Below are 119,871 nucleotides of genomic sequence, written 5' to 3'. Positions count from 1 at the left end.
AGGCCTGGGCTGGGGAGAAAAACCTTGCCCTTCCTTTTGCTCCACAGCCCTGTTAGTTTTCTACATAAAAAGTAAATGATTCAGAAGCACTTCTGTTACCCTTGATCTAACACTATGAATCAAAATTTCCCCTTTTACTGTGGATCCTGTGTGTGCAGTAAAGAGTGAAGAGGGAAATTTTTGCCATCTTAAATTTTGGGAGAAGTGATAACTATTGCAGAACATTCTAACACTTGGCATTGTATCTTCATAGCGATGGTAGTGGCTCTGTAGAAATGTTAATTTCTACTTTCTGTGTGGTTGTAGACGGATGTTATATTTTGGCAACAAATGATTCAAAAAGTGTTTAACCTTATAAAACAGAATTTAACTTTTGAAGTAATTACTAGTGTTAACTGGATGACTTAATGTCACCTACATAAGCATAAGGATCTTTTTCATGATTGTAAATTAATGTAAAATGTTTCAGACTGTTACTCTTAATAAGAGAAATAAACCAGTGAACTTTTAGTTGCATGAAAACCTTGGGTACTATTATTAGTTGTCTTTGCTATACTAAATAATAGTTTTGTGACAAAATTAATGGTTGTGTAGCAAGTTATCTCACATCTGATAGACTTTATCCTGGGAACACCTGCTTACTTTACAATTTTGTTTCATGTAATATATTATTAACCTGCATCTATACTCATAAAGATAGAATTCTTCATACATTTAGTGATGCACAGATTTCTGGCTAGTATAATATCAGAATTATCCTGGTAATAATTCTAATATTTATGCTAAAAATATCTCCTATATGATGAGCTAGAGTGAATTGGCCTATTGTAAGCAGCTATATAAAGACAGAATAAACTACTTAAAGTAACTTCAAAGTATTTTATTACTTTGTAGATTAATCTGATTTATTTCTTAAAAAAAAAAAAACACCAAAAAAAAGAACAACTCCCAAACCTCCTTGTTTAAACTTAAAAATAATAAACCAAAAAACCTCAACAAAGTAAAAACCCGTGTTAAGACACAAGTTCCCAGAATATTTTTAAGATTACACCATAGTTTCATGAGAGCTTTTCATTAAATCCACTGATTTAAATTTCTTAAAATTGAAAAATAGAATTAGGTCATGGGAAATTATAAATTAGTTGGTCTATAGTAATTTTTAATACTGTTATTCTGTATTTGTTTCTGTGATATTGCATTGAGATTATTAGTTGTAGTCAATATATCAAACTTTTATAAAAATAATCCCAATATCTTCTCCTTCATTTATTCAAATTTTTTTTTGACCCTCACCTTTCTTTCATCATAGTTACAAGGACTGATTTGTATCAAACTGAATGTAGCCATCCAGCTTTATTTGGTGCAGTTTTGGAAGATACAACTGTATTAATTCAGCTGTTACCTGGAAAAAGTCTGACATTGGTTTATATGGAAAAGCGAGCAAAGTAAATGACATACAGGAATACAGAGGTCATGGCAAAGTATGATGACTACAGGAAAATCACAGCAGAAACTGTGTTTTTCTTATTTCTTCCCCATATTTTGGATGCTGCCACAATGGTTGCAGTGATGAATACATGAGCACTCAGATACCCTCTGGGGCAGGGAATGTCAATATGAACTATCTTGTGAACTCCCTGAACAGTGGGAGCTGAAATTCTGACTGGGACTTTTGGGTGTTTACATCACAGAAATAAGTAATATCAGAATATAGAGAGCAAGACTTGAAGCTTATTTAAATCTGGAGAGTCGGGAGAGGTCTGATACAGGTAAGAAGGAAGGAATACTATTATAATAATCCTTAGAAAGAGAATGCAAGGGTAGTGGTCCACAAATATTTCTGAATTAAATAAACTTTAATGCAAATGCTTTTTCTAGCACACATATAGACGACATCCTGTAAATGCAATAGACGCTGACTGTAAAACCTGTCACAACTAAAAGGTACATATACTTCCTGTCTTCCTCCTAATGGTGCTCTGTTCAAACGTTGCTTGTGCAAGGCTGCTGCTAGAGGAGACAGACAACCACTTCTTAAAGAACTTGGGCCAAATTCAGGACCGGGTACAAATAGTTTTGTTTCTAGACATCCCTGGAACTGACCTGTCCTACAACGCACTTTACTACTGCCCATTTAGTTTGAGCAGTTCTTTTGCTCATAGGCAGATTTTTACTCTCTGTTGTAGAACTCTGCATTTCATAGCGTGTGTTCTGCTATCACTGGAACATCCGTGAGCAGGGATGCAAATATAACACCTGTGGGGAAAACAGGAGGAGTTAATGCATTCAGGAGACAGATTCCACTCTCAGAAGCTGAGTTCATCTAGTTTTCCTCCAAGTGAGTACAAATTACATATGACTTTTCCCATGTTGTTCTTTTAAACTATCATATTAAACCACTTTAAGTGTTGAAAAAAAAAGACTATTTCTCTGTTTAAAATATACATTTCAGTGCAGCTGTTGCTCTGATTAAACATATTTTGAATAGTAGTAAAGTTTTTTTTGAAGTTCATGTAGCAAAGCCTGTTTAGTACACAATGAAAAAAATAGGTAAGAAAACACAAACTTGAAATATTTTCCCTCATTGAACGTGTGTATAAATATAGAATTCACTAAGGAACTGTCATACTGGCTAGTTGCTAAACTGGATCTAAATCAACTGAAGCCTCTTTTTCTCACTGGAAAGTTTATTCAAAAGGCAATGTAGACTTACAAACCTGGATATTAATCATCTGCCATGACATTTCCCGTCTGTGTTGATTCTAGAGATCACAAAATAAGGGGTTCGTGGTTTTCATCAGAGAAAAAGTTGCACTGGAAAGTGAAATATTCCAAAGGGATCACTTGAAATGCAGTTTTAATAGTTCTTCTTTCAAGTGTTTCATGTTCTACCAAGAACACTACAAACATCTGTGAAACACTTATGTACAGAGCAAGTTTATGCTTAACTGCATTTAGAGAAAGCTTTATCTTTTGTTCCAGAGTCAAATATAACAGTGGTAGCCTGAATGCGGGTTTTTGTGCATTTTTTCCCTGCTTGCTGTGCTAGAAAAAATATGAGAAAACACTAAGCATGGACAGGAGTGAATTGGATAGAGAATCTCTATCTGGAAATAAGTTCAGGCGATGGAGAAGTGTAGAGGTATGTCAAATACACACATGTAGGGGTGTGTGTGTGTATATGTATTATGTATTTGACAATAAGATAGCCATATGTGCAACAGCTGTCATGAAAGGAGAATGGAAAAAATATGAATCTTAGGCAGAAAAAGTGAGTGAAAGTTTTAAAAAAGCAGCAAGCTGGCCCAGGATGTAAACTTGGGAGGATTGGGATGCCGGGCACGGTGGGCACAGTGGGGTCTACTTGTGGGTGCCAGCGCAGAGCCACGAAAATTATTAAGGGAGTGAAGCATCTCCCTTATGAGGAAAGGCTGAGGGAGCTGGGGCTCTTTAGCTTGGAGGAGACTGAGGGGTGACCTCATTAATGTTTATAAATATATAAAGGGTGAATGTTGTGAGGATGGAGCCAGGCTCTTCTTGGTGACAACCAATGATAGGACAAGGGGTAATGGGTTCAAACTGGAACACAAGAGGTTCCACTTAAATTTGAGAATAAACTTCTTCTCAGTAAGGGTAGCAGAGCACTGGAACAGGCTGCCCAGGGGGGTTGTGGAGTCTCCTACTCTGGAGACATTCAAAACCTGCCTGGACACCTTCCTGTGTAACCTCATCTGGGTGTTCCTGCTCTGGCAGGGGGATTGGACTAGAGGACCTTTCAAGGTCCCTTCCAATCCCTGACATTCTGTGATTCTGCGATTGTGTGCCTGGTGGGGAGCAGAGCTTGCTCAAGACGAGACAAGGAATTCTTGGGAGTTGGGAGCCTTAGAGGGGTGTAAAAGGGTTGGCAGGGCAGAAAGCTGGCAGCATGGGGTGAGGACATCATGGGGCACTTGGTGGTGGCCAGCATTATTGGTGAGGAGCCTGCTGGTTCATGTGCTGGCAGCCCTCAGGGGCTGCTGTAGGACCTGCAAGGCTGGGCATAATTTGCAGTTTTCTGTGTCCAACTACATGCTCCCAAAACACCAGGAAAGAGATGGAGTTAGGCAAAAGAGCAAATGAGTCTTCAAACACACCTCACATCTGCATTTCTAGGTGCCAAAAGTCCTTTAGTTGTGCACTATTTGCTGTTAGTGTGGTGCAGCAGGGAGCCACAGAGTTTGCTCTGGATTTAGAGGCGGAGGTTGGGAGTTGCTGGTCACTGTGCTAGCGCTGGCATCTGCCTCACACCCTCTTTGTCTCCAGGCTCTGTAGCTACATGTCCCATCACCAGTTGGAAGACCTGTTGCAGAACGCCAACTCAACTGGCTTCTGGAGGTGCTGCCTGAAGCCACACGTAGCAGGTTGGTGTAAGAGAGGGGATCACGATTTTTCTGGGGTCTAATATGGAAAGTAGGAAAGCACTCCAGAAAACTGGGAATTTGGCATCTGTGTGTCCAGCAGATAAGCCTGACTGTGACACAACCCTGCTCATGAATTTGGGTGGCCCCCAGTTTGCTGTTACTCATGTAGCACTGGTGTGAAGGAGAGGTTGTGTGGAAAAGCTGTGAGGTACCAGTTATTAAAACCAGGACTGGCAGAAAAGTGCTCAGGGGGCCTGTCTGGCTTACATAACATAACTACTGCGCCCCGGCTCTCGTAGGTGCTAATTCTCTCAGCAAACTTACAAAAATAAAACCTTGAAAAGGCTCATCCATGCTGAGAACAGCAACTTCATTCAGTGGAAGGAGGAAGCTTAGCTCTAGGAACTGAACACTCAACACTGCAGGCATTGCTGTCTTCCTTGGCTGGTCCAGCAAGCACCTCAGCCAGGGCCCGTGGCACAAGAGGGGTGGATGCAGCAGTGCTGAAATAAGCACATTACAAATACATGTCCCAGCTCTGTCAGAACATGTATCCAACTTGACCATTTGCTGTTGCAGTGGATAACAAAGGCCCATAGTTCTCTGTCTCAGCAGGATCTATTTCCACATGCAGTAACTGAGAAGAAAAATCTGATGCAGAAGATGGTCTGGCTTAGGGGTGCTGTGGGCAGGTGCTCTGGCACACCTTCAGATAAGAGACTAGAGCCTTATCCCTCCCTCAGACACCTCACAGAATCCATTCTTCCTTGCCATATTGAGGATGAGCTCAAATAAAGAGATTTTTGAGGATTTGGGGAGCTGTGACAATGAGGCATAGGTTGTGATGGCCTCTGTGAAGCTGCTGTTCCTGGGGCTGTTGACATACCACAGCTCCCTCTTACCTGCCCTGGCTGTGCTGCCTGGGGCTGTGCCAACGCAGTGGGGTATCAGCCATGGGGCTCCCCACGAGAGGGCAGCATGTGGCCCTAAGAAATTTTTAAAAGCTGTTGAAACCCATGCTGACAAACAGCGAAAGGGTTTGGGTTGGTCTTCTGTAGCAGGAGGCTTAAGCCAAAGAACCTGCTGAAACTTGAGGGTTTCATTAACCCAGCACAGCTCATGGTGTGCTTGGGTTTTCCTGCACAGATGGACCGAGGAGAAGAGTCTTTCTGTCTTGGGCTGGCTTCTGCAGCTGTGGTGGAATCTGAAGGAATATTTCCCACTACGCTGGCAACTGCACAGGACACGTGCCCCAAGGAGTGAAATGTTCTGGGCAGCTGTAACAGGAGCTCCAGGCAGCTTTTCTGAGGGCACTGGCACTGTTAGCCAAAATACAGAATTCAGATTTTCTTTGTTTAGCATCTCTTGATCCCAGCCACTGCCACTGATCAATCTCTTTGAAGAGGAGGGAGTGATTTTTTAAAACGATCTTATATTTTGCATTGTTCTATTTCAACAAAATGCAAATAGCGAGGCTGGAAAGGCCGATGCTGCTGGGCCAGATGTTGTTACTTCTTCAGATTGCAGTGGGAGGAGACCCTCTTCTAAACTGAATTCTGACCATCAGTCAAGGCCATTCCCTCTTCTTTTCCAAATTACTATCCTGTTTCCCCAAAAATAAGGTCAACCCCAAAAATAAGCCCTAGCATGATTTTTCAGGATTTTCGAGGATGCTCAAAATATAAGCCCTCCTCCAAAAATAAGTCCTAGTTACAGTTTATTAAAAAAAATAATTTAAATACTGTCTAGGCAGCTATACATGTAGAAAAGTAAGCATTTTTTGGAGCAAAAATTAATATAAGACCCTGTCTTATTTTGGGGGAAACAGGGTAGTGATGAAATGTGCAGGTTGCAATATGTTGATTTCCAGGCAGAATAAACCTCCATGGAAGCTGGAGGAAATGGGCTGTGAATGTGTAATTTCAGTTGCTGTGATTTACTTCTGAGAACAGTGAGTGATTCTGGCACTCTACCTGACCCCATCCCTCTTGTAACTCAGTTCTTATGGATGTCAATAATGCACTCTGAACATTTGTCTTTGAAAAGAAAATGGTGTGTATAATCAGCTGCTGATTTTCCCCATCATTTCAGGGGAAGCTTCTCAGCTCAATCACAGCTTGACACTCCTACCAGTGGTTGATCTTGCGGTAAGTTATACCCAAGGTAGGGCAGAAACACCTCAAAGCACAGGTAATCAATAGCACCATGTGTCTCACTGTTCATACCCGCGGTGCACATGCTCCTGCTCTCCTGGGGCAGCTGGCTTCCTTTTCAGACTTGGTGCGAGCTGAAGTATCTTTCCGTTGACTAGACTTGAAGGTGGAGATATTTAACCAAACCACAACATGGCAAACACAACCTCTGTGTTTGGAGAGTTACATTGAAGTACTGTTGACGATTCTGTGCGTTAGCAAATATTAGCACTGAGTATCCAGTAACATGTCTCACTAAATCTTACCCATTATGAGTTACTGCAGTTTTGCATGTGCCATGTGGAGGGGGATACAATGGTAGCTCACTTATACTTGCAGCACTTGCGAGTGTTGGAGTCTTGGCTTCATAAAATAAACATAACAGCTCCACAGAGGTGAGAGATCCTGTGTTTGACTAACACTGCGGTGACCTTCTCTCTAAGGTTGGTGTAAATCATATTTTTATCTTAAATAGATACTGTAAAATATCTTAGGCTAGATTTTGATTTATCTTAAAGCTGCAAAATAAAGATATTTAGATATATTTGATGAACTCAGGTTTGAATGCTTTATGCTCCAAAATTTATCCATATATATATATATATATATATGTATATTTAACTTGAAGCATTCAAATGCTGAGTTCATTGAACTGGTCAGTTGGGAAACCAGAGCAATTCCAGACTTGACAGAGAACCTACACAAAACAACCTATCCCCCCTTCCTCTCCTCTGAAGGAGGGGTGCAAAGCTGTCTTAGATCTGACCTCCATAAGAAGGTGGAAATATTAGTCAAATAAAATCCCTCTATGAATAGTCCTTTAACTGGTAGAGGCAGAAGAGGTTCACAGTCGGTCTTTTAAAAAGTATAGTAAGAATGTTGTTCCTCAGTGAATCCCATATTGGCACTAGTTGAAGCAAGCACCTGTTCTCAGGGCTTTTGCAGAAGAGCTGGGAAATTCTAATTCTGTTCCATGTGCTTCGTCACTGGAGATACTCTGTCATTTTTGTCACCGTCACCTGGTAAACTGGGTATGCCATATGGGAACCTTTCAAAAAGCAATACTGTTTCAGAGCTGATCATTTCTCAGAGCTTGCCTGAGTAGTTCCCCCTCCCTCTCCTCAAGTACTGCTATTCAGGAATCATACCACTCCAAAGTGTCTGGAATGAGAAATACCTTTGCGGCAGATTTATACTTGGGCAGAGGAAAATTCTCTAGCTAGAAAGCGAGAAAAAGCAGAGAGCTTTTAAAAAGTTTGCATAACTCCTTTCAGGCCTAAGAGTTCCCCCCCTGTGGCAAGGAGCTTGCGAATAAATAGCTGTGCTTCACCCTGCCTGGACACTTCAGTGCCAGCTCTAAACTTGTCACCCAAAGAGAATAGATTTTAAAAAGTTTCAGCAATGACTTCAGTTCTGTTACTTTGTGGTGAGGGCAGAGTGCTGAGTCTGTGGCCTCATACACTTCCATGGCGCAACACCCTTTTTCCTGGAGCAAACATGTATTTCACGCTGATGAAGGCACGGGGTTGTGTGCAAGGTAACCCTGGACATAACCACTTTGCATAATGGGAAGCAAGGCGCTTTTTAGACCCCAGTGGAAAATCAATGTGATGTGGTCTTCTCCTGGCCCTTTGTGGGCACCTACCCATTGTGCTAGTTGTTTCTGAGAATAATTTGTTTAAAAATAAAGTACAAGGGAGAAAATGAGAACCTATTGTTGTTCCATGTTTGCAGCAATCGATGGGTAAATATTTAAAACGTCTTACTGCCAAGTTAGGATCAGGTTAGTAAACTACTTCCATGACTGTAGCTAGGCATGGATGTCATTCTGGGCATCATGTATCTCCACTGCATATCCACTAATGTTCAAGGTGTTGACTCAAGGGAAAATTTGGCCAGCTGCCTTATGATTAATTAACCACACAGATGTAAAAGCAAACACAGATCTCCTAAGTTTCCCAGGGTAATGTATACATTAAGCACTAAAAAGGCTTTGCTTCATTATCATTGGTCTAACAAATATATCATGCGATTTTGTGTGCAGACTGATATTTTGCCTACTAAGGAGCGACTTTTCACCAAGCTGGGGAGGAGTTTTGCCCAGAGAGTCGTTTGCTTGTAATGTCAGTTTAGCAAAGCATTTGAGCAGGTACTTAAGTGCACTGGTGGATAGAAATGGATTATTGTATTGGAGTATTTAGACCAAGAATGGACTCCTTTGTGTCCATAAAACACAGAAAGATTGCTGGCTACTAGCATAAGTGGGGCTTTGTAATGGGTGCTGTGTACAGGCTTTGTCCCAAGAAAGTGAGAAAATTGCTGAGGGGGCAAGGAAAATACTGGGGGTGGGGTGGGGGTAGTGGTGGTGTGTGAAAACAATGGCTTATCTCTGTTGGAGCAAATTCGGTGCTGTTCTTGCTCTTGCAATGGCTGTTTATTGGTGTCTTAGATATTGTGGGTTTTAGGTGTCATTGGTCCAAAGGCTAATGACAGTGAAATCATCTCTCAACTGCCTTGAAGTGGTGGGTCAATAAGCCTTTTGTTAGGAGTGGCTGTGAACTATTTCAAGAAGTCAAGGGGAGTAGACTCAGCAAAATTAAGGCAGCAGCCTTGTGAGAGTGGGGAGAGGAGGGGGTTGTCGTTCAGCTCAGCACATCTCTCAGGTACCATCTGAAGCTCTGGTTTTTACAGTTGTTAAGCTCTACTTTAGCCAGGTGCTCTGATCTAGGTCTGTGAAGAGACTGAATCCAGCTGTTGCACAACATCCATCATTGACTCTGGATGAGCCAGGGCATCCTAACCACATTGCTTGATTTTTAAATACAGGCTTTTTCATTGCAGAACCCAGCTGTGAGTCTTTGTCTCCTGGGTCTCCCTACCCCCTCTTACCCCTCAGAGCCAGCATCTGTGCCCTCACCCTGCCATCTCTGTGCATTTTGGAGAGCAACAACAGGCTCCCTGTTACTTCTTCGCAGTTCCTGCTGGGCTGACACAGGACCCGATGTGAAGAAGAGCAGCGCCCTCTTCCTCCTGCCTTTCAGAGCTCAGAGATCTTGAGGCACACAGGAATGCCACTGACTCTATTGCTCCTGGGTGTCAGGCTTCTGGAAAGTTTAAAAAGGAGAGGGAAAATGGTGTTTGTGTAGTGTGAAATGACTCACACTGTTTTAACCTTAACAAAATCTCTCCTATATATTTAATGACCTGAATGTAAAATTTATGGTGTGGAATGCCCCAGCAGCAGAGGAAGCCTTCGGCACACAAGCTGCCTTTTGCAGGACGGGAGGGGAACTGAAATCCCCCGAGGTTTGGGAAGTCTGAATGATGTAGTTATGGTTGGCACTTTGAATATATGTGTAGCTTACTTCAGAATAAATATTTGCAGTTCAACTCCAGCATACATGTGGGAGGGTGAGAACTAGCATGCATTGATGTTTCTTAAAATTAATCATTTTGAAAATTTTATACTGGAATAATCTCACTGTTGTACAACATAAACAGAGCTTAGTGTCATTACTTACTGGGGAGGAACATCACCTGCCCTCTACGTGCACCATTTCCTGCCCACCTGCCCAGGTGGAGGTCCTGAAGAAGGCCATGCAAGGGACATTTTGGGAAAGAGATAAGACCCTGTCTTTTTGCTTGAGAGGAAAGTTCCCTGGTGTCTTCAGCAACTTGGAAAGCTCTGAAAGACCCAGTGGCCATATCTGTGCTTGTGTGTGCAGCTGCTTTCATAGGAGCAGCACCTTCTAAGTTGTGCTCTGATCTTGTCTTGGAGGAAACCAGCCTGTGAGTGATGCCAGTGGCAAGATCAGCTCCATTCTCCCCGACCTGTGAACAGAAATGGTGTGGTTCAACGCACAGCAGCCACTGTCACCTCCGTTAAGGGCTGTGGTTGTTCCTACTGGTTCTATGATGTGGATGTGGGGAGAGGCCAGACTTTCTGTCCCTCATGCCATCCCCCATGTGTATTGTTCTTTTATCCCTTCCCCAGTGCTTGGCAACGCACCTGCCAGCTTCTCCCTTTCCCCTTGGCACCCTGTTCCAAATACTCCACCTGTCCCTTTGCTGGCATGTGGAACCCACAGCTGCTTCTGTCTCTTGTGGGACCTGGAAGGGGCTCAGCACAGTTACCAGTGTGGCTTTGCAGACTCCAGAGGCAGGACCTGTTCTTATGCTCCACCAGCCACAAATAGCTCCTAGCTGGGAGCTGGCTGTCACTGAGGTATGCAATAGAAGACACTATGAAGTGTACCATTTGCTTCCTTGACCTACTTTTCCTGTGCTTTTATTGTTTTTTAGAAGTGTGTTTCAGATTCTTTAAAACAGGAAAAATAAAGGTAAGAGAGCTCTTGCAAGACTTGCCATTTTAATCTCTCAGTTTGACACGTACAGTTTTTGTGTTCCTGAAACTATAATCCACCCGTTGTCTCCATATATGAAGAGAACTAGACAGATAAATTCAGTTCAGTCTTCTATGAGAAGCTGCACCATCTCTGAATCCTCTCCCAGTGTCACCAGTGTCCCCTACTCCGCACCTGCTGCCACCAGCTCATGCACCACACAGGACATGCACAGGTGGAAAGGAGATTGGAGTGGCACCCAGGGTCAATAGGGAGAGCAGCCACAGGAACAGTTATCTCCATGAAGTGCTCATGCTTGTGATGGGGCCCGTATCCCAGCCCAGGAGGTCCTTTCTCTTGAGCAGCACTGGAAACACAGATGGTGGGTGTGGAGTTACTGTACAAAATGGGCCACATCTTGGGATATCTCAACCTAGTTCTACTTTTGTATATCATAGGATTTCTCCACACCTATCCACAGTCTTTGTTTTGCTACAAATGATGCTTAAGAAGCTCACTAAATCCTTCTGCATTTTTGTATCCAACATTTTTAGAAAAATATTGTTTTCTAGTCTCCAAATTATTCCAGTGATTTGTCTGAGTATACTCGAGCTGACACTTACATATCGTGCACTGATGCGTAACTTATTTTTCTCCATCAGTTACTATGGTTTCTTTTTCTTGAGCTCTTTACAGTCTTCCCTCTGGAAACTGACTCTTTATCTAAAGTTTTCTCTTTGCACTGGGGTAAATTTTTCTTTCTGAGACTCTTGCCTGCTACTGCTTCTGTTACATTATACAACTCTGTCCTTTCTTCTGAGTTTTCTGGGGCATGTCTGCATCTCTTCAGGATATGGCAACCACTAACATCACTTCTTTTTAAGGAAAGATGAGAAATATAAAAAAAAAAAATAAAAAAAAATAAAAAAAGAAGAGAAGAAGACGAACCCACTTCCTGCTCTGCCTGCTGCTGCTTTCCTTTTCATCCAGAGAAGAGCACAGCTTTTCTTTCCTTATGCTGGTTAAGCTGCAAGCATTACTGGTATAAATCAGCTGTAAATGGGGGTATAAAATTGCCAGGGCTTAGCTCAGACAGTTTACATCACGTGTAAAGCAATTTGTGTCTGCAGGCGGGACCCATATTGCTTCATTGTCTGTGGACAATTGCTAACAAGCTCTCCGGTGCTTCATGTCCTCTCCCCTCCCTCCACGGGGGTCGCCTTCCTCTGTTCCCAGCTGTGGTGGTAAAGGGCATGTTGGAAAGGCCATTTTCTCTTTGCAGTGGGTTTGGAAACTGAGGACAAAAGCAGCCCTGTCCTTGTCTTTGCCGGGCCAACATGTGCCCTGGCAGCAGGGCTGAGCCCACTTCCAACATGTGGCAGCTTTGCTGGTAACCACCAGGGCCACCTGCCCCTGGTCTTCAGCAGGTGCTGTCCCCAGCATCTGCCAGGTGTCGCCAGCATGTGCTGGCTGTCCGTGTGGCAGCAATGGGCATCTCGGCTTTTTTGGCACAGCCTCCTTGGCCTGGAAGGCAGGGCTATTCCCTCCAGGTGGGAGGTCTGTCCTCCATTGCAGCTCTGTGAAACCTTTTTCTTGACATCGGCCTTGATGTTATGCTGTACAGAGAAACAGGCACAGACCAGTCTCCAGTAAGCAAATGGGATTTTTTCTGAAATATGCCCCAATTTGGACACACCACATGGTGGGGGGAGGGAAATGGGGCTGATAGCCCTGGCTAATCGGTCACAAACAAATAACTGGTGAAAAAATTAATGAAATATAACAAGAGAAAGTGTAGAGTATTACATCTGGGTAGGAACAACCCCAGGTTCCAGTATAAATTGGGGAATTACCTGTTAGAGAGCAGTGTAGGGGAAAGGGACCTGGGGTCCTGGTGGACAGCAGGATGACCATGAGCCAGCATTGTGCCCTGGTGGCCAGGAAGGCCAATGGCATCCTGGGGTGTATTAGAAGTGGGGTGGTTAGTAGGTTGAGAGAGGTTCTCCTTCCCCTCCACTCTGCCCTGGTGAGACCACACCTGGAATATTGTGTCCAGTTCTGGGCCCCTCAGTTCCAGAAGGACAGGGAACTGCTGGAGAGAGTCCAGCACAGGGCAACAAAGATGATGAAGGGAGTGGAGCATCTCCCTTATGAGGAAAGGCTGAGGGAGCTGGGGCTCTTTAGCTTGGAGGAGACTGAGGGGTGACCTTATTAATGTTTACAAATATATAAAGGGTGAGTGTCATGAGGATGGAGCCAGGCTCTTCTTGGTGACAACCAATGATAGGACAAGGGGTAATGGGTTCAAACTGGAACACAAGAGGTTCCATTTAAATTTGAGAAGAAACTTCTTCTCAGTGAGGGTGACAGACAATGGAACAGGCTGCCCAGGGGGGTTGTGGAGTCTCCTTCTCTGGAGACATTCAAAACCTGCTTGGACGCATTCCCATGTAACTTCATTTAACTGTTCCTGGTCCAGCAGGGGGATTGGACTGGATGATCTTTTGAGGTCCCTTCCAATCCCTTACATTCTGTGATTCTATGAACCAGTTCTGAAGTCAAGTACTGGGACCAAAGTATCTAAACTGACCTGCTCTTTCAGTGTGGATTCTGAGTAATTTGAGCAGATGATTTACTGCTCCTCCCACTTTCCTCTTTCCCAGGATTAAAAATCAAGAGGGGAATTAGGGCCTTTATCTCATTTATTGCTCTTGAGCAACGGGCAGATTTTTGTCTGATCTGTCACACAAGGACCATTTATAACACACAGTGGAAATGAAATTGTAAGGCTGGGACAAAATGCATGTTTGCTACCTTACAACACAGGCTGCAGTCTTAGAGCTGCAGTATGAGAGGGGCTTTTCATGCTCCACCTGCCATAAGCCAGAGCTGGCTGGGCGTTTGCTAGTGCACCAGCCAGAGTGCCACTCCTCTGTGGAGCTTTTATGTTAAAAATTATCTCCTGGTTTCAGTGACAGTCCTTCTGCTTTCTTCTGTGCTTCCTTGCCTTTGGGAGAGCACGGATGTAGTCATCCATCTTTATTTAATCAGCTGGATAAGTGCCAAATAGCTCCCAAGGTGAAAAATAAGGTGCTTTTATCCTCCCGGAGCATGTTTGCCAATATTGGAACAATGGTCCTGTCATGTAAAGAGTCGAGTCAGCGTGGGGTGAAAACGTAATATTCCCCTTCAGGCTGTCATCCTGGTTATCCTTCTGCACACCAACACACTCACTGAGCTCAGACTGCCTCACATGTAATGGCCTTTTTGTGCAGCTGTGAAGAAATGGGTCTGGGTTTTATTGTATTCTGCATTCTCATCTGATATTTCCCTCTCTCTCCCAGGTCATGTGAGGAGGGGCTGAACGTACATATGGTCTGACTGTGGCTGCAGAGCTCAGATGTAAATGCTGCTCATCTGCAGAGCATTTCTGCTGTGGCATCACCACAGCCTGGGTGGCATCAGCCTGCTCGGCGCCAGCACCGTTGCCCCTGCGGGGTGCCCAGATGAAGCTGCGGGTGGGTGGTTAAGGGCTGCCCTGCTGTGGGGTGGCGGTGAGTGGGCAGTACTGGCTGCAGGTCACTGCTGCCAGGTCCTGCTGGTCCCGTCCCTGCTCGGGGCTCCACAGCAGCTACAGGGAAGGGAGGTACTCTTCAGGACAAAGGAGAAACTCTGGTGCTGCATTTTAAAGTGAATCTGCCTGCTTGGCATTTTCATTACTTTCATTTGGGCTTTTTTCTATATGTCTCAGTTGCTGCAAGGGGATTGTCTTTCCCTAGTTGCTTTCAGACAAAGTCCTCTTTTTCCTCTCTCCCCTACATTACTTTGGGAGGTCTTCCTGAAGTATTTTTCCCTGGCCTCCTCTGTCCTTTTCCTGCCAGAGACAAGAGTGTTTCCCTGAAGTTGGCCAAAGGCTGATGGCATCTTGGTGAGCAGAAAGTGAGTGTGGACTGCATTTGTGGGGGAGAGCAAGGTCAGGTCAGCACTGCAGCTCCTCCCAAAAGTTAGGAGCACCCTGGAAATCAGGCTTAGCCTAAATCCTGGGCTAAGCTCTGCTTTTCTCGTGCTTTGTCTTGTGCATCAAAAATGTCTGTCGGTTTAACAAGAACCAAATCCATGTGGAGTGTTTCCAGATCTGTACCGTCTCTCCTGAGGTGGAGCTACATTTTCTCCTCACCTATTTCTTGCAGTAAATGAGCTGGAAAGTGAAAGGTTCAGGTGAATGCCTACTGCCTGAGCTGCGCTGCTCAAAGTGTGTGGCCCTTCTGGGAAAAAACAAAACAAAACAAAGTGTTTCTCTCTGGTGAGAGATTATGTATTACTTAAAAATTCACTATTCTAGTGAAAGAAACCTATGTGTGCTGTGAGTCTTGTTAAGAAAATCCCCTTCCCTAATGATTATATCAGTCAGGCTTTATACTATTGAAGTGTATTAAGTCTGTTAATGTGTATTAGTTCACATTATATCCTGTAATGTAATGAAGTAGTGGAATTCTGTTGGAGACTTTAGTGTTGTTCAGGCTTAAGTAAAACAAACTAAAGGAGAGCCTGGCCCCAGAAACAAGGATTTTTCTTCTTGGAAGCCTAGAGCTGCCTATGAAGGATATGAAGGATATTCCTGGACAACCAAGATAACACCAGCATCCCAGCCCTTCTAACATGTCTTTGAAAGTCTCCTAACATTGTTTGGCATCACAGATAAGTAACTAAAGCAAGACTGACTCCAGGGACATCCGGACCAATAGACAAGCATAAAAAATGCTGCAAAACTGTAGTTGCTTCGCAAAGTTTGGCTCTGATTAGTAATCAGTAGTGTGGATGCTAGTGATTAGTCAAATTGTGCTGTACCTGAACGTTTGATGGGTATAGAAACCCTGCATAAAACCACATTTGGGGTGCCCCAGTTTGGCTGGGACAATTTTCTTGACAGTTCTTACTCTTCCTTGAGTAGACAGTGACAATGCAGATCCGTGCCTACAGTGCTTTAGTGAGGCCAGTAGCACCCAGAGCCTGCTCTAACCCCTCTGGCCCCAGGCACATGGTAGCAAACCTCGCTGTGGCTGGTTGCACAATCCATGTGGGGCAGTGGCATCCGGGACCACATGGGTGCTGGGCAGCTGTCACCTGCTGTGACACTTCAGACTCCCTGTTCAGCCCAATAAAAGCTGTTGCCTGCAGGGTTTGGCTGGGCGATGTGCTGGCTCCAAAGGCTGTTTGCAGCTCTCAAAGGCCCCCCGGCAGCCTCAGGGGCAGAAAAGAGAGCGCCGGAGCACCGGCACGGTGCTCCGGCGCTCTCTTTTCTGCCCCTGAGGCTGCCGGGGGGGCTTTGAGAGCCATCAGATGCCTGCAGCTAATCTCGCTTTCAGGAGAGGCAGCGAGGAGGAACTGCACCGATTTATTTCCTTCGAGCCTGAGCTCACCCGCCGTTGTCTGTGCAACGTATTGCAACGTGCCCAACCCCTCCTTCAGCCAGCGGCGCTGGCAGGAGTACCTGCTGCTCCCCAAACGTCACCCGGCTCCGGTTATAAAACACGGCAATATACCATCTCCCCGGCTCCATCTCTCTGAGAAGCGCATCTTCAAGAAGCGAGCTGTACACGGCTGGAAAGATGTTTTGTTCGGGTATCCTGACAGAGCCCAGTAGGAAAGAAGTGGAGATAAGGGAAGCAGCATCTCTCCGGCAGCAGAGGAGGATGAAGCAGGCGGTTCAGTTTATTCACAAAGATTCTGCAGATCTCCTCCCTCTGGATGGGCTGAAGAAGCTGGGGACTTCAAAAGATACTGTAAGGCTTTATCGTGTTTACTGGAAGGGGACTTAAGCAGCTGGTAGGACAGTGTTTATTTATTTTTCTGTTAGCAGGAGTTGTTGTTTGCTTGTGGAAATTGATTTTTAAAAATGAAGCTTTTGTATGTAAAGGGAAGGGAATATAAATATGATGCTGGTTATCACCAGGGCTGCTTTTTACTAGTAGGTGCTTTCAGATGCATGGCGCTTGAATCTTATTTTTTTAAAAAAATTATTTACATAAAAATAGAATACTGTTTTTAGTATTAAAATCCTCTCTGAATTAGAGTGAATCAAAATGGCTTCATATAATACGTACATATATACACATATGTTCGTCTGTGATGCATATGTATGCCCAACATATAATCATAAAAGATTCAGTAAAGTGCAGTCACTATTACTTCAAAATATAAAACTGCCAAGATTACACTTCGTTGAAGGCTTATGTGTGTATATATATATGTACATATATATATATATTTTTTTTTTTTTAAAAACCAAGAAACATAATTCTAGGTTTTAAATATTTACATATGCAATGATCCATGTGATCATGTATCTGATGTACAATATTCTTCATCATGTCCAGGGGCTGGAGAGCATTTCTAAATACTAATGTGCACAAATGTTTGAGCTTTCTCTAATGAGAAAACATACTTAAATGTAATATCAAAAGTTCTGACGTAACGAACAAAATCTAGAAAATATATTCTAAGGAGGAAAGCTCCTCTATTTTTTTTTCCCCAATCGTTGCAAAATTCTTGCACCTTGTAACACACAATATTTGCTTTTTTCAGTGCTTGATACAGATTCATTGGAAAAAGTGAATCTTCGTTTTCAGTGGGGTAGTTTTGTTCTGTCACAGCCTTCCTGCTCCTCTTGGTTAGGCTTAGTTCTGCCTGGCTAAGTGGAATGAGTTGGCTGTTCTCTGCAGTGCACATGGACATGGTTGTTTTGACATCCCGAATGTTTTCCAGTTGTAGGGAGCGAAGCTCCTGCCCAGGGCAAGGCTTGGAAGGAGCTTTCCTGGTCACCATTAAATGGCAGCCCTCTAGGGAGTTATAAAGTGCCTTTCAGAGCATGATAGTGATGTCATTACTGTTATCTGCAGAGTCTAAATAACATTTCACGGCTCAGTAATCCACAGTGTGCAGGGCTGAGGCCCTGATGACACGGGTTTCTGCTCTGCCCAGACAAGAGAGGCAACAGGTAGCAGGAGCCAGGGGACCTGAGCACTGAAGTCCTTGTTCTTGCAGCACTGATGACCAGGTTTGGCCCCAGCACCAGTGGCAGAGCACAGGGATCCTTGTCATGGTCCTGATCACAGAAACGTCACCCGAGGTTTCCTCCCTGCTCCTGTGGCTGTGCTGGCTGAGCTGTGGCTGCAGCATTGCCCCTGCTACACCCACAGCCCCTGTGAGGAACGTCTCATGGGGGCCCCTCCCCAGGGATGTGCCCAAGCCTGAGGGAGGTCCAGAGCTCCTGATCTCCTCCAAGGACAAAACGAGGTGTGCCGTGGCAGAGGTGCACACCTGTCCCGGCTGCAGCGGGTCTCTGGCTGGGGTGAGAACCGAGCTGGTATGGGCCACCCCATTGCAAAACCACCCTGGCCCTATGCCACAGTGAGTGGTGATGGGACAGTGGGCACATGTGGCCAAGGCAAGCCCACCGCAGTCAAGGTAACTGGGGTCTTCTGCCCCATGCGACGTATGGGGAGTCCCCAAAGCAACAGCACTGACGTGTGCTCAGGCCCATTCCGGCAGCCCCAGAGAAGATGCTGTGAATTTCGGAGTTGTTGCGGTGGGTTGTGTCACAGCAAAGTGACACTGCCAGCACCACCAGGCTCACGCTGCACACGGCCAGGACGGCAGCGAGCATCGCTTCAAGAGGTCCCACCGTGTCTCCCCGGTACTGGGGCTGCCTGGATGTCACAAGAGTTGTCCCCAAGAGGAGTGGGAGATTGTGTGTCTCTGAGACTGGAGAAGTACCAAGAGCCTCTGAAATGTGGGACTCCACCATGGCACGGCCCCAAACTGAGAGGTCCAGGTTCAGAGGGGCTGAGCTGTTTGGTCAGGAGGCCCAGGGGTCTTTGCCCAAGGTGTTTGCATCCCTTCCTTGTGAATAACAGCACACCTCCTAACAAAGCAGCACATTTTCATATCTGAAGCTGCATGACAGCTGTGGTGATGTGGGTGGAAAGTTTTTGACGTGACCAGTCTTATTAATGCAAGGTTTCCTGTGAGGGTTTTCCAGCAGCCTTGGCAGGAGAAGAGAGGAGGCAACAGCTTCCCAGAGGTGGGGACAGGTAGTGAGGACAGGCCCTGTCTGTCTGGGTGACAGCTGGCAGCAAATACTCCAATTCTGGGACGAAATCCCCTTCCTCTTGGCTGCAGTGCATGGGATGCTGCAGGTCACTGGGGTGAGTGTGCTGGCGTCCCCCAGCTTGTGTGTCACTGCTCAGCTGCTGGAGCGGCTTTCCTGGTGATGCCCTGTATAGGTAGGTTTGATAAGTAATTGTAACTATCTATGTTAAGCCTCTGATATTTTTCAGTATATTATTCTGAGTTAGACCGAACTCTTCCAGCTTCTCACTCCTCTTACATATTCCACTTTGTTTGCCTAGCGTAAGACCAAACTCTAACATAGCACACATTGGATTTGGCAAATGTAGGGCTGGTTGTACAGAACATAAATTGTTTTATTTTGATGCCTCACTATTAGACTCCTTCTCAAAGCCCAGAAAATTGGCATGAGAGGGTTGTTAGCTGGAATTTGGGCTTCCTGATACTGTAGCCATGACCGCCTGCCTGGCTCGGGCAGGCTGTGCTGGCCATTGGCATCTCCTCCTCGTGCTCCAACCTTGCCCTGAGAGCTGCTGGACCGGTTTGGAGGGGTTTGCCTGAAACAGTCCCACATCAATTTACAACCTGGGAAACAAAGTTATAAATAGTAACAAACAATAACAACAACAAAAAAGCATGTCTCCTCTCCCAAAATGCCTTCAAGAGCCTTCCCTGGGTACCCAGGTCATCAGCGCAGCTCAGGATGCCCCCCTGTCCATATCCCCTGCTTCTGTAGCTGGTTCAACATCGCAGTTAATTGCAGTGCACTACCCAGAATTTCTTGTGTCTTGGTTAAAATGCAAAAAAATTCAATGTTATGTGCACTGTGTTAGACAGGGACCTGGCAGCTGCCTGGGCACCTGAGGAGCGCAGGAGAGAGGGTGGCACCTTGTCCCACCTCATGCCCCTGTGATGGGGGCTGACAGCACGTGAGCACAGGCTGCTGGTAGAAGAGGTGAATTGGGATGGAAGATGGAGAGAAGAAAGAGAAATCGGTTATTTACTGGGGTGAGCTCCACTGCTGTGGTAAAACTCCTTGTTTTCTACTGTCTGGTTACAGAAGAGAGGGCAGACCTCCTGAGATGGGCTTGGGGAGGGGAAGAGCTGGCATCTTCCCTGACTTGCATCTCCACCTGAGTGAAACTGTTTTTGACAGGTCTTGTTATCCCAATATCTAGAAGCCAAAATAGTGGGAAAACTGCCAGAGAGATGGATACTGCAAGCTGCAGCAATCCTCCTGCTTATAAATTAGAGAGGAACAAAACTGGACAGAATTGTTTGTGATTTGACAGACAGGGGTAAATAGGTTCAGCAATAGCTGGTGTCTCTACTCGCTGCTTTTAGGTTTCTACTGTGACTTTTTAGGGTATTATAGGTTTTACAAAGTCTTGGGGATGGAACGGGAGATATGAAAAAAATGCTGGTTTGTAACTTACACAATACCATGTAACATCTTATTTTTTTATAAGACTTACAGTTTTTTTTGTGATGCATAGAAAGACAGGACGAGGTGATCTGGGTTACTTCAAACACCATTCCTGGCTGTGTGGCTGGCCTGTGCTGGAGGGAGAACACGGCTGCCTTCCCCATCACTGTCACAGGGAGGTTTTCCTCCTCTCCCTCCCAGACATGGCTTGCTTGCAGCTTTCCAGCAAAATGTGCGTTTGCAAATGTCCCCTGGCACATTGTCTGTTTACCAAGTACATATCCATCACTTGAGTCATCTCCGTGACTAACATCCCTCACTCTGTTGCACACAAGAGTCAAGGGAAATACAAGTTAAAGTGAACTAATTAATAGCCTGAGACAGGATGGTGCTGCAGGGAACCTTTTCAGCCCCCTCTTGCTAGGTTATTTCTGTACTGGAGCACAACGTAAGCAACATTTATCTCCTCGAAGGCAGGATATGCTGCAGCTTTCAGAAGAGCAAGCATCAACAAAAGACAGTCCCATTTGCAGTGGTAACTTGTGTTGTCCGGGTCCTAGATTTTTTCCTTTTGGTGATGGATCCTGTATAGGATTCATAAAACCAGGGCCTGAGAAAACCCACAAATGCAACTGGTTAACGATCCATAGAAGAACTTGTATTAAAAAAAATAGGTTTAAATCAAGGGTAGATGACAGTTTAAATAGCAATGATGAGTGTGCTTGTGACTACTTCTCCAGCAGATCAGAGAGCACCCAGACTGTCCTGGATGATGCCATTCAGAAATTTGTCTCAGTCCTAGAGAGGGCTGGGTGTGAGGAGGTGACCACTGTCTTCTGGACAGCTGGGAACTTCACTCATCTACGTCTCCAGTTACCTACCCCTTCATTTCTGTTTTTTGTTTGTTTGTTTGGGATGGTTTTTTTCTTTGATGCTGTGTAGAATTAGTGCTCCAGATATGTGCCTGAGATGCAGGCAAACATAAAGGGTAAGAAGGACGTGCCATCCGCTGTCAGCAAACCCTGACTTGCATTTTTGCTCAGCTGAGGAGCCTTGGAGGTGATCCCAGTGCTGACTGTGCACCTATGGCTTCTGCCTCACGTGAGGGAGCCCTTGCTTCCAAACTGATCTGCTTGTCCCTCAGCACAGGATCCATTGCTAGCGGAGCCAGTCTGCTTGCCTCTCATCTGTTAAGTAATACTGGTTTCTGCTGTTCAGTCTCACTGGGGAGGCGGTGGTCACCAGAGCAGTGCTGGACGGATTTTGTTTCTCCCTTTTGCTGGGAACTGCAGATACACTATTGCCGTTACACAGGACACGCTCTCTAGCACCTGCAACCGAAAATTGTCATGCAATGTTATATCCTTTCAAATTTTATGTTGTATGCAAAAGTAAAAACAGTGAAAAGTGGGGAAAAAAGGAGATTACGTGTCCTGGTGACCACTGGCTGCATCTACTCGATCTCATCAGTCAGGTCCAGTTTAACCTCCCATGTTAAGCTTACAGCAGGATCTGTATTACTAACGTGGCTGCAGTTATTTTAGGATGATGCCAAGTTGCATTAGCCTCTTGTGAGTGCTGTTATTTAATGTGCCACACAGATGCACTGTGCGCACTGGCTGACTTGGGAACCGTGGCCTGAGGTTTTCAAAGTTGTCCTGATCCCATTGAAATTCCCTCCGGATGAAGAGGTTTGCTGGTTTAGACATCTCTGCAGACACACAGGCATATTTAATACTAATGCAAATATTCAGGAGTGAGCCAGTAAGAAGGTCTCACTGTGGAGAAATTAAAATCAGAAGGAAAGGGTTGTAATGGGGGAGGAGGGAAAGGGGAGATTAGCCAGGCAGAGAAATGAGCAGATAATCAAGCAGAGTCATTTCACCTCTAGCGGAGTATGTGCATCCGTCTGTGATGAACATTAAATATAAAAAGGCTTTTGGGAAAGCAGTTGGAGGAAATTTTGGGAGGACACATGCTTCACACAGAGCAAATGGAAATGACAGAGAAAGCAAGAAGCCGCCATACAAAGCATTGGAGGTTTCTGGGAGAATTTCTACCCACCTACCTCAGACGTTCTTACCTCTTCCTTCCTCTCCTTTCCCTCTGCAGCATGGCACCCAGCATTGGTCTCATTTACTCACTTTCAGCAGCTAAATACCAATGTGGACAGAAAAGAGATACAGGGCAATTTTAGACCACAGTCTGATCAAAAGGCCAGATCAGGTCTGACAATAGACATCACTTGTAGCTCTCTTCTTGCAGTTGTGCCTGGCTCACTCACACCTGTAAGAGCCAATGCACAAACACCCCAATAAGCTTCTTAAATTCTGGGTCAATTCATGCAAGGAGCTTTGCCACAAGTAGAGGCTGGACACAGGTATTTCCTATGCCAGCAATGCCAGTGCTCAGTGAAAGCATCTGTGTTCATTCAGTAAGTTCACACACCTTTTTCATTCTTAGGTGATGTGTGTCATTGGAAAATAATTTGTTATGCTTTAACTTTTCACATCACTGCAGAATTCCCGATATCCTTAGCAAAAGTTAAAGGCAATTACAGCTGAAACACCAGCTTGAAAAAGCCTGACTTGTTTTGATTCCTATATAAAATCAAATCATGAACTTGAGTTCGGAAAAAGAAAGGCATCTCTCCAAATTCTGCTGAATATTTTGAAAGGATTAATCCCTTACCAATACAAAGTAGTTCTCTTTAGTCAAAGCCAGGCAAGCCAGAGCTGGCAGGAGAGCACATAGATGTAGGCTGGGAAGAGGACATGGAGTCTGGAAATCAGGGAGAGTGAGACTTGAGGGCATCCCTCCTGCAAGAGCAGCACTGGCCGTGGGCAACACAAGCAGGCTGGCGACACAGGTCACTTTGTGGCTTTCCTCTGACTTCACCCTGCTTTTCTGTGTCTGTTTTTTCTTAAAGCAACCACATAATATCCTGCAGAAGCGCCTGATGGAGACAAATTTATCAAAATTACGAAGCAGCCGAGGCGGGTGGACTCCTAAGAGTGATATCTCAGCACAGACCAACAAACTGAATCAAACCAAACTGGGCAGCTCAGGGAAAACGGAGGATGAGGAGCTCATAATGGTGAGCTGCCAGGTAATAGTCCCTGCCCAGCCTTCTGTGTATTGTTTGTTTGGTTTTTTTCTCCCCCTACAGATTTTATTTCCAACAGCCTCAAACTGTTGTTGTTCTCCACATTACTCAATTAGTATCGTGCACCACCGGGGCTGTCACAGCTGTAGAGATGCTCACCCTCTGCAGCTCAGGGCTGCTGTGCCACAGAGAAAGCGTGTCTGATGGATGTCTTCCCTTGGACACCAGGGTGGAGGGAGCAGCCAGGCTGGGGCGAGAAATTATCCATGGTGAATCCCTGTGCACCCAGCCTGTTTGTTTTCCTGAAGTGCCATTCCTCCAAAAGTAATTTCACGCTTCTCCTTCTTACCCCCATACTCTTTTGTATTTCCTGCTCTCCACAATATCCCCTTCCACCTGGGGCTGCCCCTTCTGCTGTCTGCGGGGAAAAATGCTGCCGGGAAGCGCTCAGGACCCAACACCATGTCATTTAGCAGCAGCACCTTATTCAAAAAGCAGCTCGAGAGCCAACTCTTGAGTGCCTGGAGTAGAAGTAGTAATACTCTGCAGGCACAGAGTGTGCAGTGGAGTCGGCACAAGGAGATGTTGGCATTTTGGTGGGGCCAGTGTGTGCGGAGCGGAGAACTCGGACACCCTGCGCTCATCCCGTATCCTACACATCATCTCCCATCTCTGCTTGTTCTTGCAGTGTGCGGGGCAGGAGCTGAAGGCTGTGGTGGACACTGGCTCACAGCACAACCTCATGTCGTCTGCCTGCCTGGACAGACTTGGGTAAATATCCAGCTGGATTTCTGCTTTGTGGGAACTCGGGGTACCTGGCAGCACAGGCTGTGCTTCCAGGGCTGGGGCTTTGTTCATGGCACCAATGGCCATTCTGGGCTTTGGGCTGTGCCCAGGCAAGCCCCTGAGCCTCCTGTTACACCCAAATCCTGGCTTATTCTTCAATGTCCTTGTAGGGAGCTGAAATAGAAAGCCAGTTGTACCAATCTGTTGACCTCTGAGTAAATCCCTTCAGAGGGATGGATGTGTTTGGATTTTTTCAGTGCCTGCTTGTTTGTCATTCAGTGCCTTGCGAATTAGCTGAAACCTCCCTGGCCTTCTATGTCCCCAGGGCACGTGTGGGGCTGGAGCAGCCTTGCCTTGCCCTGCAGGTCCCCACTGCCAGATGTGCTCCTGCTGGCGGCTGCAGCACTGCTGGCTCCAGCACAGGGTGTAAAGCAGCTGAGTGTTTGCATATGTACCTGTGCTCGAAATTTGCTGCATGATGCTACTCCCAATAACAAATTTCTCACAGTTGAAGGGAAATGAAGTGTATTTATGTAGTGTTAGAGACCTGACTGCCAGCCCCTTGTGGCAAAACTCCCACTGATCTTCAAGAAGCAGGATCAGGCATCAGCTCACAGGGTATCAAGCAGATTTTGGCACTTTATTCCCATGGAGTCATTGCTTTTTATCGCCCACTTGCAGTGATTATGCAAAAGCCAATTGTAGTTGCTTCTTGAGCACTACTGCGTGGCCCTGGATGAATGGTGCCTGCTTTTCTGTCCAGGCAGCAATTAACTTCTCTGCACAACAGTGTTTAGTAGCTGGAAGGTGGCTGCACTTACCACTCGCTTGTCACAGACTGTGACAGCTAGTTTGTCACTAGCTCAGCCTAATTTGTGGATGACAGCAGTGCATTTGGAGGGATCTCATGGTTCAAGATACTGTATTGGCTGCTCAACATGTCTGAGTTGCACAGCGATGCTCTGTGGCGGTTCATCTGCTCTGTGCTACTCATGCATGTCCTGTGCAGTTTTTGCAGCACCAGTCTGTTTCTGCAGTCCTGCCCTTCAAAGAGCACTTAAGAAATAGGTTAGAGCCAGTTTCCGCTCTCAGGTTATGGGGATTCCCTCCTGATTTAAGCAAGACCACTTTTGTAGCCTTCAGCTGGACAGCTGCAGTTATGAGATCCTCCCCATGTTACCCATCAGCACTGAGTGAGTTTTGGTTACTGCTGCCTGGGACCCCTTGAGCCCCGGGCTGTGCAGAAGCCATGCTGTGTGTGCAGGGGCTGCGTCATGTGTGCTGGAGCCATGCCATGTGTGCAGGAGCCATGCTGTGTGTGCAGGAGTCATGCCATGTGTGCAGGAGCCATGCCGTGTGTGCAGAAGCCATGCCGCATGTGCAGGAGCCGTGCTCTGTGTTGGGGAGCCATGCCGCGTTACAGGGATCCATGCCACGTGTGGGGGAGTCATGCTGTGTGTGCGAGAGCCATGCTGTGTGCGCGAGAGCCATGCCGTGTGTGCAGGAGCTGCGCTGCACGTGCAGGAGCCATGCCGTGTGTGCAAGAAACCATGCCGCGTGTGCAGGAGCCATGCTGCATGTGCAGAAGCTGTGCTCTGTGTCGGGGAGCCATGCCATGTGTGGGGGAGCCATGGCGCATCTGTGGGAGCCATCCGTGTGTGCAGGAGCTGCGCCGCACGTGCAGGAGCTGTGCCGTGTGCTCAAGAAGCCATGCCGTGTGTGCAGGAGCTGCTGTGCTGCACATGCAGAAGCTGTGCCGTGTGTTCAAGAAGCCATGCCGTGTGTGCAGGAGCTGCTGTGCTGCACGTGCAGGAGCTGTGCCGTGTGTTCAAGAAGCCATGCCGTGTGTGCAGGAGCTGCTGTGCTGCACGTGCAGGAGCTGTGCCGTGTGTTCAAGAAGCCATGCCGTGTGTGCAGGAGCCACGCTGCGTGTGCCAGCAGCGCGGCCAGAGCGATGCTCATCCTGCTGATGCTGCTGGCCAGGGCGTGCAGCAGGCAGGGCTGCCTTGCAGGCAGCTTCCTGCAGCTCCTTTGCTGTTTGTATTTGTGGGGACAGAAGCTAAAGCCAGATTAACAAAGCAGGTTAAAAGCAGAGCTTTAATGCCTGGCTCACTCTGCCATCACTGTGGTAGGTCCTGTGTGACAACAGGCACTGCTCCAGGATGTTTTACTTCAAAGCAGTCCAGCGCACGTAGCAGCGATAAAACATGAGTTTTGTTTAAATCCAGCCCTGGAAGGCAGCAGGGAAGAGGGCAATAGGCAATTTTTCCCTTGTTCCTGCCAGGGCAGGAGGGCCCTGCAGTGAGCTCTTCAGCACTGCTGCCTGCGGCTGAGGCTCAGCAGCTCTGGGGATGGGCCCTGCTGCTGAGGTCTCTAGGGGCTCAGCATCTAAAAACTGTGTGTGTGTGTTCCTGAGGCACAGGCTCAACTCCTCCCTTTTTCAAAACTTGTTTCGCATCTTGTCCTGGTGCCGTTGCTTGTCCTGGTCCTCGCTTCTGAGGAACATGGTGGGGTTATCTTGCAGGTTGCCTCAGCACAAAAAATCCTCTGCAGAAACGTGGGTGCAGCTGTTACGTGGGCAGATCTGGTCACTGCACACTGCTGGGGATTCTCCACTTGCAAACCCAACTCCAAGATGCATCATGCATCAGGGGTTGTCCTCACCTCGCTGTAGTTTGCTGGCCAGCTTTCAGCCATGCATCGCCCACATGCTGTCCCTGTGTCTTTGGGTCAGTCTCAGCTGTGATGAAGTGCTTCCTTGAAAGTGGCTTTACCCTGTCCCCTTCCTGCAGCCCCTCTGCAGCCGTGGTCACACTTGGGAAAACCATCTGGGTCAGCTGGTGCCAAAGTGAGGAGCCATCTCCATCTTGGCTCTGTTCAGGTCCTGGCTCCAACACCATGGCCTGTGCCCCATGGCGGTGACACGTGGGGAGAAACAAAGACCACAGCCAAAGACCACACGTCTTCCCTTGAGTGGATGGAGAAGTCATTTGAGTTGACCGTACCAAAAAAAGACATTCCAACCTGTCTCGGGCCCGCGTAACGCCAGCTCAGGGCCAAACTGCTCATAACTTCTTGCTGTGTTCCCACTGCTTTTTAAGGCCAGTCCCTAAGAGAAGCGGCAGAGGAGATCCAGCTCCTTCTCTCTGCTACCTCTCCTGGTCCTTATACCTGCACTAAATGGCATGGGTGATCCCACCTCAGTTTCGGGGCCTCTGCCTCTGAGGGGGCTGGTCCCCCCAGGATGAACGAACAGACACACACATACTGCTGCAATGCAGCTCAGTAGACAGGTACCTCAGATAGCTGGAAAGCAATGCAGCTTTTATGGGAGAGAGAGATCACTGCCTTGAAGTGCCTTTCTATTGGATTCTCGTTTGGTTTAAAAGAGAAACTGAAGGTAAATAATTCATCAGTGTTGTCAGACTGGTTCATGGAGCGTACAGAGAAGAAACAACCGTACCTGAAATATCCGTGGCACTCTTTTTTCCTTTTCTTGAGCTGAATGTGATTGATCTGTCCCCATTTCCTCTTAAAAATCCAGCAGCAGCACCTGCTAACAAGCGTGGATCAGGCACGCTGCCCTGGCTGTGAGGCATGGGGACGTGGTGGTGGCAGCTCCGGGGGTGGCAGCTGGAGTGGAATATCCCTTGCTTATGCCCACACTGCATTAGAAGTTATTTTAGATGAGCAGCAAGTCTTGAGGAAATACAGGTAAAAGGGATTCCTCAGGTAAAAGCAGAATCCAGTGAGGAGCTCTGCTTGGGGCAAGGGCTGATGCGGTCCCAGGGTTGTGTCGTGGATCATGCTGTGGTCTGATGTGGCTGCTGGCTGCATGCAGAGCGTCACAGAAAACCTGTCGGGAAAGCAGCTTCCCAACATCCGTGTGGTAGCATGAGTAAGCTAAGAGCATTTTAGGTGTAAGTACCCTCCAAACACAATTTGCTCCTTGCTGGAGCAGCAGAACAGTGTTCTGTTTCATGTCAGAAGTGTTTCCAATGCACAGGTTAAAGGAGCACCTCAAAGCACTCCCTGGTGATGAGGAGGTGGTTTCGCTGCTGAACAAGGTGAGGGCAATCGGCCAGATCGAGCACCTCACCCTCACGCTGGGAGCCATCCCTGTGGAGTGCGCTGCCCTCGTCGTGGGTGAGTGTGTGTGTGTGTGTGTGTGTGTGTGCTCCTCGGGTCCGGGCTGGGGCTCTGCTCCCCTCACCCCAGGGGAAAAAATGAAACTTCAGAAACGTGTTAACATTAAAATAGAAATACTGCTTTTCTGGAAAAAAAAAAATCCCTGTTTGGCCCTTCAGATGGAGGGAGGGTACGCTCAGCAGGGCTGTGCTGGCAGCACCGGGCTCACAATCCATCATGCCCGTGGAGCGACCACCATGTCTCCCTGCAGGCGCATCCGCCTGCCCTTGTTTGATCATGTTCCCCTCCAGAGTAACTCAGTCCCTTTATGAGCGGGGTTTTATTTAGCAGAGCAGCTGTGAAGGAAGGATGGAGTCACTGACAGCATGGGAGAACATTTTTAATGTGTAAATCTGAATGTTCCTGTTTTTCAGAAGACAATGAGAAACCCTTTTCCTTTGGGCTGCAGACACTTAAATCTCTGAAGGTAGGGATTTCCAGCAGGGCTTTTACCTCTGCTGGGGCAGCTGGGACCACTGTGTATTCCAGTTTTCCCTCTTACCTAAAGGCATTTATTCTCTACAGTGTGTCATAAACATGGAGAAGCACCACCTCGTTCTGGGGAAGACAGAAAGGGAAGAAATCCCATTTGTGGGCAGTGGCAGCGCTGTGGAAGGAGAGCAGTAAGTTATTGGGGCGGGGGGGAGCTGCATGTGCACCACAGAGCCTGACGGCAGTGTCCCCAGCATGGCCATGGGGGAGCCCCCAGACCCTTGCTGCTGGCAGGCAAGAGCTCATTGTTTTCATCAGTGAATTGAGTTTTGAAACTGAGTCCCAGGCTTTTTCAGCAGCCTTTTTCAGCTTTTGCTGCCTTTTTTTTTCCCCCAGTAAGCATTGTACAGCAAAGGGGGTGTCTTAACATGTACTTTTTGGAGGTCACTGGAAAGACTACTTGAGCTCTGCTTTGAGAGTGTTCCCAAACAAACCTTTTTCTGGAAAAAGTTTATGAAGGCGAGTAAGCCCACATGAATCTTTTGCAAAGTGCAGGAGAGAGAGATCCTGCCTGGAGATAACGGTGTTGCCTCTTCTCCCCATGTTGCCTCAGCTGCCCTCCTGCCAGCTGCTCATGATGACCCTGACTTTTTCAGTCTTATTTCTGTACAGAAAGAGAAATCTGTGCTGTCCACTCTGGTACCTCCTTAATGTGTGTAGCTTGTGACAGCTGGCTCTGCAAGCAGCAGGTAAGGCAATCCAGGCACTGCACGGGGCTCCTCCTCGCTGAGCACTGTGAAGAAGAGACATCTCACTGCCTCCTGCCTCTGACTTAGGAAACTCACAGGCATCAGGTGCCTGAGAGGAGGATTTGTGCTTGTGTGCCTCTCTGGCTTCACAGGCAGCACTTGTGGTTGCTCAGCAATGAGTGCTGCAGACACAGCCATCTAAAAAATGTTTGCTCACTGCATAAGAAAGCTTCTTTGGTGAATGATGTAGGGCAGCACTTTTAGCTGCCTGTAATGACCAGCCACAGTCATTTTGGATATCCTGCAGTCCCTGCGCAGCTTGAGCCTGCTGTGCTGGGCACTGCTGAGCTTGAGGAGCCCGGGTGGGAGCAGGGAAGGAGCAGACCTTCCCCAGCTAATGGTATTTATGTTCCTTGGGGAGTACATGGCAGGTGTACACAGTAGAGCCGGGAGTCAGGACAAGTGGGCATGTGCACCCCTTATGTGCCCCGGACACCCACCCACTGTGTGTCCAGGGCAGCTCTGTGGCCACGGATGCTTCCAGCACACGAGCCCAGGGAGCGCCTGGTACAGCACCACAGGTAGGTTGTGCTGCAGTGTAAAACCAGAGGGTGTTTTCCCTGCCTCCTTTGAAACAGGGATGAGAGAGGCATACTGTAGTTCTGTCACCATTGCAGTGATGAATTATTTCTTGGTACTGCATTCATGGCCAAATCTTTCTGCCCTTTTTTTTTAATGTAAAATGCCTGTTATATTGAATGTATTTTCCTTCCTGTTTCAGGAATTCAGAGGCATAAAGAGAAACTGAAGCACTGTCCCCACACAAGAGCTTGACATCAAAGAAATCCTGTGCAGCTGCTCCAGATGATACAGCAGCACCGCTGCTTTGAAAACATTTATACTAGGCTACAGCTTGAGTAGAGCTAAATTAAATCCTGTTCAGTAGCCAGTAATTTAGAGATATTGTCATATTTATCTATGGGTTTTGAGAAACAAATGTGTGCTTATTTTCTGGACTTTTCTATATAGTGTCCTCTTTATTATGAAAGGTTGGGAAGACCTTATGTATTTCTTCTGATTAGAAAAATACTTTTTTATAGTGGCCTCATATGAGTAATTGTATTTAGCTGTGATTAGAGGCTATCAGAATTAAATTTTTATTAATGATTTTTTCAGAGGCTAAGCATTTATACTCCCTTAATTGATATTACCACATTCAAATGGCCATTACCAGGAAGTTACTCAGAGTAAAATAACAATGCTAATACCACCTAAGAATTATAGCTCATCCTGTTAGCATAATATTGTTGCCATGTAATTAGGGATGCAACTGCTGGCTTGATGAGAAAGAGCAATTACAGAATTATTCGTGGGTTATAGGCTTCTCTGCAGTGGCGTGGCAGAAGCACAGAAAGAGGGCTCGGGAGGGCTCCCGAGGTGATCTCCCACAGCCCCGGCTCAGTGCGGGGTCAACACCAGCAGCCCGCCATGGTGCTGCCTCCCTGGGGCTTGAAACTCCCCGAGGAGGGATCCTCCAGGCAGGTCTCAGCTGCCTTCCTAGCAGGAGTAGTCAGGAAAAGTAATCATTATATTGAGCCAAAAAGCAACAAACAAGCACAAAAGTCCATTGTCCAGAAGGCAGCGGATATAGAGCCTCATTGATGTATCAGGAACCAAATGGCCCCAATGTGCCCCCAGTTCTCCATTGCGCCAGGACTGGTGCCTCTGCCTGGGGCACCAGCAGCACCTATGCTCTCACTCATGCGAGTTACTGACTCCAGCTGGACTTCGGTGTTGCTGCCAGAAATGCCATATTTTATATATATATGTATTTACAAATTGATTGGGATCTTAGGCACAACACTGACCTTGATCACCCTCAGGCCAGGTGGGAGTTTTCACCAGGACAATCATTTCATTCGGTGTTACTGTCCTGTGGCAGTAAGGTTGCTGCTTCACATGCTGCTTGCTTGCAGACCAGAATAAAGGTATGGTACTGCCTGGGGGAGCCTGGCCTTGTATAATACAAAAGCAGCTTTCTAGAGTTTTAAAAGCTAATGGGAATTGACTACAGTCATCTGCTGAAGAGGCATCTTTAAAATTCAGAATAACACCCTTGTGATGTTCTGCATCTGCTGATGGCCAGTCCCGCTGCAGCTGGCTCTGCAAGGGCCGGTTATGTGTGTGGGGAGCAGGACTGCTGCTTCGGCAGCTCTTGCTTGGAAAAAACCCGTTGTCCCCAGGCAGGCACAGGCTGCAGCACAGCTCAGCCAGGCTGGGGGTTCTCCCATGGCGGTCCAAGTGGCTGCTTGTGTGCTTGAGCCTCCCTGCAGACACTGATGTGCTGCTCACCCCTGCATCCCACTGCGCTGAGCATCAGTCGCAAGCATCGGCATTCTTGCTGGCATTTCCACTTAGGAAATGTCTCAACAGTCCTGGGCAAGGACCAGTCGCTCTTGCCACCTCGTGGCCATCGGCTCAGGTCTGGAGCCTGTCCTGTCAGTCTGTGCCCAGTAACGCTATGGCATCGAAGCTGGATATTTATCTCCTGCAGTGGGTGGAAACGTCTTTTCAATATTGGGTATGACTAGCAAGTCTGAATTACCTGTATTTTGAGCTATTTTCTATTTTGGTGATAAGTTTCAGTGCTTTATCTACATACAGTTTTTATATAAGACAGCTATATATATATTAATATTTATAGGGTTGGGCTGCCCACGTCAGTCCCACCAGTGTGTTGTAGAAATATTTCACTAAATATGGAATATATTTGATTATTTTGTATGCTATGAGTTTGGTATTTTGGTACTTCATTCTTTCTGTGCTCATTTCTGTGTTAAATGTTAAATTAAATATAAATAAAGTTTAATTGTTATTGCTGTTTATTTGCTTGTATCCTGGATATGCCAATTATCTGTTTTCAGTGCACTTCTCTATTGACAATGGGAGTTTGTTGTAGTCTTTACCCTGTTGGGCTCTGTGGTACTTTTGTGATTGTGTTGGGAATTGCTGTCGGACTGTATAGGGAGTGGCAAAGTGAATGCGCTGACTGAGCAGGTTAAATGGCACATGGCGCTTGTGGCAAAACATGAGCATTTGAAATCCCAGCCTTTTGTTGCTGTGCATCTCCCTCCCAAAGGAGGTGTGAGGTCCTGTTAGTGCTGCAGCAAGTTTTACCCTTTGGAGAGAGGAGTTTCTTTCTATCGTGCTCAGCTGGCTCGCTGGGGCAATACCAGCCAGCCCAGGGGAAGGTGAAGGAGATGTTGTAAACTTGACGAAGCCAGGGAAGCGTGTGATCAGAGCAGAAGGCAGGTAAGGCATGTGTGCAGTAGTTATGTGACCGTGAACAAAAGAGCAAAAGCCAAAGATCAATGTCTTCCCCAAAGCTTTGAATTTGGATTTAGGTACCTGCTATCTCTGCCAAGGCAGGCTTTATGCTGCTTCCGTAGTTGCTGATCTCTCTTTTACTGATGAGAAATTATTCTTTTACCTGCTCAAAGCCCCACAGCAAAAACCCTTGGTGGAATGCCAGCACTCCAAGCCCAGTAAAAGTGTCGCTCCTTGGGGTCGGGCTACTTTTTCTGAACATAGAAAGAAACCAGACTCCAGCAATAAAGTGGAGGAAAAAAAACGAGGAGGATACATGTACAGGCAAAAATAACTTCTCATGTTTCCTGGAGCTGCTATGAGTTTCTAGATTTATTCAGGCTATTCCTGACACTAGAGAGCAGAATCCTAGCACATGCAAATGAAAAATCAATGGGCAAAATGCTGTCCTTTCAGTGCAGAGTGGGGTTAGCGGCGGTACCAGTGGTCTTTCTAAGATGACTCCCATGGGCAAGGTAATCTGTAAGACGGGATATCTGCTGTAGGAGACATGCTTGCTTCAGTGCAGATGAATTATAGACTATGGGCAGTAGCATCAGTTCCCTGTATCTGTGCAAGCACTTGCATGGCCACAGGGGTAAAGCAGCTGAATGTTGCAGACCAGTTCAGCAAACCCTGTGTGCTTGCTCCAGCTTATCTCCAGCACAGACGTGCAACCTCTCCCAGCACAGGTTTGCTGGATGCCCAGGCATGGCTCCACAAGTGGGAGACCCGCTGCCTCTCAGCAGGTGTTTGGAGACGGAGAAAAAAGAGCAATGCCTGAAATGATCTGGGATGCGAAGGACTCAGGAGATAAAAAGGCAGCTGTGAGCAGATGTTATGGGAAGCTCCTGGGATGGCGGAGTGTTTTGTTGAATGATTTATGCCCCAGCTGGTGGATGATGTCACACCGCAAACAAACATCTCGCAGGTGAGGACAAGCACAACCCCACAGGCAGCCCAAGGGAAAGCGAGCCAGCTGCTCCTTGGCCAAAGGGCTCCCTAGCACTAGTTCTCACCTTGTCAGCAAAGTGCAGTGGGACAAGACACCTTCACACCTCTCCTATGTCTCATCTTCATTTTGGTTGTGCCTAAAGTGGAGATGAAGCACGCTAAGAGGAAGAGATTAGCAAGAGCCTTAGTGGGTCCATCACAGTGCTTCAAAAAGTTGGTGGAATGTGTAGGGTCTTGATGCATGAGTTCCTGCAATTAAGATGGCAAGTGTGATTAAGACATCAACGCTCACCAAAAACTTTAGAGATCTGGGCAGCCAGTGCAGAATGGCTGTCGGACTCCCAGTTCATGTCTGTACTTCATTGTAGGTGATGCACATGAGGCCATGCAGGCAGGCAGTAGCAGAGGAGGAGCACCCTGGGGCTGTAGAGTGGGGGTCTGCTGGTGACCCCACCACCTTCCTCTCCACATCAGTTCAAGCAGCTATGGAGCCGACTGTCCAGTTTAGCTCTTTCTGGGCTGGCTGCTCTGCAGCAGCACTTGCTGCTGATCTGAGCAGTAAGTCAGAGGACATTGCCAGGAGTAGCCTTACAGCAACATCATTCACACGCACTTTGTATCCTGCTGAGATGCACTAACACTTTTTCATCGCCTCAGCCAGCAGAGCAGCTGATTAAACCAGACCCACTGGGGCGTCTCTCCACAGCTATCTGCAGGGTAATCAGTTACCTAATAGTTCTCCAGAGAGGTCCTTTTTACGGGCTTTTCTATTACTGTTTTGTTGATGATAACGTAATGCTCAACATGTTGTGAAAACAAATTTGATTTGTATGTCTCACAAGCAAATAACTAGATGATTTATTTCAATATAAACATAAGTTTTAGGGCTGTACATTGCTGATTTATTGAGCTCTGTATTGCTTTATCACCTGTTTGCTTAATAAATGGAGGTGAGGTACTGGGTTTCCATCAATTGAAAATCTGCTCCTTTACATAAGCTGAGTTTTCTCTTTTTCCCCTTTTCCACGGGCTGTGCATTGCTGGGGCTGGCTCAGGCATGTGCTGATCTCCTCCTCCTCTTCTGTTAACAACCACGTCACTGATGAAAGTCTACAGACTCTGGAGATGGCGCTGTAGGTATCAGTGACATTTCACTAGAGATGGCATTGCTGAAAAGTCAATTGATTTAACGATTTTGCTACAAGAATGGCATTGCCACCACTTCCCCAGGATGAGACTGCATAACTCTCAAAGTGTGTGTGAAGCCAGTCAACAACCTAAAAATACCAGGAGTTCAGGAATGACAGGAAGCCACAGCAATGGGAGAACTAGCTGGGGGTACACTGCGGGGTTATTATTTCTTCCTTTTTTTGAATGCAGCAGGATTGACGTCTGGGGTTCAAGAGAGAGCAAGTGGCACAGTGGCTGCCCCCACTGTGAGATGTGGTAGACCTCTCCGTAAAAGCATCTCAGCTCACACAAGTGGAGGAGGTGTAAAGCTACATGCTCATTAAATGTAAAACTGCTGAGTATCCTAGAAACAGGTGGTATATCTGCAGAAGGTGGGGAGCTCTCAAGGCCACTTCAGCTCTGCGTGTCTCGCCTCTGCTGCCCACGTGTACCCCCAGGGCAGTGGCAGGGCCAGCACTGATTTACCGCTCACCTCCTCTCACCTCTCAAAGACAGGGGAAAACAACCTCCTCCCTGTAGTGGATGTTCAGACACTGCTACTGCAGCTGAGGAGACAGCGACCACCCCAAGGTGTCTTTTGGGGGGGTTCACAGCCTAGGGGGCTGGCACAGGCTGCTCCGGCCCCATGCCCTGCGCTGTAGTGTCCAGCAGCACGGTGCTGCTGTTTGGGCTGCTCTGAATGGTGCCACATCTGCTGGGACCATTCCGGGCTGCAGCCAACCTGTGCTCCTGCAGGGCAGCAGCCCCACGGGTGACAGAGCGGGTGTGGAAATCCAGTGCCCTGCTTTGGGGACAGAAGAAAGGCAGTGGTTGCATCCCCCAAGGGGTGAAGCACTAAGAGGGGGCTACCAGGAAGTCTGAGGGGAGAGACCTGGACCCAGCCAGCTAAAAACTCAGCGGTAAGGAAATGGCAGGCTGGGCTGAGCACTGCTGTCAGCTGCAACCCCGTGGTGCACAACTGGCCACCGCATTTTCCAGATGTTGACAGCTGGGAAGCATCTCAATGGCAATGCAGGCAAAGGCAGCTTTGAAAAATACTGCTGAAGGGAAAGAGTAATATTGAGACCTATGTTCTCAATGACAAAACCAATAAATTTTAAAGTGTTGCTATAAACCCTGGTCCTCTGTTCCTCCCCAAACAGATCAGATGAAGCAAGGAGATTGATCAGGCACTTGATGGCTGCAAAACACATTGAGTTACAAGGGCAAAAAGGCTCCATGAGAGAAACTCTGCAACACCAGATGACTCTGGCTATTGATTTGAAAAGAAAAAATGTAATTGGGGTGAATCATTTGTCCTCCCTGGATCACAAAGCCAAGAAACACTTCAAAATCCCTGGGTGGAAGACAAAGCCCAGCATGAGCGTGTTGCAGCCCTGTGACCTGGTTTTATCCAGGCCAGTGGAGATTATCAGGATTTCGTCACTAGCCTCTTTGGGTACTGGCAGAGGAGGTAAAAACCTATAATCAGTCAAAATGTGACTTGGAGCTAGCGTAACAGGGAAACTGGGTCTCCACAGTGCAGACGTCTGAGAATCCAGTGAATTGAGTCTGCTGTCATCGGTGAGCTAGGAAGAGCTGTTTGGCCTTCTGGCTTGGCAGGTTTAGAGAGGAAATTTGTGGGTTTTAAGGTCCTTCTACTCACAGAATTCTCCTCTGCTGAAAGCATCGTGACACCTCTTGGTTTAGGCTTCAATGACGTTTTTTGGTTTGACTTTTCATGCTAACAGAAGGGGAAAATGGGTTCTTGTTCCTCCAGAAGGAGATGGCAGTGTATTTTTAAAAACAAATTATGTATGAGGGCTAATTAACTTGGCATTTACCTCTTAGCATTCTCTTAGATAAATTTTCTCCAAAGGAAACCACATTTTGTTGCAAGCAAGCTTCTGTATTCCGTCTCTTTCCTCCTGCTGCTTCATATGCTGTGATATTAAGGTCATGAGCCATCTTCCAGTGTCCTGTTCAGTTGCCTTCAAATTAAGTAATGAGTAAAGCAAAGATCCCAGGTATAGGTTAGCTGTGAGGCCTGAGACATATCTCAGTGGGGCTCCTTATGGTCCTGGTCAATGTTTTAACAGCCAGGAAGAGCCTACTGGGACAGGTTCCTAGAGGAGCTTTCAACCAAGCAATGATTTAACCAGCGGAGACGCTGTTGTTTCTGCTCATTGTAGCAAGGCACTCTGAAAAGGTCATACTAATGAGGGGAAGAAGACTATGTAGGTGAGGAATTTACCTCCTCCTCCAACAGTAAGGCTTTGCTAAATAATTTGCTCTCTGAGCATGCTGTGGTTATGGCTAACAGGCTGGGAGAATGGACAGTCTGGATGTGTGGGTAGGATGGGGCATGCAAGAAACTCTTGTCTCTGCTGCTACAGGCCCCCCAGGCCCCTGTCAGGGTGTGCAGGACACCTGTCCCACCACGGGAGCTCCAAAATCCTGTTTACTCGTGCTGTGCATATGGCTCAGGGTTACGTGGCAAAACAGGGCTGCGCTTGCTCCACTCACCAGGCAAACACAGCCTAAGAGAAAGTCTAAGCTTGTTTTGACAAGGAATAGTGACTTTATGTTGACATTATTTAGCTGTTATTTAATGCTCAGCAAAGTCCTCCCTGTCTTGCCAACATAATTTTCCACCCCAGGGAGCATTCCCTGCCCTCAGGACAGCATCCGACTGTGCTACTGAGAATTCATGAATTATCTAAGTAGTTACCATAAAAGAGAAGGGGTTCGTCTGAACCCATACAGAGAGCAACCAAGCAGAGTGGCAGCTGAAAAAAACCTGCTCAGAGAAAGCACTAATGTAATGAATCACCATAGTCTGTATGAAGGGGGAGTTAATAGGAAGCTCTCATTCAAAAATTGCATTAGAAGATGCTGATGGCAACGAGCCCACATCAGTTTCTCTCCCCACACTTCCGCTCTCCGCCATCCCAAATTGAGTTAAGGTGATCCAGATGTGCTTTTTATTGCTTTAGGAAAAAATATGGCTTATGTTTTCCTGAGAGTCACATGTAACTAATGCAACATATGCCCAGCACAGCAAAGGTAAAGCCCCATCCTCAGTGGTGTGACCTGCCACAGTGGCAGTAGGTTGTGGGCTTTCCCCAGGGCTAAGCTTTGGGGGAGAAAGTCTCAGGAGCCTGCTTGAGAGGATGAAGTGATGAAAAGCATCACCATGACAGCGGTTTGTGGAAGGGCTGCAGGTCTGCATGACTAACTGTGTATGTGCAAACCTAAAGCTTGAAATTCTTTCACTCTTTCAGATTTTTCTTTTCTTCATTTTAAGCCTAAATTGACACATCTTTAACAAGATCAGTTATTTATTTTTCCCACTATTCTCACAATACCAAACTATAAACATAAGTGGTGGTGGTGGATAAGTAAAGGAAGGAAACAAAAGACACATACACGAAACCCAAAGAAAACATTTAGTTGTTGTAAAGCTCCAAGGCTCTAATCCTGGTTCCAGTATATTTAAATGTGCTACAAACAGAGCACACTTGGTGTTCAGCTTTTGAGGCTGTTGAATTAAAATGAGGGCAACTTGGCTAGTGAAGAAGACAGACCAGAGGACAAAAGGAAAGACATGACAAGGTTTTAGCAGAAACAACTGTGAGCAAAAACGATCTATAAGAGGCTGGTGTTCATAATCAACCCTCCCTCTTCTCTTACCCTGCCTGCCAGAAAGCCCATCACAGTTGCCTTTAGGTGGGTGCAGAAGAAGCCTCCTGGGGAGCACTGCTCAGGGCAGACTACCTCCAGGTAAACATCATTCTACAGGAAGAAAAGCAAGGCTATGCATTTAGTAGAATCACCTGTATGTATTTATTGACCTCCCCAGCGAGCATGCCTGCTCAGCACCACTAAACCACAGGCTGTCCCAAACTCCTTTTGAAAAAACACCAGCTCACTCTGTTTGAGAAAGGGTCCAAATTTGGGTCTTTTTCTTGATGCAGCAAAATTCCTTTCTGCCCTTGAGCTGAGAGAAGCGGGTGCTCTTGTCAGGCAAAGGACAACCAGAAGCGCATCTCAGAAGCACATGATGTACTGTGCTCTCTGGAGTCTGCTAATGACGTTTGATTAATTTTCATTATCACTGTGAGCAATCTTTGGGCTCCCTCTGCATCTGTCTTATTTAGAGTTGCCTTTTCTTTCTTAGTTAAATGGCAACTTCTACAGACAGTGATCTAATTGTTCCTCAGCACCTGCTTGAAGCTGTCAAAGTTACAGATGGACATTGTGTAATCTGCAGTAGACGTGATTTGGTCTTTAAGGCTCAGACCAAATAAAATGCAATAGCAGATTAGCCAGTAATCGAATGAAGTAGGAGGTAGTGTGCAGGCTCATGCTGGGGCTGGACAACACAATAATGGAGCAAATCAAAATATGCATGTTGTGACCACCACACAGCAGGACGAACAGCCTTTCAGCAGGTACCCTGAGCTAACAGCATGCAAATCGCTTTCTGTCTACCATGGCAATGAGCTTTTTGCAGTGGATTTTATATTGAGTCTTTGCAATGCTATAAAAAGCAGAGGTAGCAGCCCAGGGTGCGTTATGTGCTGTCACCTGTGGGCCTGTCAGCACCATCCAACGCATCGTAAGGAGTACCTTGTACTGAGCCATGTGACGGGTGAACACAGCTCCAGAGTTTGGATCATGCAAGTCTTTTGAGTGATGCAGAGGGATGTGCGAGGCCAGGGACGCTCAGAGATCGCAGTCAGAGGAAGGGTGCGTTGGGTCTGGCTCACAGAGGCAGCCGTGATGGCCTCTTACAGGCACTTGCTGCTCCAGGACATCAGAAGTGGTAAGTCAGCCCTTCGCTCGCACCTCAGACAAAAACCAGGACATCCATCCTTGGTAAGACCATGGGGGTGCCAAGACAGAGCACGTGCTGATCCCTGGGTTTCTTCACATTCTGGAAAGTGTATAACCTTGTTAGCATTCAGCTGCAAGTTCCTCTCGGCTGGGCTTGGAAAAGCCCTTATGTGGGCTACAGCCCTTTGGTGGGTCTGTGCAAGGATCCCAGCCCTTTCTTTGTTATCAAACTTAATTCTGATTCCCTTCTGTCTGGATGATAACATGCACTCATTGAGACAAATACTGAGCAACTGGGAGTGATAACAGTCAGAGTCACAAACTGAGCCATTAGTCTACATATAAAAAGCAAAACAATCTTGGGCTCTGTACTGGAAAAAATGTTTTAAATGTTATTTTAAAATATTATTTAAAATATTTTTAGCTTACCAAAAAGAAAAGATCCTCCAGCTCACTACAGCACTGCACTGGACTGGGAGGCAGGAAAGCTCAGTTCACTTTCCTCTGCTGCCCCAAAGCTTCAATGCCCTGAACTCATCTTTATGCTCCACATTGTTCATCTAGACAGCCAAAGGTATCAAGTCCAAAGACTTCTGTCTGGAGAGCTGCTGGCTTGACTGATCCGTATTCGGCCCTCATGAAGGCCTCACTCTCAGGGTACTCCCCAGCTTTTGAAGGACAGGCAGGGTGAGACTCACCTCCAATGAAAGCAGATCTTCCTCTCTCCAGTAATTAGTCTGAGCAACTACTTGCCTTCTATTGCATGAAATCAGGAGTTACTTGAAGTGCCATTATATTTTAATTCACTTCAGTGTACATGGAGAATCAGGCACACTGTACCCAGCAACAATGAAAAAAAAATATAGTCCCTGGAGCAAAACCAAAAGTCATTCCTGATTACATTACCACGCAGCCATGCACAGTGTAAAATGGCAAACTCAGCCACCCTCCCAGCATTTGGGTACTGGAGAGCTTAATACTCTGTGCTCTGACAATCAAAACATTGCCATTTCAAATAGATATTATTTTCCTGGTAAACCATGTTTTGTTAATTGAAGGAAGAGGTGGTGTCTGGGGCTGAAAGTCGCAGCCTGGGCATGGCTGTGGGATGCGATGAGGCAGCCAGGGCAGCTCGCAGGGAGCTGCTTTGCAGGGTGTTGTCATGGGAACAGAGGAAGTAGAGCAGCTGCTGTCTTCTGCACAAACTCTGGCAAAGCGGTGGATATAAAATCAATGGTGTTCAGCAGCACTAGGAGAGCCAGTGATTAGGTTGTGTCTAGTAGAGATTTAATCTGAATGAAATGCAAAAGCCAGAACATCCCTTTGTGTGGAAGTGGTGTCACTCCTTGCGATCTGAATGGAACAAGACTTTACGCCAATCGAGCGGGCATCTCGGCACAGGCGTGAGAGGAAAAGGACTGGGGGAACCACAATTTCTTCTAGGAATACTCCAAAATAAGGTCATGTTAGAAAGCAGTTACTGACAGCCTTGTTTACTTACATGGCTTCACTTGATTTTCACTGTTTGTGTACATTTTAACAGCATATGAGTCAGGCATCCACAGTGATTAATGGCTAAAGACAAAGGGTTGAGCCTGGTGTGTACATCACCACAGTGTACAAGCTAAGAATACAAAATGCTGCCATAGTGTCAATATTTGTGGTCATCTGAAGTATCCAACTTCCTTTACATAATGCTGGTTTTGAATGCAACTTACCTCCTCTGTGCAGGTCTACGTATCTGGAATTACTAGAATTTTCTTTATGTTTAAGAAATAGCTTGTGTGATATTGTGGTTGCTAGGTATAAGCAATGGTTAAGAATGGTTTCTGGTATAAAGAAGAAAATGGAGATTCCTGCTCTTGCAGTCATAAGCGATGATGTATCTAAAAAAAGAAAAAAGAATATTGTTAATATTACAACGCAGAGACCAGTGAAAGTAGAAATAAATGCAATAGATAAGCCAAGATCTAAGAATGGTTAAAAACGCTAACTAAAAAAAGGTTAAAAAAGCAAAACTCAATTCATTACCTCCAAGCTTTCATTTTATCTTGGCCAGGTCTGCTGACAAAGTAAAGAGCTCCTAATTAAATCAGGCATCTGCAGTATAACCATGTTGCTGCCACTGACCCAGGCCAGCATGATGCTGAGCGTATGCTCCTCATTTCCTATTGACACCAAAGTGTGAATGAGGGGCCCTCACCCATCCAGGGCTTGTCTGATGTGTGCTTTGGAAAAGCGACCAAAATAGCAGGCAAGAGAAGAAGACAGAGCCAACACATGGAGGGGTTCCCAGTTTACGTATGGAGGTTATTGATTAAAGTCCCTCTGCTTAGCAACAAGTTTGAGAAAAGTAATGATAAACTTTACCACAAAAAGGCCCGTAGTTGTATCATAATCACAGTCTTGCCTTGCCTTTAATGCATCTCTCACTGGCTCTGGTGTTTCCATGGAGGTTGCAGCAAAGATCAGAATGAAATGACTGGCACTGGGTAGTGCATGTTCCGGATTCATAGTGACTTTCCCTTTAGTGTTGACCTCTTTGAACACAAAACAGGGAGCACAGATTTATAAGAGAAATCCCAGTGGACTACTCTGTATGGTGAAGAAACTGTGGGTCCTTTTTGGACATAGCTACCTCTATGCAAACATGCCTCTGGCAAAAGCTCTCCTGGGGAGGAGAGGGAGTTCAAGACAAAGCACGTGGAGCAGCACCGACCTTGTCTCTCCCAAGGGCAATACATGCAGTGTGCCCGAGGTCCTGCTGGGTCAGGCCTGGCCGAGGCTGTTAATAAATTTTGGATTAAATAAACAAATGCAGAAGCTGTTCTTCATGCTGCAAGGGATGAAGTCAGAGTTGTGGACTTAAAGATCACGGCTAACCAGCTGAAGCTCCCTTCTCATCTACAAGCTGCTATTCCTGGTATTTGCAGCATGTCTCCTTTGCTGAAGGAATGGACATGCACCAGGAATTGCATTGATAAGAGCATGACATATGTCACTAATTGAGTCCATATGCAGAACACGGAATGCTCCCCACACGTGCGATATGGGGAGCCAGCCACCACTAGCAAAATGCTCACGTGTTTGAGTACTGACTGACCTTGCATTAACAGAGATGGACCTTGAACCCTTACAGCCCGCAGAAAAGAGTGGATTCACTGAGACAGGAAGATAAAATAGATGCAGAGCTCTTTCAGCACTTCCCTCCATTTGCTTCATATCATAAATATCAATACAAATATAGAAATACAGAGGTAAACAGTTTGTCCAGCTTGTCCTTTCCATATGCATATATTTATGTTGTGAAAGGCTTTACATAACTTCTAACAGCAGATTGCAAAATAATGCCCCAGTTACGGAAGGAAGCCACCAGCCATTACATTGCACTAATGTAATGTAATGGGTCTCTGAGATGACCTATATTTGGAAAGCTTGCTTTTATTGTAAACCTTGAACGCCATCCACCCACCGGCATTGATTTCTCTTTGTATTCTCCAGCAGCCAAAGACCACAAGGCCAGAATACCAGCTAGACCTGAACACAGCCACTAAGGTTTTTGGCCCAAAATGGAAACACATGATACAAAATTGCGCTGTTTATTTTAAGGGATACAGCACCAGGGACAGAACGTATTCAAAAGGATTCTGATGACCGAAAGGTGAATTTCTCATTAGCCTAGAGCAATTGACATTGTAATTAATTGCTTCCCACACTTCTTTGCTAAGTAAAGGCTATTGTAATAACAAGTGCTGCCATCATTTTAATTTTTTAACTGAACACAGGGAAGAAACAAAAGACAATCTGTATTCACTTTGTTTTTCTTTTTGTGCAAATGTCACATTGCTTTCATGTTGGCAATGATTGCAGAAGTGCTGATTCAATTACTTATTTACATAATCCTTTCAGATTTTTCTTTTATATCATTGTTGATAACGAAAAGATTTTTTTCAGCTGAAAAAAGGAAGGGAAGCAGGCAAGTTCTGAATCTGAACAGGGTGAATTGACATAAAAAGATGGTAATTTGCATTAGTAAGAAATAATCGTAATGCATATGATTAAAATTATGGTAAATACTGTCTACTCTACCTGCCCCGAGGAACATCCACCCTGTGACAGTGAATGCCTGTTCAGCTGCAGAATGTGAAGCCACCCTACACAAATTGTTTGACACAGCACAGCAGAGTCCAATATTATTACCACTTAGTGCATAAAGTTATTTTACAGTGAAAAGATTTTAAAACACTCTTATTCGCACATGAATCATTGCAGCACAGTAAGGAGGAGCAGAGACATGGCTTAGTGCACTGTTGGCTACAGGGATGATGCGACTCTGGGAAGGCCCCTGCAATGAGAAAGTAGCAGCCGGCTCTGCACATACAGCACCCGGAGGCATAAAGCTCTGCATTAGCTATTTTTATAAGATGAGCGAGCAGAAAAGAGACACCCCTGGAGTGGCTCCATAGGGATGCACTGCCTGTGCTGCGTCCTTCATTGCACAGTCTTGCCTTTTGTTCTGAAAAGCCCTGCTCAGACTGCCCCAAAGCCCAGAGTGATCTGCTGCACCCCATGGCTCCCCGACTCTGTGGCTGAGGTGGAGCAGGATTTCAGCCTCCCCAGAGCCCCAGAAGCAGAGCATCTGAATTACCAAAGAGGCTGCCAGCAGCTCTCGGGGGCACTACATGTGTGAGTGTTGACGATGGAGACAAACATGACGGCAGCTACAAAACTGTGAAAAGCTCACTTGTAATTCAATGCAGTGCACTGACAGCAAAGCACAAGGTTTAGCTTAGAGAGGCCAGCACATATGGCAACTCTCAAAACAAATCCTGTTATTAAAGCATGTTCTATGTTATTTAAAAAAAGTCAAATTAGATGTGAGCACTCAGCTCAATTAACTTGTAGAGAGTTGGTCTGGTAAGGACTGAGCTGGCAGCACAGGGAGCAGTGCATGTGTCACTGAAGCTCAGACTCACAGATAAACCTTTGAGAGCTCTCTTGGAGAGGAAATCCTTCTCCATCCCTTCTGCAAGATTAGATACTGAAAAAGCAGTTACACTCAGGGCAATAATTTAATAATATTTTTTCTTAAAATCACCTTTTCTTTACATTTTTTATATTTTTTTTAACTGTAGTTTAACATTATTGCTTTTGATACTGCTGTGCTGACAAATAAATTTTTTAAAAGCCTGAAAAAATCTAAATGTTAAGATAAAAACTTCTGCTACTTTTTTTCTTCATAATTCATCCAGCTTACTAAATCATTACTTACTGTTTTATAGGGGAAGAATGGACTCATCTTCTAGAAGGAGTAATCTTTACCTCCTGTAGCACCAAGAGCCTGTGGCTCACAAGTTCTTGTTTCTTTGTTTTGGTGTCTCTGGGTGGGAGTAAGCTCCAAGACCAGGCTTGAAGGTCCTAAAGGCTGTCCCAGCCATCTAACAAAAAAGTGCATTTATTACCTATGTATGAGAACTCTCTGAGTGTGTTAGAAAATTTGTCTCTCAGACTACGTATTAGAATTTTTTTCCTACAGTAAGCTGTGATGATCTGAAACTGCGCATTATTTACTTCAGCTCAAAACGTGATCCACGTTTTTCTAGAAATTCAGCATGTTTTTCAACTTAGCAGTCAATTCGTCCATTGCAGACCATGAGCGTGGGTGGTGAGGAAGCCACTGAGCCACCTTCATGCTTCAAAACATTTTCATTGCAGATACAGTCACTAAACTGACAAATTGTTTGGCTAAGGCTGAAACCTGATGTATGCTCATTATACTCCTCTGGCAATTCTCCCTGAATTTTAAATAAAGGCTTTTTGTGTTTCCATAGTAACTCAAGCTCCTTTATCAAGATGCCCGATACGCTGTTAGTATTACACAACTCACTGTATTAAAACGAAGTGTAATAGCACAATTGAAAAGTAAACTATATCTAAAGGATTATTTTAGTTCCTGTGAAATTATGACCACTTACTGGAGGCTGGGGAAGGAGAGAATAAGCAGAGCAGCTTTTGACAATGTCCAGCGTTGCTACTTAGCAGTTTAGGATTAAAAATGGATATAAGAAAGACACCAGGTATAAAAAGTAGGAGATGGAATAAATGGGCTGAGTCATGCAGCCTGCTGTTACTCTGTGAAGCGTGTCAGAGAAGCTAAAATAAGCCAAAGCGTTTTCTCTGCTGGGGCTGGAGCATTTGCTGGACATTGCACCCGTGCTGGGGACAGGCTGGGTCCAGCCCCAGCAGCACCAACTGGGTCTGGGCGTTCCTGCCCAAGCAGGGAAAACTCTGAAACCATTCAGTCTGCCCAGTCTGAAGGGACTGTGTCTGGAAATGCTGCTGCTCATCAGCACTGGTTGTCCTCTGGAAGAAGGTGAACACAGCTCTTAGGTGGAAATAATTCACCACCATGCTACAAATAGGGAACATTGATGGATTTAGTCATGTTTTCTCAAGAAATATGTCTGTACATCTTATCGCTCTCTAGAACTACCTGAAAGGAGGTTGTAGCATGGAGGGTGTTGGTCTCTTCTCCCAAGTAACAAGCAACAGGACAAGAGGAAATTGCCTCAAGTTGTGCCAGGGGAGGTTTAGGTTGGATATTAGGAAAAATTTCTTCACAGAAAGGGTTGTCAGGCATTGGAACAGGCTGCCCAGGGAAGTGGTGCAGTCACCATCCCTGGAGCTGTTTGAAAGACGTGTAAATGAGGTTCTTAGGAATGTGGTTTAGCGACAGTGTTGGGTTAACAGTTGGACTCGATGATCTTGAGGGTCTTTTCCAACCAAAATGATTCTATGATACTATATATATAAAAAAATGCACCTTATTCTCTATTTAAGACGCCGAAGACTTGCTTCATTTTTTAAATGATCTTAAAGGTCTTTTCCAGCTAAAATGATTCTATAGTGTTCTATTCTAATGTGTCTATAAGATATATCAGAATTTATATAAACTGCCCTTGTATGCTCAGGTATGGAAAAGCTGGATTACAGGCCACCCGAAGGTCCCATTTACAGCGCCACTGATTATCAGCGATCGAGCACCACGGGAAGGGCTGTGTATGGGAATACAGCGGAAGAATGGCGATGAGGTTAGTTAAATGTAAATGCGCTCAAGTGACTTGCAGGGCTGAACTGACCAGCGCCTGCGTCCCCGCTGGTGTCCCCTCTGCTGGGAGCTTAGGTGCGACTGCGGAGATGCCCCAGCAGAGAGACAGCCTCAATAAAACTTGCTCTTTGCAGTGCATTCGTGGCCTCTGGCTCTTCTTGCGACGTGCCCGTGCTTGTGCACATAGGCTCCCCCGCTGCCTGCCGTACGCTCCCCGGTGTGTCACTGACGGGACCAGCCCGGCGGGGGTGACACCGCGGAAGGAGCCGCTGGAGCTGTGGGGACCGGCGGGTAACGGCCACACCGCGCCCGTTGGGGGCTCGCACCCTCGGGACCCCGCACCGCGGCTGCTCGGCCGAGATGCCGCTCCCTTCCCGCCGCGGGGACGCGGGTCCCGCCTGGGCCGGCCGGCGTCACCCCGGAACCATCCGGCGGCGCCGCGGCTCCCGACGGAGCCGCCATGGCGGCGGACGCGGGCTCACGTGAGGCGGCGGGAGGCGGGCACTGGCGGCGGCAGGCGGCGGGGCGGACATGGCGGCCCGGTGCGGGGCCTGGGCGCGTCTCTGCCCGCTGCTGGCGCTGGCTGCTCTGGCGGGGCTGGGTGCTGCGGCCAAGGTGAGCGGGGCGGCGGGGAACGGATCGCGGTGGGGCCTCCCGCCTCTCTTCCCGGTTCCGGGGCCCTTGGGTCCGGTTTCGGCGGCGGCCGGAGCCAGTGGGTTCGGCGGGGCTCTGTCCGCGGGGCTCTGTCCGCGGGACCTGCCCGGCTGTTCTCCCGAGGCCTGCGGTGGCCCTTCCCCGGGCACTCGGCTGTCGGTGCTTCCGACACAATATTTGAGACTGTCACCTCAGTGTCTCTGTGACTCACGGAGCACCCGGTGTCTCTGCTGTTTTCAGAGTGCCGGCACCTCGGATTTGTCACCTTTTTAATGATAATCAGCTATTCGACTTCTCTACGGTGAGCCCAGAAGTGACTCGGTATATAATGCAGTCGAGGTTTTCCAGCTGCCCTACGCTTATTTTATGTTATTGTGACCTGATTGTTCAGTGTAGGTGTTGTTTACCAATAGCTCTTAAGACATTCCTTTCTAATGCAGTTAGAAATTCCCTTGAGCATCTGATAAGCCAGGTTTATCCACTGTCTTGTTTTATTTGGTCAAATAAGTTTTTCTGATTTGTGCTTGAGAATGCTTTTATCTATAACCCCTTGCAGACCATCTCTAGGCTCTCCATGGGGTTTTTGTTCTTGTGCTGTTGGGAAAAGAAGAAATTATCCTATTTAAATATACACAACGTGGTCTTTCTTTTTTTTTTCCCCTGAAATTCTGTCGTTCCCAGTAGTGATCTGTTAACTTATGATGCAACTTCTTTCTTAATGTCCAAACCAGGCAGTTAATTTTCCTTACTGCTTTCTGCAGTGCCTCTTGTTGCTTGTGCAAATTTTAATTTGTTTCTCTAAAACTTGCTTTTACAAGTCGATCATTTTTCACATTTGCTTTACCTTCATTTGGAATTGCAGTTTTGTACTTTTTTCCTCTCTGCTGCACAATATCCTGCTGCCTTTTAAGAGGAGAGCACCATAGGTTGTACTAGTCCCCTTACTAGTTTTCCTTATAGAGCTGTTTCTGCTGTGGTCGGGGAGGACAGAATTACCCACAGAGGTTTCTTTGCCAGCTTCCATTTCAGGTTGACATTCTTTCATTAGTTTTAAGCTTATTGCTATGTCTGTGTTATACAGCTGCCCTCATGAATAGAATAGTTGAATATACCAACATCAGTAACTTCCGAATGTGTGTTATTTCTTAAAAAGAAGAGTGAGCTTAAACTCTAGATTTTTCTTGTGAAGAACGTGTTTGCTATCTAAAATAATGGTGTTACTTGACAAATTGTTCTGCTTGCGTAGTAATTTTGAGGACTTGCTTGTAAACTTGAAGGAAATCCTGAGTAACACTATTCAAAGATACTTGATAGTAGTTTGTGTTAAGCATTTCATGTATTACACAAAGCATGCTTTCTGTATCCGGCTATGGTTACTGATGATAATTTGTTGTTTACTTTACAGAATTCTGAGGATGTCCGATGTAAATGCATCTGTCCTCCTTACAAAGACCATTTGGGCCACATTTACAACAAAAATATTTCACAGAAAGACTGGTGAGTGTGTGTGTGGCATCAAGAACTATAATGTTTTACTGGTTAAGAACTTGCTCCATAGTGATTCTATGTGAGTCTGCTATGGTGCTGCCCGGAGAAATTACATCTCTTGCATAACTTACTGGAACTTTTATTTTAAAAGTACTTCTGAATTCAGCTCTAGCAAGCGATAAGGCTTGAAATCCAATGTTTTTTTCCCCTGTTTTTGGTTTGCTTGCTTGCATGTTTGTTTATTTATTTAGACTTGGAAGTAGTAGAAGGGAAGGGGATGTTGTAATTTGAATTGAGTGATTTGAAATGGCGTAAAGGCAAGGGAGCACAGCCATGGAACTAGGATTTGGGGGTGTTGTCTCCTCTTTCTCTACTCTTGGAACTCATCCTATCATTTAGAGACTTTTGTTTCTGGAGATTTCTATTCCTCAGTTGCAGCCAGAGAGTGCAGTTATATGAGATGGCCTCATATGTAACACCATATTTTCTCCAAGGGAGAGAAGTCTTGTTTCTCTGTGCGTTGGCAATGTGCTCTAATATATTATTTAGACCAGCTATTGCATTCGTCAGGCTCCTCTCCAAGCTGAGGACTCATGTGAATGGCCAGGGATGAGGGTTTGGGGAAGAAAAGGAGATGACAATGATTTGTTACATTGGGATAGCTACCTTGTGTAATTTCACCTTGAGTGTTACTGTCTATGTGAATCATACAAGTAAAACACAGTGTTTTAGAGTTTTGTTGATGTTGTAAGTGCTTTGGGATTCTTGGATCAACTTATAAGAAATTATACAGAAAAAAATCATAAAAGACTTTTCAATCTGACAAGTAGCAGCAGGTTGCCATCTTGATTATGAAAATTTTGTGATCCTGAGTAGGTCCACCACAGTAATTACAGGAATGAAATTAGTGAAACAGCTACCTGTAGAGTTGTACCCTGACTTATTAAAGTACTTGTAAGAGAATTGTGAGAAACAACACTGTAAACTTCAGTCTAAACTAATGAACATAAAATGTACTGTCCAATCGAATTTTTGTTCTACGTGATTAACTTAACAGCATTAGTCCTGCTATGACAAATTAAGTGCCAGTGATGAAACATACTGGGAGAATTCCAGCTGCAGCAAGTATTTCAGAGTAGCAGTGTTACTGGTTTTATTGTTCGTTACCGCTAATCGCAAATGAAAATGGATTTTTTCAGTGGGTATTGCTTAGTTTGTGCCTTGCTAGCAGAAAACACCCTGTTTTCCTTTAAATAAATATTGGTACTTGTTGAAGGAAAAATGAACTTTGAAGGCCTGACTAATTTTATGGCTATAGATACTGATGCACATAGAATCTCAAAAAATCTGTTTTTCTATCTTAAATCTCATTTTGTTGAGATAATTTCTTAAGTAGCCATCTGGGAATGTTTTATGGCTTTGATGTGTTTGAGATGTCTTCCTGCCACCTCTGAAAGGCTTCACTACTAGTTCACGCGCAATAAATTAAACAAATTTAGTGCTGTAGTTTGGCATCTGCATCAGCGCAAGTGACTTGTTATTGAATAAAACAGAGTGATGTATACCATCCTTTAGGTATTTAGATCAGTCACTTGTGTGACAAGAGCCAGATCAATTTTTAGTGTCTTTATGAATGATGTACAGTATAATGACCACTTACTGCTGGCTTATCCAGACATAAAATGAAAATTTAATTTTTAATGTTGAACCAGTAATGTGCGTCATGATGCTCTTATTTAGGTGTTTCAGTTCTTTGACTTGGAGTAGTCAGTTTTCCCAGCTTCAGACTGGCAAGTGGCACATTAGGTGAACATCAGGATGTCTTGGGGTGCACCAAGCACAGCACTGTCCCCCCGGGCAAGGGAGGTGATTGTCCTGTTCTACTCTGCACTGCTGCGGCCTCACCTGGAGCACTGTGTGCAGTTCTGGGCGCCACCGGATAAAAAGGATATAAAGCTACTGGAGAGTGTCCAGAAGAGGGCCATAAAGTTGGCGAGGGGTTTGGAAGGGAAGCTGTATGAGGAGCAGCTAAAATCACTGAGTGTATTCAGCCTGGAGAAGAGGAGACTGAGGGGAGACCTCATCGCGGCTACAGCTTCCTCACAGGGGGAGGACAAGGGGCAGGCGCTGATCTCTTCTCTCTGTCAACCAATGACGGAACCCGAGGGAATGGCAGGAAGATGTGCCAGGGGAGGTTTAGGTTGGACATTAGGAAAGGTTCTTCACCCAGAGGGTGCTGGGGCACTGGAACAGGCTCCCCAGGGAGGTGTCACAGCTCCAAGCCTGACTGTTCAAGAAGAGACTGGACAATGCCCTCAGACACATGGTGTGAACTGTGGGGCTGTCATGTACAGGGACAGGAATTGGACTTGATGATCCTTGTGGATCCCTTCTAACTCGGGATATTCTATGATTCTGTGAAACCAACACAAGTGTTCACCCTTCTAGGCTTGGACTAGAAACTATTGAAGGCAATCCTGGCTTGATGAACAGCGCGCTAGGCAGGTGTAGTGGTGCTGAAGCACCTGCAGGGTTAAATAACCCGCTTGGAAAGTGTTGGTGTTTGTATTTCGTGCTTTGAAAGTATTGGTGTTTCATGTGCAGAGGCTGACTGCAGTGGCAGTCGTGGAAGTGCAGGGAGAGAAGGAGGAAGGAAGGACACCCTGTCTGCAGGTTGAATGAACTGGAAATCTGTGCAGAAGCTGCCCTTCCGACCAGCCTGACTTCCTGCGGGAGAGCTGCTGCCTTAGTGCTGCTGCTGTGGGTGCAAGGGAGAAGGTGCTGGTATAGAGGCAGTTGGGTGCGAATATCGTTTAAAAAAGAACCAGCCTTTTCTACATTTTACTCTAAAATTGCTGTGGAATTGCAGTCCAAGGAAATACATAATCAAAATTCTAAGGTTCTGATAGATTTTACACTTCACAGCAACTTGAAATACTGAACTGGAGAAAAAAAAATTATATTAATATTTTATAGATTCACAGTAACAGACTTACTACTGTACTTAAACTACATACTCATGCAGCATATTGATGTAAGCTTTCAATCATATGAACAGAAATTGCACAGATGATAACTTGCATGTATTTTTGATTTCGTCACTTGAATGCTCCACTCCCCCACAGAGGAGAATGTAATTCTACTTTCAAATAAATAGGAAAAATAAGCCCTCCACTCCCCTCCAGAGGATGTGACTTGACACTCGGTTTTAGTTATGAAGAAGGAACACAAAAAAACCAGGAGAGATGAGTTAGTGTCTGGCCAAGTGTTTGCAGCATTGTAATCTATCCCAGCAGAGTGGTGAATCCTATGCTGCTGCTGTCATATCAGGTGTTTTATTTAATTACCTGCTTCTGGCTGTACTAACATTGAAATAACCAGGATAAATGTGAAACATCATTTTTGTTCCATCGATGCTTTGCAGAGACCCTTGTGTGTGAACTCTGAAAAACCAACCTGAGTCAATAAAAAGACCAAAATTACATAATGTATTGCTGGAAGCGGATGTCTCATGGCAGCTGGATTTTAGTGCGGTGGCATACAGTGCCCATGAGATTGTCAGCCATGCTTTTTGGCATGAGACTTATCTTTTGTAATCTTAAGTCAAATTATGCTTTCACGTCTGGGGCCGGTACTGAAAGCTGAATGCTATTTATTCACTATTTTGTTGCTTAGAGAAACAACCCATCTGACTTTTTTTTTTTCCTTTTTTTTTTTTCTTTAATGCCTGTAACTTGTGATGGCAAGAAAAAAGAACTTCTGTTCTTAAACACCAAAGAGAGGTTAATCTTCCTTCAGATGGTGGAAGGGTAGAATAAGGCTCTTTTGAACATGGTTAAGAAAGAAGCGTGTAGCTGGAGCTTAGTTTGATCTATGATGTCAGTGTCAAATGATGTATTTGTGCTCAGATTCAGGTCCTTGGACTTGATTTTTTTAACAGCTTTAATACTTTCTCTGGAAAATGAAAACATTGTATTGAGTTAGAAAGCTCTTAAAACTTGTTTAGCAGCTTGCCAATAGCTGAATTTATTGTTTAAGTAAAATAATTGTGGAGTAGTGATTTATTTATTTTGGTCTTGGATACCTATAATTTAGAACAGCTGAACTTACACACAGGTGACTTCTCAGCTCCTGCAGCTGGGGTCTGCCTGTGTAGTGGAACAAAACCAGCTCAAAACTGACCGAGCAGTTTCTGTTTTCCTTCAGTGATTGTCTTCATGTGGTTGAACCTATGCCTGTCCCTGGACCTGATGTAGAAGCTTACTGTTTACGTTGTGAATGCAAATATGAAGAGAGAAGCTCTGTCACAATTAAGGTAAACAATGTCATTCTGTTGGCATATGTTAAATGCTTCAACTCATTAATCAGTGTGTTTTGTCTTTTAGAGAAATATTCATTTTAAAGGGAAGGATTTTCTAAAGCAGCCTAGTATTTAACTTTTTTCGTGGTAGTTGCTCAGAATTTCTCTTGAGTAGTAACAATAGCATTGAGCTATAACTGAAGGAGTAGGCTTGAGATCCTTTATTGAAGATCTCCACTTTTGAGATAAAGCTTTACATCTTACTGATATTCCGAGTGTTCTAGGGCATTTTGTCAAGCTTTGGACTTTGTTTTCATTATTATTTTACAGGGCCACTCATTATTCATCTATCTTGCTTTTTATGTTGGCAAGTTAAAAAGAGCAAAATCATATATGTTTGTTCTAACAGGTCATTTCTTTATTCTTCACATTCTTATCCTTTTGGAGCCATTGAGCCCTAGGCTGGGGTGAATAGATTGTACAGTGCATCTTCTTTCATCTTCTACAGTTTCCTTTTGGTTTTTTTTGTCTTTTAGAAGTTTGGTATTTCTTTTTGCCTTCCCATTTTTCTTAGTGGCTGTTTGAATGCAGTTCTGTGCTAGAGAATGGAGACCATGCAGGAACCCCCAAATTTTTCACTGCAGTTTAGCAGCCAAACTGAACAGTTGTCTTGATTGAGGTGAGATTTACATCACCAGGTTGTTTTAAGAGTGTTAGCATAAGGTTTTTAGCAAGACCTCACTAAGATAAACTGTTTCAAGCTAACAGCTGTCTGCCCAAAACCCTTTTAATACCATGTTGTAGTTCAGGGGTTTTTCTCTGTTTGTAGGTTTTAAGTCATCTAGTGACATTACCAAAGATTGACAGGCTCATCACAGGCTTTGCACGTACTGTTCTTTTGGTCCTTGCTGCCTGCTGAGAGATTGTGGGGCAATGTCACAATTCTGGCATAAACTTTGTTTGCATTTTATAGGTTACAATCATCATATACCTGTCTATTTTGGGCCTGCTTCTTCTGTACATGGTATATCTTACACTGGCAGAACCCATACTGAAGAGACGTCTCTTTGGACATTCACAGCTTATACAAAGCGATGAAGACATTGGGGTGAGTTCACCATAGTGTTTGTGTACTTCCCTTAACGTAAAGATTTGGATGGTTAGGTCTTAAATAACTCTTTGGGATGAGCAGTGTTTTTGCCAGTAAATGCTTTTCCTGAAGGGAGATAAAGAAAGCTGCAAGATGACTTCTGTGAAGCCACTCTCCCATTTTTTCACTGGGCTAGAAAGCAGTAAGATGAGGACTACTTCAGTTATCCCAGCTCTAGGCACAGATTATTTTCTTGGAGAAGGAACAGAGTAGGAATGGAGGTAAGCATACACAGGAGGTACAACTTCTTAAGTGTTGATCAGTCTTGCTACTGATCACATTTACACAGGTTGCTCACTGCTTGTATTTCTATAAGAAGAAAAAGGGGTTGCATCTTCTGTTGTTTCTGTTTGAATTTATTGGTGCTAAAAATTAAAAAAATAATTATTTTATTGAAGTAAAACAGTGATTGATGCTGAAATAGTTTCTTAGTATTACAGCTAGGAACCAGAATGGATAGTATATTCCAACAGATCAGAACAGCCTTTTTTGGGAAGGAGAGGGGAGTAGTCCATCAGTGACTCGACTTCCTATAATTACTGGCCTTCTCAATCTCCAGCACAGTGTTTTTGACTTCTGATAAATAAGGAACAAGATAGTCTTCAGTGTCATTACAGGAAGGGAATGTAAGACGTTACGAAACCTTGCACTAGCAGGAGTGAGTCACTTTATTACCTGGTCGGTGTGGATAAGGAATTCTGGTCGGTGGGAGCAGGTCATCTGTGTGTTGAAGGGGGACTTAGAATAGCATACAGATATGGACTATGGCTCTGCATTTGATAAATCTGCGTGCATGTGAACCTGATGAATCTGCATGCCTGGGAGAAATATTGCCATAATGAGAGGAAAGCTTTCTAAAGTGGCAGCTGGATTGGCGGTAAAATATCAGTGTTGAGCCACACAAACTGATAAAAGAATTCTTGAGTTTCTATATTGAGCTGTCAATATATGTCATATTACTGGTGAAGTACACTTCAGATGTGGCGTAACTTCAGGAAGAACTTCTGAAACCAAACCCAGAGTGTGCAATGGGAAGATTGCCGTCTGCTTAACCTAAGCCTTTCAGCAGACATGAGTGCTTTATTGCTGCTGGAGTAAAGGGACCTAGTAAAAAAAAATGTACAATATTTATTAGTGTCTTACAATAGAATAATTAAGAATATTTTAATCATTCCTTCCTGTAAATAGGAAGTTAATAGTAAAAGATAAATAAGTTTCTTCTTGACGAAACAAAATTATGATGGCAACACTTTTAAAAATATTTAAAAGCCCTGTGGTTCTGACAGCCTGTCGCTTCAGTGGTTTCATAGATCTGGAGGTTTCGAACCCAGTAAATGCTCATAACTCTGTTATGCTCAGTACCTGTGAATTTTAGTGTGAGTTGCACTCAGCTTTTCCAGGTGGTTTTTGGCATGACAACTGTCATTGCTATTAAACTGAGGAAAAGCGTATTCTTTAATTCTACTGTTTTTTCAACAGTGACCACATCAGCTATCCTGACTTAAAAAGGTGTTTCTGTTCTGTGGGGGGAGGATATTAAGTATTCAAAATCAAGCATTTTCCTGGATAAGAGTTCTTATCAGCTGTGCCGTCTTTATTTACCTGAACCTCACAGCAAAACTGCATTAATGTTGCCCAAGTTTGGGCTACCATTGTCTGGAATGAAGGTTCTTCAGACAGAGGTATATGATTGCTTTTGTGTCCCACTGTTTCTGCACTTCCTTGTGTATTACATGGAAGCACATTCCAAATGATTTTGTATTGAAATCTTAGTATTTTCCCAGTCACTTATTGGGAGGGTTTTTTGGAAAGAAGGGATTTGAATGTATTCTTACAGTAAATTGGGTAGATCCCTATCTGAAATAAATGAGTGTGTGCTCTATGCGATACCTCAGACAATTTAATTTTATTTTATACCTTAGGTAAATTATAGTGATACTTCAGAATCTGTTTTAAAATATTCTGACTGTAAGCAGAAGTTAAGTAAGTCCCATGGCAGAGCTCGGCTTAACTGCCGAATGAATTTCCTTGAACTCTGATCCATCTTGATGCATTTCATGTTTTGCTGTAACTGTTACTATGACTCTTAGGTGTGCTTGTGGAGTCGCTAGCGCTTAAACCTATGGTAGCGCTTGGAACAAAAAGCACTCAGGTCCTTGTGTAGTTCATGCTGCTTCTTTCCTATTTATCCTACTGTGACAGTGAACATGAAATAATTTAAGGTGCCTCATGGCTTATCCCCATCCTTGCCTTCCCTCTTGCAAATTCTTGAGGTATTGATCCTTGTTACACTTGGGAAATACCACATGTATTTTCTTGCAGAATTTCAAGCCAGTGTGTTTATTCTTTCTCGTTGCCCATTGGTGGCAGTGACACCTGATGAATGTAAGCCACTTCATGGACCTCTTTCCTCTTAAATTCTTTTTCCCCCTCTTGTTTACATAGAAATTGATGTTAGCTAGCCTTTGGGCTGAGATTGTTGTTATCAGGAAAGCCAGTGCCATCTAGCTTGTTCTGTGCTCTCCCTTGCACTCTCTATTCTATGGTAGAAATGTGTTGCTATTGTGATTTTTTGTTTCCCTGCAGATGAAGTGGTTTGTCACCTGTTAAATTTCCATTCTAGATATATCCAGCTGCATAGTTTTTTATGGTGGGATCATAGCTCTTTGGGTCAGGGATTGTCTCTTGTTCTCTGTGAGTGTATTTCTTAGCTCAGTGAGTCTCGTGTGGCTGTGGGACTTGTAGGCATCACTTCAATGGGAATCATTGATAATAATTCTGTGCTACGAAGAATTATGATTGAGCTACTCTACACAGTCACGTTACAAAATAAAATATCCATTAATGTCAATGCCTTCAACAGTGTTCTGGGGAAAAAGATAGGGAGTATGAAGTGTAGACACTTCATACATTTAATATAGGATATAATTATGTTAGTTTTCGTTATGCATTGTATATGTGATGCTTTTTGACACAGCTTTAGCAACATGGCTTTGTCCAAACCAGTTTGATAGCCAAATAAGAAGTTCAGTTCCAACTTCTACTGTTTTTAACTTGATTCTGTTTACTAGAAGGAAAGAAAGCATTGCAGGTACTGTCAGAAAATAGAGTAAATATTAAACAAGCACTGGGTTGTTGTTGAGCTCTGTCACTTAAACAGCTGTATTGACACTTTACTTTTAGAGAGCTCACTACAATAGGTTTAGTTTGGTAAACATTAGAGTGTGTTGGTTTTATATAGAGGCTGTGTGTGAACATCCTGAACTGCCTGATGGTAAATGGCTTTGAGCTGGCAGATAACTGACTCTTGAATTCAGTTTTGAAGTGAAGTGCGTTCATGACAATAACAGGAGCCTGCCAGCGCCTGGGTCTGTTCCAGGCTTCTGTCCCACCAGCTGCTGATGGATGCAAGACTGCACGGCTGGTCTGGCAGCTCCCCATGAGATCTCTGGGCAGCAGGGAATTGTTTGACAGTGTGATGAAGTTTGGTCTATTTGGGAAACCTGTGTAAGTTACCTTGAATGAGAAATCAATGCACAGTTCTAAATACTTAAAAAGCTTGCTTGGTCATTATTACTAACCAGTTCATTGAAACAACTTGTTTACCTTAAAAACAAAACCCCATCTTTTGGGATGTAAAAACAAAAGAAGACTAATGTAATTGTTCAGTGGAATTGTTGAGATCTGACTACTGATTTTTGCCATTCCAGGATCACCAGCCTTTTGCAAATGCTCATGATGTGCTGGCTCGTTCTCGGAGCCGCGCCAACGTACTGAACAAAGTGGAGTACGCCCAGCAGCGTTGGAAGTTACAGGTCCAAGAGCAACGCAAGTCTGTCTTTGACCGTCATGTTGTGCTGAGTTAATTGTGTCTCAGCAAAATAACTCCAGGGAAGAGAAGTGGACTAATTGAAAGAGCTGACTTAGGTCTTCCTGATCCTGCCAATTCAGAAGGGTTTCCTTAAATGGTTTGTTATTCATTTACAAAAAAAAAGTGAAGTATTTGAACTTTGAAGGAATGTACTGGAGCAGAAGCAATTTAAAAAACTTAGTTAACCAAAAGCTTAAATCTTTGCATTTTCAAGTGGCTTTTGCTAATAAAACTGAAAAGAAAACAAACCCAAAGGTACCTTGGGTTGCCACTGTGGTACCTTATTTACATTTGTGAGTTTATGGTGGTTTTTAACTATATATTTTTCTCTAGTATTTATGTGGTTAAAAAGTACCTGGGAACACAGTAATTACTTGCAACTCACTAATCACTTTATGTAAACACCTTTTGTAAATATACTTGGATTTTCTTCTAACCGATGCTAGGTACTGGAAATCTAAATCTTACAGTGTAGTTTTCTTACTGGAGAATGAAATCCTGATTGCCTGTATTCATCATTTGGTTTCTTGCACTCGTACTTTCAAGATGCTTGTATGTCAAGTGATGTTTTCAGATTTAAGGCAAACTTAAATGGACATTGACTCTTTGAGCTGATACTTGAAGTACTGTGACGTAGATAAACACAAATGCAGTGCATATCAAGACAGTGTTGGAATTTTGTTCTATTTTGCTTTAATAGCTTAATATATTGTATGTGAATATCTCTTTAAACAAATCTTCACCCTCTCTTTCCATGGGTAAAGTCTCAGGATTTAGTGTATGATGAAATATTTATTATAAAAATCTTTCTGCAGTTGTCTGGATTGATGGTGTAAGGCACATACTGTATCTAGCACCTGTCATCTTGGGAGTTAGGTGTATTTTTTTTATCTGTGATTCTGTACTCATCTCTTTTAAGAGGTCTGCAGTTGCTAGATGACTAACTTTCGTATATCCCCTTTCAAATGTAACAAATAAGGATAAAACTGCTTTTTGAAAAACAGATGTGCATTATTTGTATGTCATTTTTCTCCCTCATCATGCTGCATGCAAACTCTGTCTATAAAAGCACTTCTCTGAAAATACTTCAGAGTAGAAACATGCACTTGTTTAGTGCCTAGATAAAAGAAAGGCTCACCAAATTGCTAATTGCAAAAAGTGTTTAATCCCTGACTCAAATTTAGCTTTGCGTATGTTGTTACTTTATTGTCCTATACAGTTTTCTGTTCCAGTGTGGAAATGCTAGATGGGACAGTATTGTGTGTCGCTGGGGGCGCAGAGAAGCATGGGAAATAAACTGTACCTGTACACATAGCTCTGCCACATCACAAACATAGTCATCCCATAACATTTGCACATGACTACAGCTCTTTTGCAGACACAGTTTTTCTAAGGACTGACAAGCTCTGAGTTGATGTGGAGGGAATTATAATTGATGGAAGCACAGGATTCTTTCTTTAAAATAAAAAAAGGCGACACAAGGTGCACTGACAGGACAAAGAAATCCAGATTCGGGTTCGGTTGGGTGTTCAACATCCTACCCTAGTGAGTCAATAACCAGTTATGACTCTGATGTTCCTAGGGTCCCCTAAACAAAAATAATGTGACTTGCTTGTTGCAGGCATGCCTGTCTACCAGTTTCAGTAGATGTTCCACCTCCTGGCTGCCTTTCTGATGAGGCCTGATCTGACGTGGGTGGGAGGATGCAGAATACGGCATCGTTGTGGCCCCACACCAGGGCAGCAGAAGCAGGATGGTTTCTCTGACGGCTGACAGTCCCAAGATGACAAGACGGGGGACTGTGTAGCTCTTTTGGCAGTAGTTCAATCATTTCTAATCTTACAGTGTCTTCTGAAAGCTTTAAGCTGAACTGGTTTGGTTTTGGATTTTTTGTGTGATTTTACTTTGATTGATAGAAGGGCCAAATAGTGAGATAGTCTAGGGTGTCAAGGTAATCCTGTAAAATGTAGGGGTTTTGAAGCTAGATGTCATATTTCCTTGCATGTGTACAATCAGACAGTTATATACTGATATATGAAACATCTATATACCATCTATATAACATCTATATACATCTATATATTTGATTATACACACTGATTGCTCCATACCGTGTTTCTAAGTTCAAGCAAAACTTTAAAACGTTTGTCTTGCTACTGATTGCTCGCTGTTTTCAAATTTTGTTTTGTCTACCCCTACCAGTGCTTTCTTAGAGACCTTCTATATGGTGTTTTATTTCTTAGCACTAAGGGAATTTCCCAAAATTACAGGTATAATGAAGATTAAATCTGAGGGTATTAAGCTAACTAATGTGTACCCTTACCTCTAATCTGGAGACAAATGCATCATAAATTCCTTCTAAATAAATGCTGATTTTCTGTGTTTTAAATGGAAGCTATGAAAACTAATTTGCTTACACCTTGATGGTAAATGTTTAGCTAAATTCTAGCTGATTGTTTATATTGTTTGATATTTAGACATGAAAGGACGAAATGCCAATAAATGAAAATACTGCTTTAGTAAACTGTAACAGAATACATACAGGAAGTAAACAAAGTACTGTCTTGATTACTTTTTCATATTGTCTGGTTGTGTTCAATACAGTTTTAAAATTTCTTGCCCTTTATGCAAGTTTTGTTGCCATCATAGCTGTGGTGTGGGTGGAAAAGCCAAACCAGAAATGAGCAGATCTGACTGTAAGCTGCTTTGCATGTTGTCAATTGACTATAAATTGCAGCAGTCGTTGACTCAGCGGAACAAGCTACATAATTCAGGTAAGGGACTTGCGTATTGCTGTATCGAGCAACAGATCTTTGCTGAATATCAATATTTTTGTAAATCACTTACGCCAGCTCTTCGGTAACAGTGCTTCCGTAGTTTTTAAATGAATCTTGTTTAATATGATCTCTTATTAAATAAGGTGTAAGAAAAATGGAACTTTAACTTCTTTTTTAATATCATTCAGATATTTTCAGGTATTATTCATCAGTCTTAAAGTAGCACATCTTGTTTCCTTGGATTTTACTTTCATCTGAAGATTGGTGAGTCTCTGGTTTAAAAGGAAAACGATGCTAACACTTGGATTCTGCACTTTGTGCAGATAGTAAGGCAGCAGATAATTGTTTTATGTAATGCTATTATGCAGCAGAAGTGTCAGTACTAAGCAACAAATACTACAAGTATTCCTTTAGGGGTTGTGGTGGTTTTCATTTCTTGCTCTATAGTGTTTTGTTATCAAGTGTTTTTTGCTATGTAACAGACTTTTTTCCTCAGACAATGTTTTTAAGTTGTTAGCAGTAGAAAGTTTTTAGACAATAGCCCAACCTGTGGAAGCAGAAAAGATGATTGTCTACTAGTTTCGTTTTATAAAGAGTGTATATATTCACCTCTGATGTTCTGCATGTATATTACTGTAAAATAGATGTGTTCATGCTTTCACCCTATGTACAGAAGTATCTGTTTAAGATGCATGTGACTCTTTCTTGTCTAGCAGCATGCTGTAAATGAACTATTAGCTCATAGGATTTTTGTTGTGAGACCTATTTGCACTAGAAAAAGAGATGACACTGAATACAGAGGCTTTTTGATAGAATGTCATGTGAGGAAAGGTCTGTACTGAGTAAAAATTCTCTCTGTATTAAATGTGGCAGGTATGAAATCATTAGAAAATGTTAAAATGTGTTCTTATAAAGGATTAAGAGGATCCCATTTATGTTATGGAACCATGGTCTGAACATCGGAAGCTTTGCAAGGTTTTTGTGAGTATGTAATCTAGATGTTTCTAGTAACCTAGTGTAATGTTCAGGTGTAGTTCCCATTTTTAAGGGTGTACTATAACCTCAGTGTGTTAGACAGCAATGGGTGGGTGTGGAAGTGGATGGTGAGAGTGTTTTTGGGTGGATTCTTTGTAGGCAAGTATTGTTTGCAATCCGTGAGGATGGTTCACAGTAATTCTTTAAAAATTAATTATTTAAAATTTATTTTCAATTAGCTATTAGGTGATGATCGTTACGGTTATGCTACTCTTTAGCTGTTTGAATAATGATACTGGGAAGGCGTTATAATGTGGCTTCCTATAAAACACTGCAAGATTAACTTTCTAATAAAAGCATAAGGTTGATGTGAGTAGTTGCACCTGCTATAACGTGGCTCTGAAGAGAGGGTGTGTGGTTTTAGTAGGCCAGTCTTAGTTTCTAGCAGTGCATCAACCACTATGTGCAGTCCCTTCTTAGTAAAATAATTTATAATTGGAAAAATACTATGAGGACATGCATTTTTTTCCTTGAATAAATTGATTCTTTCATAATCTTCTATTGGTAGGATTGTATTTCTTTCATATTTGTGTTAAATATGCAGGTGAATGCAGAAGCAGTATGAGGGCCCAAGGAAATGTCAAGCAGAAATTAATCCTCTCAATGTTTTGTGAAACTTTTGATGTAGAATGTATTTAATACTTGACAGGCATAAAATTAATATTGAGATCCATTCCCTGCACAAGTTTTCTATCTAATTAAGATAGTGCAGTGAATGAGACATCAAATTAATAGAGAGAAAAAGTAATTCGTCTTTGAAGGCTTTTTGGTATGAACAGGGAGCCTGTTACTGGAACAGTAGGTTTAATTTTTTTTCAGTGAGGAGAAGGAGGTAGAGATGTTGCCTCAGATGTTGACCTGCTTTTTATTGTCTGTAGAGGTGTACATTTTGGAGGATTCAGAGCAAACTATGTGTGGTGCATAAAGGTAGATAATTTCTAAAGCTGAAGTGAAAGGAGGCTGCTGTTTCTTTTAGCAAACTTTAGTGGTTTTATTTTCATAAAATCTATCATTTTTTTTTTAAATCAGTGTTGCTGACTTACACCTTCTTTCATTTTCAAATGGGACATTGTCTGCTCTATGTAACAGTCTTCCAAGAAGAAATGTCAGAAATGCGTTAGAAGTTTCTCCTGGAAAATGCCAGTAATGCCAGGTGTTGCTAAGTCCAGGTGAGTTTTTTCTCCTGTTCAGTATAGCTTGTTAAAACTATTATGTGATTACGCATTTCCAGGTTAAATGCAGAGCCCGATGGATGGCAGAAGCTGCTGTGACCTCATGAGCAAGTTGTCTGTCTGTGCTGAGACTCAGCGCGTACAACTGGCCAGACCTTTCTGTGCTGACCCGATGGTCACGTTGCACACGTACCCAGAGACACCAAACCAGGTCACTTGCCCTGAAGATTTGTCGTTCCTTCCTTTCGTGTCTGAGCATATCGTCGCAGAGAACTTCTACAGTGAGCCCTGCAGCTTTCCCTACCAAATGTCCCATTCTAATTACCACAGAAGTGAGTGCTCCTATGGGCCAGCTTTCATCAGAAAGAGGAATGAGAGGGAAAGACAGAGGGTGAAATGTGTCAATGAAGGCTACGCTAAGCTGCGGCATCACCTGCCAAAGGAATATGTGGAGAAGCGGCTCAGCAAAGTAGAGACACTCCGTGCTGCAATAAAATACATCAGCTACCTACAGTCTGTTCTGTACAGTGATTCTGTGGTGGCAGAAAAAAATGTCCTGGAGCCAAACCAAGTGCCTAAAGCATTTAATAAAACCAGTTTTTGAAGATGATCTAAACTGTTCCAAACTAAGCGAAAGGTATCCTGTCTGGGCACCTGGTAGCCACTGTATTATTAGTGACATGCACGTTCCTGGCACATCTTAGGATCAGGTCATAGCACATGTCAGTATCAGCCCACAGAAAAGAATCTTGATTTTGCACATAGTAACTATGCTTAGATATAAAAAAGGTAACCGAGGAAACTGCATCTAAATGGCTTAAGTCAGTTAATTCATGGAAATTGGAAAACACTTATAAAATTGTCACCAAACCAAAAATGTAATACCTATGTGTGTGAAATAACTGTATACATCATCACAGTGCTTTAAAATAAATGCTTTCCTCTGATGGGACCGAGATTCCTCTCATTTTCTGTAATTTCACTAGTTCACTCTCAAAAGATTTTTGCTCTAATAGCTAGTGTTTCTCTTAAAAGATTAAGGGTTCGCAGGAATGTTGTTAGATGCCAACAGAAAGGATAACTTAGTTAAAAAAGGGGAAAATAGAAAGGGCAGGGGAGCAGCTCTTTGGAGCATGGTTTCTGAACATAGGAAGAGCAAAATGTCTGGCAAGTGCTGTTCCGTCCTTTTCTTATTAATGAATATTTGTTTAAATCCCAGTAGAAACTACCAACTGAGCCTAATTTCTATTGAAAATTGGATTCTTCAGCTGTCAGTGCCCTTAAATATTACTAGAACAGCTCACAAATTCCAAGTATAAAGAGGGTTGGCAAGATCTTGGCCTTGGGGAAAAAGAAAAAATCCTGCAACAGAATTTTTTTGGGACTTTCCCTGCTGATGGTTGAGGTCTGGGATGGTCTCCCCTGACCTCTGTTCCTCTGTACTATTGATGGTTTCGGCTAAGTGGTATAGGAGAGATTTATGTGAAGATAGTGAGGAGAGTTTAGCTTATGACTGGCAAAATGTTCTTAACATTTGCTGTATGTAAAGGAATTGTATTATTGATATTAATCAATTCTGCTGGCAGCATGGGAGCGGGTTGTCTGTGGGTGCAGCTGAATGTACAGAAAATGGTTACAGATTTCCTAAGTGCTGTATCCTTGTCCCTAATTGCAATCATCCTGTTGTTTTTATAGCAGTGAACTGAAAAATGCCTACCAAATGCTATTAAGTCTTCCTCCCTCACCCCCCCACCAAAAAAAAAAGTTAACATTTGTTAAGGAGAAAATGGAGATGAGGGATCACAGCCAGATTTCTGCACTGTATTCTGGCAATTCTTTGGTGTGCGCTTTGCAGGAAGAGGGTAGAATTAATCCTTCCCCTTTATTGTGGAAAGTTTGTAAAGTCATTTGACCTCAGTTTGTCTCGGCTTCAACCTCTATGTCCACATTTCAAACCAATTTATTTGTCACACTCTGGTGGCGGGCACTTTTTTTCTAAATCTGAGCTGTAACTTTGTGTGATGCTATTTTCTGCCCTGCGATAGTAGACAGAAAGCCTAGAGGACACTGTGCCCTTTTATAATCCCTTCTCTGCCCCTGTGGTCTTTCAGAGCAGTGTCTAGACCAAGGGGGAGCTGAAAATTGTGTGGATGTGTGGCAGATAAATGGTCCTCTCTGTAGCCACCATCTGCTGGTTGTGAACTGGTGAGGTCAGGGTGTCCTGTCCTGGTAGCAGCGCCGGTGACAACCTCCTTAGCAACGAGGAAACACTGGCACAAACGGCTCCGGCGGGCAAGATTTCTGCCTTGGCACTAAATCCAAATTGACCAGACGGAGTATTGTTGGTTGCTGGTAAGTTTGAAATGCTGCTGTGTCCAAGTACTTGGAGTTATCCAGAGAAAAATAAAATCTCATAAGGTGTTGCTGCCTTTGTGAGTGCCCTGTTTTATACAGAAATAGCGAACCTGGCTCTCAGCGGTGACAGCACTGAATAGATGTAAAATGGGGCTTTATGTAGCAGTGATAGTTGGTTTTCTTTGTGAAGTATTACTGATTCTGGCTTGTTTTGGTGTATAGTAAAGGAGTTTGTGTAGCTGTGAAACGAGTGAATGTATTGTGTTAATTTGCTGACTTAAAGATGTGTTTTGCAGCAGTTAATCTGCTCTTGTTTGGTGTGCTAGTTTTCTGCAATTACATATATCTGGGAGTCCTCATAAAACGGACTATCAGATCATATCTCTTATTGAAGAGACAAAGTAACATTTAAACGTAATCTTAGACCTTAAACAGTGTTTTGTAAAGTAAATTAGGCACTTAAAATTTATATGTTGTTGAGTTTCCTGGCACATTTTACCCTAAACATGCTAAACATTTCTAAGCAATATTAAAAAAAAAAAATAGTGGAAGCTTGTATATGAAATCTTGTCAGCTTCCAAGAGATAGCATCACGTCATCAATCTTACTGTGACAGCCTCTGAATAGTTATCACTTGTCAAATCTGAGCATGTCGTTCTTTCTTATGACAAGCCATAATCCTACTGTTATAAAACATGACAGGACAGCTGAAAGATCAAAATATTTCCTCTTAATACATCACTATAAATAAAACAAGTAACAGGCAACTGTAATCTAATGTCACGTTCGAAAATTGTCACATTTGCTCAGCTTGTCAACAGCAGCTGTAGTTTCTGTTGCAGCTTGTAAAACAGGGAAGATTTGGCTGGGACTGTGTACGAAAAAGCTTTAGAGGAGAGTGTAGGTATAAGAAAAGAAGGCTGCATGTTACAGAGGGAAACAAAAGTTGGAGGGAGGTGAAAGCTCCTGCTTTCCTGGGGATTTTCACAGCATTTCTAGTTTCCTTGGCTATTTCTGTCCCTCTATGAGGTTGGGATTTGAGCGACTGAAGATCACTGAAGTCAGTGATATGGATTCATCTGACCAAATGCCAGTCTGTATATTTTGAATTCACTCTTTTAAAAATAAAAGTAAACAATAAAAGCTACTGAGTTCTTGAGATACGCTAGAAAGCATTTGTTTGTGTTGGAAAATGCCGGTACGTTGTCTCTTTTCAACTACCAGCAGGTCACGACCAGTTCCTGCAGGTAGCTGCTTTTGCAAGATGTCTCATTCGACTCCGAATCACAGGTTCTGCAGCGCAGTTCCAGCTCTGGACAAGTTCTCGTGCTCCAGTGTCAGCCCCTGCTGCAGGAGCTCTTTTGTGGTGCATCCCGCCTGGATCGCCGAGGCCCGAGCCCCCCAAAGGTAAAACTAAGTTCATGTTTGAGTCTGTGATTTGTTCTTTTTCATGATATCTAATAGGATAAAACAGGCTAGAATGTGTCAGATTAATAAATTAGCAGCATGAACATCATCTGAGCTTTTTCCTCCCCTGCACTGGCAGTTTTTTAGATGGTATTAACTACAGTGATTTGCTACCCTGGAGATTATGAAAAGCAAAGCCTGAGTAAACCTCCTATCAAAGAAACATTCATTTAATATTATTTTGATAGATAAAAGCATCTTGCATTAGCAGCCATCTTCTGTGAAATGTTCCTAATACTTTGTGACAGGGGATTATTTTTCCTGTTTTGAACTTGAACCTGTCATATACCAGCAGTTTCGTTGTTTACTTTTCTGCTTTTCGGTTGTTCCCTGAATGCCCAATGTAAACCATCAGCTACAGCGCTCTGGAACGCACCTACGCTGTGCTGGTGATGGATCCTTTCTCTGTCCTGGCCTCAAGGGTTGCACTGGCTTTCCATGTAAGCGGCAATGGATCCAGTGCAGGTGATGCTGGCCCAGGATTCCAGCATGTTCCTGGCTCATTTCCTCTAAACCCCAAACCAAAGAAATCTGGGTAACAACAGACATTGATTTATTTTTCTTTTTCCCCAAAGCAAGTAACTGTTCCAGCAATAGCAAGTTTCCTGTTTATTCCCACATGCCTTGGCCTGTGGGAGTGCTACAAAATGAGGTGGAATGATCCAGTTCTTAAATGTTACGAGATTTTTTTTTTTCATGAGCTACAGAAGCTGTTTCTCTCAGTGCTGACCCATTTTCTTTTCATCAAGGTGCCAATGGCTTAGCTGCTGCCTCCCCTCCCCTGGCCCCGCATGGGAAAGGCTGAGCACATCGGGGAGATCAGTGGGCTTAGACAGCAATGTTCCCGTGCTGGCGAGAGGGGAACAAGATGGATTTTATTATCGTGGTACAGTAAAAGAGGAGACAGAGGTGAGTGACGGTTGCTGCGTGGTAGTCATGGGGATGTGTAGGGTGTCTGGTTCACCAGCAGTCCTCACACCACCTGAGTGCTGTGCAGCAGTTTTGATTTCAGCTGGGGCATGAGCCAGAGAACAGATCACCAGGACAGCTGACGGTCATGATTTTGTTGACTTTTTTAAAGCTCTCGATGTGCCTGATTCTAGGCTGTCCTCACCTCCTGCTGCCTTGCACGCCGGGTGAGCCTTTTCTCTCAGGCACCAATAAACTGGTGATGATCAGACCCTTGCTGTGCTCAGTCCGCTTTACTGAGTCCATTCCTAGGAGTGGACAGGCGTGTTTCTGGGGATCCTCATCTCGTGCAGCTCCCAAACTCCCAGTTCCCAGGGAAAGTGGTGGTGTTTGCACCTTGCAAGAGCAGCTCCTCCGCTTCTGCCAGCGCTGGGCACTGAGCCAGGCTCAGGCAGCACGAGTGGTGTTGTGGGCAATGTGCCGGCCACTGTTGTGTGTAGACACAACACCATCAACAGCACAGGGAAAGCGTTAGTGTTTAATATACACACTTCCAGCTTGGGTCAGCTACGGACCAATGGCTCGGTGTCTTTTCAGAAATGTTAGTGAAAGCTTTAATTCATTAGTTTGTTAGCACTTCAAACTTGACAGAAAAAAGAGTCCATTATTGCTTGAGAACAGGGAAGTGACTGCTTTCATTGTTGATGGAAAGCCTCTGGACAGGCCTGAATTTAAAGAAAATAAAAATTCCCAGCAACCCACAACCCCTCCAAGAAGCCATGAGTTAACATCATATGTAATGAGAAAAGACTTGGGCATGACTGAAGAGCAGGTCTGAACAGCCTTAGTGTCCTTTGTTACCTGGTGCACACAGTGTAGTTTGTGAAATCTGGTTGCACACTATCTGTAGCTTTTACTTTTGGGGAAGAAAATACAGGTGCCAGCAGCAGTGAATCTGTACATATGCTTCACTTGGCCTGCTTTTTGGTGAGCCTCTCAGGGTTTTCTGGCTGTCTTGATGCCAGATCGACACCACAAGCTATTAGTTATTGTTCAGGCTCGGCTGGTGTTTTCACCTTGCCACAGAATGGCCTTCTGGGGAAGGTTACGTGACCTGATGCATTAGAGACTGTTTTCAAGCGAAACTATTATTTTGTTCCTGGTACAGAGTGACAGAGGCACATTCCTGGTAGAATTTGCCAAACCACCTGTGTCACGTGGAAGGCATCCAGTGTGTGTGCAAAAAACAGGAAAGGATGACATCGTGGAATACGTGAATGGGATGAAGCACTCCTTGCTCCCTGGAGACAAAGTGCTGGCACCCTGGGAGCCAGATATGGCCAGATACGGCCCAGGAACTGTCCTCACAGGAATTGAGACAAGGGACCCTTTACGAGGTAAGAAAGATGCTGCCCTCTTCTTCCTCACCTTGATTGGGAACATGAGTGAGATTGTCAGGATAAACTCTTGTGGTGGTGCTACTGCCAGAGAAATACTGTGCACAGACTATAGTTCAGCCTTGCTTAAAGCTTGCAGGAGCTGATGGGACTTTCTGATCAATATCTGCATGTAACTTCACCAGTCTGACCCTAAGGAAGTTGCCATCCATAAAAATGTCATCCTCTGTGTTCACTGATGTGCCCATCTGCTTCGACAAGGCTGTGTCTGGCATGTGCAGGATGGTGGCTTTTTCCTGAGGGGTCCAAGTGAGGCAGCTCTCAGGAAGCACATATCTGTGCTTGAATGCTCATATTTGTACTGAATGGTACATCTGGGGGTGATTTTATCACCCAAGCATAGGAGATTTCAACAGCCCATTCATTTTTCCCATGTCTGACAGTCAGGCTCCACTGACATTAAAATACTGTTCTCAAAGAAGTACTGCTAACTTTGGCATTAACAACAAAAGTTACTCAGTCAATGTTTTCTTGTTCATCTGACAACAAATTGGGAGGAAAGATGCTGCCAAGCCTGTTGTCACACCAACGGTGCCCTAGCTGCACACTCCACCCTCCATGACATGATGGTGAGGTGTTACAGAGAGGGGTCATAGCTGGTTCTACTGCTTGACCAGAGCAGAAAGTGCAATAAGCTGCAAATCCTGATCTGTATGTGTGTGCTGCCCAGGCAGACCAGCTGCTTATGGCTGTTCACCTTTTCTCTTAACAGCCTCAGAAGATGAAGAAATTACCGTCCAGTTCTGGAATGACAAGAAAGTGAAGCTCCCACGTGGTGTGGCTCTGTGGATCGCCCCTAGCCTGTGGGAGAGGGTTATAGAGATGATCCACATGCCCTTCACCAGCAGGATGAAGCCTGGAGACAGTCTGGACACTAACTCTTGTATTTTTTCCTGCAGTCCTAAACCAGCCCTGGCTCCTGTTTGTGCTGTACATCCCCTTGCCAAGCACTGCTTGCCCTGCTTACCATGCTGGCCACGTTTCCACTGTCTCTGTGATGGTGTATGCTGTTTGTCAGCACATGTAAGGTGCCTCTGCTGCTGCCATCCCCATTTTGGTGCCTGGTGGCCTCTTCCATCCAGGTCTCTGCTCTTTCAGAGCAAAACTGAAGAGACGGAGTCCAGCAGTGAGCGCTCTCCACACCTTCTAGAACTGGAAGGTCCAAAACAAGAAGAACCAGCAGCTGTGGCAGCATCTCACCCCTCTTCTGATTCAGAGTGGGATCTGGAGCCCTTCCCCACTAACAGTGCTGTGGTGGACAGTGCTGTTAACAGTGGCTCTGGTTGTCTTGAGAAGCCCAGGCTAAAGGGTTCTGCAAGACCAGAGGATAAATACTGGAGAAGGAGCCGCTACAAGTCCCATCTCAGTAATTCAGGTACCTTTTAACTATTTGCATAGGGAAGCAGCAGCCAGAGGAAAATAACAAAGTGTGTTCTGGGTCCTCTTCATCTGGGAAGTCACTTTGCCCGGGATACAGCCTCTCATACAATATTTCCTCCTCCCCAACATTTCTGCTGCCTCTCCTTGCATGCCAGCTCTTCTTTTGGCAACTCATCCAATGGAAAACTGCCAGAACAATGAATTTCATGTTACCCATCATTTTGCTATGCTTTTTATGATGTTAACATCTTCATTAACCTTCGTAGCTAGTCCATGCAGAATAAATTGCCTGACGATTCCCTTCAGGCTTAAAGTGCATTTTCCTCTGGTCTGAAATGAATGTTTCTCCATTTCAGTTCTGGTTTCACTCTTCATAAGGCTTAGATACAATTTTACTCCTTCCCAGGACCTGGTACTTGCAGCAGCACTTGTAGAAAGGACAAGTCGGAATCCAAAGCTGTCTCTGTTGTGGACATGTCCCATGTTACCCCGACTAATCAGTGGGCAATGTTTGAAACCCTTGAGCAGTCTCCTGGAGGGCAACTCACAGTGAAAGAAATCCCAGGACACCAAGATCGTAAGCCATCATTGGGGGCAAGGTAATGTTTATCAATATTGTATTTCATTAAGCACATGATTTGTTTGAATGTAAGAATGGTTATGGTCTTGTGGCTGGCTAGAAAAATACGTTGTTCCTAACTTAACTACCTGATAAAGCAATCCACCAGTTTTGTGATAGGAAGGGAACTTCTTCACTAACTAAAACAAAATCTCAAAACCCTAAGAAAGGGCTGAAGCTACTTGGTAAAATGGAAAAGATTATGCCAGTAACTGTGTCAGCATTCAACAATGCAGGTTTCAATTCAGAAACCTGCCAAATGCCTGTTGACATCAACCCAATGAAGTCCTGTCGGAGTAGGGACCTGCAAGAGTAGCCCTGGAAGTGGACAACTCTGACTGTCAGCAGCAATGAAACAGAGGAAGATTCCATCTGGAAAGGTGCTGTGCTCTGCCAGTCACACTCTGATAGTCATGATCTTTGTCTCTGAACAGTAGAAGTAGATATTTTTAATTGTATTTAGTGAGTATCTTCTCTTACTCCCTTACAAGAAGCAAGCAGTTTAAACAGCAGATCCTTCTCCTGACGCCAGGGGCTATAGGGTAAGCAAACTATGTCATAGCTAGGAGCAAGGATGACACCTTGATTTTTAGGCTTGGTTTCTGTTGGCTATGGTCCCCTCTTGCTTTAGAAAAAAAATGAAAAAAAATCAAGCCATGAATGCCAAACAAAGAAAGCACAGAAAAGAGGAAGAAAAAAGCTTGCACGAGGAAGGGAGAGATGAAAGAGAAGGGCAGGATGGACAGAAACACTGCTCTGCACAAGAGCACCAGGGGTACAATTCATAAGTTATATATTGGAAATAAAATATTAGATCTTCTCTACCTTCATACTCCTGCTACTGCGGGCTGACTGCAAAGTAAAACTTAGAATGTGCTAAACTTGCTTGATCTTCTTTAGGAGAAGATTAATCTGTTAGTGACATGTCAGTGAACAGAGAATGTACCAGAATATATCTTGTATTCTCACAGTTAGATACATTGATTTTAAGCAGATGCCTACCAACTTATTAACTGTATGGTTCCTACTTTATTATTTAAATAGTCATAATTGCACACCTTTGTAATTGATTTCTTAGGATTTTTTTAGGCCAGAATGGAGCTCCAGGCAGACGTGCTCTATGTTAACAAGTGTAACAGCTGTGCATTGAAATTACATGCTTTGCCTTTTGTTGAAACTAAAAAGAGACCAGAATGGCATCATTCTAGCCCCAAACTGGCAGCATGAATTATGGTAGTGGACACGATGTGATCATAGAGTATAATGACAAACTTTTATTGCTATAAAATAGCACTTGGTGTTTTTAAATCCAGAAGATAGATTGCTACTCCTTGAGAGAGCTGAAGAAGTGTTATCATATAATACATCATATAATACATAGACTGCATCCAAAGTAAGCTGAAACAAGCAAGTGAAGCCAGACAGCAGGCTTCCCAGGGGTGCTCCCTGTGGGGGGCTCATGTTCCCCCACTGTAGTCACCAAAAATCCTTCTAACTTCTAAAGGAGCAAGGTTTGGTGAAAGCCTAACCACTGCTGAAAATCCTGTGGTCTTACTGTATGCTTCTGCATTTCAGCAGTAGAGTTAGTACTGGCACAGAAATGATACATTATTAAAGCTACCTGAGGCACATGTACCTATCTCTTAGCCAGAAAAGAAGCAGTTACAAAGACACTGTTGTTTTTTTTAGATTAGACTTCCAAGGGATTTCTTTTCTGTCCTTCAGGAAGAAGGTTTTGCAGCATCAAAAAACCAAAGATATAAAATGGCAAGAAAGAAAACAGTCAGATGATAAACGTAAAGCCACCTGCATAGAAGATTACAAAGTTGACGATACAGACCATGTTAGAAGAGGACAGAGAGAAAAAAACAGCAAAGAGCTCACATGCAACAAAGCAGAGAGAGACATGATCAATGAGAATTCAATAAATGTACAACTGATGAAGTTCAGGAGCTGAAATTTCAGGTAAACTGCTTATAATGTAACAGCATTACATTTATTAAACAAATCAAGTTCTAATTTAGGTACCATCTCTGTAGAAAATCTTTATGGATGACTGTATAATTTTAATAACTGAAAAAAGTCTATTTCTACCCAAATCAAATTTCAGCATCCTCATTCTCTACTCCAAGGTGTTATATTAAGTTCCTAATTATTTGGAGTTGACTTTACAATTATGGAGAGATCAGATAAACTGGTAGGAACACTAAAAGCCTGAACAGGTGCAGAACAAGGGTCTAATAAACCTTCGTTTGCCTCCAGTTCTCTGGAGTCAGAGAAATTCAGTATAGTGATTTATTTTTGTAGAATGCCAGAAGGAACTGAGAAACAATACAAGCTGACAGCTGAAAGTACTTTTTCAGAATTAAAGCAAAAAAGACAGTAGCCAGAGGGTGAAAGACCTGCTACTGTAGATACAGACAACAAAATGCTCAGAAATCCAGCATTCAAGCCACTGAATTTTATATTCCCGTGAAAATTAACTAAAACCTTAATACCATCAGCCACAAAAAGATTATAGATATATATAGGTCATGTCACTAATACTAACCGTGAAATCAGATGCTTCAGGAGAGTTAAGCATCCAGGGAGTCTCGTTAGTGGGACTGCTCATGGTTTAAAGCACATGAGCAGGGGTGCATGGGGCAGCGTGCAGTTGGTCAGCAGGACTTTTCCCCTGCAGCAAACAGGATAATTCAGGGCACCCTACCGCCTCCTGAAAAAGGCAGCCAGGTGGTGCTTAACCAAGGTAAGAGCCTGCAAAGAGACAGGACCCAGAGTGTCAATGGTTTATGTCCCTATAATGAACACCTGACACGTGTTCGAGTACCTTCTGGAGTTAGGATCCTAGATAGTGAATTTCATTTGTATTTTTTTCTTTATCAGAACAATAAAAGTACAGACAGGAGAGATGCATTGTGAGCCAGCTGCTCTAAAATCAGGGCCAGCCCACAGGAGCTAATATACATCCATATTCATACCACGTGGATCATGCTGTCTGTGGTCAAGAATGTGACATGGATATTCTGTCTGAGGACAATATAAAAGAAGCTCTTACCACAAAGACTAAATTATGTATTTTATTCCATTGATTGTATCTTTAATTGTTTAAAGTATAAGAACCTGGAATTACATAGTCACATAATTGGATTTAAGGCACACAATGTACAAATATTTATAACATCGGTGTACAAAGTGGGCTGCATATAATTGCATTAAGTATAAAACAAATATACAGGCCATAAAAATGGAGTCCCAAAGAGAAGAATACTCTTAAAGTGCTAAAAAGATATACCTAGTTCATTACATGCATAAAAACAGTCTCATATTTTATTCTTGTGATTGCCAAGAAACAACAAACATCATAGAACAAAGGTTAAATCAACACTTTGTCCAGCGTTGACATCTACCACGTGTGTTTGTTCCACCATGTCCTCTGAGGTTGCTGTGACAGAGTAAGTCCCAGGAGAAACTTCAATGTAGATGTCTTTGGAAGCTTGTCTGGTCTTTGTGGGGAGGAAAAAGAAAGTTTCATTACTGTTTAGTCATCTCGGATTTCCCACTAAAATAGAAATTTTGAATTTGTGTAAAAATTATATTTCAGCCGCTATATAAACATACTAATATTTTTCAAAATATACAGGCAGAATGGACAAAACTGTAAAATATTTCTGTCAATACAAAAATTAGCAAGTGCCATACTCAAAATATTTCATATAATGTTTCGATCAGTGGAAATAATCAACACGCTGTAATCTCTGCCTCACAAAACTGAAAGTTGCCAACCTAAACTGTTTTGAACGTAAACCTGGAAAACATCCACACAACAAGGGTGCTCTGACTAATGCGTACTGTGGTACAGATTGCACGTTTCTCATCTTCTGTGGCTTAGTTCCCAAAATGGGTTCGGTGAGGTGTTAGGTGTTTAAAGATTAAAAAAAAAGCTTTCTCCTTGAGGGGTCTTCAGAGAGAGCATGTGAGGGCAAAGCGTAACTGGCTGAGCAACCACCGCGTGTTTTGCTGGGTGTCTCGCTTCAGCACAGGGAGAGTGTCAGGAGCACAAATAAGGTGAGACTGGATGACTGCTAGGTTGCTGTCACTGATGCAAGTCACAGGAGCCTGAAGATTAATCACAGTGTTTGATATTCTGTACTAGGCCAAAATACAGAGTCTTAACTGATTATGTGCCAGAATGCCACAATCTAGTTTATCATTAATTGTGCAAGTCTCTGTATGTCCATTCTACTGTCCACCTATATTATTAATAGGATTGTGAATGCACCACTGGTTAATCTTCTGTGCCATCACAAAGTCTCCACACCTTGATGCACAGCTTGACACAAAATGATAAAGAAATGCTACACCTTCATTTAAAAACAAAGTATTCTATAAACTTACGCGTTGCTGGCAAGTTTGAGCTCGACTGGGTGCTACAGAGGCTTCAGTCCTCTGCAAAGAAAGATACTGTTTTCTAATGATACAATACAAAAGGCAAATTCAGCACCTGAGAGAGGGGATGCTTTATGTCCATGAAATTCTCCCCTGCACAAAAGGACTAATATGACACTGATTGGTGCCACAAGTTACTCCGCCTCCTCCCCAACAGAAGGTTCAAATCAGTCCAGGTGTTCATAGGCCCATCATGTCAAACCACATACATTAGTGTAAACAAGTGTCACAGACACTAGGTGGATAATAATTGTCTCAAGGGAGGGAAGGAATAGCCTTAAATCGAAACAAAGACCACCTACTTACCGCTTCTTTGGAGGACTCCAGCTCTTTTTCCCCTGCTTGCCTGCCATGGTATCTGCAGATGTGTTTGATTTCATGCTCTTTGCATTTACAGGCTGCCACAAAGCTATAGTACTTCTGGACAACAACAGAAATAGATAATATTATGTGGAGAAGCATCAAAGCTATCCTCACAACTACAGCAGATTAACAGTTAAAAATGGAACTGCAGAGCTACTGACCTTAGTTGGCTGCTTTGTGCTCATTTGAGGATGAAAACAACGCCTGGATGTCCACAGGACATGTGCCTTCTGGTACAGGACCGTCAGCTCTGATTTTATGTGCTGGTGCCCCATATGTAGGGACTCTCTGACATCTCAGAATTGAGTTTGTGAAAATGTAAGAAGGAATGCTCTGAAAACATCTGCCTGCTCGGGCCCTTTGAGAAAAGCCCTGGCAGAAGCAGCCATAGTTTATGGGTCCCTAATAGGATGGATATGCAAGCTAAGTCCCATGTGGCCTAGCCAGTGAAAAGTGGTTCTGCAGGGCACACACAGGAGCAGTGCTCTAAAAGCAGAACACGTTAATTCTGAAAAATGACTTGGTGAAGCAACTGGTGTCTTCAAGGCTGGTACCAGTAGCATAGTGGTTTTGAGAATTGCATTTAACTCCACAGTGGCCCTTTTCTGGCTCCACGATAAAGGTACTTGAATCTTCCCCACTGCGAAGTGGATATTTGAGTGCAGCTCTGCTGCCATCTGGTGTCACCACAGAACTCCTCCAGGGGTTATCTTTTTGATCACAGAGGCCAGAAAGTTCCAAAATACCTATTTTATTTCACTTGTGTTTTCCTTGTGTCTGACTCTCAAGACTAACCGTAATAAAAATGAGGCGAATAGCAGTTTTGATTTCCAAATCTATTGCTGTGCTTTATTCCTTGAGGTTATGTACACATCAACAGATTTGGCTGCTTATGTTGTGGTTTACTGTGGAGCTACATCCCAAAATACATCAAATACTCTGATCTGCTGCATAAGGCTTCACAGAGCATCTCTGTATCACAGGAGGTGAGCTGGATTCTTGTACATGATGTCACAGAGCAAAGAAATGAAATCAAACTCTTGGTAAGAAACTTTGGTCTGCAAATAATTCTAAACTAATCTTAAGTCATGTAATTTTAATCATTTCCACTCGGTGGCATTCAAGTGTCTAAATGGTTATGTTCCGCTGTAATTTTTTATTTATGCTTCATAAACTTTATCAATGAACTTGTGGGTCTGAGAATTCCTCCCCTGCCTCCTCTGTCACTGAAGCAGTAGTGTCTGGCTGATGCATAACCATGGAAGTCATCTACTGCTTGTTCCCACTCCATTACAGACTCCTAACAGGACATAGGATGAGCCTCTATCACAGTATCACAGTATGTTCTGGATTGGAAGGGACCTCAAAAGATCATCTAGTCCAATCCCCCTGCTGGAGCAGGAACGCCTAAGTGAGGTTGCACAGGAACATGTCCAGGTGGGTCTTGAATGTCTCCAGAGAAGGAGACTCCACAACCCCCCTGGGCAGCCTGTTCCAGTGCTCTGTTACCCTTACTGAGAAGAAGTTTTTTCTCAAATTTAAGTGGAACCTCTTGTGTTCCAGCTTGATCCCATTGCCCCTTGTCCTATCATTGTTTGCCAACGAGAAGAGCCTAGCTCCATCCTCATGGCACTCACCTTTAATATATTTATAAACATTAATAAGGTCACCCCTCAGTCTCCTCTTCTCCAAACTAAAGAGACCCAGCTCCCTCAGCCTTTCCTCATAAGGGAGATGCTCCACTCCCTTAATCATCTTGGTTGCCCTACGCTGGACCCTCTCCAGCAGTTCCTTGTCCTTCTTGAACTGAGGGGCCCAGAACTGGACACAATATTCCAGATGGGGTCTCACCAGGGCAGAGTAGAGGGGAAGGAGGACCTCTCTCGATCTACTAACCACCCCCCTTCTAATACATCCCAGGATGCCATTGGCCTTCCTGGCCACAAGGGCACAGTGCTGGCTCATGGTCATCCTGTTGTCCACCAGGATCCCCAGGTCCCTTTCCCCTACACTGCTCTCTAATATGTAATTTCCCAACCGATACTGGAACCTGGGGTTGTTCCTGCCCAGATGCAGGACTCTACACTTTTCCTTGTTAAATTTCATTAGGTTATTCCCCGCCCAACTCTCCAGCCTGTCTAGGTCTCGCTGGATGGCAGCACAGCCTTCTGGCGTGTCAGCCACTCCTCCCAGCTTAGTGTCATCAGCAAACTTGCTGATAGTACACTCTATTCCCTCGTCTAAGTCGTTAATGAATATATTGAATAATACTGGCCCCAGTACTGACCCCTGAGGTACTCCACTAGATACTGGTCTCCAACTAGACTCCACACCATTGACTACCACTCTCTGGCTTCTCTCCTTAAGCCAGTTTGTAACCCACCTCACTACTCTATTGTCTAGACCACACCTCTGCAACTTAGCAACTAGGATGCTGTGGGAGACTGTGTCAAAGGCTTTACTGAAGTCAAGGTAGACCACATCCACGGCTCTGCCATCATCCATCCACCTTGTAACATTCTCATAAAAGGCTATGAGGTTGGTCAAGCATGACTTACCCTTGGTAAAGCCATGCTGACTGCCCCTAATAACCTTCCTATCCTTGATATGCCTTGAGATAGCACCAAGGATAAGTTGTTCCATTACTTTCCCAGGGACAGAGGTGAGGCTGACCGGTCTATAGTTACCCGGGTCCTCCTTCTTGCCCTTTTTGAAGATTGGAGTGACATTTGCTTTCCTCCAATCCTCGGGCACCTCTCCCGTTTCCCAAGACTTGGCAAAGATGATGGAGAGCGGTCCAGCAATGACCTCAGCCAGCTCCCTCAGCACCCGCGGATGCATCCCATCTGGACCCATGGATTTATGGATGTCCAGTCTATTTAATTGCTCCTTAACCCAGTCCTCGTCAACTAAAGCAAGCTCCTCCATTGACCTGGCTTCATCTGGGGTCTCAGGGGTACAGGGCTCCCCAGGACAGCCTCCGGCAGAGTAGACAGAGACAAAGAAGGCATTCAGTAATTCTGCCTTCTCTGTATCTTCCGCCACCAGGGCACCCACCCCATTCCTCAGTGGGCCTACATTGCCTCTGGTATTAGTTTTATCCGCTATGTATTTGAAAAAGTTCTTTTTGCTGTCCTTGACCCCTCTCGCCAGCTGTAATTCTAAGGAGGCCTTGGCTATCCTAGCTGCCTTCCTACATCCTCTAACAGCAGCCTTATATTCTTCCCAAGTGGCCAGCCCCTGCTTCCATGACCTGTAAACTCTCCTCTTCTGCTTGAGCATACCCAATAGATTCCTATTCAACCACGCAGGCCTCCTGGCTCCCTTCCTTGACTTCCTACGTGTGGGGATGCTCTGATCCTGAGCGCGGAAGAAGCAATCGCTGAATGTAATCCAGCTCTCTTGGGCCCCTTTTCCTTCAAGCAGTCTTGCCCATGGAATTTCCCCCAGCAATTGCTTGAAAAGGCCAAAGTTAGCCCTGCTAAAGTCCAGGGTTGCAATTCTACTTGCTATGCTGTTCCTGCCACACAAGATGCTGAACTCCACCATCTCGTGGTCACTGCAACCCAGGCAGCCCTCAACCTTTACTGCTTCGACCAGACCCTCCTTGTTAGTGAGGATGAGATCCAGCAGTGCACCTCTCCTAGTCGGCTCCTCCACCATCTGCATGAGGAAGTTATCATCAATGCACTGGAGGAACCTCCTGGACTGTGGCTGGCTGGCTGAATGGTCCTTCCAGCAAACATCAGGGAAGTTAAAATCACCCACAACAACCAGGGCCTGTGACTGCGAGGCCACTCTCAGCTGCCCATAGAAGGCCTCATCAACTTCCTCAGCCTGATCTGGTGGCCTGTAACAGACACCCACAACAGTGTCACCCCTGCCAGCCTGCCCCTTGATCCTGACCCATACACTCTCAACTCGCTCATCATCCACTCCTGGGCAGAATTCAGTACATTGTAGTTGCTCTCTCACATAGAGAGCAACTCCACCACCACGCCTGGCTGGCCTGTCTTTTCTGAAAAGGGCATAGCCATCCATGACCACATTCCAGTCATGTGAACTGTCCCACCATGTTTCTGTAATTGCCACCAGGTCATAATCTCCCAGCTGAACATAGGATTCTAACTCCTCCTGCTTATTCCCCATGCTGCGCGCATTGGTGTACAGGCATTTCAGGGAGCGAGCAGAGCACTCCCATTTCTCCCTAGGAGCATAGGAGGCCACCTGGTCCTCATCAGTTCTAGAATGCTGCCCCACTGGGACAAGCCCAGCTACAACCCCATCCCCCTTCGAGCCTAGTTTAAAGCTCTCCAAATGAGCCCAGCTAATTCCTGCCCCAGCATTCTTTTGCCCCTCTGAGATAAACCTTTCCCACGTGACACTGTCCGGACTGGTGTCTTATAGAACCAACCATTATCAAAAAATCCAAAGCCCTGCCTGTAGCACCACTCTTGGAGCCAACCATTTAGAGAATGAATTTTCCTATTCCATCCCACATCGTCACTTGAAGATGGAAGGAGTGAAGAAAAGATCACTTGAGCCCCTGAGTCTTTCACCATCCTTCCCAAGACCTTGAAATCATTCTTCATTGCCCTCAGACTACGGGAAGCAGCTTCCTCCCCATCTGTCTGGAAGACCAGCAGCGGGTAGTAGTCTGTCGGGTGCACCAGTCTTGGGAGCTCTCTAGCAATATCCTTGATCCGGGCTCCAGGTAGACTACAAACTTCTCTAAGATGAGGGTCAACTCTGCATATTGGGCCCTCTGTTCCTTTCAGAAGGGAATTTCCTATTACTATCACCCTTCTTTCTTTCTTAATAGAGGCAGTCTTAAGTTGTGGAGTCAACCGCCTCTTCCTGTGTGATCTTGTAGGCAGGCTTGGCACTGCCTCCTCACCTACCTCTTCTTCCAGATCCAAGGCCTCAAACCTATTATGGAGGGGCACCTGAGGAGACAAAGCAGGCAGGGAGGGGGGCTGCCCGTGACGCCGAATCGGAATACGCTTCCAACCCTCGTCGTCTTTTAGGTCCCCTACCTCTGCCTGACAGCAACAAGGGTGGGGCCGTCTCAGTACTTCCGCCTCTTTCCGAGAGGGCAGGAGGTCCATCTCCTTTTGGGGGATACCTCCCTGGGACCTTTCCGACTGGCACGTCAGGGTGTTACTCCACCAGTCAATCTCCCTTTCGCACTCCCTGATGGTCCTCAGCGTCTCAATTTCCTCCTTAAGCTTCACCACCATGCTGAGCAGATCTTGCACCTGCTCACACCTCACACAGGTGGAGTGCTGGCCTCCCTCCCCCGGCAGCAGCAGGCTCTGGCACTCCCTGCAGCCAGAGACCTGAACAGCCACCGTTCGGGACAGAACCTCAGTCTGCGTTGCCACCGTCTGTTTGAGACAAGCTCTCCTCCTGGAGGCGACCATGGTCGTCAGTAGTCTGGGATGCTGGCAATAAGTTAGAGGGGCTAGCAAGCGTCAAGTGCTCTCTGCACCCTGCTGCACAAGCTCTAGACATTGTTATATTTTTGTTTCATGTTCTGTAAAACACTATTCTGCCTGAGTTGTTTTAGGATTAACTGGTTACTAAGCAGTGCTTTAAAATGATAAAGGAGTTGCTTAAGAGCTAATCATCTGGTGTGTCTCCAATTTAATTGAAGACTTGGCCTCTGTAATTAACTCTGCAGACAATGAGCTCCCTGACACATGATAAGAGCAGACGCCGGGAGGCAGGGATGATGTAAACTGTGATGGAGTTTTCAGAGACTTTTATTGCAGTAGATGCACTGCAGGGCTGTATTCACAAGGGTGGGCTGGCAGGGATGGGCTCCCAGTTCATCTACCCAGCAAAGCACTGCCAGGTGCAGCCCAAGCACCAGCACAGCTGCCCCACTGCAGTGTGCCCACGTGCGAGCAATGCAGCTGTGCATCTGCACCCACACCTGGATTTCTACCTGTCACAAATAAAGATACGGTGCTGCTCAGAAGAACCAAACCCATAATCCAGTAACAACATCTCAAATCTAGTTTGCGTAAACGATACAAAACGTGACATTCAGACATTATGGATGTAAAATGCAGAGGGTAACTCGGAATTCAGACAACGCAATCTCTTTGCTTGAGATTCCAAATCTCCCTTCCTTCCACCACCCAGAACACACTGATTCTCTCAGCCAGCAGGAGAAGTTCATGTTGGCACAATGAAAACAAAGGGTTACTCTGTCGTAAAGCCTCTCAGTAGCAGCAGTGGAAACAATTCTGTACATTGTGACACCTGACAGTGGCTGCCACAATGTAATTTGTGACATCCTCTGATGTTTCTGTCTCTAACCATATTGCCTTTACACTACAAAGTGGAGAAACCTTCTGAAATCCATACAGGCCTACTGGTAGTCCCTATGGAAAATACTGATATTGCTGTTTATCAGCCAAGGTGGAATCACTTGGTCAGGGTAACACAGGTGAAGAAGCACCACAGAACCTACCACATGATGGCGAATGTCTCAAATTTGTTAATCCAGGCTTGCGAGCTAAGCTCTTGCTATGCCATGAGCAGAATTACCCTTTAGTCTAATTTTTGCAGTTTTAGCAAGAGCAGTGCACACAGGCCTCTGCCAGGCACATCACAAACACTCCCCTTTGCGCAGGTCTGGGTGTAAAACCTCACCTCGCATTCCTTCGTGGCTTCATTCATCAAGTTCACAATTGAAGCAAACGCTGCATTGAGACGTTCTGAATCTTCTTCCTGCAATTAAAGCCATTTTTTGTAACTCCTAATGTGCTCATTGCTTAGAGATAGAACGTGTCAGGTGATTCAACAGCAAAACACTTGCTAGTGCTGGAGGCTGTCTCCGGGGTGAAGCAGACATGCGTGGCTCCTTGCTCCTTAGTTTTAATGCAGGGTGCCCACCTGCATGCAGCAGAGAACACCAGAGCACCTGCTGCAAGCTGAGGTCACTGGGTGCAGCCATCGCCTTGTGACAAGTGCATTCAGTCCCCCAGATCTCAACCAACTTGCCAGCTGCCTACATCTCCCTTTGACTACAGGACACCTGTCGGCGCCCTCAAACGTTTCACAAGTGCAGCAACACAACAAACCCATCCGCCTCTCCAGGAGACGAATCATAACAAAGAATGATGTTTCACGCTGGCTGTGACTAGGAAAAACACAGAGCGGGATGCAACCAAGCGTGAAAACGTGTTATAAAAAGCCTCTAGCTCATTAAAGCACATATACGGCTCAATCCCGCGCATATATATATATATATATATGTACACTAGGCCTCTAGAGGACACGAGCTCTCCCGCCACCCTGTACGGACGCATCTCCCCGGCGCTGCTTGTTTACGGTGTCGCGCTCCTCCCGGTCCCCCCGGCCCCGCCCGCACTGACCGGGCCCGATCCCGCTCGCGCTCCCGCCGGCCGCCGCCGCGCCCGCTCCAGCACGGCGCGCGCCAGTCCCGCCGTCCGCCCCGCGCGCACCCGCTCCATCCCGCCGCGCGCCGTCACAGTGCGCACGCGCCGGCGCCCCGTTCCCTCCCCTCACCCTCACCCCCACCCCCCGCCCCCTACAAAGCCGTCAGGGGGCGCCCTCGCCCCGCGCAGTGTCACCGGGAAAAAGCCCGCGGGGGTTTGGGGCTTCCCCCCACGCCATCGCTTCCAGGGGCGCGCCATGCCCTGAGGTAAAGCCGCCGTCCCGGACAGGCTCCCCGTGAGTTCCCCGCGGCGGCTCCGCGCTGTCCCGCCGGGCCACGACGCGGGGGAGCTGAGGGAGGCTGGAGAGCACCGAGCCCCGGCTGGGCGGTGCTGCCGTGCCCGGGCGGCTGCACCCCGCCTCCGTGTGTGTATTAGAAGGGAGGTGGTTAGTGAGTCTAGAGAGCTTCTCCTTCCCCTCTACTCTGCCCTGATGAGACCACACCTGGAATATTGTGTCCAGTTCTGGGCCCCTCAGTTCAAGAAGGACAGGGAACTGCTGGAGAGAGTCCAGCACAGAGCAACAAAGATGATGAAGGGAGTGGAGCATCTCCCGTGTGAGGAAAGGCTGAGGGAGCTGGGCTTGGAGGAGACTGAGGCGTAACATCATTAATGTTTACAAATATGTAAAGGGTGAGTGTCATGAGGATGGAGCCAGGCTCTTCTCAGTGACAACCATGGAGCAATGGGTATACACTGGAACACAGGAGGTTCCATTTAAATTTGAGAAGAAACTTCTTCTCAGTGAGGGTGACAGACACTGGAACAGGCTGCCCAGGGGGGTTGTGGAGTCTCCTACTCTGGAGACATTCAAAACCCACCTGGATGCCTTCCTGTGTAACCTCATCTGGGTGTTCCTGCTCCGGCAGGGGGATTGGACTGGATGATCTTCTGAGGTCCCTTCCAATCCCTGGCATTCTGTGATTCTTTGATTTCATACTGGAAAGTGGTACTCCCTTTTACTGATTTATTTATTTTTAACTTAGGAGGTTCAAAATAATAATTACAGTATACAGGGATGGGTGGCTGGGTGAAGTAGTATTAGTACAAGGGCAGAGCACCAGGTGAGCCGCCAGTTCAGGCCGCCTGCAAACTGCCGCTGCATCCGCTCTCGCAAAGAAAGAAGCCCTTTCGCTTTGGTTAGTAGAAAGAAAGTACAATGTGTTTTGGCCTATTGCAAGCGAGATTTACCAAACAGGCAAATTCACTCCCTGGAACCTGCTACTGGCCCAGAAGGACTGTCTGGCAGGGCAGCACATACCCATGAGGCCTCGTTAGCCCCGTCATGTGTGAGGCTGCAGTTGAAACAGGCTGGGAAAGTGGCTGTGGCAATGTGTAAGTTAGAGCCACTCTGTGGCTTTGCCAACCATGCTTGTGCTGAGGTGATGGTAGAAAGTGCAAAATAAGCACAGAAACTTTAAGTGCAGTATGGCCAAGGTCAACAAGTAGTCCCTGTTTTTTCAAGTCCTTTGTTCCTGTTTGTGGAGCTTTGCTGGCTGTAATCTGTTTGGTGAGCAAGAAGAGTAATCCTCTCCCAGTTTACATTTTATTATCATCTTCCAGTTGCTTAACCAGAGCAGCAGCTAGCCCCTGTAATAAACAAGCTCTTCTTAGGCTGCTTGTTCATTAAAACACATTGAAGGCCCAAATTCAGTGTTCAAATACAACATTAGGTTGGGTGTCCTGTAGTCAAAGGAAGATGTAGGCAGCTGACAAGTTGTTTGAAGTCTGGGGGACTGAATGCAACATAAATGGGGGAAAAAAATAATATCTGATAAAACCAATGTTAGCATGTTTGAGATGTTTGTTTGATGTGCTGGAGAAGCTGCCAGGACAGAGTGTTTCCTGCTTACTTGGAAGTCGAATATCTTTGAGCATCATTCTTTGTTATCATTGGTCTCCTGGAGAGCCAGATGGGTTTGTTATCTTGCTTCATTTGTGAAATATACTCCAAAAAGCCTGCCTGTGTTGTTTTCCTAACAGGGAAAGAAAATGGTATTCTTTTTATATTTCTGCCAGGTACTTGTAGCAGTAGCTTGTTGTTCAGGAGGTAAATTATTCTTTGTGTGTTGAAATTTAAACCTCACCATTTTTTGATGTTCAGTGACACAGTACTCCTTTTGCAGCTGAGTAAATACATCTGTCCCAAGAAGGCAGACGGCTGAAATAGCTTTTGCTTTGAAACACACACACACACACACATCAGAATGCAGATGAAAGTTACCCTTACTTCCTGTGCATTCACTCTTTTGAAATATAATGGAGGTTCGTGAAATGCTGGACAGTTATACCAGATTTCATCGTTGTATGGGATAACAGATCAGGATATCTCAAGACAATATATCTTATTGATGAGATGGCAAAAGCCAAAAGCATTTCATCCTGAATACTCAGCTCTGGGTTCAGATAACTGTCCTTAGGTAGGAAAGCTTGCTAGCATTTACCTGGTGTTGAGCACCATTTCGGTTCTATTTCAGTCAGTGGAAGGTAAGTAAGTAGGTGCTGGAATTCGTATTTCCAGTGTCGCTCTTATCTTTATTTTTCTTATGCTCCGATTATTGTTTGGTTAATATATTGTGAAGTGACTTGTTTTATAAATTCCTACATAATACTTCAAGATTTAGGTGTAGTCTTTGTATTTTGCGATACTCATGGTTCTGCTAACACCTAGTATATCCTGCCTCTTTTGTATGTTTTTTACGTCAAACGTTTTGTGCGGGTTTGTCATCAGTTGACCCGGCAGAAGGACATGGCAGGAGTCCCAAGGAGCTGGCACCCATGACGCTGCTTGTGGCCCGCGTGGAGCACGTGTGATTTATCGCTTGTGCCATGCGGAGCCCTTCCTCGCCCTCCGGTACAAGCGTTACCGTGTCTGGCTGCGGAGGGGCCGCGGCCGGGCGCTGCCTCTGGTACGAGCGAGACCCGCGGCTCCGCTCCCGGGGCGGCGAGCATTACAAAGCCGGTCCCAGCAGGCTGCATGCGAACTTTGAATGAAGTTCAGAGCCGTGCCGCATCGTCCCTCTCCCCCTCTCTTTCTCTACAAGTACTGTTACTCCGAAGCTACCCCGGGGAGCTTGGAAAACTCGGGCCAGCGCCGCAAGCTCGAGCGCCCCGGTCCCGCCGCCCCGGGGGCTCGCCCGTCCCCCGCTCCCTGATGGAGACCATCTGCTCCGGCGCCGGGGCGCAGGAAGCGCGGCGCTGCATTCCTCCTTCCTTCCTCTCTGCCCCGCAAGCGGCTCCGCGCGGAGAGGAGCCCAGCACTAGTGGGTTTTTAAATAAAAAATAAGCGGTACCGCTCCTTCGGGGTAGAGGGAGGAAGAAGATTGTCAGGCGCGGGTCTCGGTTCTCTCCTCCTCCCCCTGCCCATCGCATCTTCCCCGCGGACAGGCCCGTCCTGCCTGGCACCGCCGAGCTGCTCCCCTTCCTCCCGTCTGGCAAAGACCCGGACTTGGGGCCGGAGTCGGGCGGCGCCCACTCTCCGCGGGGTCGGGGCCGAGCGCTGCCGGCGGGAGCGGTGTCTCGGCCGCCCGGGGCTGCCCGGCCGCGGTGGGGCTGCAGCCCGGACCGGGCTGCGCTGGGGGAGCAGGTTTCTTTGTTGGCTGCCGGGTGACTGGTTCCCATTAATCTCCCGCACTGGCCGTGGCCGTCTCCACTTCCTGCCTTTGCATACTTCTCTCTCCCTCGATCTGAGTGCCTTCCCTCCCCCTTCCCTCCCCCCTTTCTTTCTCTCCCTCTTCCTAGCTTCTCCAAAAAAGCTACAACCGCCGGGTTGCGGGACGGGGGCTGCAGGCGTCCGGCGGAGGGAGCGCATCCCTGCGCGCCTCGGTAAGGGCCGGGAAGCTGCGCTGCCGGGCGGTGGTCCTCTCTGGGGACTCGGGCAGGGGAGCGGGGCTGAGGGGGAAACGATTGATCGTGCTGCGGTTCGCCGTCGCTGTGTCCTGAGAGCCGCCCGCCTCCCGGGAGCGGGGCGGGCCGGGGATGCTGGGCGGCGGGAGCTCCCCGGGCCCTGCGGTTCCCGGGGCCGCGGAGCCCCCTCAGCAGCGGAGCCGCCGACCCGCGGGGAGCGCAGAGGGCGCTGAGTCCTTACGCACGGGCGGAGCGGAGAGTCGGTGCTCCCGCGCTGGTGTGACCTGTGCCGCCGCCGGGCCCTGCGGGACGCTTCTTCTTGCGTGGGCGTCGAGGGCAGAGGCACCTCGGAGGGACAGAGCACAGGAGAGGGACCGGGCCAACGGCAACCGGGCTGGGGAGCCAGCCCGCTGAGCGTGGGGCTCTCATCTGCAGAGAGATGGGGAGCTGTGGCACTTCTTTTCCCTTCCAGTGCCCCCTTGCATCGTCTGTACAGCCGGCTGTAATGTTTGCAGGGGTGTTGACGAGAGTAGGGGAGCCACCTGGACTCCAGCGGAAGACTTTGGGATCCCAAGACAGATTTAGCTGAAGAGCTAAGGGAGCTGCTTCAGCAGTTCACTTGGTGGGAAAATCAGATGTACTGCTCTTGGCTTGGTACCAAACATTTACTTTACTAAGGAGCAGCGGGTCACCGCAATGAAAGAGTAGCGGCTAAATATGAGAGAGCCTTCTTATGTTTACTTCAGTTTTATAATTCAAATGTACTTTGAGTCAAGGTAAATGAAGCTGGATGCATAGTATTATTGCATAGAGTATGTCAGTAGTAGTGTTTTCCACACCCTTGTTTTACTGTTGCACTGACTTCAGGGAATAGATTTTCTTACATTTTTATTTTGAGCAATCAGTCTTTAACTTCAGCCAGATATTGGATAATCCAGTAAAAACCACCTGGAGTGTTCAAAACTTGTGGAAGATGAAAGATGAAACTGTTAGTTGTAGTGTGATTTCTGGTGATGCGGAGTAGGATGAATTGAAGTGAGGTTGTTTTGCCTTTAAGACTTAATAATGTTGTATTTATGTATGATTAATTTCTAGTCAGCAGATTAAAATATTCCATATACTGGAAGGGTAAGGTAATAGAAGAAAGGTAAGAGTATCTTGCATTTAAGGTGAGATTTGAGAAAAGCATGTATGTTTTAGGAGTATCAAAATTCAACTTTGATGATTGGGTTGTGCAGGTGGCATAGTGGAAATGTTACCAGGTTGAGGGGTGAGACTAAGATTTACGGCTTTGACCATTAATTTTCTTCTTATTTTGCAATTAGTTATTTAAAGGAAAACTGCAACACCTTTAAGCAATTAGGATTACTTTATCAAGTTACCTAAGAATGTAGTTGAGCACCTTTTAAAGCTAGCTACAGTCTACATATTGTTAAGAGTGACTAGGCTGACAGGGAACTGGAATCAATTTCCTTTGCTAGTATGGAGGAGTGGGGAGTAGGGCTCCTTGGGAAGGGTGATAGAGTGGTGGTGCTGGGCCTCACTGGGCACAGAGACCATCCTGCTCCTAAAAGTGCACAGCATGTGTTCTCCTCTTTTATGCAGAAAGAAGAGAGTTCTGCCTGGTCTGGCATTCTCCTGCTGCCTTCAGGGTGCTGAACCCCCCTAGGCAGATTGTTTGCTGTAGTCCTTGCCATTCCCAAGTGCTGGGGAGGAGAGATGTCTTCCGACCTCACCTACCCCTACAGCATTTGTGCTGTGGCTGCCAGAATTTGCTCCAAGGAGCTCAGGACCAAGTGTTGCCTTTCACTTTAAGCAAGTGACTTTTAACATATACTGTAGCTCTTTAAGGAGCATGTGACCTCTTATTATTGGTGACCCTGTAAGCCATTGTGTAATCTGTTGACTGTAATGCACCATGCCAATTTATTCTTGGTTGGGAAGTCTTGCCAAGGACTTGATAGAATAGCATGATTTTATCCACTTTATTGTTTTCATTGTGTTTCATAAACATCCAAGACCCTCTGGGAAGAATCACTGGGGTGGCTGGGCCTCCTTTTTTTAATTGCTGGTTAAATAAATGTTGCCAGTTTAAAAAAAATAAAGTGGTATGTAGGATCTCAAAATGCCTGGAACTGCTAAGCACTCATGTTTAGGAAGCAGGACTATTTTTAGTGTAGGGGCCTTTAAAGAAATGATACTAGCCCCTGTGAAGAGGTCACTGTGAAGTGCGCTGAAGAGCCTGCTTTTAGCTGCAGAGCAAGACCAAGTTTCCCACAGTTGAGTAAAGCTAAAGAGCCAGATTTGTACTTTTCCCACTTGACTGAAGAGGGAGAGGATAGACTTTTTGTTAGTTCACAGTAGTGGGAGTGAAGAGACCCAAATACTTATAATACAAAACAAAAAAATCCTGGTCTTGGGGCTTTCTGATTCCCTCCAGTGAGTGTCTGTGATGGAGCTGTATGACTGAAGGACATTTAATGCTTTCTGGGAAGGGCTGGGAACTGGCAGCTGAGGATGTGGTGTATCCCTTGGGATCTGTGTTTGTGGGAGGTCACGACTCTCTTGAATGGATGCCCAGCTGCCATCCTTATCTATAGCTAAAAGAACTGGAGTAAAACTTAAAAAAAAACCCCACAACATGGGTGTTAAGAAGTCAGGGTGATTTGGTATCCTAAATCAATTCAGTACATGGGACTGAGGTTGCTAAATAAATTACTTTGGATCTACAGAAGATTTTCCTCAACTCATCTGCCCGGAAAATAGAAGTATTTGGTTTTGATGGCTTGAAAGAATGTGGTTTAGGTCAAAGTTACCACTGTGTGCTAGACCCATCATGCCATCTATGGGGTCCTGAGTAATCTAGAAATGGTTAATGTAATCCAGTCTCTTGCAGGTCAGAGGACCAACATCTGGACTGCTCAGACTTTCAAAATGTACCAAATGATAGCTGAGCCAAGTCGAGTTTTGGTCTAAACTTCATTGATGTCTTGTTTAACATAAGTTCAGTTTATATTATGAATTACTCTTTTTTTTTCCTTTTATTTTTTCTCCCGATGCTTAGTACCATGTGTGTTAATTTTGTCTCTGTGCTGTAAAGTGTGTGAAACTGTTGCTTTTCAGATTTTTTGGTCTGCAGTTGGGATTTAGTTGGCAGTGCAGACAGAGGCAAGTTTGGGGAACTGAATCCAAATATTTACATTCTCAATTTGGCCCAGTCCTTTTGCTTGTAAACACTCGTAGTCATATTGAACTTTGGTGAGGTTAAAAGTGGCTTTGCCAAGCCTTGGGGAGTCACACCCTACAAGACCTGAAATTCCCCCTTTTGGGAAGGGTTCTGGAAATGTTTTTTGGGTGTATGTACATCAGCTGAGCATTAGCACTACTCACTCTTACCCCTAATCCAACTGCAAAATCTTTTCCTGTATCTTGCCTCTTTTTCATGTAGAAATGCCTCATGCTGGTAGGATGTGTCAAGTTAAATGTTGTGGAAGAGAAGTCCTGCCCACCTACGAGGTGCTGTGCAGACTCCACAAATCCTGGTCTCCTGTGCTGCTCCAGAGCTCTGCTCTGGCAGAGAGGGGCTGTGGTGAAGATCCTCCTCTCTCTGCAGCTGTCGTTTTCCCAGTCCTTGCTGTTTGGGTGTGCAGAAACAAAGTTTGAGGACTGATTTGAACAACAGCGGTGTATGCTCACGGAGAATCAGATTTAAGTCCTCTTTCGATTCATACAGACTTTGAACACCTCTCAGGTTTTATTAGAAACTTTTTATTCACCAGGGACCGAGTCTGAAAGTTTTGTTCTGCGTTAGCAATTGAACTTTCTGAAGTTCAGTTTACCACAAACTGTAGGGATAGGGATCAACTAGTACATTAACACTCCCTGGCCAAACCACCCTCATGTTTCGGTCTGTCCTTCTATTTGGGTCTGTTACTGTTAACCAGAGATTGAAATTAGATATGTTAGTTTAGTTGCAGAGATCTGGAGACTATACATAGAGGTGACTGAGTTGCAATGAGTTACAGTAAGAGTTCCTACTCATCAGCTGAGGCCTGTAACCTTGTATTCTTAGCCAAACTAGTTTGGAAGAAGACTGCATTAGCTTAATCCACAGTAAACGTGTTTAGAGTAACCTAACTTTGTTCTCTATCTGGAGTGTATACCCAGAGAGTTGTAACAGTTCAGGTAATGGAATGCTAGAATTCATACAGCCAGTGCTTTCGGAATGTTCTGCCGTAGGCTTCTGACCTTGGAGATGAATTTGTTAGGTTGGGGAACACAGGAAAAGAGTAGTTGTTCCTTTTTAATGCCACCTTTCACTGTTATTTGAAGATGCGTTTGTCTGAGCTGTATCTGCTGAAAACCTGTCGGCCACTGCAGTCTAGATAAGACTTTGGTGAATTTGTGTCCTTAAGGACACACTGAAAGCACCGCGAGTTTTTGTCGGAAATGCACCCTCTGTGTTTTTGCACACACAGGAATGGGATGTTATTTCAGTTTAAGTATATCTGCCTCCTATTTTCTCTTTAAAAAAGAGATATAAAAATGCTTGATGTATGAACATTTAGTGTTAGCACTGGTGCCAACACAGGAAACCATGTCTTTGAGCTGAAACATTTAACATTATTCCTCAACTCCCATGTTTTTAAAAACAGTCACTGTGTGAAGTTTTAATACTATCGTTCATCTCATCATTTTGATGGGGTCATCACACTGAATTAATGGTTTGCATTTTTTCTGCTTAAGAAAAGGATTAGTTGGTCTTCATGGGAAATCCAGTGACAATGGCAGGGGACAGATGCTAACCAGCTAGCATTGTGCAAAGCACCCTGCTTGGCCTGCTATTCCAAGTATGAGGGCAGAGACCAAAGCACTTTAGGAGAGCTGCCCTGGAAGATCTCACAACCCTTCTTCAGTGACGAGCAGATGTTCCGGATGTGGACTCTGTTCATTGTTCTGAGAAGTCCTTCAAGTTAGGAGATGGATCTGTCTCTTGACATTTTTGCTTTCAACATTGTTGCTTCTTTGAGGGAGTGCAAAGTTTTTGCAAGACAGGGTGGAATGAATTAGGAGCTTTAATGATTTTGATCCATTGTCCTGGTGGAAACTCTTATCACTCAAGGTCACTGGAAAGGGAAATATATTTGGCCTGAAGTCACGTTGGTTTCTGTGTGGGCACAGTGTGCTAAAGAAAAATGGGACATATTGGCTCTCTGTATGTGAAAGTTCTTCTCAGTTGTGCTACAGGATTTGTAAGGATTGGAGTTTCCAGTTTGTCTTGTCTTTTAATCCTGGCTCTAGGCTCACACAATCCTGTTAGCTGGTGTTGCTCAAATGAGCTTCATTACCAGGAACATTGTTTTGAAGATATGGCAGATCGGCGAAGTGCAAAAGCTTACCAAATCTCTTGTGTGATGGCAGGCTCTGATTATTTCCACTGTTAAGTTGCAAATTGGGCAGCAGTTCCACACCACAGCTTGCGTTTTCCTGCCTGCTATATCCCTGCCGTATTGTTAGCTTCAGTCTTTGAGCAGAGCATCCCCTACGCCACTTAAACTGTGTAAGAAATGGCTGACTTGAAAGGAGGCAAGATCAGAATAGGAAAGGAGAGAAAGGGATCATAATCTGAACCTCCCTATAGGCCTTATGTAAATACTACTTAACTTAATCTCCAAAATTGTTAAAACAGCATTCAGTACTTGTCGATACAAATCATATACCTTTAGGGTATGCATACTTCTCTGTTCATGTTTTATGGGTGTATCCATTACCATTTCTCCTGTGGAAATGAATAAATATCCTGAATTATTTAATTGTAATGCAAGGAAGGCCAAGGACCAGCACGAGGAGCTCATGCTGTCTCCTTCTCAGCACCTGTTTTGTCTGAAAGCCCATGTGACATGCATGGATACTCCTGAGCTTCAATGGCACAACCTCGATTGTCTGGTTTTGCTATGAACAGACCTCAGGATACCTTTTAAGCCTCCCTCCCTGCTTTCTCAGGTGTTGTGCTTCAGGTCTGCCCTCCCCAGTGCCAGGGATTGGTGCTGATGGGCTTTGTGCTGATTGGCTTGGTGCTTTATTATGCTCTGAAACAACACCTTGAGCAGGACTCTCTGAGGCTTCTGCTGCTGTAGTTGCTGAGCAGCCAGCAGAGGAATTGCTCCTTCTCTCCGAGCATGTCCTCAGGCCTGGGAAGCAAAGGGGGATATTGCTGGGTGGCACAGCTACCTTCTCATTCAGTGCAAAGGTGAGAGGGGGATGCTTTTCATTGTCTTGTCCTGCTTTTCCTGTGGCTACATAACCTGCATGACACAGATATCTTCCTAGAAAAAATAAGTTCAAGAGAGGTGGGGGCTGTCAGACTCCTGCCAGTTTATGTGCAAGTAAAGCTTCATCTAAACCACTGTGCTTTGGCAAAACTCACCCATTAGTTCCCAGGAAACGTTTGCCATTCTTTTTTCTTCAGGTTTTCTTAGTGAGTTTATTTTCTTTTTTCTCCTTTTAGCCCTTGAACCTCCCTCTGAAAGCACCCCAAACTCAGCAGCTGGGCTTTAATGGACTGTCTTATATTCTCTAGTTGTGCTGCTGCTGTGTCTAGGTTGTGAGATCTAGGTTTTGTGGGTACCACTTTAACTGTAACTTGGGCTTTGTTAGGATCTACAAACGGGACAAACAATGACAGAAAGGTTCTTCATTTGCCTGTGAGCCCTGGGGCTTCTTGTCTGTCATAGACTTCTCTGATAGCAGCTGTTTGAGCTGCAAGAAGTCAGCTGGTGACTTATTCCTCTACTTGGCCATTTTTTCATGTGTTCAGATGTGTGTTTAGTGGAACACCAAGAGAGATGTTGGATTGTGCTTTGCACTCTAAAACCAGCATCATATAAGATTTGATTGAGATTCAGCTTTAATTCTGGCTTTGTTTGCTGTTGCGTTCTCTCCCTGCAAGACAGTTTTCTCAAACGGTGAAGCTGATGAATGTGCAGCTAAGATGATGTCTCCCAAATGAAAGACTAAGAGACCCATGAGGTCTTTAGTGGCAAGCACATGCTTCAGAGACAGAGTAGCAGTGGAAGGTAAAAAGTTATGAGAAAAATATATTGGTTATCCATCTACCTCTGTGGGATGCGCCTGGTGGGGAGACGCTCCAGGATATATCGCTGAAGGGAAATGATTGTCTTATCTTTTCTGTTGGGTGGATCATTGTATACTGTGATATTTCTTGCAACAGAAAGACCAAAGACCAATAAGTAGCATAAAAGCACAGCCTATAAGAAAGATGAGAGAATTTACTTCCTGCCCTGGGTGAAACCAACTTCTCTTTTGAAGATTAATAGTTCAATCCATTATCATTTTTTTAGCCAAGTGCATAATTATGCACAGAGAGTATGAGATGAGGCAGACTGTAGTTTTTGGCCTACTACTTAGAACTACTGTGGATAGACCGACGTGATAGAGGAAAGAATCTGGTCTATTCTTAAGTTTGGAGAGATAGTAGAGCTTTTTGACCTGTAGAAGTATATCTGAGTTATGAGGCTGAAGGTATGCTCTGGAAGCAGGGTAATAAGGTTCAGTAGCATATTCATGTGAGGAATTAAAATATGTAATGAATTTTGGGGGTCACGCATACTCACGAGTCCGTGCATAAAACATCAGGAAACAAGCCCTGGGGGGCTTAGTGCTTTGTCTTGGATCAAAACTTCCTTTCCCCTTTCCCATATGCTTTGCAGCAGAACAGGCTGGCAACCACATCTGCTTGTCCAGCCCAAATAAACATGTAGCGAGAAGGTTAGCTGAGGTGGAGACCACACAAAGCAGTGGGATTGTACCAGGTGAATTATCCCATCATGTAGGATCATACATCACATCAACTCTTCCTCACCTGGCACTTTATTTCTTCTGCCTGTGACTTTTCAAATTGTTTAATTGTTTCTGAAACCAGCTCTTCCCTGCCCCAGTTAGGCAAAGAGTAAAAGGCAAGTACCTATCAGCTGTTTTGAAATAATGTTTTTTTGTGGAGGCTTAGCTTGACCCTAAATGTTGGCTAGTCAGTGAGAGAGTTTTTGATCCAAGACTCCTTGACATAAAGGAGATGGGTTTTTATATACATGTGTATATATACATATATATATATATATTTTTTTTAATATAGATTTTTTTTCAATATACAACAAAGGGGCTTACCTCCACAATGTGTAAAAACTGGATGCAGGAATTGTACACCTGGGGCTAATTGAGGTATGTTATTTTCATCTAAAGGCTTTAATATACAGAGTTTAAAAATCTGAATGATGAAGGCTTCTGAAGCAAATAAGGATTAGTGGTTTCTGGAGTAGAGCAAATGATAATATAAAACAGGAGCTGAAGTCAGACAATGGCAGAAAGAAAATGAGATATTGCAGCAATGTTGTATCTTTCATTTATAAATCTAAAAGCACTTAACAAAATGTGAATGAAGGAAAGACTTCATATAACTTTGAAGATGAGGGAAGCACCAGGTTCAGGGGGGTAAGCCTGGGAACAGATAAAACCTTTTCTCTCCATTTTCAGTTTAAGTCTTAGGAAAAACAGAAATTTATTATGAGGCAAAATACGTTATTTCATCTTGAACTCTAAATAAATACCCAGTGTAGTGCTTTTGAGGCAATACTACTGCTGCCCTTCAGTCCAAAAACCTAGAAGTTGATTTCAAGTGAAGTTACTTACCTTCAAAATGTGTGCCATTACGTGGTGAGGCTAGCAGGATAGTTTAGGCTTTTAATACCATGTTTCTTAACTACTTAATCTCAAATATTTATTAATGGACTAATGTATATAGAAAGGCATGATGTTATTCCATTTTTTTTCTTGGAAAATGTGAGTTATTCTGTGTCTACTTATATTTGATTTTTGAGACTTAGTCATAATCATTATTTATGGTTACAAGGTGGCAGTTATTTTGCATCTACTGTTCCCTCTCCCCTCCATCCCCCCTTATTATAAACCTATGCCAAGAGGCAAAGATACACTCTTGTAGATCGGTGTACAGCCCAGGTGTACATCTTATGTAGAGTATATTTATCATAACTATTCAAATGATTATAATTTATCCATATAATTTCACAAGTATTCCAAGCAGCATTTTCTGTATGCTGATTAAATTAGCTGTAAAATCCTTTTTATTGATATAAACAGAGGTTAGCTTTGATGCACAAGGTAGCACAGCAGGTGTTTCAGTTATTCCCTAAATTTAATTTTGACCAGGGAGTGGAGGAGACAAAGACCCTTTCTGCCTTCACAATTTCCTATCTCTATTTATGGGTGCTCAGCTCTCTACAAAGCCTTAACCAGGCTAGATTCAGATAGCATAAAAAAATGCTCTGGCTTTTTGTACAACCCTGCTGAGACACTCATTTTCCATTAAAGTCAGTTTGAACCAGATACAAAAATCCTCAGTGTGGCTTTGGCCTAATTGTTTAACAATAAAACATCCACATGTTCTTAGAGGGAGCTCAGGATCTTCACATTAGGAATGTGATTAAATATTGCAAGCAAAAGTCAGCAACTTATTGTTTCAGTGTTTTTCTTGTATTAAAAATACTCATACATGTCTGTGTACATCTACTGAAACAGAAAAGTACCTCTTTCTTAGAACAATTTAACCCAAAACCATCTGGTTTGCTTTTGTTCTTAAACTCAGAAGAGAACAACTTTGCTGTGTATATAATTCTTTTTTTTTTTTTGTACTCTTAACCCTTGGATTTTTATCCATCATGGGAATTATTGCCCATAAAGAGGAATGTGTTTGTCTTTCTCCAAAAGAGAGAAGCAACTAGTATTAAGTACAGTGTCTATCAAAAGATGTAAACCCAGGTAAAGAGATGCTAGTTTGCAAATCTCTTATCCTGTTCCGTGCTTTGTTGTTTGCCTGCTCCGATGTACTCTAAGTCATTCCATTACCTGCAACCTCAGTTTCTCTGTGTGTCTGTCAAGGGATAACTAATAGATCTTTCCATGTATTCCTGAGATCTGCACATTAAAGAGGCAGAGGTTACTAGGTGTTTGTATTAAACTAATTGCTATAACATGTACCTTTACAGTTTGCTGCATTTCTTTCCTAACCTGGAAAAGACATGATAGGCCTGAAATTGCACTCTGAAGGCTGATGGCAGTTTTACTGTAAAATTTCAATGAGCAGAAGATTCAGCCTGAAAAGTGCACATGACACGGGGAGCTCTGATCTAAGGGAGACAATACCTTGCGTTCTGCACTGGCACCTCTAGCCAAGCAAAGAAAAGGTGTTGACCTTGGAAGGAGCTGCAGCTGTGCTCCTCTGCCAAATGTGAGGTGAAGCCCTGAAGGGAAGGAATAGCAATGATGTATGACCCAGCAAAGAGTACTCAAGACAACACCCTTGAAGTAGCTAAAACCACCAAAGTACCTGAAAATTCATCAGCTGCCAGCTGGGCATTCCTGTTAGAGCTTAAAGCATATAGGTTTTATAGGCCTGTTAAAGCAGGACTGTGCAAGGTCACTGTTATGCTATTTTTTGTGATGCAGCAGAAGTTCTGATTTTCCTTTTTCTCATCACATTTCCTATTGTCCAGTGATTGTAGCATCTATCAGGTTACCCTTTCATTTAAACAAAACAGTACAAATATGTTTACAATTAAACATGCTATATAAATACCTTATTTTACTGTGTTATTAAATGTGTAACAAATCTGTTTGGCAGCCACCTAATAGGACATGATGTACAGGTCCGTCTTGAGCATTTACTGGGCTCTAAAATGTTCTGGTTAAATTGGGTTTTAGATAACAGTTTCTCTGAAAAAAACTGTCAAGTAACGTTATTTCTTTTTCAGTCCCTTGGATTCTGTAAGAACTTAGTTTTTTATATATGCTGCCTGTTAGAATTGCTAGAGTGACTTCAGTCCTGTGAAGCAAACCTTGCTGCAATGTTTCCAAAAGACATTTTTGTACAGTGTAAGTGGATTGCACTTGGGTAAATTTATATATTTTTTTAAGCTATGTGGATAAAATACAGGAGGATGAGAATAAGCAGTAACAAGAGCCTTATTTACGTCCTCAACTGTGCAGCGTCTTTTTACTCCTGCTGGGTGCCACAGCTATAAGTTTCTCTCCTGCCCCCTCTGCTGTGTAGGGGATGCAGGCTGGCTAAGTGAGCTGCTCTCTTTTCCTCCCCCACTAATTTTTCTGGTCCTTTTCTACATCCATGTAGACATTTCCACAGAGCTTGGATCACAAGCAGAGTTGTCTGATCTTTCATGACAACACTTTATTGTATTTACCAAGTTTCTTTCAGTGCCATACTAGATTTGTTGCTACTCTGGAAACTCTGTCCTTTCCTTGTAAGCTGGTGTTGGGACATTGTTTAAACAAACCACCAGTCCGGGTGGCAGCTTCTGGCTTAGATGGGGGAAGAAGGAACACTAAAGGGACAGAAAGCGGTTTCAACTCATGTATCATGAGACTGAATGGAGGTGATTTTAGTATACTTGCTGCTTGTTCTCCTCAGAGTTCTCTGGCCTGAGGGAATCACTCCTGCAAAGTCTCCTTGGTTTAGGCAGTTTGTGACCTGCCCCCTGGCCCTGCAGCTGCTCCGTCCTCGGGTGGTTTGGGCATGTCTTTACACGGGGCCAAATGCCAATTGCATATTTGGGACTGAAACTCCATCTGGTTTTTTTTGAGGCAGAAAAAAAATCCTGAAAATGTCTGTCTTTTATATTTTCTAAAGGATGTTGTTCAAAATGGGGGAAGTAGATGCTTAAACCTTGAACTGTATAAATACTTGAGTTGTCTCAGCAAAATATAAGTGCAATAAAGTGCATGCAAACAGCATGATACTGTGTTTCTTAGAGGAGGATAGCGAAGTAATGGAAAAAGTTCCCAACAAGGTGAAAAGGAAATTAGATCTTCCAAGTGGTTTTTCTTCTCATTTGGAAAACTGATCCATTGCTCACTTTCTGTACTATGCTTATTAGCAAGAGCAAGTGAATTTAAAAGCAGGGACAAACAAGCATTTTTCCCCAGCTGATACTTAACAAGATTAGGGTTATGTATCCTTCCCAAAAGCTGAGTGATGCCCAGTTGTTGCCCACCTGGGAGTACAGTTGTAAGAAAACCAATGCCTTTAATACCTTGATTTCCTGCTCCATTTGTCTAGAAAGCAGCTCCTGAGGGATCATTGCACTGTGAGGAGCACGTTCCTTGTTGGAATTTGTGATGATGACCTACAGGGCTCTTCATTACTCTCAGGCTGAATCTCAGTCTTTTCTACGAAGGCATTTGAAAGACTGATTAAGAAAAATAGCCTGCATCCTGCTCTCCTGCTTTTCAGAGTATTTCTTACTCCACTGAATGTAAAATGGGAGAAAAAAATCCCAGCGTGGTATTGTTTTACCCTTGCTTAAAGGAGAATGTAAATTTTCAGGAGGATGGGAAGCAGTGTGGAATCTGCCTTTGAGTCAGGACTAGCGGGTTTGGCAAAGCAAGGCGTTTGATGCAAAACTAGTTCGTGCAAGGTCCTTTAAGACTTTCTGACTAAACAGTTTCTCAGGAGCTAAACGCTACTGGGAAAGACTCACTTTGTGGGTAGGAGACCTTCCAAGATCATGTTTTATTGTGTGATTGTGCATCTGTCCCCTGAACACAGAAGACGTGTTGCCGTGGTCCAGAAAGTGGCTGAGGGCACAGTCCTGTCGGAGACCATGGCTAACAAATGAGATGTGGATCAAGTGCTAGACTTAAAGCAGTGTAACACTTGTGCCTGTCTGCCTGAGGAGTTAGTACATCTCTCAGGTTTAAACAATTGTTCTAGGCACTCTGAGCTCACAAGAATGTAATAATGGTTGCCCTGCAACATTAAAGTTTCACCTAAAGATAACACAAGCTCAGCCCACCAACACTATCGAACAATCATAAACAGTACAGATTAAGTTAGCCAGTAAATCAAACCAGGAAAAAAACCTCCTTTCTACCCTTTCCAATCCCTACAGAGGCTTGTTGCTTTTGACTCCTCCTGGGAAGGTTACCAAATTTGGAAACATGGGATATTTTTGACCAATTTGACATCAAGCACAGGGTGCTGTTTAAATTCTGGTTTGGTTAACTGCACTTTTGCTTCTTCAAACTTCCCCTCTTGCTCTATATGGATACAATAATACTTTTTCCTTTGTGCCCTCTATACTTCTGTGGCTTTGTACTGTTAAGTGAGTATTATGCTTTGCTGCAGAGACAGCTGTGTTTCAGCAGTAGATGAAGAAATTTGTGTGAGTGCCCACTTTTCACTGTATATTTTTCAAAGGTGTTGGAAGGTTATGAATTGTTAAATGCTTTGAAATTTTTCCTTGAGGAATATCATATGACTTGAAGCAGTGTTTGAGTCAATGAAGGCATAAGGATGTTCTTGTATATAATTTGGAGTCTTTAGGTCATATTTGTGCAAGTGATCCTACCTATCTCCAATACAATGCTTTTCATTGCAGTTCTCTAAAGTGCTTTGCAAAGCTGGTCAGAGCTATTACTAGACCTAGTTGAAAGTTTTTGATTAAATGAAGTATGATTAACTTATCCTATTTTGATGGTGCTGAACATTTTGTGGAATTAAGTTAATGCTAGGAGCTTCCTAAAAACCAGAGTGGGCTAGAAGCCAAACTGAAACAAACCCAGCGACTGATTTTTGTGGGAAAATGGGTGTATTGGCACAACAGTCTTATTGTGCAACACAAGGATTTTTGGTTTCATTCAAATATTAAATATAAGCAAAGAAAGAAACTGTGAATATTGGAATGCCTTTGAATGACTTTAGTCAGTATCTCCATTTTGTAGATTAAGAAATCAAAGCAGAGGGAAAAAAAATTACTGGCATGACTGGAGTTGCTTAACATGCTAGAGATGGAACTGGGGTTTTGAGACCTCTGGCCACAGAGCTACCTTTCTGACACCTTAGTTTAATAAGGTACTAGCTTTACCACTTTTGCATAAGCTCTATTATTTTCTTCCAGAAATTAGACTTACAGTTCCAAGCAAAGTGAAGTATGTACATAAATAATGACAGTGAATTTCTCCTGTTCAAACAAAAGGGAAGATAGGTCTAGCTTTGGCTTTAAATACACTAAAGGTGAATAAAACATTAACTGTTTCACCACTGATACACTGCAACAGTTTTGATTTTCTCAGATTATAACAAGATTTTGGGAGCAGAGATGGAACTGGAATTTATTTCCTCAGATTATTAAAAACTCAATTTGATTCTTGCTGTTTCTCAGTATCTCTAACAATGTACCTGTTACGACACTACAGAACAGATGTCAGGAAAATACTGAGGTATACCTGTGGCAGGATGGATTTCATGTTGAAGTTTTTGAAAGTAACTGATCCAGCCAAGTGACACCGTGCTGCCCCACTCTATCTTCTTTTAGGTCATTCTGAAAGACAATGCATAAACAGCAAAGCAATGCAGAGTACGAAGTTAAAACAAGGTACAGCCTTCAAGTCAGAAAAAGCCTTCCTCTAATGAACAACAGAGAATCAATGCCTCATTTATTGTCTTGACATTTTGTTGTAGTGTTCCAGTTTGCAGAGCGGTCTCCGGAGATTTCTAAAGTATGCATGAATAAGAGAGAGAAATGCACTCCTATTTTCTTTTGGGAACATTAGGGATCTTGGCTTGGAAACAGGCCTGACTGTCTATCTAAACCCATCTCTCTCATTCCTGTTGGCATTGGCAGAAATCCAGGTGGCACAGAACCCTCCTACCTCATCCTCTACTACTTCTTCCGTTTTATCTCTATATCTACCTTCATCATCCACACTATGCTGTTTGCTAACAAGTCCTTGGGTCTCCTCAGTTGTCTTTTCCACTGGCTACTTTCATAACCTGTATTCATGTTCCAATGTTGTCTACAAGCACCAGTTAGTGATTGAAGCCAGATTTCTTGATCTTTCTATATGCATAAACTGTGTGTGTGTAAGCAATAACAAAGGTCTCTTTTTGATTAGAAAAAGGCAGATATAAGAAGTGGACAGGAGTAGGAGAAATACATGTTAACTTTAATCCATTTGTTGGTAGTATGCTAAAAAGTGGTTGAATATGTCACCATCTAATGATTCCCAGAGGTTATGGGGTGACTGGGCTCTAAGCAGGTTTATGCAGTGTTGGTCTTGAAAAATTATGTATGGGAATCTTCATCACATATGGGAGAGAAGTTATGTTTATATCCCGGAATATAAATGAGATGTTAACTTGAATAGCTTTGTAGCATGGAATGTCTCTTTCCTTCAGAGCTTTACATAGCTCAGTGCTTCCCCTTCATGTCTTCATGCCTGAAGAATGCAGACGAATAGCTGAAAAAGGTTTGTCTCTAGTGCTGTTAGGTCATTAAGGTTCTTGGCCAAAAAATATCCCTGACCTCCCAGGTCAGAGGAAACCGCATCAACAGCAATGGTTTTAAGGAGATTATAGCTAGCATGTCTCAGCTGTTGTGTATGAGGCCTGAGAGTGCCTGAGGGGATGGAGCACAACCTGCTGTAACTCCTGTTCTCGTCCTTAAGCATGTGTCCAGTAAAAGCCTTTATGCTTAATTTTGTGCAAGGATTATGCCTGCAGAAGACAGAGAGGCATTCTTCTGTGTCTCTGTTTTTGTGAATCTTTGGGATGCTGCCCATCAAAATCCTGGGAATGGAGCATCTGTTGGCCTCTCGAGGTGAAGAAATTCAGCTCTTTGAAGGAGCTGGGCATCAGTTATGCCAGTGTGTAATCGACACTCAACTAATTGTACCACAGGTTTTTGCTTTTCAGATTCTGGGGCAAACTACTTCCAATAAATCTGTGTATGTGGACATGCAGCGTTTTCATTTTTCTACTGGGGAGCAACCAGCACACATTTCTGCAATACAACTAATGCCTCCAGCAAATTTTCTCTGAACTGGAGCTGCCCGATGGTGTTGCAGCACCAATGAACCTTTGGCAGGTGTGATTTGAGACTTTTTATAACATACACTGGAAATGTCAGGCTGGCACCAGGGGAGTGCCTGAAAAGCTAATACTTGATCAAAGAGAAGCAATAAGAGCCAAATTCCAGGATCTTGAGTTCCAGCTAGCAAATTGGAATTCTGCAGGAAACAATAGAAAAATTCTGTGGATTATTCTGTATTCTGCCTCTATTACAGCAGGCTGTTTCTGTATTTCTGAATATAACCGAATACCCTAAATTGTGTAAGTTGTTTGTGAAGGGGTTAATAAGAAAATAGTGGTGTTATATGCCTTATCTCTCAGTCTTCCTTGTAGTGCACAGTCCTGGTTCTTCACTGTTCTCACTCATAACTTGTAGCTATCTCTGCATTTCTAGCTCACTGGGGTCTGTGCCCAAGTCATGTTTTAACTTTTGGGACCCAAAGCTTTTAACATAGGGTTTGATGGCAAGAGGGCTCTAGGGGAACATCTTTTGGGTTCTTGAACATTCTTCTGTTTCTGTTCTCTTATTTGTGGCACTCCTGTTTGTATACAGACCTTTTCGAAAAACTGCTTCAGTTTGATTATAGTTTTTTATTCCCCATATCTTGTGTTTTCTTTCATCTTTCTTTTTCCCTTTGGCTTCATAGTCCTCTGAAGAATATTAATCTCCACAGCCTCCCATTTCCGTTGTCCCACGCACCTGCCCTGGTTTTTCTTCTGTTATTTGTACTGTGACCTGTTGGATTTTTTTTAATTTATTTATTTTATCGATAAATTACTTGAATCTTACTGCTTCATTAGAAAAGCTCACAATAAAGCATGTGATCTGATTTCCATGTGCAAGGTGGAATACACTGCCTGTATATAAACTGAGCCCTCAGTAGAGATTCCTCTAACACTGGGAATCCTCTTCCATTGTGTGTCTGAAGAACTTGAGGAGAGTAATCAAAGAACACGAATTTTAAATCCAAATCAATGTGCAACTCACGTCCGTTATTTGAGAGTATAGTGCTTCACCCTTTCTGATAAAGAACCCATACATAGGGAGTTGACATAATCTTCCTTAAATGGTTAATACCTGATTAGTTTCATATAAGTTTATTTTCTTTCAGTTATTGTATTTGTTCCTAGTCCTAAACTTTCCTGTGTTGTGGAACCTTGTGGGAAGGTTTGCTTGTGTGATAGGGCCAGGCTAATTTCACCTCATCCAGAAACCTAATGATTTAAACTTCTGGATATGGTTCCAAATGACCTGCATTCCCATAAGCCTTGTGTTCATTGCTGAGCTTTGTTTTATATATTTTCTTTATTACATGAAAGAGCTTTTGAATGTGGTCACCATTATGTACAAGTACCTGCAGAACTGAGTATCCTTTGGGGAAAGTGAGTTTCGCTTCTTTGAGCAAGCATGTAGTGTTGAAACAGAGCAGTGCAGACTGATGTTAGAGCCCTAAAGGTGTCCCCAGGGAGAGAACATACAGGATCTCTCTTCTTTCTCTGGGTTTCCCTCCTAGAAACCTGGACCACCTGTGGGACTCACAGGGTGCCCAAGCCATCCCAACTTTTGCCCTTAATTACTCTCTCTCATTGTCTTCACACAGGAGTGTGTCTTTTGTAGGCATGTGGACCAAAATGACCACCAAAGGCTCAAGAAGCCACTATTGGTGAGCAAAGCTCCCTCTTTTTCTTCAGGGGAGAAAAAAAGAAAAAGGTCCACCCCCTAAACCAACCAATCAAAACCAAACAACACCATCACCCCCTAACCCAACCCAAAACCAACAACAAACTCCCCCAAAACAGAATATGTAGGCACTGACACTGCAACAGCTGTTGCATGGCTATCTATGGAGACAACACTTTTCTTGGAAAAACAAACAAACAAAAAAACCCCAATGTGTACACTTTAGCAAGAAAGTATAAATTGTACAGCTTTACCAAGGAACAATAAAACTCCCTGGTGTCTCATGAAACCATTATGTGTAATGACATGCAATACCTGAACACAGCATTTGAGTTGAAGATTGTTGAAATAAAGGACTGTCATTCTAATGGTTTGAGTAAGCAGACTTTGGGCAAAGCTCTTGGGGAAACAGCAATGTCACCTGAGAATTGGAGTATAGTTCATAGATTGTTTTCTTTTGATGAGCAATGCTTTCTCCATGGCTCTTCTTTTAGAAAAGTACTGTTTGCTGTGTAGGACATGAATCACTGCAGATGGACCTGTTCATTGATTTTAAAAGTGTTGCTCCTTTACTTGACTAAGCAAATAAAATTTTGCTGCCAGCCAGGTGATGGTTGAGATTGTCTCAGGATTAACATATTTAATGAGATAAATATATGTGTGTATATATATATATTTATATATATATATATTTTTTTTTTTTAGCAGAGGGTATTCTATTTAAAAGGTAGAGTTTAGATTCTGTGTGCGCACGCTACTGCTAACACAGGAAAAGTAATGAGGTTGGCGCTTGTGTAGTTTGCTAAGAGGCATGGACTTCACAGGCTTTTGGGGTTATCCCTCTCTGGATTAGAAAAGAGGAAGGAAGATTCACTTTGGGATTTTTTTTCTTCTTGAAATATAAGCTGGATCAAAAGAATTATTATTTTTTTTTTTAATTCTGCAAATTTAACTGCAGCTAAACTTCAAAGTACAATTTTTGTTTTGAAATGAAGTCTCAATATACTTCTTATTATAAAATGTTGCAGAAAAACATGTCCTTAATTATTTACAGGCTGAGTATTTCAGCATGGACTTTGTACCACCAAATCTTACTTTCTGATGAACAAAATGTTCAAAGCAATTCAACTGGCTTGAATATTCTCATCCATTTCTACAGTCATGGAAACACCCAGAACATTTAGTCTCAATCTCCTCTAGAACCTGGTAGCATAGTGATTTTTTTAAGGCAATCTCTACTTTCTGAAAATTGAATCAAGCAAACAAACCATGCAGGTAGCTTATTTAAAAGGTAAAGAGCTGTATGTAAAACGGTACCTCTTCCAAACCATATCCAGAAACTGTATCTTGGTTTTCTGGTGGCATATACTATAGGAAGCCACTATGAGGTGCCTATGCAGGTTACACCGCATAGGAAACAAACAAACAAACTCACCTGTGTAATTTCCCTGACCTTATGCCGCATTTCTGGCTTGTATTAGTTTTACACATCACTGTGTCACCCTGCAGAGCCTGCATTAACTTCTCAAAGTTTGTGCAGTGCACCTGATTATTGGTGTCTGTATTTAATGAAAATTAGCCCTCTGGATTTCTCTGCCTTTGCCTATGAACAGGAAAGAAAGAAAAAGAGGTTTGTTTTGTTTTGGTTGAAAGGATGGTGTGTGAAGAGGAGTAAATCTCCAAAACTAAAAATAAAATGGCTCCAAAACTGGACTCCAGTTCTGTGCCAGCGCTTACAGCCTGTGGTCCTAACAGGCTAAGGAACACGAGGCTGGAATGAGTGCTCACCAGGATTGCTGTATATCCCTAGGAAAGCTCACTGTGGTAGTTCTGTTTTGCTGTGGGGCTGCAAAGAAGCTCCCTACCACATTGTATTTAGTGAAAATGGCAGAAGCTTCTGATAACTTGTTTCCTCAGGGATAGTAAACTTATTTTAAGTTTTGGTTTTATGCTCAGGTTAGCTGGGAAAATCTGCATAGCTGAGAATCTTGCTAGGTGTGAATAATTGAATTTATGCATCAGTCCTTTCTGTGTGCTGGAAATTGTTTCTGTGATGCAGTATTCCTGTTCAAAGGAAAGATGCTAGCTTGCAGAAGTGCCTTTCCTGTTCACTGCATCTTATTGTGTAAGCCGGGATGTTTTGAACTCTGCATGAACCAGATCAGTATCTTACCCTAGAATTAATCACCAGGAAAACCAGTGACCTGGTTCCCCAAACCTTCTCTGACACCAGTGTAGCTGCTGCTGCCTAAGCTCCTTCATGGATCAAAAGGTGCTGAATGCCGCTGGAGAAGATGTTCTGATACTTCTCCTTTCTCCAAAATTCACTTTTAATGCCAGCCCCCTGGCTATCCCACGATATTAATACTTGTCCATCAAGCCCAGGAGGATGACCAACAAAAGAAAGCAGAGCATGGTGTGCATGGTACTGTCAGGGAGCAGAGCGAGGGCTGTTCCCTGAGGGAGGATGAACCGAGGGTGACCAGAGCACAGGCAGGACAGTGCCCTCACTAACCACGGCACAGTCCCACAGTGTCTGAGCAGGGCCAGGTTGGTGACAATGACAGTAGTCACTGGCAGCCCAGGGGTTGCTGGGTAGATTCAAAGGGAAGTAGCCAGGGTCCAAGTTCGATCCAGAGAGCAAGTCAGGCCCAGCAAGGACAGGGCTGAGGGTGGGAAAACCTGCAGGATGGCTCAGCCTGAACTGAAACTGGGCTTCTGGACCTAAGGTTGAACTGTAAACTCCTCTGCTGGCATACAGGTGCCTGCTGAGTAATGGGGGCTGCTCATCTCTGGAGATGCTTACCAGTGTAAGATAGGTATATTCTGCCCTCCAGCATCTTTCACTTAAAGCTTTCCAGGCATTGCTTCTGTTTGACAAGATTTTCCATTGAGGCAGCTTCACTCTGTCCTGCAATGGGTGGGGTGATTCCCAAAGGGCCCACAAGACTGTCCTTGGGTGGTGGCACTGGTGAACTCTATTTGTTGAACCAAATAACAACAAAGTGAAAAGCACAATGAAAATCCACATATTTTCATGGCATCCTGCTGACTTATCCTTTGTGTACTAATTACATTCGTGCATGCCAAAGAGAGTAACATTTCTTTATTAATGAAAAGTTTGGGTGAATACAGGTTTTGGAAAAAGGGAGAAAAAACCTGTTTTCACCGAATCTGTTTCTTTGGGGCCAGTTGACATTCTGCCTGCACACTAAAGGAGCATAAAAATAAATTTTGTTCAGTGTATGATATCGTTTTGAATATTAAATAGAGCTCATGAAAATCTCAGGTGCAGAACCAATGTGGATGAGAAATCTGAGGAGGGAGAAGTGCCATCTGCGGACCCAAGTGTCACCCCTTAGGTGGCCTTTCCACTCTCTGATTACTAGCTCCAATGCTGGCTTACTTGGCATGTGGCAAATTCCCAGGGACTACTATTTCCAAGCAACAAGAGCTCAGAAAATAGTGTCTGTCCCCTCCGGTTTTATCTTGTTGGGTGCTGGATATGCCCATGAGCTGCCCTGAGATCAGGGTCTGACAGTGGGGAGGTTACGGCCTTGCTGCTGCAAGGTGGATGTCTCTTTTAAATGATGCTGCAGGTACCATTTTGACCCTGTGGTCCTGCTTGTTGGAAAGCTGTTCCAGTACTTTGCTAGTCCAGTGGTTAGAGACATTTTTCTAATTTCTACCCTACTATAATTTGTGGCCAGTTTCTGTCTAATTTGTTCTCGAGTCAATGAGAAGAAAACAAATGCAGTGTGCAGTGAATGAGGTCTGCCTTGAGCTTGTGGAAAAAGGTGGCTGAGCAAGTCACTCTCCTGGTCTTGCGGCATTAGCCTGGTGACTCTACACTTGCCTGAGAACATTCAGTGTGGCTCTGATGTCCTTTAAAACAAAAGAATGTGGGTCTGGTCCTAAGCTTGGGGAAGCCTGTGGAAAAGCCTATGTTGACTTGAGTGTTCTTGAGGAATAAGCCTAACAAGGTTTGCACAGATCTGGTGCCAGATGCATCTCCCACCCACAGTTCAGCCAATGAACATGTGTGCACAAGGCTGGTGCAATTATGAGAGAGTTCAAAAGGAGCTATACATCCAAGGAGAAATATTCATAAGCTCATCAGTGCCTCAACAGTAAACTTCCACACAGCCGCCATCTGTAGTGTGGGGCTTCTCCAAAGAAGGGAACATCAGACGTGCCCTTGTTGCCCAGGATTATGAGTTGTACACACATGTTCCCTGGGGACTGGGATGGAGTTACTGTATGTGGGGTTCCTGTGGATTTATTTTGTGAAAGTCCTGATCAGGCTGTTTAGGTCAGGAGCATAGAGCAGCTTGCTTGCTTCCAGTTTGATCTGGAAGAAAGGTCTCTGGTAGCATGTGTTTTTGCAGTCAGCGCAGATATTTTCTGGGAGTGTGTCTGAAGTGTAGGCAGCACATGATGATTCATGTGGAAACAGTAATTCCAGGAACACTACAGAGAGGATTACAAGTAGAGCTAGTGAATAGGAAGATGTTCTCAAACACCATAACTCGTTGAGAAAAGCCTGATGTGCAGATGAATATGCTTATGTTTGTTCCAAGAAGATACCACAAGGTTTTGATGGTGTGAAACCTCATGCCCTGGGTTGGTGGATCCATTCTTAGTTGTTCTTGTTTTTTACATGTCCGGAAGTGCCACTTTTGGGATATGAATTCCTCTGATTTCTCAAGCACAGAAGGTGTGGGGCAGGGAAGAGTTGACCTTCAGTAGGTAGGACATGGTACCAGAACATGGCGTAGGTCACACCCTGAATCCATGTCTCCTCAGGGAGACTACAGCTGTGTCATGACCCAGCATGGTGGCAGCATCCTGCAAGTAGTTGTCAGCTTTCCCATGGTGAGAGAAAGATATAACTGAAATGAGAAATGGTTGTCACATGTCTCTCACTTGTTTAATTAAATGTAACGCTGCAGACATTTGGGTCAGGGTGTGCTGGTCTGGCTTGCCAGTATTCCAGTTCTAGTCACTTCTTTTTACTCTTCATCTTCATGCATCCTATAAGGGCTGCCTTCTTGTGGTCCACATGCTGCTGTGTTTTGCTGGAAAGTGAAGCATTTTGTGTTTGCTCTGTAGAGAATTTCAGTGGCTAAGGACATTTAAAATGAGAGCTCGGAGTGTTTTGTCACAGGGTGATTGTGTAGGAGGTGGTGGGTGATAAATGCAAAACAAACAAAAACAATCTCCCCCCCAAAATAAAACAAAACCAAAGCCCAAATAAACCAAACAAAACTTATTTTTTACTCTTGTCAACCCTACTAATTTTAATGTGAGATTTTTCTTTGGGGATTATTTTAAGGCCTAGGTTCCTGAAGTTCAGTGATTATTAGAAATCTTGGCCCTTTCTGGCTTTTATATCTACATGGGAAAGCTTGGAAACATAAGCCCCAAATGCTTGAAATCTGTAAAGCTAGTAGGAGTTCAACCTTTATTTATACCTAAAATTTTGTGATTTGTTTAGGTCATCTCAGAGCATCTCAGAGAACTGTCTCAAGGCACTGAAGTACTTAAACCCAGTCATATGAGTTTCTTTTTATTCTCACTGGGCACTTGCTGGTTTGGCATCAGAGGGAGAGCAGATGAGACTGTGCCCCAACCTCTCTCCCAGGGAACCGACAGGCACAACAAGAGAAAACTGCGTCCACTGAATGGAAAGGAACCAATACCTTGTCTTGGGGCAGGGGTGAAATGATATCTTTCATTATCTTTAACATGGATGAGTATCTACAAGGGATGGTCAAACCCACACTTTTGTGTAACTATTATCATTTAGAGCACAGTTACTTTCCTACTGATGTCACTGGAAATATATTTAATATTGCCAACACTTCATACCATGGTGAAAGATCTTGCCAGAAGAGAACCTGGTAGTACAGAATTCCAGCCCTGTGTAAATAAACAAATATTTCAGTAAATCCCTGAGAATGGAAGCTGGGGGCCTTGGCATGACAAGCAAACCCATCATAAATGGATTTTTGTTTGTTTGTTTTGCATTTGATTTTAATAGCAGGCAAAATTTTCCAAGCAGGAGGATTGCATGTGCTATATACTATTTGTCTAAAGAATACTTTCTCTAGGAGGAGAGAAAAAAGAGGAGGAAAGGAATAACTTTTCAGAGAGAACTGCCTACTGCTTTTGTCTCCTATTTAAAATGAGGTGCTAAGTCATAAGCTGGAAGCTTTCTCTTGCATCAGGATAACACAGCTTTATGACCATTCTCTCTAATTCCCTCCTGTTCCAGGAACAGGGAAGGTGAGCAGGGGTGTTTGATTGGGGCTGTTTGCTACCCAGGCACTCCTCTCCTATAATACCTGCTTTTCAGAGCAGAGCTTTGCAGGAAATCAGATGTGATTGTGATTGTGCATTGAGTTGTTTGGTGGTTTTTTGTTGTTGTTGGTTGGTTTGGTTTTGGTTTGTTTATTTTTTTCCCCTACCAACCACCCAGTCTAGTTTGCTACCAAGGTTTTTAATTGGGAACAAAGTGTTTTGAGGTTTCGTTTTCAGACTCTTGAGGATTCAATTGGTCCTTGGCACCTTTGAATGCCTGTCAGTTTTATCTGGTAGGTGGTAGACAGGTTGAAAGCATCGAACTGTAAAAAAAAATAAAAAACCCAAACAAAAAAAGTTCCATCCAACCCTCCTACCCCAAAAAACCCTTCCAGGATTAGAAACTTCACAGAATCTTGGCTGTTGATTTGGACAGTAAGGCATGCAGGAGTAAGATCTTTGCATCAATTATAACCAAATGAGTGGAGTGCAGCTAGTTGCTCTGCTGCATGTTTTTTGGGCAGCCTGCTGTTTCACTGCATTCTTACAGCTTTAAACCTAGGCACATCACCAGGGTGCTGTCTGTGTTTACATGGCTGTATGCTCTGGGTCAGCTTCGCAGCCCAGCCACTGGTATGGTGTTTGCGTTTTTGCAGACACATTAATGACAGGAACAATGTTTTGCCTCCAAGAGTCTGTGTATAGAATTTCTTATCAGTCATTTCAGCACCTGATTAGTGGGTGCAAACAGGTCTTGGGCATCTAAAACCTTGGCTAATTGCGGGCATGAGCTGCGACTTTAAAACTAGATACCACCCACTGAACGAAGCAGTAATCAGTGTTCTGTAGGTGCTGTACCTTTGCAGAGAGCTAGCATGGTTTACCTTGCATTACATTAAGGTTACAAAGTTAACCTTGTATTGCCTAATATGTGTTTGTTTTGTTTTAAAAAACATTTATAGGGCATTAGTTGTTTCACCAATGGTCTCAGCCCACAGGCAGTTGTCACACCTTTACAGGCATGAGAATAACATTAGTAACCTACAAATGGTAATCATCTGGCTTATTAATAAATAAGTCTATGATAACCCATTTATTAGCCAAACACGTGTTGTAACCCTGCATGGAGGCACAGAGAATTTGATGTAACTTTGGGCAGGTTAGTGGTAAAATTGAAACTCAGGCTTTAAAAGGTGGGTGAGGACAGGGCTGGCAGTGCCTGGCTCCTGGCTCCAAGCTGTCTCTAGGTGACCTTTCTTTCTATCTGAGGGTTGCAGAATCTTTTTCTTCTGACATCTGTTACTCCGTGATTTTGGGGACCAGGGACAGTAGACCAGGACAGTTAAAATGACCTAACTATTACATTGTTGGGAATCAGAACAGCTTTACTTTGCCAGAGAAGAGTCATGCTTCACATGCGAATGATCTTCCTTTTGACCTAAACTTAAACCATGAATTCAGGGAACAACCATTTATAGAATTGGTTAGGTCTGTAATTCGCTGTGTGAATAACAGTATGGTCTGAAAGAGAAAACAAAGATCCTTACTTCTCAGCAAAGATGCAAAATAAAGACTATCAAATTCTCTTGGGTTTTCTTGTTACTGGTGTGTGTGTGTGTGTGGTTTTTTCTTTTTCTTTATTTCTTTTTTTTTGAGCAGAATTGGTGGGGTTTTGGAAATACTTTCAATTAGTGTAAACTATTTCCTATTGTGGCTGGCAGCTGTTCTTTCAGTGTTTGCAGATGAAGGGCACAGCAATACTCCTTAAGAAATGAATCCTTGTGAAGAACAGATGAGTCTGAAGTTCTGGTTAAGGGAGACTGCACCCCCATAAATTACTGCATTATTATATATCAAGAATACTTTTGTAGTCTGTCATTGGAGCAACCATTGAGTGGGATTCTGCATCCCACATTTGAAAATGGTCCCAGCTCAGCCAAATACTTGAGCATGTGCTTGAAAGCTAAGCATTGACTTGAGCAGCTTGCCTAAGGGCTGACTCAGGTTCCATGCTGGTCTGGAAGGCTGCTGTAGTTCTCACAACTATTCTCAAATGTTTTTTCCTCTGGTGAGAACGGACAGCAATATTTGTGTGCTTCCTTTGCTTGTGAAATACAACCATCACTCCTCCTCCCCAGAAGTGCTAAACTCTCTCTTTTGCAATGTGAAGAAAAAACTTATTACATGGCTGGATCACTGGGGAGGTGATGCAGGGTGGGTGGGTGGATGACTAGGTGACATCCACTGATATGTTGGTCTTGAACTGGAGTGAGTTGACCCAGATCCATGTTTGCTCTAAGTTCTCTGATGGTGAGTTATGGTGTTGCTGGGTGCATGGCACAGGGGACAAAGTTGACATGGAGAAAGAAAGTTATGTTAACTAGCATAGCTGCCTCCCATTAAGGGTAGAGGGCTGAGCAGAAAGATACAAAGATGATTATTCGGAATTCAATGACACTTATGATTTTCCATGCCACCATCTGAGTCTTGTAACATGTGACTAGCCTAAAGCCTGACAGGCGTTTGCTGCAGGGGTGATATGTCTTAGTCACCATGTCTCACCCTGAATGGGCTGAGATGTGGTATTACTGTGCTGGATATGGATATTGCCATAATTATTTCCAGTCTCACCCCACAATGTTGTTTTATAGTGTTATTTAAGGAGGAAAATCACTAAATCGGCCTCTAAATGTTGATGACCAATTGACATCCCAGAAGGTTAGTTACTGTGAAGGGTAGGAAGCTGGTGATGGTTGGGGTCTGTGCTGCTGTCATGTAGGAGACTGACTGCAACCCACTGAGCATAGTTATGCTGATTCAGGTTTTCATGCAGATTGCTGGGAGATCAGATTCCACAAACATGTATTCCTTCTGTGTTGATTCAGCATGCTAAAGCAAAGACAGTTCAATATAGACATAAGAAAGAAAAAAAAAACAAGGGCTGACAGACACTTTATCATTTTTGGCAAAAATAAATGTACAATATAAAGCAGTTTGCAGAGTTGCACAGCCCTGCCTTTGTGTTTTGAGAGCGCACGTGATTTACTGCAGAAATCAGTTTGGCACAGCAGAGCTGTGCAGATTCAGCAGGACCTACCATTATCTTGTCATGTTTTTTAGCAAACTGACTTTTACAAGGCAGCAATTCAAAAACATGAAAGAGAAATGTGCTGAACAACCCACCCCTTCTTGTCCCCCCATCCAGTGTGTGCCCGCAAATCTGCCACAGCTGCACCCGTGGGCATGGCAGTGCTCAGCTCCCTCACTTGCAGGCTGTGGACATTCTGCATGTACGAGCAAGTGGGGGTCTTGATTTTATTATTATACTCTCAGACTCCCAAGGTGCTGACTTTTCAGCTAAGTACGGCAGCTCAGACATAAGCTGTCATGTTTCTGTCATGTTTTGCTTCACAGACCTGATAGGTACAGCAAAAGTAACAAATGCACTGTTGGCACAATTTTGTACATCTTGCTTTTTCAACTGCTGCTCACCCACAATGTGCAGTCTCAGATGGACAAAGAAACATGGCCAGAAAGCAGCAAGGTTCCTGGGCTTGCCCTGATTAGCATTGCCTTTCAACGCCTCTGAAGGCAGGGTATTGAGCTAGATGCACCACTGATCTGACCCAGAAGGGCATTTTCTGTGTCTTTAAGGTATGTCTCTACTCCAGTGTCACCACTGAAGTAGCCATGGATACAATATTTCTGCATTCTCAGATGTTTGACAAATGTGCCTGGATTTTTATTTATTTTTAAGGGGTTAATTTAAAATGTGTAAAAGTTTCCTGCCTTCTGGGAATTCAGGACATCCAGCCCATATATGCCTCAGCAAATGGCTTTTATTTAATAACATCTTTGTATGTTACCATTAGGAGATAGTTATCTTGGAGAGCTAAGCTGTGGATGTGCCCAGGGGTGAAAAAAGAACAAAAAGTAAGACAGAGGGGAGATGGGAGAAGGAAATTTATTTGCAGGTTTGTTTTTTTTTCCAATGGATAATGTGTGTGAAGGGTAGAGGCAGAGGTGCTCTAAGGAGCCTTCTGAGATAACAGAATAGCTTGCTTAGCTGAACAGGATGGATTGAAATGACAGCTCTACCCATCCTTCTCTCTTGCTCTTCTACAAACCAGAGTTCAAGCAGCAGTGTTCATGTGTGGAGCAGGGCTGTGCGCAGCTTCTTTTCCTCTTCCCTTGGGTTTTGATATGAAACCTCAGGGCTAGTGCTGTTTTCCTTCCAGCTCCTCAGCTTAGCAACCTTTGTGTGAAGAAGGTTAATTGGCCAATAGCGCTGCCTGCTCCTTGCAGTTTGACAGGTCCTCTGCCACTAGCATGTGCCCGGGTGTCACCACACTCCATGAACCTGGTCAAACCCTGTCTCAAGCCACAGCGCTCACTTTCTTGAAGACACAACTATTTCCTCTCCAGAACTTTCCTCTGTAGAAAGTACTTTTTTCCTTTCCTCTGCAGAAAATTATTTGTCACTCAAAAGACCCTTCTGGATTCGAAGATTAGCCAGGCAGACCGGAGATGCCAGTGAGGGACACCCATCCCAATGCAGCAGGTTTCACATCCCCCTGCAGCCTGTCCCTTGTGTAGATTTTATTTCCTGCCACAAGTAAGGTCTTAAAATCTTTTGGATGGCTCATCCAATAGGAAAACCTCTACTCTGCAGTAATGGGTCTTTCTAGCAGATGTAAAATCCAGTGAAACATACACAGTTTCTTTGGTTTTAACAGGAACAGATGATTTAATAAGCAGCTATAAATCTCCTGGGAGTGTATAGACATAGTCAGACAGCACGCTTCTGCCAGATTTTTCACTGACTAGACTTATAGCCTATGAGTCATAGCGGTCTGCTCTCCTCTCCACCTCAAATGCCTGTTGTTGTTGTTTGGGCTTTTAGAGCTGCTCTGTGCTGCATATGGGGGTTTTTATCACCTTCTTCTGTTAATGCGCTTGCTCTTTCATCCAGGAGACAACATTCAAGCCGTTGACTTCTCTGTGTGTGTGTGTGTGACAGTGCATGACATTTGTTTTCCATTCCCCAGCTCAGCTTGTGATTTTTAAAATTGTACAGTGAAAATGTTTCTGATTATTATATTAATAGAGCCTCCTAAGTGGGCTTCGTAGTTGGGAATCTGGTTAAATTAAGAGAGATAGTCAGCCTCTTTCTTAATACAGCAATGTTTTCCCTTCTAGCAGTCTGTAGCCAATTTATGAAGTTTAATAAAATTATACTAATAGTATTTCTAATAGATTCAGTTGTTATCAGCTCTTCAGAGATAAGCAAACCATCACAGAAAGCAGAAAGCTGTTTCAGTTACCTGTGGCTAATGCTGAATTGCCAAAGGGGGTTATATTTCCCGATGTATTGAAGGGCCATTCCAAATGGCTGTAAAATGGCAGTGTGTTTTACAAATGTCTTTTATATTCTTTTGGTCTGCTGGCTTTCCAGAAATGTCATAAAGGTCTAGGAACTGGGATTGCAAGCTCCTGTTTTTATTTTACAGTTGGTTTGCAAGCCACGTGAATTACATTTGAGAGCTACTCTAGAGGAGGTGAGGTATTAGAATTGCTTAGATTTGCTCCAGGTCACACCTGGGTAAACCAGAGATGAAACTAGTGATAAAACATGAGGTTTTGTATGGAATTTTTAACCATTGTGGAGGTTCTTGCTAGACAGGTGCAGTGCAGCTTATTTTGAATGTAGCTGGATGGAGGGGATTTTAAAAATGGCCCACAACATAGTGGTATAGTGTGGTGTGTTTCCGCCCCTTTTCTCTCCCTTGCCCCCCACCTTTTTTCCTTTTTTTTTTTTTTTTTTTTTTTAAATGTTGCAGTGCGAATATCTAATATTTTAAAATGTGACCAGATACAAAAAATATCTAAAAAATTGTGCAAAGTTCTGACTTCATCATACACAGACAGGAAAAATCAGGCTCTAAATCTTTCACTGGCTTGGGACTGCATTTGCATTTGTTATACTCCAGGACTGTGTAAATTGTGAGAAATATTTCATATTTCAGTACTAAGAATGATAGAGGAACCCTGTTTGTGTTTGGCCTTTTTCAGGCTGGAGGGTGTATCAAAAATGCATACATGTGAAGCAGGTTAAGAAACTGGAAGCAGCCTTGGAGGCTGAGTAATGTACAGAATTGTATAACGTGATCAAAGGTACATATTGTTTGAAGTTTATGATGAAATTGCAACTTACTGCACCAGTCCAATACTATATGCTTCTGATTTCTCAGTGCTTCAGAAAGCCAAACAGTTATTGTGTTACTAAGCAAAGAAAGCTATCTGAGGTCCTAGAACTGGATAGTGTCAAAATCAAGAACAACATCTGATTCTTCTGGCTCCTTGTTAGGTCCCTGCACAGGAAGCAGAGTAGAGGGTTTCAACCCTATGCATCTGTAATTAAAAAAAAAAGTCCTTTCAGCTCTTTCTGGCAAGCTGAGAGTGTTGCTTTGTGCTTTCAGTAAGCACAGAGTTCTCATGTTTGCTGATGGGATTTTCACACGTCAGGAAATTAGAAAACTGGAGTCGTAATCAGCATGCCTGTTCTTGAATGGGGAATTTTCCCCAAAGCAAGTTGTGATGCACGCTTCTAATGATTTGAATCCTAGAGTTCAGACTTTCCATAAGCTACTTCCAGCATTGTGTAGGCACTAACCTGTGTTTGCAGTGAATATACGCGCACCCAACTGCAAAGGGTAAGAGCCCTGTTATATGTGTTTGAATCTTGGCAGAAGTCCGTGTGATTAGTTGGGCATGGCCTTTAGAAGCCTGCACCTACTGCGGCGTTTAGATGAAGACATTGGTGCACTACTCAGTACTTGTACTGCTGCAAGCCATGTTAGGGGTTAGCTAGATAGCAAGGCTTCTAGCAGAGCTTTTACTAGCACTTCTTCACTTGGCAGCAAGGCCTTCTGCAAACTTTCTGGTGTGTGGTCTTTGCACACTAAACGGCTAACAGCCTGTGTTGTGGGATTTCAGCATTTTCATACTAGGAACAGCAAGCAGCAGCAGTTCCAGGGAGTGGGTTGTCCATCTCCTTAAAGCAATGTACATAGTGATGAGGAACGTCGTATGATTACATGGACCTTATCCAGTGTTTTAAAGGAAAAATATCTGTAACAGAGTCTTGGCCTATATAAGCTGTATAGTTTTCCCAGACTTGGAAGGAAAGCACTGGTACTTTCCCAAGTTCCACCCTTTTCAGTTTGATGTAAAAAAATGTTGATTCTTGCTTTTCTTTTGTCTCTTAAATGGGAAATACTTTAGTTAAAAGAATAAATTATGTTTTTTCATGGCGAGGCAAAAATCTTATCTCTGAGCCATCTGTTTCAATGAGAGTAAAGCAGAATGTGTACATTTTTTTTTTCCTTCTTCTTATATAATAACCTCTACTAGTAGTGCTGAAGAAGAGATAGGTAGGTATGTTGTTCCCTAGCAGCCTGAAAGGGAATGTTGGGAAAGACCTTGCTTGGATGTGGGGCTTTTTTCAGAGGCTTCCCTCAGCTCTGTTTGGAAAAGCACACAGAACTGGAGGAGGAGGAATGACTTTGTTTTTAAGGCATTCATCTGGAGCTCGGGAGCCAGGAGCTGAATTCCCAGCGCTGGGACCGGCTTCCTCTGTGATCTGCAGTGTGGTGCCCTGGGGTGTCTGTGCTGCACAATGGAGCTGGGCACAGTGAGCCCTGGAGCTGACTCCAGGAGGTCTGCGTGGCCCTGCAGCGCAGTGGGGCACTGTGTGGAGGCACGGCCTCCTTCTCCCAAAAATACAGCTGTGCTAGTTCAAGCACTGGCTCGTGCTGTTGGGGCTGTGTGGCTTCCAGTTCTGGAGTTATGATGGTTGCAGCTCATTTGGGCATCTCTGTATCACACTCTATTGCTAAACCCAGGAAGCACTGAGGGATTGACTAACACAGAGTTCACAAAATGTTTTTGAACTGGCCTGGTTTTGGATTTCTTTTGTT

General features: G+C 44.2%; 5 protein-coding genes across 7 annotated transcripts; 4 read left to right on the top strand and 1 right to left on the bottom strand.

Annotated features, from left to right (window-relative positions):
- Nucleotides 1–16,544: 16,544 nt before the first annotated feature.
- Nucleotides 16,545–29,198, top strand: NRIP3 (nuclear receptor interacting protein 3; the record flags this gene model as incomplete). Its single annotated transcript, XM_080345284.1, has 6 exons — nt 16,545–16,718; nt 23,421–23,600; nt 24,286–24,368; nt 28,390–28,529; nt 28,946–28,998; nt 29,097–29,198. The coding sequence occupies 6 exons, from the start codon at nt 16,545–16,547 to the stop codon at nt 29,196–29,198; spliced, it is 732 nt and encodes a 243-aa protein (XP_080201410.1).
- Nucleotides 29,199–47,691: 18,493 nt separating this feature from the next.
- On the top strand, nt 47,692–61,220 carry TMEM9B (TMEM9 domain family member B). 2 transcript variants are annotated; one of them, XM_080345926.1, is made up of 6 exons: nt 47,693–47,804; nt 48,084–48,144; nt 49,249–49,340; nt 53,538–53,646; nt 54,605–54,739; nt 58,492–61,220. In XM_080345926.1, exons 4-6 carry the CDS (start codon nt 53,563–53,565, stop codon nt 58,645–58,647), a joined length of 375 nt encoding a protein of 124 aa, XP_080202052.1. In that variant the 5' UTR covers nt 47,693–47,804; nt 48,084–48,144; nt 49,249–49,340; nt 53,538–53,562; the 3' UTR covers nt 58,648–61,220. The 2 variants fall into 2 exon arrangements, with proteins under 2 accessions (XP_080202051.1, XP_080202052.1); XM_080345925.1 differs by lacking the exon at nt 48,084–48,144 and having other exon boundaries at nt 47,692–47,804.
- Nucleotides 61,221–61,357: 137 nt separating this feature from the next.
- Nucleotides 61,358–65,772, top strand: ASCL3 (achaete-scute family bHLH transcription factor 3). 2 transcript variants are annotated; one of them, XR_013922219.1, is made up of 5 exons: nt 61,358–61,426; nt 61,618–61,693; nt 62,303–62,410; nt 63,696–64,425; nt 65,748–65,772. XR_013922219.1 is itself a non-coding variant. In XM_080345927.1 (4 exons), the coding sequence occupies exon 4, from the start codon at nt 63,701–63,703 to the stop codon at nt 64,238–64,240; it is 540 nt and encodes a 179-aa protein (XP_080202053.1). In that variant the 5' UTR covers nt 61,358–61,426; nt 61,618–61,693; nt 62,303–62,410; nt 63,696–63,700; the 3' UTR covers nt 64,241–64,548. The 2 variants fall into 2 exon arrangements, 1 of the variants encoding a protein (XP_080202053.1); XM_080345927.1 differs by lacking the exon at nt 65,748–65,772 and having other exon boundaries at nt 63,696–64,548.
- Nucleotides 65,773–65,928: 156 nt separating this feature from the next.
- LOC308040904 (uncharacterized protein C11orf16) lies at nt 65,929–73,657 on the top strand (the record flags this gene model as incomplete). The annotated part of the gene is made up of 7 exons (XM_080345283.1): nt 65,929–65,988; nt 67,216–67,398; nt 68,208–68,367; nt 69,536–69,764; nt 70,537–71,199; nt 71,611–71,803; nt 73,549–73,657. Coding segments are annotated over exons 2-7 (1,497 nt in total), but the record flags the coding sequence as incomplete, so codon positions are not given.
- Nucleotides 73,658–75,185: 1,528 nt separating this feature from the next.
- On the bottom strand, nt 75,186–84,122 carry AKIP1 (A-kinase interacting protein 1; the record flags this gene model as incomplete). Its single annotated transcript, XM_080346142.1, has 5 exons — nt 75,186–75,329; nt 76,222–76,272; nt 76,579–76,692; nt 83,299–83,376; nt 84,024–84,122. 5 exons carry the CDS (start codon nt 84,120–84,122, stop codon nt 75,186–75,188), a joined length of 486 nt encoding a protein of 161 aa, XP_080202268.1.
- Between the last annotated feature and the right edge of the window lie 35,749 nt (nt 84,123–119,871).

The sequence above is a fragment of the Nesoenas mayeri genome, assembly GCF_963082525.1.
Source record: "Nesoenas mayeri genome assembly, chromosome: 5".
NCBI lineage: Eukaryota > Metazoa > Chordata > Aves > Columbiformes > Columbidae > Nesoenas > Nesoenas mayeri.
The sequence above is the reverse complement of the archived record's forward strand: the minus strand, read 5'-3'. Positions and strand labels throughout refer to the sequence as shown.

Bases quoted from the DNA above. Each gene is read 5' to 3' on its own strand.
- TMEM9B (XM_080345925.1), top strand. From the start codon at position 47,721: ATGGCGGCCCGGTGCGGGGCCTGGGCGCGTCTCTGCCCGCTGCTGGCG. The intron at 47,805-49,248 runs GTGAGCGGGGCG...TTTACTTTACAG, and splicing joins GGCTGGGTGCTGCGGCCAAG to AATTCTGAGGATGTCCGATG. The intron at 49,341-53,537 runs GTGAGTGTGTGT...GTTTTCCTTCAG, and splicing joins AATATTTCACAGAAAGACTG to TGATTGTCTTCATGTGGTTG.
- ASCL3 (XM_080345927.1), top strand. From the start codon at position 63,701: ATGCAGAGCCCGATGGATGGCAGAAGCTGCTGTGACCTCATGAGCAAG.